The 115,646-nt window shown below is 43.7% G+C and overlaps 3 protein-coding genes and 1 pseudogene across 6 annotated transcripts in view; 2 read left to right on the top strand and 2 right to left on the bottom strand.

Moving 5' to 3' along the window:
- Nucleotides 1–33,649: 33,649 nt before the first annotated feature.
- On the bottom strand, nt 33,650–34,913 carry LOC139411972 (DNA primase small subunit pseudogene; annotated as a pseudogene).
- Nucleotides 34,914–37,472: 2,559 nt separating this feature from the next.
- LOC139410791 (multiple epidermal growth factor-like domains protein 9) lies at nt 37,473–93,875 on the bottom strand. Of its 2 annotated transcripts, none has more exons than XM_071156299.1 (6): nt 93,177–93,875; nt 89,993–90,191; nt 52,523–52,662; nt 48,765–48,914; nt 39,860–40,129; nt 37,473–39,744 (listed from the first exon to the last, which is right to left on the bottom strand). In XM_071156299.1, exons 1-6 carry the CDS (start codon nt 93,727–93,729, stop codon nt 39,227–39,229), a joined length of 1,830 nt encoding a protein of 609 aa, XP_071012400.1. In that variant the 5' UTR covers nt 93,730–93,875; the 3' UTR covers nt 37,473–39,226. The 2 variants fall into 2 exon arrangements, with proteins under 2 accessions (XP_071012400.1, XP_071012401.1); XM_071156300.1 differs by having other exon boundaries at nt 37,473–39,741.
- Nucleotides 93,876–96,077: 2,202 nt separating this feature from the next.
- Nucleotides 96,078–99,610, top strand: LOC139411971 (serine/threonine-protein phosphatase 6 catalytic subunit-like). Its single transcript, XM_071158739.1, has 7 exons — nt 96,078–96,202; nt 96,571–96,666; nt 96,794–96,859; nt 96,994–97,135; nt 97,273–97,352; nt 97,521–97,730; nt 97,887–99,610. The coding sequence occupies exons 1-7, from the start codon at nt 96,128–96,130 to the stop codon at nt 98,133–98,135; spliced, it is 918 nt and encodes a 305-aa protein (XP_071014840.1). The 5' UTR covers nt 96,078–96,127; the 3' UTR covers nt 98,136–99,610.
- A 4,133-nt stretch (nt 99,611–103,743) lies between these two features.
- The window catches only part of LOC139410790 (golgin subfamily A member 1-like), a 16,220-nt gene continuing 4,317 nt past the window's right edge, over nt 103,744–115,646 (top strand). Inside the window, exons 1-22 of one of the 3 annotated variants that reach the window (XM_071156295.1) lie at nt 103,744–103,949; nt 104,502–104,822; nt 108,565–108,655; nt 109,314–109,388; nt 110,144–110,241; nt 110,322–110,354; nt 110,477–110,605; nt 110,851–111,020; nt 111,260–111,371; nt 111,531–111,614; nt 111,743–111,868; nt 111,984–112,079; nt 112,223–112,318; nt 112,425–112,520; nt 112,692–112,844; nt 113,265–113,360; nt 113,594–113,683; nt 113,919–114,021; nt 114,133–114,293; nt 114,460–114,609; nt 114,757–114,816; nt 114,926–115,150. In XM_071156295.1, coding sequence (XP_071012396.1) covers nt 104,694–104,822; nt 108,565–108,655; nt 109,314–109,388; nt 110,144–110,241; nt 110,322–110,354; nt 110,477–110,605; nt 110,851–111,020; nt 111,260–111,371; nt 111,531–111,614; nt 111,743–111,868; nt 111,984–112,079; nt 112,223–112,318; nt 112,425–112,520; nt 112,692–112,844; nt 113,265–113,360; nt 113,594–113,683; nt 113,919–114,021; nt 114,133–114,293; nt 114,460–114,609; nt 114,757–114,816; nt 114,926–115,150 — 2,373 coding nt within the window. In that variant the 5' untranslated portion in view covers nt 103,744–103,949; nt 104,502–104,693. The remainder of the gene's footprint in view (nt 103,950–104,501; nt 104,823–108,564; nt 108,656–109,313; nt 109,389–110,143; nt 110,242–110,321; nt 110,355–110,476; nt 110,606–110,850; nt 111,021–111,259; nt 111,372–111,530; nt 111,615–111,742; nt 111,869–111,983; nt 112,080–112,222; nt 112,319–112,424; nt 112,521–112,691; nt 112,845–113,264; nt 113,361–113,593; nt 113,684–113,918; nt 114,022–114,132; nt 114,294–114,459; nt 114,610–114,756; nt 114,817–114,925; nt 115,151–115,646) is intronic. The other 2 variants (XM_071156296.1, XM_071156297.1) reach the window with 2 other exon arrangements.

Here is a 115,646-nt window from a genome sequence, read left to right as displayed (position 1 = left end):
ATACATATCGCTATGGACCAGGAGATACATATCCCTATGGACCTGGAGATACATATCTCTATGGACCTGGAGTTACATATCTCTATGGACCTGGAGATACAAATCTCTATGGACCTGGAGTTACATATTCCTATTGACCTGGAGTTACATATCTCTATAGACCTGGAGATACATATATCAATAGACCTGGAGATACATATCTCTATGGACCTGGAGTTACATATCCCTATGGACCTGGAGATACAAATCCCTATGGACCTGGAGTTATGGATCTGGAGATACATATCTCTATAGACCTGGAGTTATGGACCAGGAGATACAAATCCCTATGGACCTGGAGTTATGGACCTGGAGATACATATCCCTATGGACCTGGAGTTATGGAGCTGGAGTTATGGACCTGGAGATACATATCCCTATGGACCTGGAGATACATATCCCTATGGACCTGGAGATACATATCCCTATGGACCAGGAAATACATATCCCTATGGACCTGGAGATACATATCTCTATAGACCTGGAGATACATATTCCTATAGACCTGGAGATACATATCTCTATAGACCTGGAGTTATGGACCTGGAGTTACATATCCCTATGGATCTGGAGATACATATCCCTATGGACCTGGAGATACATATCCCTATGGACCTGGAGATACATATCCCTATGGACCTGGAGCTACATATCCATATGGACCTGGAGTTATGGATCTGGAGATACATATCCCTATGGACCTGGAGATACATATCCCTATGGACCTGGAGCTACATATCCCTATGGACCTGGAGCTACATATCCCTATGGACCTGGAGTTATGGATCTGGAGATACATATCCCTATGGACCTGGAGTTATGGACCTGGAGCTACATATCCCTATGGACCTGGAGTTATGGATCTGGAGATACATATCCCTATGGACCTGGAGTTATGGATCTGGAGATACATATCCCTATGGACCTGGAGCTACATATCTCTATGGACCTGGAGATACATATCCCTATGGACCTGGAGTTATGGACCTGGAGATACATATCCCTATGGACCTGGAGATACATATCTCTATGGACCTGGAGATACATATCTCTATGGACCTGGAGATACATATCTCTATGGACCTGGAGATATGGACCTGGACATACATATCCCTATGGACCTGAAGATACATATCTCTATGGACCTGGAGATACATATCCCTATGGACCAGGAGATACATATCTCTATGGACCTGGAGATACATATCTCTATAGACCTGGAGATACATATCCCTATGGACCAGGAGATACATATCCCTATGGACCTGGAGTTACATATCTCTATGGACCTGGAGTTACATATCTCTATGACCTGGACATACATATCTCTATGGACCTGGAGATACATATCCCTATGGACCATGAGTTATGAACCTGGAGATACATATCCCTATGGACCTGGAGATACATATCTCTATGGACCTGGAGTTATGGACCTGGAGTTACATATCCCTATGGACCTGGAGTTACATATCCCTATGGACCTGGAGTTACCTCAGTAATGCTCTTGTGGCTGAATGGAAGCAAGTCCCCTCAACAATGTTCCAACATCTACTGGAAAGCCTTCCCAGAAGAGTCGAGGCTGTTATAGCAGCAAGAGGTGGACAAATTCTATATTAATGCCTCTGATTTTGGAATGAGATGTTTCACAGGTATGCGTCAACATTCTTTGGTATTTTACACACACTTACAAACATGCATACATGCGCTCACACACACAGCGGTCTTGCACCTTCCTCCTCCAATGTGTTTTGTTCAGAGAGATTGACATGATCAAGCCGATCTCATCACCAATAGTAATAAACCCAGCCTCAAGTCACTCACTCACTCACTCACTCACACACACACACACACACACACATATATATATATATATATTTATACTCATCCACTCTGATGTTGGCCTGGGGACACGAGGAGCTGTCCCACTGTTTATTAGCTCATCAGTTCACTACAGACAGGCTGTCTCCCAAATGGCACCCTAGTCCCTGCAATGCACTACTTTGGACCATGGCCCTACATAGAGCAATATGTAGGGACAAAGGTGCAATTTGGAATTCAACCCGCATTATGACGTTATGTCATGGCTGCTGTTCAAGCTAATTCATCTTCAGTCTAAGGATGCATCCCAAATCACACACCTATTCTCTCTATAGTACACTACATTGGACCTTGCTCAGGAGAAGAACAAGATGCAGACACAGGAGGTGGATTGTTCCAATCTCTGGTATTTATAGTAACACAGGGGACAGGCATACGGCAGGTTGAGGGCAGGCAGAGGTTTGTAATCCAGTCAGGCAGGTACAGGATGGCCATTAGTCAGGACAGGCTCAGGGTCAGGACAGGCTCGGGGTCAGGACAGGCACGGGGTCAGGACAGGCACGGGGTCAGGACAGGCTTGGGTTCAGGACAGGCTTGCCGTCAGGAAATGCTCGGGGGCAGGACAGGCTCGGGGTCAGGACACGCTCGGGGTCAGGACAGGCTCGGGGTCAGGACAGGCTCGTGGTCAGGACAGGCTCAGGGTCAGGACAGACAGGCTCAAGGTCAGGACAGGCTCAGGGTCAGGACAGACAGGCTCAGGGTCAGGACAGGCTCAGGGTCAGGACACGCTCAGGGTCAGGACAGATAGGCTCAGGGTCAGGACATGCTCAGGGTCAGGGTCAGGACAGACAGGCTCAGGGTCAGGACAGGCTCAGGCTCAGGGTCAGGACAAGTAGGCTCAGGGTCAGGACAGGTATGCTCAGGCTCAGAGTCAGGACAGGCTCAGGGTCAGGACAAGCTCAGGGTCAGGACAGACAGGCTCAGGGTCAGGACAGGCTCAGGGTCAGGACACGCTCAGGGTCAGGACAGATAGGCTCATGGTCAGGACAGGCTAAGGGTCAGGGTCAGGACAGACAGGCTCAGGGTCAGGACAGGCTCAGGATCAGGGTCAGGACAAGTAGGCTCAGGGTCAGGACAGGTAGGCTCAGGCTCAGAGTCAGGACAGGCTTAGGGTCAGGAGACAGCATTAATTCCAAGAAGTTTTGGGACACTGTAATTTCCATGGAGAATAAGAGTACCTCCTACCAGCTGCCCACTGCACTGAGACTAGGAAACACTGTCACCACTGATAAATCCACGATAATTGAGAATTTCAACAAGCAGTTCTCTACGGCTGGCCATGCTTTCCACATGGCTCCCCCAACCCCGGTCAACAGCTCTGCAACACTTGCAGCAAAAGTTGTCCGGACCTCTGGCAGTTTCTGTGGGGGTGCCACAGGGTTCAAATCTCGGGCCGACTCTTTTCTCTTTATACATCAAGGATGTCGTTCTTGCTGCGGGTGATTCTCTGATCCACCTCTACACAGACGATACCATTCTGTATACATCTGGCCCTTCTTTGGACACTGTGTTAACAAACCTCCAAACGAGCTTCAACACCATACAACACTTCTTCAACACCCTTCTGTGGTCTCCAACTACTCTTAAATGTTAGTAAAACAAAATGCATTCTCTTCAACCGATCGCTGCCCGCACCCGCCCGCCTGACTTGCATCACTACTATGGTTCTGACTTACAATATGTGGACAACTATAAATACCTAGGTTTCTGGCTAGACTGTAAACTCTCCTTCCAGACTCACATCAAACATCTCCAATTCAAAGTTAAATCTAGAATTGGCTTCCTATTTCACAAAAAAGCATCCTTCACTCATGCTGCCAAACATATCCTCGTTAAAATGACTATCCTACCAATCCTTGACTTCAGCAATGTCATTTACAAAATAGCCTCCAACACTCTACTCAGCAAATTGGATGCAGTCTATCACAGTACCATTGGTTTTGTCACCAAAGCCCCATAAACTACTCACCACTGCAACCTGTGTGATCTCGTTGGCTGGTCCTCGCTACATATTCGTCGCCAAACCCACTGGCTCCAGGTCATCTATAAGTATTTTCTAGGTATAAAGCCCTGCCTTATTTCAGCTCAATGGTCACCATAGCAAACCCACCCGTAGCACGCGCTCCAGCAGGTACAGTCCACTAGTCATCCCCAAAGCCAACACCTCTTTTGGCGGTGCCGATGACTAGAACGAATTGCAAAAATCACTCAAGTTGGATTATTATTATTTCTCCCTTTAAGCATCAGCTGTCAGAGCAGCTTACCGATCGCTGCAGCTGTACACAGCCCATCTGTAAATAGCCCATCGTACGAACTACCTCATCCCCATCTGCACATATATCACTCCAGTGTAAATTGCTAAATTGTAATTACTTCGCCACTATTGGCCGATTTATTGCCTTACCTCCTTACTACATTTGAAAACACACTGTATATAGACTTATTCTATTGTATTATTGACTGTATGTTTGTTTATTCCATGTGTAACTCTGTGTTGTTGTTTGTGTCGCACTGCTTTGCTTTATCTTGTTCCAGGTCGCAGTTGTAAATGAGAACTTGTTCTCAACTGGCCTCCCTGGTTAAATAAAGGTGAAATAAAAATAATAAAAATAAGACAGACAGACAGACAGACAGACAGACAGACAGACAGACAGACAGAAAACACCCCTTACCAGCCTGGAACAAGAAAAACAACTGCATGTACGCTTCTCTACGGGAGGCTTATACAGGGAGCGCCAATATCCTCTCAGAGAAAGCCCTGTTACTAATGACCCCAACCACCCCATTGCCCTCAGCCCATCAGATGGTCGTTCTGAGCCACCACGTAAAGAGCCTTTTTGCTGGCTGTGCAAAAGGCCCCCAGCTCCGGAGTCTTGAAAAATAGGATCAATCGCTCTCCCTCCTGATGTTCCCTTGCAGCGGAAGCGATGGTGAAAGAAGGTAGGTCAGTGTCATTTGTTGTTACACGGTCCAGTCTCTGCCTAATCCCCAGCACGGTCCAGTCTCTGCCTACTCCCCAGCACGGTCCAGTCTCTGCCTACTCCCCAGCACGGTCCAGTCTCTGCCTACTCCCCAGCACGGTCCAGTCTCTGACTATTCCCCAGCACGGTCCAGTCTCTGACTACTCCCCAGCACGGTCCAGTCTCTGACTACTCCCCAGCACGGTCCAGTCTCTGACTACTCCCCAACACGGTCCAGTCTCTGCCTACTCCCCAGCACGGTCCAGTCTCTGCCTAGAGTTCAGCATATGAGAGAGAGAGAGAGAGAGAGAGAGAGAGAGAGAGAGAGAGAGAGACAAGATGTTTAAGCATTGAGACATTGATTGTGTATGTGTGCTCCACCCTCCATGTTAAACCTCTTAGGGCTAGGTTTCCCGGGTTAATGATTTATGTACTCTGTGTAAAATAACCCTAACCCTCCATGTTAAACCTCTTAGGGCTAGGTGTCCCGGGGTAAGGCTTTGTGTACTCTGTTACTAACCCTCCATGTTAAACCTCTTAGGGCTAGGTGTCCCGGGTTAAGGCTTTGTGTACTCTGTGTTAATAACCCTCCATGTTAAATGACCTCCAAAACACTGCTCTCTCTGTGTCAAAACTCCATAGAGTCTTTATCTGCTTAGGCAGAGCTACAGATACAACCTCCACCTCTTCCATCTCGCAGAGTCCTCAGGGAAGGTGGGTCTATGCCTGATGGCCTGGAGGTGATTGGCTAACATCTCAAAAGCAGGATAGGTTGGGATAGGCCCATGGTGGTGTCAAATATCCATGAGGAGACTGGGTTCCCGAGTTGAGATAGGGATGTAGAGGGATGGTAATGTGTCCTGTCATGCTGTGAATTCTAGAGCTCTGCTCTCCCTCTCCTCTCTCCAGGGGACAGCTGTGTCTGTCTGTCTATCTGACCTCTTTCTCTCTCTCCATATTTCACTTCACTTCTCTTGCACCCCTTCACCAGCTGTGAGATTTTGTGCGTCCTTCCATACATTAAGGGAACATTTCGGCATTTCGTGTATGATCAGTGAGAAAGTCCATATTGCAAATGTACGGTCCCTTACTAGACGTCCGAAATCGTTTGTAAAATTCGCGGTCGGCGTCGGGCCGTGCGGTAGGGCCAGACCTACCGGGAAGTCATCAAATGAACTTTGTCGGACATTCGGTTTCCGTTTTATAAAATAAACAAGTTTTTGACCGTTTTTCCGCTATCCCGGAATTTCCCACAAGAGGGCATACGGAATCATATGGCAATTTGGCAAAACATCACGAATCACGACGGGGCCTTATCTCGAAAACGGAAAATATTTCGAAGCCGAAACTTGGTGAGCGTAGGTTTGGCATAATGGGCAGTTGGCCCCGAACAAGATGGCGTCTAGGCCTCGACGGTTTTTGAGTTATGGCCGTTTTTCTGGGATTAAAGGTCCTAAATGGAAATAGAGAAATTATTTTTCCACTTCAGGTCAAAGTCAAGGAGCCTCCGGTGTCAATAAAAAAAGAACCAGCCATTTATCTATCGTCATTTAAGAGAAACGGAACAATGACAACTTGGCAATGGTCACAAATAGGCGTTTTTTTTTTTCAACGGTTACAGATCCAGTTGCAGGGTGTTCATACGAATCTTTTTAAAGTGTGCTGCGGAGCTCTGCGAGATTTCTGTGATTTTCTATGATTTTCTGAAATAACACACACATACTAAACCCTCCGTAAATAACTCAGTTGTTAACGTAAAGACTTAAAACTCAGGATTCTGTAACAGCATACCCCAATGAGGATATGTGGTGATTTATAGCTTCCTGTGCCAACCGGAAGTGCCATAATTGGTGTCTCAGGGGCTGTTTCAAAGGGTTAAAAAAGTCTGATCTGTCCAAAACTTCATATATGTGATTAGGCAACCCCCATGAACTGTAAATCAGTCATTTTTCCCCAAAAAATTCAAAGGAAAAAAAAATCACACTAAAACACAACTTGAATGGAGGGACGTATTGGGGTGCGTAGAGACAGACAGTGGCTGCAATAGTTAGCTTTGTTCGAGCTAAAAAAGAACCGTCAGACCTAGAGTTCCGAAACTTTAGAAACCTGTTCTAGACCTCCGGTCGATGGTGCGTGGTGAGTTACGTGGCTCTAGACGGTTCTCGGACCGAGAAACAGCCTCGTACATTTGCAATACCTTCAATTCATTTTGACCATTACGAAAATGACCACGTTTAGAAAAGTCTCAGAGACGCAAGGCTAGGTGCATTGAAACCGGCTCGGCCCATAGAGACGGACCCCGACGTGCCTGTCCGATAGCTCGTTCAAGGACCCCGTAGCAAGGCATGGAAAAAAGTGGATTTTCAGCACCAATTAGGGTTTTTCTCGGACACCAAATGACCTATCGAGCCGAAACTCGGGATTCGGGGTCGCCTCACATAGGACTTCACATAATGTCCGAACTGGACCCGCAGCTAGAACGTAACTATGTGTTTTACCTTTTTATTATGTTTTAAACTAAAGGCGCTGTGAATTATGGGACTGCTCTGACATATGTGATAGTTGGCTTCTAAATGAGTAGTAAAAAGTGGGTTTGGTGTCATAATGACATCTAATTGACTGATGGACACTGACTTGCTAGTTGACTTTTGTGCATTTGCAATATGTTTAAACGGAGAGGGACCATCACCAAAATGGCATTCTGAAATCAACATAAAAAATGGCATCACCATAGTCTCCAGACTGTGCTGAGTTCAACGAGCTATCCCGCTTGACCGTAGCTCGCTCGGTCTAAGCGCAACGACCATTAGAAAAGTAGGCCCAAAATGAAGCCTGCCCCACAATGTCATTGCTTTTGGGTGACAGTGAGAGAACCGTTTAGGTGAGAAGAAAAATTACACCACATGAATGTTCCTAAGGTCCTCCCGATCCGTGCAAGCCTAACCTTGACCGTGTGGCATTAACCCTTAACAGTAAAACAGTGTTTTTTGATCTCACAGAATGCAGTGTCATCTCTCCCCATAGGAATACATTGCCTGCACCCCTAATTTCAACCTGAAGTCTATATGGGTTATGAATGCCGTATGAACCTGTCTTCGGTACCAGTCCATCAGGCCACTATGAGGTCTACCTGTGTTGATTCTGAGCTTCCTGGACCAACCGGAAGTGGTTAAAATGCCCCTAAAAGTGTTTACCCATACCCTGCCTGCAGTTTGACAGACATAGTGCATTCAACCCTGTGTAAATCAGTCAGTTCTTAACGTAAGGACTTAAAACTCAGGATTCTGTAACAGCATACCCCAATGGGGATATGTGTTGATTTATAGCTTCCTGTGCCAACCGGAAGTGCCATAACTGGTGTCTCAGGGGCTGTTTCGAGGGGTTAAAAAAGTCTGATCTTTCCAAAACTTCATATGTGTGATTAGGCAACCCCCATGAACTGTAAATCAGTCATTTTTCCCAAAAAAAATCAAAGGAAAAAAAAATCACACTAAAACACACCTTGGATGGAGGGACGTATTGGGGTGCGTAGAGACAGACAGTGGCTGCAATAGTTAGCTTTGTTGGAGCTAAAAAAGAACCGTCAGACCTAGAGTTCCGAAACTTTAGAAACCTGTTCTAGACCTCCGGTTGATGGTGCGTGGTGAGTTACGTGGCTCTAGACGGTTCTCGGACCGAGAAACAGCCTCGTACATTTGCAATACCTTCAATTCATTTTGACCATTACGAAAATGACGACGTTTAGAAAAGTCTCAGAGACGCAAGGCTAGGTGCATTGAAACCGGCTCGGCCCATAGAGACGGACCCCGACGTGCCTGTCCGATAGCTCGTTCAAGGACCCCGTAGCAAGGCATGGAAAAAAGTGGATTTTCAGCACCAATTAGGGTTTTTCTCGGACACCAAATGACCTATCGAGCCGAAACTCGGGATTCGGGGTCGCCTCACATAGGCCTTCACATAATGTCCGAACTGGACCCGCAGCTAGAACGTAACTATGTGTTTTACCTTTTTATTATGTTTTAAACCGAAGGCGCTGTGAATTATGGGACTGCTCTGACATATGTGATAGTTGGCTACTAAATGAGTAGGAAAAAGTGGGTTTGGTGTCAATTGATATCCATTTGGTGTCATAATGACATCTAATTGACTGATGGACACTGACTTGCTAGTTGACTTTTGTACATTTGCAATATGTTTAAACGGAGAGGGACCATCACCAAAATGGCATTCTGAAATCAACACAAAAAATGGCATCACCATAGTCTCCAGACTGTGCCGAGTTCAAGGAGATGCCCCGCTTGACCGTAGCTCGTTCTGAGTGCAGCAAACTTGAAAAAAAGAAGGCCCAAAATGAAGCCTGCACCACAATGTCATTTGATTTTGGGTGGCAGTGAGAGAACCGTTAGGGTGAGAAGCACAATTCCACCACATGAATGTTCCTAAGGTCCTCCCGATCTGAACAAGCCTAACCTTGACCGTGTGGCATTAACCCTTCACAGTAAAACAGGGTTTTTTGATCTCACAGATTACAGTGACATCTCTCCCCATAGGAATACATTGCCTGCACCACAAAATTCAACCTGAAGCCTATATGGGTTATGAATGCCGTATGAACCTGTCTTCGGTACCAGTCCATCAGGCCACTATGAGATCTACCTGTGTCGAATCTAAGCTTCCTGGAGCAACCGGAAGTGGTTAAAATGCCCCTAAAAGTGTTTACCCATACACTGCCTGCAGTTTGATAGACATAGTGCATTCAACCCTGTGTAGATCAGTCAATTCTTAACGTAAAGACTTAAAACTCGGGATTCTGTAAGTGGCTATGTAAATCAAGACATGTGTTTACTTATAGCTTCCTGTGCCAACCGGAAGTGCCTTTAATTGGGTCACACTCTCTGTTTCGAAGGGTTAAAAAAGTCACATCTCTCCAAAACTTCATATGTGTGACTAGGTAACCCTTCTGAACTGTAAATCAGTCATTAATCCCAACAGATGTCAAAGAAAAGCTCCCTCACACACACACAGGAAGGATGGAGTGATAAAGTGCGGTGCTTAAAGACACAGAGAGCAGGAAATGGCATTACCATAATCCCTAGGCCGTACCGAGTTCAGCGAGATATCCCGCTTGACCGTAGCTCGCTCGGTCTAGGCGCAGCGAGCATTAGAATAGTAGGCCCAAAATGAAGCCTGCACCACAATGTCATTTGCTTTTGGGTGACAGTGAGAGAACCGTTAGAGTGAGAAGAAAAATTGCACCACATGAATGTTCCTAAGGTCCTCCCGATCTGAACAAGCCTAACCTTGACCGTGTGGCATTAACCCTTAACAGTAAAACAGTGTTTTTTGATCTCACAGATTACAGTGTCATCTCTCCCCATAGGAATACATTGCCTGCACCCCTAATTTCAACCTGAGGCCTATGTGGGTTATGAATGCCGTATGAACCTGTCTTCGGTACCAGTCCATCAGGCCACTATGAGGTCTACCTGTGTTGATTCTAAGCTTCCTGGACCAACCGGAAGTGGTTAAAATGCCCCTAAAAGTGTTTACCCATACACTGCATGCAGTTTGATAGACATAGTGCATTCAACCCTGTGTAGATCAGTCAATTCTTAACGTAAGGACTTAAAACTCAGGATTCTGTAACAGCATACCCCAATGAGGATATGTGTTGATTTATAACTTCCTGTGCCAACCGGAAGTGCCATAATTGGTGTCTCAGGGGCTGTTTCGAAGGGTTAAAAAAGTCTGATCTTTCCAAAACTTCATATGTGTGATTAGGCAACCCCCATGAACTGTAAATCAGTCATTTTTCCCAAAAAAATTCAAAGGAAAAAAAAATCACACTAAAACACAACTTGGAAGGAGGGACGTATTGGGGTGCGTAGAGACAGACAGTGGCTCCAATAGTTAGCTTTGTTGGAGCTAAAAAAGAACCGTCGGACCTAGAGTTCCGAAACTTTAGAAACCTGTTCTAGACCTCCCGTAGATGGTGCGTGGTGAGTTACGTGGCTCTAGACGGTTCTCGGACCGAGAAACAGCCTCGTACATTTGAAATAACTTCAATTCATTTTTGCATCACGAAAATGACGACATTTAGAAATGTCCCAGAGTCGCAAGACTAGGTGCATTGCAAACGTCTCGGCCCATATAGACAGACCCCAACGTTTCTGTCCAATAGCTCATTCAAGGACCCCGTAGCAAGTCATGGAAAATAGTGGATTTTCAGCACCAATTAGGGTTTTTCTCGGACACCAAATGACCTATCGAGCCGAAACTTGGGATTCGGGGTCGCCTCAGCTAGGCCAACACATAACATAAGAAATGGACCCGCAGCTAGAACGTAACTACGTGTTTTATGGTTTTTTTATGGTTTGAACCGAAGGGGTTGTGAATTTTGGGCCAGCTCTGAAGTATGTAATAGTTGGCTACTAAACGAGTTGGAAAAAGTGGGTTTGGTGTCAGTTTGTATCAGTTTGGTGGTCAGAATGATATCTAATTGACTGATGGACTCTTGTCCACTTGACTCTTGTACATTTGCAATATGATCCTATAGTGAAAAAACATCACCAAAAGCGACATTCTGAAATCAACCTAAACGAGCGATTGAGATGACCCAGAATCACTGCAAAGCCATCCCGAGTTCATCGGGCCAGTCAATTTCACATTCCTGCAAGATTTTTATAGCATGACAAATTCGTGATGGTACCTGCCCTTTAAAACATATTGCAAATGCACAGTGACTTTGAAAAAGTAAGGAAACATAAACAAAAAAAATCTAAATTTTTTTTGGGGGGATGACCAGTTGCATGTGCATTTGCAATATGATTCTATAGTGAAAAAACATATTGCAAATGCACAGTGACTTTGAAAAAGTAAGGAAAAATAAACAAAAAAAATCTAAATTTTTTTTGGGGGGATGACCAGTTGCACGTGCATTTGCAATATGATTCTATAGTGAAAAAACATATTGCAAATGCACAGTGACTTTGAAAAAGTAAGGAAAAATAAACAAAAAAAATCTAAATTTTTTTTGGGGGGATGACCAGTTGCACGTGCATTTGCAATATGATTCTATAGTGAAAAAACATATTGCAAATGCACAGTGACTTTGAAAAAGTAAGGAAAAATAAACAAAAAAAATCTAAATTTTTTTTTGGGGGATGACCAGTTGCACGTGCATTTGCAATATGATTCTATAGTGAAAAAACATATTGCAAATGCACAGTGACTTTGAAAAAGTAAGGAAAAATAAACAAAAAAAATCTAAATTTTTTTGGGGGGGGATGACCAGTTGCACGTGCATTTGCAATATGATTCTATAGTGAAAAAACATATTGCAAATGCACAGTGACTTTGAAAAAGTAAGGAAACATAAACAAAAAAAATCTACAATTTTTTTGGGGGGATGACCAGTTGCATGTGCATTTGCAATATGATTCTATAGTGAAAAAACATATTGCAAATGCACAGTGACTTTGAAAAAGTAAGGAAACATAAACAAAAAAAATCTAAATTTATTTTGGGGGGATGACCAGTTGCACGTGCATTTGCAATATGATTCTATAGTGAAAAAACATATTGCAAATGCACAGTGACTTTGAAAAAGTAAGGAAACATAAACAAAAAAAATCAAAAAATTTTTTGGGGGGGTGACCAGATGCACGTGCATTTGCAATATGATTCTATAGTGAAAAAACATATTGCAAATGCACAGTGACTTTGAAAAAGTAAGGAAACATAAACAAAAAAAATCAAAAATTTTTTGGGGGGGGTGACCAGATGCACGTGCATTTGCAATATGATTCTATAGTGAAAAAACATATTGCAAATGCACAGTGACTTTGAAAAAGTAAGAAACAAAAAAAAATACATCTAAAAAATTTTGAGCATGACAAATTCGTGATGGTACCTGCCCATTGAAACATATTGCAAATGCACAGTGACTTTGAAAAAGTAAGGAAACATAAACATTTTATTTTTATTTTTAGGTGACCAGTTGCACGTGCATTTGCAATATGATTCTATAGTGAAAAAACATATTGCAAATGCACAGTGACTTTGAAAAAGTAAGGAAACATAAACAAAAAAAATCAAAAATTTTTTTGGGGGGGTGACCAGATGCACGTGCATTTGCAATATGATTCTATAGTGAAAAAACATATTGCAAATGCACAGTGACTTTGAAAAAGTAAGAAACAAAAAAAAATACATCTAAAAAATTTTGAGCATGACAAATTCGTGATGGTACCTGCCCATTGAAACATATTGCAAATGCACAGTGACTTTGAAAAAGTAAGGAAACATAAACAAAAAAACATCAACACATTTTTTGGGTAACCAGTTGCATATTTTAGATCACAAGATGACAAAGGTATAGTTTGAGCAAAGTAAAGCTTGAATTTTGAGCATGACAAATTCGTGATGGTACCTGCCCATTAAAACATATTGCAAATGCACAGTGACTTTGAAAAAGTAAGAAACAAAAAAAAATACATCTAAAATTTTTTGAGCATGACAAATTCGTGACGGTACCTGCCCATTGAAACATATTGCAAATGCACAGTGACTTTGAAAAAGTAAGGAAACATAAACAAAAAAACATCAACACATTTTTTGGGTAACCAGTTGCATATTTTAGATCACAAGATGACAAAGGTATAGTTTGAGCAAAGTAAAGCTTGAATTTTGAGCATGACAAATTCGTGATGGTACCTGCCCATTAAAACATATTGCAAATGCACAGTGACTTTGAAAAAGTAAGAAACAAAAAAAAATACATCTAAAAATTTTTGAGCATGACAAATTCGTGACGGTACCTGCCCATTGAAACATATTGCAAATGCACAGTGACTTTGAAAAAGTAAGGAAACATAAACAAAAAAACATCAACACATTTTTTGGGTAACCAGTTGCATATTTTAGATCACAAGATGACAAAGGTATAGTTTGAGCAAAGTAAAGCTTGAATTTTGAGCATGACAAATTCGTGATGGTACCTGCCCATTAAAACATATTGCAAATGCACAGTGACTTTGAAAAAGTAAGAAACAAAAAAAAATACATCTAAAAATTTTGAGCATGACAAATTCGTGATGGTACCTGCCCATTGAAACATATTGCAAATGCACAGTGACTTTGAAAAAGTAAGGAAACATAAACAAATGGACATAATGAAATCATCATTTTTTTTTTCCCGGTTACCAGTTGCACGCGCATTTGCAATATGATTCTATAGTGGACATGATTCAAATGGACATGATGAAATCAACACAACGAGTGATGGAAATGAACAACTATCACTGCCCTCTGCTTCTTGTCTGGTGTGTTTCTCTTCAAATCAAATCAAATCAAATGTATTTATATAGCCCTTCGTATATCAGTTGATATCTCAAAGTGCTGTACAGAAACCCAGCATAAAACCCCAAACAGCAAGCAACGCAGGTGTTGAAGCACGTTGGCTAGGAAAAACTCTCTGTGTTTTGTCTGGTGTGTCTTTTTAGTTTTGCCATCCAAAACGGTAAAGGGGATACTGGGGTAGCTTAACTTGTTTTGGGCCTGTGTCTTGGTCACCTAAATCATCCTCTTCCCTACCAATTTCCTCTGGCTACTGCTGTTCTAAGTGCTCCAATGACCTGCTCTTCTCATCTGTCCTCCTCCTTGGTTAATCTGCAAGGATGCAGCGTAGAGGTGCAACATGTTATTAGTTTATTTTAAACGGTGACTGCACTTCCTGATTTGGCCTCGTTTTGGATTTAGTTCATTAAGAAATGCTAGCGGCCATGACTGAATTCAAACGTGAGGTGGTTTCAGGGTGTGGTTTGAGGTGGGTGTCTCATGTGTGCTCGCAGGTGGGAAGAGTTATTTAGCCAATTAGCTTCAAGCGGACTATTTGGGGACTGTGAATAAATTACACAATGTAAATAGGACAATATTTTCATGTTGAACATCGTTTAGTTGTCTCATTAAAGGCTTTCAATATTTGTATATGAATTTCTACAATTTATAGTTGGTTTGAGGTTAAGTCATTGCAATTTGGAGCTATTGGAGTTTTAACATATCCCAAGTACATTGTATAATTTACCAATGGTCCATAACTAGCCCCATAGGGATACCCAAAGTCACCCCAAATTTACCACAGGCATTACGATAGGGTCACGTGAAACTGCACTCCAAATGGATGATTACTTGTGTGCTGACAGTTGTGGGCAGGATTGAAACAAAACCAACCTTCATTTACGTTGTGATGCAGTCACCACCACAAGTCTCACAAAACTCAATTTTGAACAAGACAGACATTATGACCAAAATTATCCCATTTACACTTTGTAGTCAATTTTGACGGTTTGACTCATATCGATGCCACATAGGCTGTTTTAAAAATGAGAAGTTGGTTTTTAGGGGCAGTTGCTCTTTAAAACCTCTCTAGGGTAGGGGGCAACATTTGGAATTTTGGATGAAAAGCGTGTCCAAATGAAACTGCCTTCTACTCAGGCCCAGAAGATAGGATATGTATATAATTTGTAGATTTGGATAGACAACACTCTACAGTTTCCAAAACTGTTAAAATAGTGTCTGTGAATATAACAGAACTGATTTGGCAGGCGAAAACCTGAGAAAAATCCATTCAGGAAGTAGGATTTTTGTTGTTGTTGTAGTTTTATATTCAATGCCATTACAGTATCCATTGACTTAGGACTCAAATTGCAGTTCCTATGCCTTCCACTAGATGTCAACAGTCTTTAGAAAATGTTTCAGGCTTGTATTCTGAAAAATTAGGGAATAAGAGCAGTGTCACGAGTCCGACCGAGGGTGGTTCCCCTTCCCGGGCGGGTGGCGCTCGGCGGTTGTCGTCACCGGCCTATTAGCTGCCACTGATTGTTTTTCCTCCCCCTCCTTGTATGTTTATTGGTAGCACCTGTTTATGTATAATTAGTTTGTCTTTATTAGACAGCCGGCCCGCCTGGTTGTTGTGCGGGATTATTTCAGTGTAACCTTCGGCTCTGTTGTAGGTACGTGTTAGTGCCTGGTCGTGATTTTTCCGTTGTACATTTTGATTCCCTGTGTTTGGGAACGTAACTATTGTGAGCACCCTGTGGTGCGTTGGTGCTATTAAAGACGCACAGCATTGCACTCTCTGTCTCCTGCGTTTGACTCCACACCCACGACACCCGGAGCATTACAAGCAGTCTGAATGAGTGGACCTTGCTGTGTCACAGAGCTTTTTCATGCGCACGACCGAGAGAGTGCCTTTCTTGTTTACCTTTTATACTGACAACGTTATTGTCCAGTTGAAAATGATCGATTATTTATGCTTAAAACAACCTGAGGATTGAATACAAACATCATTTAACATGCTTCTATGAACTTTACGGATACAATTTGGATTTTTTGTCTGCCTGTTGTGACTGCGTTTGTACCTGTGGATTACTGAAGAAAACACGCTGACAAAACTGAGGTTTTTTGATATAAAGACAGACTTTATCAAACAAAATGAACATTTATTGAATAAATGAATGCCTTCTGAGTGCAACCATATGAAGATCATCAAAGGTAAGTGATTCATTTGATCTCTATTTCTGACTTTTCTGACTTGTGTAACTCTTCTACTTGGCTGGTTACTGTTTGTAATGATTTGTCTACTGGGTGATGTTCTCAAATAATCGTACGGTATGCTTTCGCAGTAAAGCATTTTTGAAATCTGACACCGTGGTTGGATTCACAAGAAGTTAATCTTTAAACCTATGTAAAATAGTTGTATATTTTCTGAATTTTTATAATGAGTATTTCTGTATTTGAATTTGGCGCTCTGCAATCTCACTGGATGTTGGCCAGGTGGGACGATACCCTAGAGAGGTTAAAGATACTGTATACTCACATGACCAGGGCAACTAGACTGTAAAAATATATTCAAGTGTCTGCGTAACAGAGCAATACAACTCCAAACATGTCAGATAAGAAGCTACATGAATATAAAGAAACATGAGCCCCCCAAAAATTACCTGTAGAATTGAATATGTTATAAGACCTATATGATTCATTTCATTTTGTCAGTCTACCAGCTAATGTGAGATTTTTAGATTTCATAACATTTGAGGACACAATTTAAGGGCCTATGTATTTTCAATATTTTTCACAATTTAACCACAAATCTGGCCATATTTCCCCCCCTCTTTCTGGATGCCCACCCCCTTCCCTTCTAAGTTCAAGTTTGTTTATTTGTCAGATGTACATGAAGTACACAGTGCATTAAAATGCTTACCGGAGCAGCAGGTAGCCTATTGATTAAGAGCTAAGAGCGTTAAACCAGTAATCCCGAGCCGGCAAGGTGGAAAAATCTGCCGTTCTGCCCTTGACCAAGGCAGTTAACCCCCAACACCAACTGCTCCCCGGGTACCGATGATGTCGATTAAGGCAGGCCCCCTAGCGCTCCTCTGATTCAGAGGGATGGGTTAAGTGCGGAAGACACATTTTGGTGCGTTCAGTTGTGCAACTGACTAGGTCTCCCCTTTCCCTTACTTGCAGGTTAACCTTTTGACAATGCAACAATAGAAAAAGAAAGTACAATACAATACCAAAAGTATGTGGACACCTGCTCGTCGAACATCTCATTCCAAATTTATGGGCATTAATATGGAGTTGGCCTCCCCCCGCCGCCCCCCTCCGGCTCACAGTCAATGTTCCAATCCATCACAAATGTTTTTGATAGGGTTAATGTCAGGGCTCTGTGCAGGCCAGTCAAGTTCTTTCACACCGATCTAGTCAAACTATTTCTGTATGGAACTTGCTTTGTGCATGGAGGAATTGTTATGCTGAAACAGGAAAAACGGCCTTCCCCAAACTGTTGCCACAAATTTGAAAGGAACAGAATTGTCTAGAATGTCATTGTATGCTGTAGCATTAAGATTTCCCTTCACTGGAACTAAGGGGCCTAGGCGGAATCATGAAAAACAGCCCCAGATCATTATTCCTCCTCCACCAAACTTTACAGTTGGCACTATGCATTCGGGCAGGTAGCGTTCTCCTGGCATCCGCCAAACCTAGATTTGTCCGTCGGACTGTCAGATGAAGAAGCGTGATTCATCACTCCAGAGAACGCGTTTCCACTGCTCCAGAGTCCAATGGCAGCAAGCTTTACACCAGTCCAACAAACGCTTGGCATTGCACATGGTAATCTTAGGCTTGTGTGTGGCTGCTCAGCCATGGAAACCCATTTCATGAAGCTCCCGACAAGCAGTTATTCTGCTGACATTGCTTCCAGCAACGCGTGTGGCTGAAATGGGCAAATCCACTAATTTGAAGGGGTGTCCACATTTTGTCGGGGTATTGGATTAATTAAGATACTCTTTGAAGAGGTAGCGTTTCAGGTGTTTACAGAAGATGTGCAGGAACTCTGCTGTTCAAGCTTCAGGGGGAAGCTAGTTCACCATTGGGGTGCCAGGACAGAGTAGAGCTTGGACTGGGCTGAGTGGGAGCTGCCAAGAGACCAGAGGTGGCATAACAGAGTGTTCGGGTTGGGGTGTAGGGTTTGAGCAAGGCCTTAATGTAGGGAGGGGCAGTTCCTCTTCCTGCTCTGTAGGCAAGTACCATGGTCTTGTAGTGGCTGCGAGCTTCGACTGGAAGCCAGTGGAGTGGGGTGACATGGGAGAACTTGGGAAGGTTGAACACCAACCAGGCTGCAGCGTTCTGTGTGAGGTAGGGTCGTACTCTACGGATGTTGTAGAGCATAAACCTGCAGGAATGAGTTGCTTTGATGTTTGCATAGAATGACAGGTTGGTGTCCAGGGTCACGCCAAGGTTCTTTGCACTCTGGGAGGGAGACACCGTGGAGTTGTCAACCATGAGAGAGGTCTTGGAGCAGGCAGGCCTTCCCCATGAGGAAGAGCAGCTTCGTCTTGCCAAGGTTGAGCTTGAGGTGGTGGGTTGACATCTAAGCTGAGATATCTGCCAGTCACACAGAGATGCATTTCGCCACCTGGGTGTCAGAAGGGGGGAAGGAGAAAAGTAGTTGAGCGTCATCCTCATAGCAATGGTAGAAGAGACCAGGTGAGGATATGACAGAGCCGAGTGACTTGGTGTATAGAGAGAAGAGGGCCTAGAACAGAGCCCCGGGGGCCACCAGTAATGAGAGTATGTGGTGCAGACACAGATCCTCTCCACGTCACCTGGTAGGAGTGGCTTGCCTGCTAGGATGCAATTCAAGAGTGTGCAGAGCCTGAGACGCCCAGCCTAAAGAAGGTGGAGAGGAGTATCTGATGGTTCACGGTGTTGAAGGCAGCCGATAGAGCTATGAGGATAAGAACAGAGGAGAGTGTCAGCTTTGGCAGGGTGCAGAACCTCTGTGACACAGAAAAGAGCAGTCTTGGTTGAGTGACCTGTCATGAAGACTGACTGGTTAGGGTCAAGAAGAGCGTTCTGAGAGAGATAGCGAGAAAGTTTGTCAGAGACAGCATGCTCCACTAAGAAAAGACAGAAGGGATACCGGTCTGTAGTTTTTAACGTCAGAGTCGTTGAGTGTTGATTTCTTGAGGAAGGGAGCGACTTGGGCCAATTTGAAAGTCAGAGTGTACACAGCCAGTGGCCAGGTATGAGTTGGTGAGGGAGTAAGGACTGAGAGAAGGTAACTCCCCAGACCAGAGGATGGGGTCGAGTGGGCAGGTTATTGGGCGGCCAGTCCTCACTAGTTGCAGGATTTCATCTGGAGAGAGAGGGGTGAAAGAGTTCAAGGCATAGGGTAATTCTGTGTTAGTGGGAACAGTGGACTCTTGGCTGAGTGAGTGAGGAGTGGATGTTGTCCACCTTATAGTTGACAAAGTCATCCGCAGAGAGGGAGAAAGGAGGGGGAAGGGTGGAGGAGAAGGAGGAGGAAAATAGTTTCCTAGGGTTAGAGGAAGAAGCTTGAAATTTAGAATGATAGAAAGTGGCTTTAGCAGCAGATACAGAGGATGAGAAGGTTGAGAGGAAAGAGTGAAAGGATGTCCTCCGGAAATGTTGTTTTCCTCCATTTTCGCTCAGCTGCCCGTAGCCCTGTTCTGTAAGTTCGCAATAAGTCACTCAGTCATGGAGGAGGAAGGGAGGGCCGAGCCGGCCGGGAGGACAGGAGACGAGTCATAGGATGCGGAAAGAGAGGAGAGTAGGGTCGAAGAGGTAGACTCAGAAGACCTGGGGGAGAAGGATTGGAGGAAAGGGAGACAGAACAGGAAACAAAGTAGTGACCAGAGACCCGGAGGGGGGTTGCAGTAAGATTAGTAGGTGACAGCCTCTAGTAAAGATGAAGTCAAGTGTATTGCCTGCCTTGTTAGTGGGAGGGGACTGGGAAAGGGTGAGGTCAAAAGAGGTAAGGATGCGAAAGAGAGTGATGGAAATAAATTAATTGAAGGCATATGTTGGGAGGTTGAAGTCACCAAGTACGAATAGCAGTGGGCCATCGTCAGGAAATTTGCTTATCAAGGTGTCAAGCTCATTGAAGAACTCTCTAAGGCCACCTTGTGGGCGACATTAACAATGTTAAGCTTGAGTGGATCATTGACAGTGACCGCATGGAGTTGAAATGAGGAGAGGGACAGATGTGTGAGGGAGAAATTAGAAATTCTCCACTTAGGAGAAATTAGTAGTCCTGTGCCACCACTGCAGCGAATAGATGCTCTCAGACTATTAGAGAAAACATACAGTCATCAGATGAAGTGAGAGAAGCTTGAGTAGTCCTGTTCTCTGGGGTGATCCATGTCTCTGTAAGGGCCAAAAAGTAAAGGGACTGAAGGGCAGCATAGGCTGAGATGAACTCAGCATTCTTGACCGTAGATCGGCAGTTCCAAATGCTGCCAAAGAGCAGGAATTCCACATGGGTTGTGTGCACAGGGTACACTAACTTAGAAGGGTTGCAGCCAAGGGGTGGGGAGCGTCTGTAAAACCTACAGGGAGAGGAGCGAACAAGTATAGAAAACACACACATAGTTGCCAGAGCTACCAAAGAGCAAAGTTAGATCATTTGAAAATAACTATGTAAGATAAACAAGTGAGAGAGTGGTGTGGAGCCTTCCTCTCTTTCCTTCCTCCAATAACCCTGCAGAACAACTTGGCAGAACTGTCTTTGCTTTGGCAACGAGACCATCACTGTCACAACTGCTGCTGCTAAAACAGAGGAGACTAAAGTACTAATAGGACAGGAGAAACCACTCCCCTCCAACACAGCCACTGATTACAAAAACAACAACAGTCACAAATTGCACTGCCCTTTAATCCTGGTTGATGTGTCAACAATAATCTGCTTGTTACGAGCAGTCAGCAGTTCACACACAAAGTAGTCTACTGGGAAGGCAGTCAGCACTTAAAATAGATGGCTCTAGCTAGCAAAAATACAGTACTAGACAACAACAGATTAATACAAAAATTAAACTTATCACACTTTGCTCAGTGCTATACTGCAGATTCTGACCGAGTGATAGGCATTTTGCTGAATGATGACATTCGTTTTTTGGATTGCCCAGTGCACCAGGTGGGTGGAGATTTCACTTAAAGACCAATTGAATGGTTTACAATGTATAAACTCCACTCACCTGAGCCACCGGGTGATGCAAAATGAACTGCCTATTGACATCTTATGTGCTTCATGTGTGGGGGAGGGGGTCAATCGACGTGAGCAGTCCACTGCATTGTGAAATCTTGGCCAATCTCAGCAGCTACCGTGCCACTCAAGGGGCTTCTTGCAGTGCCTACTACTGGGTTCCTGCTAGATAACACAGCCCCAGAGTAAGATTCCACAGACAGAGTCAAAATTGGCTACAAAAATGTTAAGGTTAGCAGTGTGGTTAAGGTTCGGGCTAAGGTTAGGGTTAGGCTTAAAATCTGATTTTATGAACATAAATTGTAGGCATGGGTTTAGACATAATTAGCAGAGGAAGAAAAATAATAATACTAGTAAAAATGTCAGTAAAACATTAAAAAAAAATACAGCATAGCACAAGTGATGTGTGTTTATGGAAACTCATACCAGACTGAAAAAAAAGGTTCTGGGCTGGATGAAAAATATCAGGGGCTGAAGCCCTGGAAGCCCTGGAAGCCCAGGCCTAATGACGCCACTGGTTCCACCTACATTCAGGGTTTCATGTGAAGGTGTTGTCCTAATCTGTGAGTTTCAGTGTAGTTTGGGGCCATTGATACCTTAACTTCCTGTTTAAACATTAGAAATTGATCACATATGGGAACCTAGGCTAGACCATTCAATAGACCCAAACATTATACCATCTATTCATGAAGCTGTCTGTCACCTGACACCTGGGGGGAATTCCAAGACAAACAATTCGTTTTTCTGAGTGACTCATTCATTTTAGTTGTTTGTTTGACCCACTGGCTGCAATTCATTCTACAGCAGTATTAGGGTGATTCTGCAACTACGGGCAATTATATGTCCTCAGGGTCAATTTATTGGACTTTATGTGTTCAGTTCACACTACAATCACCCCAAATTTTTTAACACTAAGTATTTTAGTAACATTTCAGATGCATTTTATATTTTGCCCTTGTCCCTGACCCTTTTGAGTTTTTCTTGGAGAAAACATGAATAATTACACTGGGTGGTTTGAGCCCTGAATGCTGACTGGCTGACAGCAATACCACAGGTATGACAAAACACTTATTTTTACTGCTCTAATTACATTGGTAACCAGTTTATAATAGCAATAAGGCACCTCAGGGGTTTATGATATATGTCTAATATACTATGGCTAAGGGCTGTGTCCAGGAAGTCTGCATTGTGTCGTGCATAAGAACAGCCCTTAGCCATGGTATATTGGCCATACACAGCACCCCCTCGGGCCTTATTGCTTAATTATATAATGTTATCTACTAGAGAAAGAGTCTATTAAATAAAATCTATATCAATATTTATTGTGAGTATGCCCTTTATATTGTTTTTTACACAAAATATACCTGTCCTTTGTTAGTGGTGTCATTTCCACCACTGAGGACCTATACCTCACTAAATAATGTTTTGTCAAGAGAATGTTAATTTAGTTAACATGGAAACTTATTGTGACTCTGAAGCACATGGCTGCAACAGACAGTTGTTCCAGATGTGATGTCCAGAAGTTGAGGAAAAATGTAGGTAAATATTGCTTTTGTCGAGAATATTTTTATTGTCAGTCATTTCCAAACAGGCTTTAATTTCTTTAATTTGTGGTAGAATAATAACATGAAAAAAGTATATTTGATATATTTAGTGTATGCTAGCTAACTATATGCTAGCTGTAATACTAGCCAAAACATGCTAAGCAGTCTGTCATTTTTCTCCAAAAACTGTAGAAGCGTCATTTAGATCCCAGTCATTTCTATCACAAACTTGAACTGTGGTGGTAATGACAGAACGTACTTTCTTTTGTTTTAGGCTTATTTAATCATGTTTTAAATTAATTTAATTAGAAGATGTCACATGAAACAGCACAGAGAAATAGATGTCACACACGTATAAATACCAGGAACATCTGCAAAAAGACAGGGAGAGATACTGAAAGAGAAGGGAGAAATGAAAATTATCTCTGAGCTTACAAAGTGAGAACAAAGCAGCAAGAGAAGGCAATAGAAATGCAACCAATGGAATAGAAGACAGACTTTAAATAGAACAGTTGCAATGGAGACCTACCTATCAGGCAACACACCACCTCAGTTACCAGATGAATAGCAGCCAGAACATGAGGCCAATATACCTGCCCCTAACTTATTTGCCCCTGATCCACTCCCTGATACCCCTTCCTCACCGTCTGCAACAGGAATGAGAAGTCGAATACTTGCTGGAAGGAAAAAGGTTGGAAGCCAATAGTCCAAGATATGAGACACAGGCCTCTGCAAAACCTACGCTAACCTCCAGTTCATGGCGGACAAACTACAGTATCACAAAGTGATCAGCTGCAGCAACATTGAGAACCTTATAGAGTCTTTGTACTGTGAGAACCTGAAGAAAGAGTGCATGTAGACAGAGTGCTCCTTTTGCCAAGCAAAAGAGCGTAAACATCTGACTTTAATGCTGGTGAGTCAACATGGTGGTTTGAGTGGAAAAACAAAGCTGAAGAGAGAGAGAGAGAGAGAAGAAAAACAAAGAGGAAAACATGGAAAATTCACTGTGCATTTGACAGTAAAAGAAAAGGCCTGTGGCACACTGTAAATTCTACTGGAGGACTTCTCCAAAGGATTGAAAGAGAAGTTGGGGAAACACGTGAACAACATTCGACACCAATACTCCAAACTGAGAGAATTCAAATAGAATCTGCGGAAAGAGATCATCGTGCATATTGACTTTGCAGAGAACTACCTGTGTAAATACATCAGTGAAATCCGGCAGTTCACTTTGGTGATTCTCACAAGCAGCACACTTGTGTTGGTAACACCACAAATGATACAGTTTCACATTGCTCACTGAGCTCTACTCTGCGGATGAACTCTCTGAAATCTGGGCCCATCTCTCAAAAATACTGGCCAACTTCCTTGAGCTCTGCACATCGGCTACTTTTGGAATCTTACTTTGTCTTATTTTAATTAAATGTTTAACAATGGTTGTTGTTCAAAATGTTTGCAATAATATATTGTTTTTGTACATAATTTTTTAAACATATTTTATTTCCAACACACCTTGTCATTTCCACCTTGTCATTGAGGTAAATTAGTATATTATGTATAATTTACATTGATTGATTTGTTTTAGATAGGGAAATCATATGGTTGTTGTAATAATCTCACAAAAAGGTTTGGTGTAAGTATCTTATTTTTCATAATAAATAAATGTTTTCAACTGTCACAAAGGAAAGTTTATACATTCAGGCGTTGTGTTGAATTATTAATATTAGGAAAACCTTAAAAATCACTGAAAATAATATTAAACGCAAGTTAATGAACAAATGTATAAGAAATTAATTGTATGATATTTAATTTTTTAACTAAAATGGATGCTTAACGACGTGATGGAAATTACATTTGTCTATGGCGGTCAGAAAAAAATGACAAAATATATATAAATTCAGTCCACCAAGAGTTCTTCACAGTCTAGTCTGCATGCAACCACAACCAGACCTCATTTCAAATGTACCAATAAATAATCTTATTTGCATGCCTAGCAATGAACAACGTGAACGCGAGGCTTGTAGAACCATGACTATCTACAGTTTTCAGTTCATGGTTCGCCGTTATGGGTTCCTGCGTGCTCTGAGCATTAAAGACTCATATGAACAAAATTTGTAGAAATATTTGTTATTTTCACTGAAAGATTCGAAAAGATCAGAGTCAGTAAAAAGAGTCGAACTTCTCATCACTAAGGAATTTCAACATCTAAATGGAGAAATCTATTGCACTTTGAGATTAACATTGAGAGATGAAATCTACTAAGAATGTTGTATAAAATACAAAAATAATCCATTCTATTCAAAATAATGTCCATAGTATTCTCTCTGGTATGCAATCTGTTTTCCACTCAGGTTATGGATGTGTCACTGAAACCTTAAAGGTCTTCACTGATGTCACCATTGCCCTTGATTCGAAGCAATGTTGTCCTGATATTTATATACTTGGCCAAAGCTTTTCATACGGTAGACCATTCCATTCTTGTGGGCCGGCTAAAGAGTATTGGTTTCTCTAAGGTGTCTTTGGCCTGGTTTGCTAACTACCTCTCTCAAAGAGTGCAGTGTATAAAGTCAGAAAATCTGCTGTCTCAGCCACTGCCTGTCACGAAGGGACTACCCCAAGGCTCAATCCTAGGCCCCATCAACAACATAGCTCGGGCAGTAGGAAGCGCTCTCATCCATTTAAATGCAGACGATACAGTCTTATACTCCGCTGGCCCCTCAGCTGGCTTTCTTAGTGTCCAACAAGCTTTCTCTACCCTTAACCTTGTTCTGAACACCTCCAAAACAAAGGTCATGTGGTTTGGTAAGAAGAATGCCCCTCTCCCCACACCACATGTGTGATTACTACCTCTGCGAGTTTAGAGCTTGAGGTAGTCACCTCATACAAGTACTTGGGAGTATGGCGAGATGGTACACTGTCCTTCTCTAAGCACATATCAGAGCTGCAGGCTAAAGTTAAATCTAGACTTGGTTTCCTCTATCGTAATCGCTCCTCCTTCACCCCAGCTGCCAAACTAACCCTGATTCAGATGACCATCCTACCCATGCTAGATTACGGAAACATACTTTATAGATCGGCAGGTAAGGGTGCTCTCGAGCGGCTAGATGTTCTTTGCCATTCTGCAATCAGATTTGCCGCCAATGCTCCTTATATCACTGCACTCTATACTCCTCTGTAAAGTGGTCATCTCTGTATACCTGTCGCAAGACCCACTGGTTGATGCTTTTTTATAAAACCCTCTTAGGCCTCACTCCCCCCTATCTGAGATATCTACCCCAGCCCTCGTTTTATCTCAATGTCTTCATTCAAAGACTCAATCATGAACACTCTTACTGACAGTTGAGGCTGATTTGTCTGAATCATTGTTGTCTCTACCTTCTTGCCCTTTGTGCTGTTGTCTGTGCCCAATAATGTTTGTACCATGTTTTGTGCTGCTACCATGTTGTTGTCATGTGTTGCTGCTTTTGTCACGTCCTGACCACAGAGAGCCCTTATTTTCTATGGTAGAGTAGATCAGGGCGTGACTGGGGGGTTTTCTAATTATTATTTTCTATGTACGGTTCTAGTTTAGTTTTTCTATGTTGGTGTTTGATATGATTCCCAATTAGAGGCAGCTGGCTATCGTTGTCTCTAATTGGGGATCATATTTAAGTTAAAAAAAATCCACCTGTGTGTTAAGGGATATTGTTTTGTGTTTATGTGTAGTTGCATGTTAGTACACTATTGTCGTCACGTTTTGTTTATTCTTTATTGTTTTGTTGTGTGGTTCACTTACCTTAAATAAAAAAGATGTGGAACCCAGATCATGCTGCACGTTGGTCCAAGTATGCTTCAAACGAATGTGACAGAATATCCCATCAAACCAGGACCAAGCAGCTTGCACAAAGAGAAGAGGATTTCTGGACATGGGAAGAAGTGATGGGGAGATGCGAAACCCTTCCTTGGCAACAGACGGAAGGAGATTATGGAGGACATTGACGACAACAGGGTTCGCGGCTACAGAAATCCCAAGGACAACCCCAAGTGGGGGCACATGGAGCTGGCGGCTGAGCAGAGGGAAGAGCCAGAGACTGTCCACGAGCTTCCGGCGATGGTTCTCACAGTCCAAAGCTTCCGGTGACGAGTCCCAGTCCAGAGTTTCTGGTGACGGTCCACAGTCCGGAACCTCCTGAGACGGTCCACGGTCCGGAACCTCCTGAGACGGTCCACGGTCCGGAACCTCCTGAGAATGTCCACGGTCCGGAACCTCCTGCGACGGTCAACGGTCCCGGAACCTCCTGCGACGGTCAACGGTCCAGAACATCCTGCGACGGTCAACGATCCGGAACCTCCAGCTCCATGGCCGGAGCCTTCCCTTGCGCCGATGCCCAGTCTAAGCACGGCGTCCAGTCCAGCTCCAAGGCCAGTCTTCTTCTGCGTTGGTGCCCAGTCCAGGCACAGCGTCCAGTCCCACTCCATGGCGGGAGCCTTCCCCTGCGTCGATGCCCAGTCCAGGCGCGGCGTCCAGTCCAGCTCCATGGCCGGAGCCTTCCCCTGCAATGATGTCCAGTTCAGATCTGGTGTCCAGTCCCACTCTATGGCAGGAGCATTCCTTGATACCGAGGTCCAGTCCAGGCACAGTGTTCAGCCCGGGTCCATGGCTGGATCCGCGAGCTGAGCGGGTTCTTCGTCTCGCACCAGAGCTGCCCCCGATGTTGGCGGATCCGCGTGATGAGCGGGTCCCTCGCCCCGCACCAGAGCCGCTACCGACACTAGACACCCCCCCAACCCTCCCTTTTGGTTTCAGGTTTTGTGGCTGGAGTCCGCACCTTTGGGGGGGGGGAGGGGGTACTGTCACGTCCTGACCATAGAGAGCCCTTATTTTCTATGGTAGAGTAGGTCAGGGCGTGACTGTTTTTTTTTCTAGTTATTATTTTCTACGTGGAGTTCTAGTTTAGTTTTTCTATGTTGGTGTTTGGTATGATTCCCAATTAGAGGCAGCTGGCTATCATTGTCTCTAATTGGGGATCATATTTAAGTAGCATTTTTCCACCTGTGTGTTATGGGATATGGTTTGTGTTTATGTGTAGCTGTATGTTAGCGCTCCATTGTCGTCACGTTTCGTTTATTCTTTATTGTTTTGTTGTGTGGTTCACTTACCTTAAATAAAAAAGATGTGGAACCCAGATCACGCTGCACGTTGGTCCGAGTATGCTTCCAACTATCGTGACAGCCTTGCTATGTTGTTGTCTTAGGTCTCTCTTTATGTAGTGTTGTCTCTCTTGTCGTGATGTGTGTTTTGTCCTATATTTATATATAGAGATTTTTTTCAAAATCCCAGCCCCCGTCCACTCAAGAGGCCTTTTGCCTTTTGGTAGGCCGTCATTTTAAATAAGAATTTGTTCTGACTTGAGTAGTTAAATAAAGGTTAAATAAAAAATTATTACAAATTAAAAAGCCAACACAATATAAAAACATTCAGGTAACTTGCACTTTCTCACCTGCCACAGCAGACATTGCCACTTTTCAATTACAGTAGCAACATACTGTGTGTCTCTCTACTCTGGAACACACACATCTACATTGTATTGGAAAACCTCCATACCTCTCTCTCTTTCAGTTCAAAGGGGCTTTATTGGTGTTGGAAACATGTTTACATTGCCAAAGCAAGTAAATTAAACAATAAACAAACGTGAGAAGAAAAAGAAATATCAACAAAAAACAATGAGAAATGAACAGTAAACATTGCATTCACAAAGGTTGGAAATATCTCATTCCAAAACCGTTAGTCCCCCCTTTGCTGCCATAACAGGCTCCACTCTTCTGGGAAGTATTTCCACTAGATGTTGGAACATTTCTGCGGGGACTTGCTTCCATTCAACCACAAGAACACTAGTGAGATTGGACGCTGATATTGGTTGATTAGGCCTTGCATGCAGTCGGCGTTCCAATTCATCCCAAAGGTGTTCAATGGAGTTGAGGTCAGGGCACTGTGCAGGTCAGTCAAGTTCTTCCACACCGATCTCGCCAAACCATTTCCGTATGGACCTCGCTTTGTGCATGGGGGCATTGTCATGCTGAAACAGGAAAGGGCCTTTCCCAAACTATTGCCAGAAAGTTGGAAGCACAGAATCGTTTAGAATGTAGGCTGTAGCGTTAAGATTTCCCTTCACTGGAACTAGTTCCTGGACCGAACCATCAAAAAAAGCCACAGACCATTATTGCAAACTTTAAATTTGGCACTATATATTGGGGTAGGTAGCGTTCTCCTAGCATCTGCCAAACCCAGATTCGTCCGTCAAACTCCCAGATGGTGAAGTGCAATTCATCACTCCAGAGAATGCGTTTCCACTGCTCCAGAGTCCAATGGCGGTGAGCTTTACAGCACTCCAGCCAACACTTGGCATCTGCCACTGTATACTCTCTGTTTAGGGACAGATAGCATTCCAATTCACTCAGTTTTTTTGGTTGATTCTTTCCAGTGCCAAATAGTTCTATTTTTGCTTTCTCATTATTTAGTTTGTTCTAATTGTGTATCTGTCCTGGGGCTCTGTTTGTGTTCGTGAACAGAGTCTCAGAACCAGCTGGCTGAGGGGACTCATCTCACTATAGGTGAGGGCTTTGTGATGGAATGTGTAGGCATCACTTCCTTTTAGATGATTGTAGAATTTAACAGCACTTATCTGGATTTTGATAACTAACGGGTCTGGTCCTAATTCTGCATGCATTGTTTGTGGTTTTGCGTTGCACAGAAAGTACATTTTTGCATGAGAAGTCTCATGGGTGTACTCTGGGTGTACCATTTTATGAATTCTTGGTTGGCGAGTGGTACCCAGATCTCACAACCCAAGAGTTCTATAACTGAATGAAATATTTTTTGACAGATCCTAATTGGGATGTTGAGTTTGATTTTCCTTTTGATGATGTAGAAGGCAAATTATATCTAGACACCACAGGTAACTTGTGACATAATTTTCTGGAATTTTCCAAGCTGTTTTAAAGGCACAGTCAACTTATTGTATGTAAACGTCTGACCCACTGGAATTGTGATATAGTGAATTATAAGTGAAATAATCTGTCTGTAAACAATTGTCGGAAAAATTACTTGTGTCATGCACAAAGCAGATGTCCTAACCGACTTGCCAAAACTATAGTTTGTTAAATTTGTGGAGTGGTTGAAAAACGAGTTTTAATGACTCCAACCTAAGTATGTAACCTTCTGACTTCAACTGTATGTATGTATATATATATATATATATATATATATATATATATGTGTGTGTGTTTATTTATATAAATTATGTTTTGCCTCTTGGATCCCTATGGACTTGGGTCCAGCCCCTGACTCACACAATTGACCAGTAATTAATTACCCAATCAAGGCTGAGCCCCCAAATTACCAACGTGGGCCCCCTACCTCCTCTCCTCGCCCCATCTGACGATAAGCAGAGCGGCAGCAGCAGACTGTCTACACTCATTGAGAGCAGGCTCCTGAATAGAGTACCACAGTATGAGTCATAATAGCCTTAAAACCTAGCGGTCAAACAGGGAAATGGTTCAAAACGTTTTTCCTCCATTCATTTTTCCCATAGGGGATTTTAGAAACACTTAAAATAAGGGCTGTGTTTTGTGTAGGCTTATAATAACCTGGCATGATAACCGTGTAAATCTCTCTAGGACAAGGTGACTTTTATCACACCTCCACAGTAAACAAAACTATATATACCTCATATACAGTGCATTTGGAAAATATTCAGACCCCTTGACTTTTTCCACATTTTGTTACATTACAGCCTTATTCTAAAATTGATACAATTGTATTTGTCTCCTCATCAATCTACACACAATACCCCATTATGACAAATCAAAAACAGGTATTTTGAATTTTTAGCAAATTTAGAAAATAAAAACTGAAATATCACATTTACATACGTATTCAGACCCTTTACTCAGTACTTTGTTGAAGCACCTTTGGCAGCGATTACAGCTCAAGTCTTCTTGGGTATGACGCTAAGCTTGGCACACCTGTATTTTCTCCTATTTTTCTGTGCGGATCCTCTCAAGCTCTGTCGGATGTGGAGTGTAACTGCAGAGCCATTTTTAGGTCCGGGCTCTGGCTGGGCCACTCAAGGACAATCAGAGACTTGACCCTAAGCCACTCCTGCATTGTCTTGGCTGTGAGCTTAGGGTCATTGTCCTGTTGGAAGGTGAACCTTCACCCCAGTTTGAGGTCCTGAGCACTCTGGAACAGGTTTCCATCAAGGATCTCTCTGTACTTTGCTCAGTTCATCTTTTCCTCGATCCTGACTAATCTCCCAGTCCCTGCCGCTGAAAAACATCCACACAGCATGATTCTGACACCACAATGCTTCACCGTAGGGATGGTGCAAGGTTTCGTAAAAACGAGGCCCATGGCATTCAGGCCAAAGAGTTCAATCTTGGTTTCATTAGACCAGAGTCCTTTAGGTGCCTTTTGGCAAAATCCAAGTGGGCTGTCATGTGCCTTTTACTGAGGAGTGGCTTTCGTCTGGCCACTCTACCATGAAGGTCTGATTGGTGGAGTGCTGCAGAGATGGTTGTCTTTCTGGAAGGTTCTCCCATCTCCACAAAGGATCTCTGATCTTCGGGTTCATGGTCACCTCCCTGACCAAGGCCTTTCTCCCCGATTGCTCAGTTCGGCCAGGCAGCCAGCTCCAGGAAGAGTCTTGGTGGTTCCAAACCTTTTCTATTTAAGAATGACGGAGGCCAATGTGTTCTTGGGAACCTTCAATTCTACAGAAATGTTTTGGTACCCTTCCCCAGATCTGTGCCTCGACACAATCCTGTCTTGGAGCTCTATGGACAATTCCTACAACCTCGTGGCTTGGTTTTTGCTCTGACATGTACTGTCATCTGTGGGACCTTATATAGACAGGTGTGTGCCTTTCCAAATCAATTCAATTGAATTTAGCACAGGTGGACTCCAGTCAAGTTGTAGAAACATTTCAAGGATGATCAATGGAAACAGGATGCACTTGAGCTCAACTTCGGGTCTCATAGCAAAGGGTCTGAATACTTATGTAAATAAGGTATTTCAGTTTTTATAAATGTGCTAAAATTCATAAAAAACTGTTTTTACTATGGGGTATTGTGTGTAGATTGATGAGGAAAATGTTTTATTTAATCAATTTTAGAAGAAGGCTGTAACGTAACAGAATGTGGAAAAAGTCAAGGGGGTCTGAATACTTTCTGAAGCCACTGTACCCCCCTTAGGTTCTCGAGAGCTAATGGGAACCTAGCCTCACTCTTACCAAAGAAGATATTGTAGCAAATATCGTGATTCAACAACAATGGATTCGAGTTACAGCTCTTTGACCATAACTGGTTGTGGACAAGCTCTATCGTCATAACACAACAGAACACATAAACTGGCATGACATTCACTCATGGTTGTGCAAAAAGAAATGTGTGTAAAACCACACCTCCAAATAAATCAAATCAAATCAAATCAAATCAAATTTTATTTGTCACATACACATGGTTAGCAGATGTTAATGCGAGTGTAGCGAAATGCTTGTGCTTCTAGTTCCGACAATGCAGTAATAACAAGTAATCTAACTAACAATTCCAAAACTACTGTCTTGTACACAGTGTAAGGGGATAAAGAATATGTACATAAGGATATATGAATGAGTGATGGTACAGAGCAGCATAGGCAAGATACAGTAGATGGTATCGGGTACAGTATGTACAAATGAGATGAGTATGTAAACAAAGTGGCATAGTATAGTATAAAGTGGCTAGTGATACATGTATTACATAAGGATACCGTCGATGATATAGAGTACAGTATATACGTATGCGTATGAGATGAATAATGTAGGGTATATTCCGTCAACCTAGTGCCATCAACCTTACTGATGTTGTCTCCATGAACTGATGGTTTCCACGGTTGTGGCTAGATGTAGTAGAGCTAGCCACAAAAGCAGTCCCATTGCGAGTAGTAGGCCTTGGCCTCTGGCCAAAGGAGGAGATGACTATCATAAAAAAATTATAACTATTACAAATTTCTTTTCATTTTAGTCAATGAAAATTCCACGTGAGACTAATGGACATTTAATATGACATGCAGACTGCGGTGCGAGAGCGGCAACACAGATTACATTTTTCCTTTATTTAACTAGGCAAGTCAATTAAGAACACATTCTTATTTTCAATGACGGCCTAGGAACAGTGGGTTAACTGCCTGTTCAGGGGCAGAACGACAGATTTGTATCTCGTCAGCTCAGGGGTTTGAACTTGCAACTTTCCGGTTACTTGTCCAACGCTCTAACCGCTAGGCTACCCAGATGAAAGAATAACAGCCCACTTGAAAATAGAGCTTCTGATGTGATCAAAGCAAAAATTGCCTACATGTCCTGGCACTTTTTTGTTTTGTTTTTTTGTAGTACAAAGTCATTTTCAGCAATAGGCTTTATAAAAGTTTTGCACAACTGTGATTTTCAATCATTGATAAAGAGTAAAATATTTGCAAGACAATTCTCAAACTGAGACCATCTGTTTACAGTGTATCTGTAATGTGTGTTCTCCATCTTTAATGGTCAGATTATGAACAACTGATATGATGGGCTTGTTAAGATTAGCCAACCATTGTAGGTACCAAACCCAGCAACAGACAGTGTTCCGTTGGACACTGCTCAGGGTTAGAAGTCCTTTTGAAGATCACTCTTTTTAAGATGCCCCCTTTCCTTGAGAGAACCATCCCTTACAGGAATCGATCAAATAGTTTTTACATACTTCGCCAAACTTGTTCGTTTGTAGTCTCTTATCTTCCGTCGCTCTCCTGCTTCTCTCTCATTCTCCTTGGTTTCCTCCTCCTCTTCCCCCTCTGCTGTCTTGGGCCGATCCAACTCACAGATCAGACTGATAGCGGGCACATCGAAGGGGTCAAAGCGATCCAGTTTTCTCAGGTCAATAGGAACAGAAATCCCCCTGGTTTTGGGATGGATGCTGAATGGGGCTCTTCAGCAAATGGTTGACTCCTTTACTGATGTTCACATCGAGCCGAGGGTAAAAGTACTGCACATTACCTCCTTCTCAAAGTAGTGGCCCTTGGCAGTTGTACGTTTGTTTTGGACCAGAGTCTTAAATCTTCCCCAGCGCTTCTCAGGGTTTTTCTCAGTCTGGAAGCACTGCAGAAGCTCCTTTCTGACATCTTTGGGCACGAGAGACAACACTTTGTCTGCAACCTCTTTGTTGCCCAGTATGTCCTGTCCCACTAGAAAGTACTGGGGAAAGTGGTGCTCCACCACCACCAGGGATTCTTTGATGAATGGATAAATTGAGTCTGACAGTACTACTTTCCTCACCGTCTCGTCTTCATCCTTGACCAGACTCAGGTACTCAGACACAGCGGAGCGGAGCACAGAAAGCTTCCGGGTGGCCTTGTCACACACCCAGCAATGCACCCCTCTCAGTGCCGGAAACCAAAGACATCTCCAAGGGCTCTGTCCACGATACGGATGACAGTAGTCATCAGAGTCCAGCACTTTGGGAAGATATCCGCAGCACTGCAACAGCTTCTGATACTGTCATAGTCTGTCATATCAACATCAAACACCTGCTCCTTCTCCAGAGCCTGGAAGGATCCAGACTTGACTGTGTTATACTGATTAGGCCTGTGACTATAGACCGCTCCAACGTCAATCTTGTACAGATTTATCTTCTGCATCTCCTTCTCCAGCTCGTTCAGAGTGCTGAATGACTATTGTACGTAGATGTCATCCTTCAATGTGAGTAGTTCTTTGTCACTCCTCCATATTTCGGCCACCGGTAATATTGAGAGAAAGGGAAAAGTCGGCGGTAGTAGAGGGGTAATAGCTCCGGTAGAGGGGCCTGGTCGTAATCAGCAGCTGGCATTTCTGAAGTTATTATGCAAATGTATAGATTTAAGTGAAAATAATAAGAAAACGTCTAAAATGTTGATAGCCGACTGTACCCCTCAATTGTTTTAGTGTCCTGGCACCTTGCTTCACATCAGTTCAAACGATTGACAAGTAACTGAAGTGACAGCCTGGAGCTGTGTGGGAGACAATTCTGCCAATGAGAGAGTCGTAGGTGACTGCATACATGGAGTGTGTCTGAAAGTGGGCGTGTCAACAGAAGTGGGAGGATCAACAGAAGTGGGTTGGGCAGTTTTGGGCAGTTTTGTTGCCACTCAAGACCATTTTGCATGGCTGATTGGGCTGCACGACGAGTCTATTGTTGACAACTGTAGCATTTTAGCTAAGCCTAACCCTGTTCCTAACCTTAACCTCATTCCTCTAACCTGACACGCTAATTATCCTAACCTGCTATGTAAAAATTAAGCTGACCTGAGGTGCACCTGGAAATGGCTGGTCTAAACAATAATGGAGCTCTGATGTTACACCCATCGCTGTTGATCCACCCATTAATGTTACGTCCATAGCTGTTGATCCACCCACTTCTTTTGAAACACCCACTTTCAGACACACTCCAAGTATGCAGTTATCCAAACTTGGAGTGAGAGGTTTGCATGAAATATTCTGCATGAATTCATGTTTAGGATTGGACAAAACAGATGAAAAGTGTTTGTTTGCTGAATTTACATATTTCAGTTTGAGCTGATCTGCCCGGGTTTCCTCCCACACAGCTACCAGGTGGTCACTTCTTCTTCTTTGGAATTGTGTTGGCGGATTGCATCCAATTTAAGGTGCATACACCTACTGTACTGGAGTGCGAGGCATTTCACAGCTACCTACATTAAATTCTTTGTGATAAGGTTAAGCAAAATATGATTAATAGCCCGCTCTAAAAAAAAACACCCCATTCTACTATTTACCTTATCTAGACCAACGGTCTTGGGGGACAGAACACTACCACTCAACACCCCCTGCAACTGTTCTGCAGTAAAACCTCGCAATCCCAATTATTTCTCTGCCACTGCCACCTCTCTTTTCTGGGACTTTCCATCCATTTCTGCAACCATAGCTATGAATACCAAAAAACCTACCTCACTGAAGCACATATTCTTCCCATCAGTCTCTATTAGTCTCTGCCTTCTCAAAGGAATCATCTTAGTATCCCTCACCCTGTACCCATCTTCCTCTACCACTCTCTCCACTGCTTCAGCATACAACACCACTTTCCCTACTACTCTGACCCTGGCAACCTAAACCTGCCTTTCTCTCACCAAACACCTCCGATCTCCAGCCCCGTGGGCTCCCCTACAACTTTCTCCACTGGAACGACACATTCCTTTGTCTCACGCCCTCCTGCACACTTCTCACATCTAGGACTCTCCCTCCGACATACTGCTGCAACATGCCCAGACCCTACATCAAAACTCATCACAACTTCAGTCACTCGTCAATCTTTTGAACTGATGCGAAGCCAGGTGCCAGGATACTTGACTTGTAACTAACCTCAACTAGGAACAATAATCTTTACTCTCGCTCTCATTTTCATGTAGCTATTTAAGCATTAAGGCCAGAGGGGTTGTAGTTTATTTGTCATATACCATAAACCCCCGAGGTGCCTTATTGCTATTATAAACTGATTATCAATGTAATTAGAGCAGTAAAAATAAATGTTTCGTCATACCCGTGATAAATGGTCAGATATACCACAGTTGTCAGCCAATCAGCATTCAGGGGTCAAACCACCCAGCTTATAATTTTTATTTGATCACACCAGAAGCTCTATTTTCCCATATGTGCTGCTATTCATTCATCTGTGTTTGAGCTCTTGCGCCGCGGTCCACAAATATGAGTGGTTGCTTTTATCCTGAGAAAAACAAATGCTATTTGTTGAATATTAGGAGTTTGGTAATACTCCCCCCGCCACAATATCAATGTTGCCAGTTAAGGTATATGAGGGGACAGTAGGCCTAGATGGACAAGGCTATCTGAATGTGCACATAATGGAAGTTAGAGGTAGCCTAAATATTCATTATTTAATACAAAAAAATGCACTGACAAAATGGCTGTAACTAAAACTAGACTAAAATTGTCCAGAGTTGTCGTCGACTGATGGTAATTAAACCAGCAAAGGATGGAATGACTAAAATGTGACAGACTAAAACCTAAGAGTAAAACTAAAATAGCTACCAAAATAAACACTGCTGCATGGCTGCCCAGGCTGGCACTGACAGGACACCCCTCCGTTGTTCCAGAGCTCCTGGGGTGGAGCTACTGTTACACAGTACCAAGCCATGTACACATGAAAACATTTGACCATGTTTCCGCGTATGCCCATAAAAAGGAAGCAAAGACTATGACAATATGAAACAACAAACAAATGAAAAACAAATCAGCCCAGTCTTCCCTGTTGAAATGACGCTGCACTTCATTAGCACTGGTGAGTGACTCAAACGATTGCCATCATTATTTAGTTGATGTCGTTAAGCCTTCAATTCACAGAAATGCTGCCACTGTAAAAACAATATAACGAAAACAATTCCAGGTAGGGTAAACATGCAAATATAAAGGAGTTAAACACAGTTACAGACTAACCAATAAACCCATTTTATTTAGCATTGTGTGTGACATTTTCAGTTTGTACTATTTACAGTTTTTTCCATTCATTATTTAACAGTAGTTAGGGATGATGGCATGTAGCATATCCTGCAACATAATACACAGGGTAGGTCTATTGATAGGTCATTTCCTGTGTGGACTGTGCCGAGCCCATATTTGAGTCTTTCAGTGTAAGGGTACTGACTGTTCTGAGCGTAAACTGCACTCTACCTGTACAATAATAATGATCCTATTCACATTCATCTGTACAATGTCCTACTCTTATTTACAGCGATCACACTGGGGAAAGAGGCATTCCCTGAGGAGTGAGTTCCCTTACTAGCTTAACTCACTCATGATACTTTTACCAGAAACAAATCCAGGATATCAATTGTAGTTTATTAAAAACACTTGAGCGGGATTAACGGTGATGCTGCCAGCAACACATCACCAAGATCTGTTTCTATTTTGTACTGTTAAGACTTACATAAGAAATTGTGGCTGGCATCATTGTGTCCTAGAAGTGGATTACTTAAACGAAACCAGCCTAAATGGACTAGTACTAAAAAACAATTGCAAGAATTTGTTCAGCAACTTCCATTGAGGTAGGCATTTCTCAAACCAGCAGATTTGCACACCATCAGTAAATAGGTCAAAGTGATAATAATAACGAACAATAGGACCAACTGCCCTGCAGTGAACAGTAGTGAGTAGAGAGAGGATACAATATATGTTTGTTTTATCATCTAAACACCCCTCGTTAATACTCAAGGTAAGGACCTGGAAATTCTTTGTACAGGATACAACTGAAAACAAAAGAGGAACAAAAGGATCATTAAGCCAGCAGCCTTCCCATTTCCTATATCACTCACAAAAAAGACATACGTACATATGAAAACATTTTGCCCTTTTCAATTTGCATTCAATATAGCACACAAGTTAAAACACCATGAAACGCACATCTTACATGCGCAACATTTATCCCAAAAAGAAAACTTGAAAATAAATAAGAAATTAATCAAAATAAATGGAATAACAATCATCGTCTAGACTAGATCTCTGTTCAAGTTATAACTTAAACTGTTAGTTCGTTTTAAAAGGTTCTGAAATGCTAGGGTTCCTAGTGTAGTCTGATGTCCATTGAGCTGCATAAGGAACAGTGTGCCATACAACAGAGACATGGGAAGAATCTCAATTGCATACTTCTTGTGTCCTCTCTCCTCACTTCCTTTAGAGGGGAGGGACCTCTGACTTTCACTCTCATCCAATCGATTTGGAGAAGGAGGCTCGGAGAGATAACACCAAGAGTATGCAATTGAGATTCTCCCATGGTCCTCTACTCTTGCATGGGCAAAGTCCCCATTACCTCAACCATCCACATCTGTTATAGTGCCCTCTGCAGGCACAACTGAATTGAAAAAGTCTACTCTTCTTTGGACCCTTCATCGACGACTTCTTTTACGTGAATCACTCAAATCTGAAATGGAGCCCAAACGTAAGGACAAACAGAAACATACCATTCCTTTTCTCTTTGCAAACATCTGCCAGTCTGTTGGTGTCCTTCTGCTCCACAGAAGGAGAGAGGAGCTGGGTAGAAGGAGTCAAGTTACGCATTGAGCTTTGGGTTTGGTGTCCAGCAGCTTTGAAAGTCATGCCTCTGTTCTGTGAAGCAGGCAGCCAGGCCGGAAGCCTCTCCGGGGGTGTCCAGTCTGTCCGCAGTGTGCTGTCTGTCTGCCCTGTGGGTTAGGCCTTGTAGCAGTTGCCCTGGTTGGTGAGAGCCAGCTGGCCGTTGGGCGCCACCTCGTTGGCCTCGTCTTCCAGCAGGCCAGACACGTCAGCGTTGGGAATGCTGTCATGGTAACTGCTGAAGCTGATGTTGTCCTCCTTCAGCTCAATGGTCCAGAAGGGAGCGTTGAGCTTGCGGTTCTGGTACTCTCTGTAGGTGTACACTCCTCCCACGAAGCCCAGCAGCAGCACCACTACTAGAATGATGACGGCCAGGACAATGATGTTGAACTGGGTCCAAGAGACCTCCGTGAGAGCGGCCGTGGTATTGACTGTGGGGCTGCCCAGGCTGGTGAGCAGGGCCTGGGTGGTGGCTATGCTGAGTAGGATGCTGGAGTTAGTAGTGGAAGGGGGAGCACTGGTGGGCACCGTGGCAGTCAGGCCCTTGCTGCTGGGGGTTGGAGCAGAGGTTGTAGTGGTGGTTTTAGGGGTCTCTGTTGTTGTAGCAGGCTCTGGGGTAAGAACGATCCGTGCTGCTAGAAAACAAATTATTCACAATGTAAATGGGATTGAATTGAGCTACTCATGGCTCATTCAATAACTTCACAACTACTAATACTCCTCTGCACCAAATTATTGAATGACGCTTACCTGGGCGGGTGCAGTTGTGGGCAAGGGCGTCCCCTGTGAAGCCGGGGGCACAGAGCTGGCATTGAGGCCCTGTGGTGTTGACGGTGCAGCTCAGGCAGTGGCCAGTGTCAGGGTGGCAGAGCTGGGACGGCCCCGTAGGGTCTGCGTTCCCACTGCAGTCGCAGGTGACACACACACCATTGGAACTGTAGAAGCCAGCCTTGCACCGGTCACACTGCTGACCGCTGTACTCAGACAGGCACTGGTCACACACTGGGAACCCATCAGAGTCTAGGGAAACAAAAACACACACTAATACATGTCAGTCATAAAATAGACTTGGCTGATGCACCACCACTAGATGGCGACAGAATGCCAAAGAGATTGATTTATAATACTGTACAACACAGAGGGTAAGCCCTATTGCAGTGTTTAGTAGTCTACGGGCTACATACGGGCTACATACGGGCTACACATGGGTTATATAAGACTACCCTGGCTAATAATAGGATTTTCTGTTGAAGAATGAGACATTTTTTAACTTCCCCAAAAGACTCAGCGAAAATATTCAACGATAATAACATGCCATTTAGCAGACACTTTTATCAAAAGCAACTTACTAACACACATCTCTACAGCGCGGAATCAAATTCAGTTCAACTGTTTTTAAAGACTGATCCCTTGTATCAGAGCAGCATCATCATCACTCATCATTATCAGGAGTCAGCTTTCTCCTCCGGCCTCTGGACCTTAGTAATATGATGCTACTATACAGTGCCTTCCTTCCCTTCTAATGGCTTCACTAACTGTGATATATCCCCTTTTGATGTTGTCACATCCATTAAGGGCCAAGAGCTCTGACACCAAATATAATTGAGCACAGTAATTACGCTTGCTGCATGTCATTAGTGTAAGTGTTGATCACCTACTACTAAACAAGTTCATTAAGAAAATAGCCACACATTTAATGGTACCTCAAATTTGTGCTGCAGGCTGTAGTCTGCTCAAGATCATTCATCTCTAAATCATATCTAACTCTTTCAGACTTATGGGAACAATATTTGTGCCCACAACAGACACACTTTTAAAGCCACAATACATTTTTTAGAAAAGAGTTAGACCAATAAAGTGCAAGAGTGATAACAACTCTTATCTATAGGCAGTTTCTGATTGGTCTGTTTTAACCCCGGACTGTTGGCAGTGGAAACGCTTCAGTCAGAGTGAGCCGATGTGTTATATCACCAGGAGAGAGCATGACCCAGTCAGCACGGTGACGGCTGGGGGGCAAACCTTCACATGATGATACTGTACAACCTGACCTGGATATTTACCCAATACCTTTACCATCCCCCCTGTCTACTGCAATACAGCCAGCTCAGTCACTTACAGGCCTGAACATAATTTTCAATCCAGTTCCCTCCCTCCCTCCCTCCCTCCCTCCCTCCCACACACACACACACACACACACACACCGCCCCGTGGCACTTACTTCCGTCATCATGAAGTGTTTTGAGAGTCTAGTCAAGGACCATATCACCTCCACCCTACCTGACACCCTAGACCCACTCCAATTTGCTTACCGCCCCAATAGGTCCTCAGACGACGCAATCGCAACCACACTGCCCTAACCCATCTGGACAAGAGGAATACCTATGTGAGAATGCTGTTCATCGACTACCAAACTCGTCATCAAGCTCGAGACCCTGGGTCTCGACCCCGCCCTGTGCAACTGGGTACTGGACATCCTGACCGGCTGCCCCCAGGTGGTGAGGGTAGGTAACAACATCTCCACCCCGCTGATCCTCAACACTGGGGCCCCACAAGGGTGCGTTCTGAGCCCTCTCCTGTACTCCCTGTTCACCCACGACTGCGTGGCCATGCACGCCTCCAACTCAATCTTCAAGTTTGCAGACAACACTACAGTGGTAGGCTTGATTACCAACAATGATGAGACAGCCTACAGGGAGGAGGTGAGGGCCCTGGTGGAGTGGTGGCAGGAGAATAACCTCACACTCAATGTCAACAAAACAAAGGAGATAATTGTGGTCTTCAGGAAACAGCAGAGGGAGCACCCCCTTATCCACATCGATGGGACAGTAGAGGAGAGGGTAGAAACTTTTAAGTTCCCCGGTGTACACATTACGGACAAACTGAATTGGTCCACCCACACAGACAGCGTGGTGAAGAAGGCGCAGCAGCACCTCTCAACCTCAGGAGGCTGAAGAAATTCAGTTTGTCACCAAAAGCACTCAAACATTTACAGATGCACAATCGAGAGCATCCTGTCGGGCTGTATCACCGCCTGGTACGGCAACTGCTCCGCCCACAACCGTAAGGCTCTCCAGAGGGTAGTGAGGTCTGCACAATGCATCCCCGGGGGCAAATTACCTGCCCTCCAGGACATCTACACCACCCGATGTCACAGGAAGGCCATTAAGATCATCAAGGACAACAACCACCCGAGCCACTGCCTGTTCACCCCGCTATCATCCAGAAGGCGAGGTCAGTACAGGTGCATCAAAGCAGGGACTGAGAGACTGAAAAACAGCTTCTATCTCAAGGCCATCAGACTGTTAAACAGCCACCACTAACATTGAGTGGTTGCTGCCAACATACTGACTCAACTCCAGCCTCTTTAATATTGTAAAAATTGATGTAAAAAATGTATCACTTGCCACTTTAAACAATGACACTTCATATAATGTTTACATATCCTACATTACTCATCTCATATGTATACACTGTACTCAATACCATCTACTACATCTTGCCTATGCCCTTCTGTACCATCACTCATTCATATATTTTAATGCACATATTCTTTCATTCCTTTACACTGTGTGTATAAGGTAGTTGTTGTGGAATTGTTAGGTTAGATTACTCGTTGGTTATTACTGCATTGTCGGAACTAGAAGCACAAGCATTTCGCTACACGCATTAACATCTGCTAACCATGTGTATGTGACAAATACATTTTATTTGATTTACACACACACACACAAGCACGCACGCACATCCACACAAGGCAGAGTTTGAGCTGAACACAGAGCACACTGAACATCATGGGCACAGCTGGGCCACTTCACAGCAAGCTAGTCAGGCAGCAACAGAACAGAGGGGGGTGGGCACCACACTCCATTGACTTCACAAGGCAGCAATAGGAGGATCATGTTGTGTGTGTGTCCCTTCCCCTCGCAGTGCAGTGATGTAGCTGCTCAGATTAGCCCCCCTCAGCACTCAGCCCTGGCCGGGCAAACAACCTGACAGGCTTCAGAACCCTCTCCACATGGCTGTTGCCAGGCTGCTGGGACCCAATGGGAGGCTGTCAGCAGTCACATGGCTGCGGCTGATTGGTCAGATCAGAGGTAGGGAGGAGGTGAGAGAGAAAGACAGACAGACAGGGACTCTATGTATGTCCTTGTCACCAAGGCTCAGGCCTCAGCTGCTGAGGTATTAGTTTAGTATGGGTACAAACGAATGCTGGCTTGCCTGGTTAAAACATGCTTAATATCAAATACGTGTCTACAGGAGCACAGACATACACTGTGACCTAGACTTTTGTGATGAAGCTGATGTGAGCAGACCCATGCTCGGTGATGAAACATAACTTGACCAGCAGGGATAAGACAGATAGGTGGGATTAAGCATCATCAACCAGAGGGTCCAGATATTGATTCTTTGACAAACCATCACAAGTAAATTGCAATTATCTGTGAAAGATTAGAAGTTTCCCTGCGGATGAGGCTATAATAATTGTCAGGGGTGCAACTTTCACTGGGGACATTCTGAAATTGCAATTTTGTCTCCCCCAGTTTTATCATTGGAATGTGATACAAAACGAGTCAACGGGGTGCTTTAGGATTTTGCGGATGCCTCCTAGCAGTCGGGTAAGCTGTTTAGAGATGCCCCCCCCAGAGCCTTCATCCCTGGCAGTGACTGTTGATGGAGTTTTGCTGTTGGAACACTAAGACTACTCCTGGGCCACTACCTTCTGTGGTCACTCTCTCTCTGCCAGGCAGGGCACACCAAGACATAATGCCAGATACACCAGCCTAGAAAAAAAACACAAGAAACCTTGAAACACCATCCAACCTGGAACTGAAAAGATATCATCCTTGCAATCTCCAAAACATAACAGCCACAACAGGACAACTTTTTCTGGACGTCGTAAAGGACTATGCGCCGATACTGAAACGGAAGAGATATAGCTAGCTAACAACCTCCTTTTCCAAGTGGAAGAAAAAAGCTGTACAGAGACTTGCTAGCTATGTTAGCTAGCTAGCTGGGATTTTCTACAAGGAATCTGCCACACAAAAAAAAGCTTCTCCCAAGTGGGTGTGACACCTACTCCTGTTGCCTGCTGCACTGCTGCTTGGATTCTGGCAATCTGATCACTGTCTGCCATGGCCTGTCTCACCCCGTCTGGTACAGGTACCCCCCCTTTCCCGAGCTTTCGCTAACCTCCAGCACACACGCACTGTTGGGGCGAGTGACTCTGAACTTACAATGGCTAGCCCCAAGTCATATTTGTTTTTATTGTGCTTTATGCTATTTGCCTCATGACTCCTGCGTGCTTTGTTGACTATGAACTTGCTTGTTAACCCAATCGTAGGAGAGACTGTTTGTTCCCACACTCGGGACTCTGACTCTCTATTGGTTACACAGATTATTGGCCTCCCATCCTATTCTAACCACCACTTGCTGGCTTTGTATTCATGTTACCTGATGAAATTGCTGTACAATATTATCTTGTTGCTATCTAATGCACATTCAAATGTCATACATCAACACTGCAGAGCTCTCCCTGTCCCCTGCCGTGCCCTGATTGTATTACTGTAGATGATATCTGGAAATGTGCATGTACAGCCTGGCCCATCTACTGTTGCTAGCCCCAACTCTGCTTCACTTATTTCTGCTCTCGTAAAAGCCTGGGTTTCCTGCATGTTAACACTAGAAGCTTATTACCTAAAATGTATCCATTGAAAGTGTGGGTTCACAGCTCCAATCCAGATCTGTTGGTCATTACTGAGACCTAGTTAAGAAATAGTGTTTTGAACACTGATGTTAATCTTTCTGGTTATAACCTTTTTCGGCAAGACAGATCTTCCAAAGGTGGTGGAGTGGCAATCTTTACCAAGGAACACCTCCAGTGCTCTGTCCCGAAACAATTCGATTTTCTGGTTTTATGCAATAAACTTTCAAATAGCTCTTTGTTGACTGTTGCTGGGTGCTATCGTACACCATCAGCACTGGCCTGTACCCTACCTGCCCTAAGCTCTCTCCTGGTCCCTTACACTAAGTCTGAAGTTGTCCTGCTGAAGTTGTCCTGCTGGGACATGCTTAATGAAACTAGGGGGCACTATTTTCATTTTTGGAAAAATAACGTTCCCAAAGTAAATGGGCTTTTTTGTCAGGACAAGATGCTAGAATATGCATATAATTGACAGCTTAGGATAGAAAACACTCTAAAGTTTCCAAAACTGTAAAAATATTGTCTGTGAGTATAACAGAACTGATATTGCAGGCGAAAGCCTGAGAAAAATCCAATCAGGAAGTGACTCTTATTTAGAAACCTCTGCGTTCCTATGCGTCCCTATTGAGCAGTGAAAGGGATATCAACCAGATTCCTTTTTCTATGGCTTCCCTAATGTGTCCAGTGTCACAAGACATAGTTTCAGGCTTTTATTTTGAAAAATGAGCGTGAATGACAACATTGCGTCAGTGGTCAGTTAGTGGCTCTCAGAGTGATTTGTGCGTAATAGACAAATGCGGCCATTGTTTCTCTCGCTCCTACTAAGAAGCCAACTGTCCCGGTTGATATATTATCGAATAGATATTTGAAAAACACCTTGAGGATTGATTATAAAAAACGTTTGCCATGTTTCTGTCGATATTATGGATCTAATTTGGAATATTTTTCGGCGTTGTCGTGACCGCAGTTTCCGGTGGATTTCTCAACCAAAGTGAAGAACAAACGGAGATATTTCGGCTATAAAAAATAATCTTTATGGAACAAAATGAACATTTGCTGTCTAACTGGGAGTCTCGTGAGTGAAAACATCCGAAGCTCATCAAAGGTAAACAATTTAATTTGATTGCTTTTCTGATTTTCGTGACCAAGCTGCCTGCTGGGCATAATGCTATGCTAGGCTATCGATAAACTTACACAAATGCTTGTCTTGCTTTGGCTGTAAAGCATCATTTCAAAATCTGAGATGACAGGGTGATTAACAAAAGGCTAAGCTGTGTTTCGCTATATTTCACTTGTGATTTCATGAATATGAATATTTTCTAGTAAGATTTTTTTGTCCGTTGCGTTATGCTAATTAGTGTCAGTTGATGACAATTCTCCCGGATCCGGGAGGGGTAGTTCCAAGAGGTTAACCACGCCAAATTCTAAAGCAATGAGACTCCTTAAATCTTTCTCAGATTATTATTAATCCCACAATGTTATGACTCCAAACACCCAGAAAAGGCTACTCTCCTTGATGTTATCCTCACAAATAATCCTGATAGGTATCAGTCTGGTGTTTTCTGTAATGACCTGATTTGTCATAGACGCTTGCTAAAAAACTTTTATGAGCAAGCCTTCCTTCATGACCTGGCCTATGTACATTGGTATAGAATCAGCTTGATCCCCTCTGTCGAAGACGCTTGGACCTTCTTTTAAAAATATTTTCAGTGGAATTGTTAACAAACACACCCCCATAAAGAAAATGACAATTAAAAACAAGTGCAGCTCCGGGTTCGACCGTGATCTGGCAGAGTTACACCACCTCAAGAATTCCATTTGGGGAAATGCTCGGCACACGCTGACTGGCTCTCGTTGAGGCAAATGAGAAATAAGCGCACTCAGGCTATCCGGAAGGCCAAAGTTAGTTACTTTAAGGAGCAGTTCTCTCTCTGTGGGTCTAACCCTAAGAAGTTCTGGAAAACGATTCAAGACCTGGAGAATAAAGCCTCCTCCTCACAGCTGCCCATGTCCCTTAATGTTGATGATGTGGTTGTTACTGACAAGAAGCATATGGCTAAGCTCTTTAAATCACCACTTCATTAAGTCAGGATTCCTATTTAACTCAGCCATGCCTCCTTTCCTCATCTACCTCCCCTTCTAACGCAACGAGCCCCATGCTCCTCCCTCTTTTCCCCCTGCCCTGCTACAAAGTTTCTCCCTACAGGCGGTCACTGAGTCTGAGGTGCTATAGGAGCTCCCCAAAAAACCATCTGGGTCAGACGGTTTGTACCCTTTCTCAAATCAAATGTTATTTGTCACATACACATGGTTAGCGGGTGTTAATGCGAGTGTAGCAAAATGCTTGTGCTTCTAGTTCCGACAGTGCAGTAATATCTAACAAGTAATCTAACAATTCCCCAACAACTACATGATACACACAAATCTAAAGGGGTGAATGAGAACATGTACATGTAAGTATATGAATGAGCGAGGGGCATTGTTCTTTAAGGTTGCTGCCCCTATCATTGCCAAGCCTCTCTCTGACCTTTTTAACCCGTTTGCTAACTACCTCAAAGGGTGTAGTGTATCAAGTAAGAACATCTGCTGTCTCAGCCACTGCCTGTCACCAAGGGAGTACCCAAGGCTCGATCCTAGGCCCCACGCTCTTCTCAATTTACATCAACAACATAGCTCAGGTAGTAGGAAGCGCTCTCATCCATTTATATGCAGATGATAGTATTATACTCAGCTGGCCCCTCCCCGGATTTTTGTGTTAAACGCTCTACAATAAAGCTTTCTTAGTGTCCAACAAGATTTCTCTGCCCTTAACCTTGTTCTGAACACCTCCACAACAAAGGTCATGTGGTTTGGTAAGAAGAATGCCTCTCTCCCCAACGGTGTGATTACAACCTCTGAGGGTTTAGAGCTTGAGGTCATATAGAGTTACCTCATATAATTACTTGGGAGTATAGCTAGACGGTACACTGTCCTTCTCTCAGCACATATCAAAGCTGCAGGCTAAAGTTAAATCTAGACTTGGTTTCCTCTATCGTAATCGATCCTCCTTCACCCCAGCTGCCAAACTAACCCTGATTCAGATGACCATCCTACCCATGCTAGATTACGGAGACATAATTTATAGATCGGCAGGTAAGGGTGCTCTCGAGCAGCTAGATGTTCTTTACCATTCGGCCATCAGATATGACAACAATGCTCCTTTTAGGACACATTACTGCAATCTATAGTCCTCTGTAAACTGGTCATCTCTGTATACCTGTCGCTTATTTATAAAACCCTTAGGCCTCACTCCCCCCTATCTGAGATATCTACCGCAGCCCTCAGCCCTAACCCAAAGCATAAACATCCCTGGGTCGCTCCTCTTTTCAGTTCACTGCACCTAGCAACTGGAACGAGCTACAAAAAACACTCAAATTGGACAGTTTTATCTCAATCTCTTCATTCAAAGACTCAATCATGGACACTCTTACTGACTGTTGTGGCTCCTTCGCGTAAGGTATTGTCTCTACCTTCTTGCCCTTTGTGCTGTTGTCTGTGCCCAATAATATTTGTAGCATGTTTTGTGCTGCTGCCATGTTTTGTTTCTACCATCTTGTGTTGCTACCATGCTGTATTGTCATGTGTTGCTGCTTTGCTATGTTGTTGTCTTAGATCTCTCTTTATGTAGTGTTGTGGTTTCTCTCTTGTCGTGATGTGTGTTTTGTCCTATATATTAATATACTATATTTTTTTAATTTTTTTAATTTTTGTATTTATTATTATAATATTGTTTTTTCACCGCAGGAGTCCTTTTGGTAGGCTGTCATTGTAAATAAGAATGTGTTCTTAACTGACTTGCCTAGTTAAATAAAGGTTAAATAAAAAAATTGAGGTAGCACCCAGACCGGCAAGGGTTTTAATAAGGCGACCTAACTAAGAAGGGCACTACTGAGGCAGGGGGTAGTGGCTACTCACCGGTGTGACAGGTGCCAGTGGAGGTGGTGTTGGAGCAGGGGCAGGCGACACAGGCATCGGTGCTGGCAGCACCAGAGCTGCGGTAGAATCTGGGCTTGCATTCCTCACAGTTGGGTCCTTGAGTGTTGCCTTGGCAGTTCAGACAGATGCCTGTGTGGAAAATGAGATAATATTATGGTGAAAATGTTTTGGAAACTGTCGGAAATATGATACGTGCCATTTGTTGACCACACCTAAACCCTATAGTGGTTTTGTTTGTACACATTAGAGCAGCAAATACTGCTATCCTGTTGATTTGATTTTGAGCCTCAGGTTGTTGAGTTACCTGTTCTTGGGTCTTTACTCTGCCTGGGCTGGATGGTGAACTTCTTCTATTACTCTATACCTGTTTAGTAATGCTGTAATTACCCTAGTAACACTATTGTATTAATATACTGTTTATTTACTTACATTCAAATGGACTATTTCATTGGTAATTACATAGTGATGGAGTTGAGTGTTTTTTATGGAATAGAAATGATTCTGTATCGTGGGACATTGCAGACGTCCTCTGTTCTCTAAAATGAAGAAATACACTAAACACTGTTGTTTTCTCTGTCCTTCTCGATAGAGAACACCATTATCACTCCTATCTAAAATCAATGACCCTATAGAGCACATATGTCAGAGTCAAGGCCCGCGGGCCACATCCGGCCCGCAAGAAGGTTTTTTACGGCCCCTGGGATGATCTTGATTTATTATTAGAACCGGCCCGCAGCAAGCCGGCAGCCCGCAGATCTTTTACACGCACCAATACTACATTTCCCACAATGCAAAGGTGACGCACCGAGCAGTAGGCTGCTTCATTTCAATATTTATTGGCACAGCAGTCGTCAGCATCACAGTAAAATTAACTTTCAGATACCCATCAAAAATGGCAAAACGGAAGGTGGATACTGAGAACCGGGGGTTTCAAACAAGGTGGGAGTCGGAGTATATGTTCACGAAGGTAGCTGGAAAACCTGTGTGTCTTCTGTGTGGAGAAAGTGTGGCGGTACTGAAAGAGTATAATCTGAGACGACATTATGAAACGAAACACGCGGACAAAAACAAGAATATGGACATGGAACAAAGGCTACAAAAGGCAGAGGAATTAAAACGAGGCCTCAAATCTCGACAGGCTCTGTTCAAAAAAGCCAAATCACAAGGCCAGGCTGCTGTCAAGGCCAGTTTTATTTTGGCAGAAGAGATCGCTAAATCAGCCCGGCCATTTACGGAGGGGGATTTCATCAAAAACTGCATGATTATTAGTTTGTGACGAAGTTTGCCCAGAAAAAAGGCAACTCTTTTTAAATGTGAGTCTGAGCAGAAACACCATTGCCGAGAGAGTAGACCAGTTGTCCATCAATCTAAAAGAGCAGCTTGTGAAAAAGGGAAAAGATTTTATTGCATATTCCTTGGCTGTGGATGAGAGCACCGACATTTCTGACATTGCCCAGTTGTCAATTTTCATCCGCGGAGTGGACTCCAACCTAAGCGTGACAGAGGAGTTTTTGGCTTTACGTCCTATGCATGGCACAACTACGGGGCATGATTTGTATGAAGAGGTGTCAAGATGTGTAAATGAGATGGAGCTGCCTTGGGAAAAACTCGTGGGTTTGACAACCGACGGAGCACCTGCGATGTGTGGACACAGGAGCGGACTGGTGGCGAAGATACGGGAAAAGATGCAAGAGGAAAACGCGACAGGTGAGCTGACAGCTTATCATTGTATCATACACCAGGAAGCGTTGTGCGGTAAAGCCTTGAAAATGGAGCATGTAATGAGCATCATCACGCGCACAGTTAACTTTATCAGAGCCAAAGGTTTGAATCACCGCCAGTTCAAGGCATTTCTGACGGAGTTAGAAACGGAGCATGGTGATTTGCCTTATCACACAGAGGTGCGATGGCTAAGCCAGGGAAAGGTGCTTCAAAGATGTTTCGAGCTTCGTGAGGAGATTTGTCTGTTCTTGGACAGCAAAGGGAAAGACACAACACAACTCCGAGACGAAATGTTTCTGTGTGAAATGGCTTTTCTGTGTGACATTACGAGTCATCTGAATGCAATAAACTTGCAGCTGCAGGGTCGGGATCGTGTCATCTCTGATATGTACAGTACAGTGAAGGCATTTAAAACCAAACTGACTCTGTGGGAGACGCAGATGCGGAAAGAAAATTTGAGCCACTTTCCCAGCTGCCAGACCATGAAAGAGAAGCTCTCTACCAGTGCGTTCCCGAGCACACAGTTGGCTGATAAAATAGGTATGCTTGCCGCTGACTTTCGACGCCGATTTGCTGACTTTGAAGCACAAAAAAGCAGGTTGGAACTGCTCGGTAACCCATTTGCTGTTGACGTGGAAAGCTCACCACCAAACCTCCAAATGGAGTTGATTGACCTCCAATGCAATGATGCACTGAGGGCAAAATATGCGGCAGTGGGTGCTGCGGAGTTCGCCCGTTTCCTCCCCGGCACAATGCCCCAGCTGCGCATCCAGGCTGCTCAAACGTTGTCTATGTTTGGCAGCACATACCTGTGTGAACAACTGTTTTCTTTGATGAACCTGAACAAAACATCACACAGAAGTCGACTTACTGCTGAACACCTCCACTCAATTCTGAGGATTTCTTCAGCTCAGAGCCTTACCCCGAACATTGATGAACTTGTGGAAAAGATGGGACACCACCAAGTATCACCCTCAACCTCAAACAAGTGAACATTACTGTGCAATCACATATTTAGAGTTTTTACTCAGTTCAAGTTTAAAAGTTAAAATGTAATATTTGTTTTCACTGCATGTTACTTCTCCTTAAACAAAGTGTTGTTTTTGATTAATAGATTTTTGCACTTTATTTTTTTGTATTTCAATCCAATTATATTTTAAAAATATTTCAGTTGAGTGGATGATAGAAAATTGCTATTATTGTTTTTTCTTTGAAGTAAATTTAGCCCACTTTTGCTAAAATAGAAAATATAGTCTACTGATGGTGCCTTGAATACCGGTTTCTTTCATTTAATGTTCATGTTATGGGGATATTTATATAAAGGAAATTTGTCTTTTGTGTCTGTTGAAAATTAAAGATTACTGACAGAGCCATAAGAAAATATTGCTTTATTTATCTGATCATATTGTAATATATTTGTTAGGTTTTCAGTAGGTTCAATTAGGTTCACTAGACTATATGCGTCATTTAAAAATTTTTCAATGAACATTCGAACAGTCCGGCCCTCGTCTTGTAGCTGATTTTTTTTATTTGGCCCTCCGTCCATTTGACTTTGACACCCCTGCTATAGAGGTAGGAACAATCATCTTGATTTTCCAGTTTTCTGATAGAAATGGAACAGGTTACTGCCATGTTAATCTGGAAGAGACAGAGAGTCTTTGTTTTTTAACATACCCTCAGGTTTCTTATGTAACGCTTCCTGGCTGACTGAGAGGGTCATTCTAGTTGATATCAGACCTGAGCTAAGGAAGTGAATATACGGCATTCCTCCATTGATCCCAGGAAAGACTATTGTGCCATCTGGCTATGTATCACAATAGCAAACAGACGGTTTCTACAATTCCATCCAACTTCACCCCCTTCAAGCCTCTCGATATCTTTTAGTGTCCACTCACACAACAATACACAGCTGTGGAGACGGGGACGGAGACGAACAGGATTAATGTGTAGCAGAAACAAGAAAGTGTGATTGTTGTGGTTTGTAGATAGAAGGTGTGTTGTAGTGGATTACTCACCAGATTGTGGGTGGCAGTAGTTAGTAAGGTTGTTGCACTGACAGGGTTGGCACCCCGTGCTGCTGAAACGGAAGAAGCCTGGGTGGCACTCGTCACACTTGGGCCCGTACACTCCCGTCTTACACACACACATTCCTGAGCTGAAAGGACAGGAGCGCACAGTCAGCACACGGTCACATACTTTGACTCTTTTCTATTTGATTATCCAGCCTTTAGGTTCTGTAACAGCTCAACTGTACTGCTGTAATGGTGGAACTGCTCTATTTGGTTAGAGACTCTTCTGATGGCAGGATTGTACTAGCCATGACATTCTGTGGTTTCACGCATGACATCCTACAGGTTCCCCCTGAGTGGTTTCTTCCATCAATCCATCTGCTACCCATAACTCCCATCACAATCCCTTCCCTGGTTAACCAGATCCTTCACTCTGTCCGTGATGAACAGAACACAGCTACTCCAGTCAGATTCAATAACCTGGGATAGCCTAGCCCCCCATCCTCCACAGTTCTACGCTGTCTAGGCCTTTTCTATATCATTCTACTAACATGTTTGGCATGTTTTGGGGGCAAGGGCAGCACGGTAGAGTCTGGACCACAAACTGGAGCACTCCAGGGACATCTGGTCCAAAGGCTGTAGACAGTAGCTGCCTGGATCACACAGCCTACAGGCCAGGTACGATTATACTCAGCCTAGCAGAGTCCCTTTCTGCCAGGTTCTCATCACAAGCTAGGTTGCCATCCAATTGCCGACAGTTTAATGCGAAAATCTAAAATCTGCATAAAGAAAATTTACACATTTTACCACCAGTGGTGTTTCCACCAAACAGACTTGTTGCAGATAAAAATCAGTGTATGATGACAGTGCACACAAAATGTGCGTTTTTCGCTTAAATTTAAATGTACCGAATACAAAAATCTAAAGCTCAATGTGTATCAGGTACCAAGGTAAGACCCAAGTGCAAAATGTGTGAAGCAACAATGTTTATTGTTACAACAGGGGCAGGCAAATGACAGGTCAAGGCAGGCAGGGGTCGATTATCCAGAGTAGTGGGACCAAGGTACAGGATGGCAGGCTGGCTCAGGGTCAGGTCAGGCAGAGGTCGATAATCCAGAGGTGGAGCAAAGGTACAGGACGGTAGGAAGGCTCAGGGACAGGACAGGCAAGGGTCAAAAACCAGGAGGATGAGAAAAACAGAAACTGGAAAAACACAGGCATAAATACACAGGGGAAGATGGGTAACATCTTGGTGGAGACAATCACAAAGACAGGTGAAACAGATCAGGGCTTGACAATGTGTTTCCATTGCATTTTCAACTCTACCGATAGTTGTCACAAAAACAAAAAAAGACTCTGGTCTTGGTATTTTATGAGGATCCCCATTAGTTGCTGCGAAAGCTGCAGCTGCTTTTCCTGCGGTCCACACAGAACATAAAACATGACATAACACAAAACATTAATAGACAAGAACAGCTCAAGGACAGAACTATAAACATTTAAAAAAGGCATACACAGCCTACATATCCGTACATACACACACACACACACACTATCTAGGTGAAATAGGGGAGAGGCGTTGTGCTATGAGGTGTTGCTTTATTTATTTTTTTAAACCAGGTTTGCTGTTAATTTGAGCAATATGAGATGGAAGGGAGTTCCATGCAATAATGGCTCTATATAATACTGTACGCTTTCTTGAATTTGTTCTGTATTTGGGGACTATGTGTTTTAAAGTACGTGGGCTTTAGCCAACAGCTTGCAGATACAGTCTACAGTCTAGGCTAGTCTACATTATGAGGTTATTATGGATAAGAGCAAGAATAGTTTTATTTGTCAAACAGCAGTCAAGCATTGATAAACATGTCACCAGAATAAGACCCTCAATATTTATTGGAACTTTTATTTATTAGATCCCACCATGTCAAACAAAAAATGATCGGTCGGCATTTATAAAATTGTATGAAACTTCCTTTTTCCATCACAGCTGACGTGATTTTTTTTATACGGTATGACTTTACTTGCATATAACTGTGGATGGATGGAAACGTGGTTATAGACTATTAGAGAGTGACCTTGGAGTGGATGGGTCAGGGTACCTGTGAGACCCTCTTCAGGAATTCAGCCCGTCTCAAGGGCCCTCAGCAAGACACAAAAGGACAAACCCTCTCCTACACAGCCCCATCTCCTGCTGGGTAGAAAGAGCGGTCGATATGACTAAAGAGAAGAAAGATCTGTCTCGAGCAATAACTAATTCACACCCAGTTGCCTCTGGTCATCATGGACTGACATGCAATTTATAACTAACCCTGAATTGTACCGTGGGGCTCTGCAGGGTTGGGCTATGATCTAAAAAACAGGCAAGTCATTCATGACAAAGAATTCCCTGTGGTTTAGATTACGGTACAATCCCTTTTGGAAGGAGATAAAAGAGAAAAATGACTACACATTAAATAAACAAATGATTAACACTATTTATTCTTCTATGTCAATCTAAATCTCTAAGATTATAAAATGGCGGGCTAAAACTAAACAATGAATTAGTGTGCTGCTGCTGCTGATGATGCCTATACTAGCTGTGTATGATTGCTGACAGCTGGAAATAAGAGGGTGCTTTCTGTTTGATTATCCAGTCTTGCTCTTGCCCAATTTAATCCAATTAAATTTGAGCTCTTTAGCACCCCTTCGAGCTTTGAACATCACTTATTTCATTCGCTAATGCCAACACACTCCACTGCATTTCACCTGCACATTCCACATACTGCTGCGTGGTCAGCCTGCCAAACATACGAGCTGATGCTCCTATTGAATCATACATTAGACAGACTGGAGGAAAAGAAAGGGGGTTGTTCATTCACAGAAAATACATTTTAAAACATTTAAAAATGTATCAGAAAAAAAACTGAAGGCTGCACATCTATAGGCTACGTACACACACGCTCTCCGATTCCAATCATCATGTGTGCTGATGCCAGAGTCTCAAAGGAAGAACACACAGCGATGAGTCATGCCTGATCACTCCCTTTCATCAAAAACAATCAACAAAATAGATCTGTGGACAACAAGCAAATCGCAATCCAGCTCCCAAGAAGTGACAGAGCAGTTGCCTCAATACCTTCACATGAGTGCGTGGGACTTATTCAAACGAGGCTTTGTTAAAACACTGCTCTTCATGCAATTCTGAAGTTGATGGTAATGCTTAGTGGGGCATGTGTAAAAAAATAATATATATATATTTTAAAGATGAAAAACACATGTGTACAATCATATGACTCCATGGGAGTGGAGGCGGAGAGGAGAATGCTACCGTAGCAGTAGACTGGGACAGTGAGCAATAGGGACGTGACACAGTAGGGAAGTGACAGCTATTTTCTGTTAAAGTGTTGCAGAATTAACAGCACTTCTAATACCGTAGGGCTATTCCTGACGCTTCCATCTTGATGAGCAAAACTTTTGTGGAAAGTACTACACTGCGTACAGACCTTGCTTCCATTCAGCCACAAGAGCATTAGTGAGGTAAGGCACTGATGTTGGGTGATTAGGCCAGGCTTGCAGTCGGCATTCCAATTCATCCCAAAGGTGTTTGATGGGGTTGTGGTCAGGGCTCTGTGCAGGCCAGTCAAGTTATTGTCATGCTGAAACAGGAAAGGGACAAATTGTTGCCACAAAGTTTGAAGCACAGAATCATCTAGAATGTCATTGTATGCTGTAGTGTTAAGATTTCCAAAGGCGCCTAGCCCGAACCATAAAAAAACGCCCCAGACATTTATTCCTCCTCCACCAAACATTACAGTTGGCACTATGCATTTGGGCAGGTAGCGTTCGCCTGGCATCCGCCAAACCCAGATTTGGCCGTCAGACTGCCAGATGGTGAAGCAAGATTCATCACTCCAGAGAACCCGTTTCCACTGCTCCAGAGTTCAATGGCGGTGAGCTTTACACCACTTCAGCCGACACTTGGCATTGCGCATGGTGATCTTAGGCTTGTGTGCGGCTGCTCGACCATGGAAACCCATTTCATGAGGCTCCCGAGGAACAGTTATTGTGCTGATGTTGCTTCCAGAGGCAGTTTGGAACTCGGCAGTGAGTGCTATGCGCTTCAGCACTCGCCGGTCCCGTTCTGTGAGCTTGTGTGGCCTACCACTTCGCGGCTGAGACGTTGTTTCTCCTAGACGTTTCCACTTCACAATAACAGAACTTACAGTTGACCAGGGCAGGTCTAGCAGGGCAGAAATTTGACGAACTGACTTGTTGGAAAGGTGGCATCCTATGTCGGTGCCATGTTGGAAGTCACTGAGCTCTTCAGTAAGGCCAATGATTGTCTATGGAGATTTCATGGCCGTGTCCTCGATTTTATATACTTGTCAGCAACTGGTGTGTCTGAAATAGCCGAATCCACTAATTTGAAGGAGTGTCCACATACTGTTCTATATATAGTGTATCTACAATACAAAATACATGTGTCTGTAGAGTGCATGTGTTATCATGTGTATGTATGTGTCTCTTCACAGTCCCCACTGTTCCATAAGGTGTATTTTTTTTAAACCTGATGTGGAATAGAGTTCCACGTAGCCATGGCTCTATGTAGTACTTTGCGCCTCTCATAGTCTGTTCTTGACTTGGGGATTGTGAAGAGACCTTTGGTGTCTTGTGGGGTATGCATGGGCGTCGGAACTGTGTGCTAGTAGTTTAAACAGACAGCTCGGTGCATTCAGCATGTCAATACTTCTTACAAAACTAGTAGTGGTGAAGTCGATCTCTCCTCCACTTCGAGCCATGAGAGACTGATATGCATATCATTGATGTTAGCTCGCCGTGTACATTTAAGGGCCATCCGTGCTGCCCTGTTCTGAGCCAATTGTAATTTTCCAAAGTCTCTCTTTTTAATTTTTAAAATGATGTTTAACCCATCCACCACCGCCACTCTTCGGAGGACACATCTTTTGGAGTTTTTACAACTTTTCTCCTACATACATTTTACATACATGGTACTTTTATATAAAGCAATCGCATAACAATAAACATGACCAAACATAAACTCTTTAATCTCAACCCTCAGCCACTCTCAGCCCATCCCACCTACTGTATCACCATAGACCACCCTCGTTTGGTTTCCATTTTTCAATTGTGCTGTCATGTTTTACATACATTTTTAACCTTTCTAATCACATAGTATTCACAGATTGTGAACTAAAGATGAAAACCTTTCCTACGAGTATTACTATATTATTTATTGACTGACTATGGCTTTCCAAATCTCCCAACACAGCTATTTGTAAGGTTCATTTTAAGTGAATGTTGTGATTTTTTTTTTACAATTCCTGAACCTGTGACCAGAAACAAGCTACATAGGGGCAATACCAGAATAAATGATCTAGTGATTCTGTCTCTTCGCATCTACAGAGCTGAGATTGTTTTATGCCCCATTTAAAGTCCCTCTTTGTGGCACCTGACCAAATTACTGGACAGTAGTCCGGGTGTGACAAAACTAGGGCCTGTAGGACCTGCTGTTAATAAGGCAGAGCAGCGCTTTATTATGGACAGACTTCTCCACATCTTATCTACTGTTGCATCAACGTGTTTTGACAGTTTTACAATCCAGGGTTACTCGAAGCTGTGTAGTCACCTCAACTTTCTCAATTTCCACATTATCCATTACAAGATTTAGTTGAGTTAGTGAATGATTTGTCCTAAATACAATGCTTTTAGTTTTGGAAATATTTAGGACTAACTTATTTCTTGCCCATTCTGAAACTTGCAGAAAGCTCTTTGTTAAGTGTTGCAATAATTTCACTTGCTGTACTAGCTGACGTGTAAACTGTTACATAGACACACTTCATGTCATTAGTAAAGATTGAAAAATATTAAGGGGCCTAGACAGCTGCCCTAGAGAATACTTGATTCTACCTGGATTATGTTGGAGAGGCTTCCATTAAAGGACAACCTCTGTGTTCTGTTAGACAGGTAACTCTTGATCCACAATATAGCAGGGGTTGTAAAATCATAACAGATACATTTTCTTAGCAGCAGACTATGATCGATAATGACAAAAGCCGCACTGAAGTCTAAAAAAACAGCTCCCACAATATTTTTTTGCATACATTTCTCTCAGCCAATCATCAGTCATTTGTGTAAGTGCTGTGCATGTTGAATGTCTTTCCCTATTAATGTGCTGAAAGTCTGTTGTCAATTTGTTTACTGTAAAATAGCATTGTATCTGGTCAAGCACCATTTTTCCCAAAAGTTTACTAAGGGTTGGTAACAGGCTGATTGGTCAGCTATTTGAGCCAGTAAAGTGGGCTTGACTATTCTTGGGTAGCAGAATGACTTTAGCTTCCCTCCAGGCCTGAGGGCACACACTTTCTTGTAGGCTTAAATTGAAGACATGGCAAATAGGAGTGGCAATATCGTCGGCTATTATCCTCAGTAATTTTCCATCCAAGTTGTCAGACCCTGCTGTGATTCAAGCAGACAATAGCAGATAATCAACATAACTGTAGGGTCATTGGAACAGTCTTCACTGGCACAACGAACAAGACATCATAATATTCTGGACATTCTTCCGAACAGTATTTTACGCACGGGCTGTTTTTGTATCGGGTGCTATAGGCCTAATACAACAGCTGTCACTTGACTGTCATTCAGAAAAATATTTCCTCTGCTGATGATGGTCAACAATATCACTAGGACTAACTAAACAGCTGGATACAAAATGAGCACCCAACAAATATGTACAGTGCCTTGCGAAAGTATTCGGCCCCCTTGAACTTTGCGACCTTTTGCCACATTTCAGGCTTCAAACATAAAGATATAAAACTTTATTTTTTTGTGAAGAATCAACAACAATCATGAAGTGGAACGACATTTATTGGATATTTCAAACTTTTTTAACATATCAAAAACTGACAAATTGGGCGTGCAAAATTATTCAGCCCCTTTACTTTCAGTGCAGCAAACTCTCTCCAGAAGTTCAGTGAGGATCTCTGAATGATCCAATGTTGACCTAAATGACTAATGATGATAAATACAATCCACCTGTGTGTAATCAAGTCTCCGTATAAATGCACCTGCACTGTGATAGTCTCAGAGGTCCGTTAAAAGCGCAGAGAGCATCATGAAGAACAAGGAACACACCAGGCAGGTCCGAGATACTGTTGTGAAGAAGTTTAAAGCCGGATTTGGATACAAACAGATTTACCAAGCTTTAAACATACCAAGGAGCACTGTGCAAGCGATAATATTGAAATGGAAGGAGTATCAGACCACTGCAAATCTACCAAGACCTGGCCATCCCTCTAAACTTTCAGCTCATACAAGGAGAAGACTGATCAGAGATGCAGCCAAGAGGCCCATGATCACTCTGGATGAACTGCAGAGATCTACAGCTGAGGTGGGAGACTCTGTCCATAGGACAACAATCAGTCGTATATTGCACAAATCTGGCCTTTATGGAAGAGTGGCAAGAAGAAAGCCATTTCTTAAAGATATCCATAAAAAGTGTTGTTTAAAGTTTGCCACAAGCCACCTGGGAGACACACCAAACATGTGGAAGAAGGTGCTCTGGTCAGATGAAACCAAAATTGAACTTTTTGGCAACAATGCAAAACGTTATGTTTGGCGTAAAAGCAACACAGCTCATCACCCTGAACACACCATCCCCACTGTCAAACATGGTGGTGGCAGCATCATGGTTTGGGCCTGCTTTTCTTCAGCAGGGACAGGGAAGATGGTTAAAATTGATGGGAAGATGGATGGAGCCAAATACAGGACCATTCTGGAAGAAAACCTGATGGAGTCTGCAAAAGACCTGAGACTGGGACGGAGATTTGTCTTCCAACAAGACAATGATCCAAAACATAAAGCAAAATCTACAATGGAATGGTTCAAAAATAAACATATCCAGGTGTTAGAATGGCCAAGTCAAAGTCCAGACCTGAATCCAATCGAGAATCTGTGGAAAGAACTGAAAACTGCTGTTCACAAATGCTCTCCATCCAACCTCACTGAGCTCGAGCTGTTTTGCAAGGAGGAATGGGATGTGCAAAACTGATAGAGACATACCCCAAGCGACTTACAGCTGTAATCGCAGCAAAAGGTGGCACTACAAAAAGTATTAACTTAAGGGGGCTGAATAATTTTGCACGCCCAATTTTTCAGTTTTTGATTTGTTAAAAAAGTTTGAAATATCCAATAAATGTCGTTCCACTTCATGATTGTGTCCCACTTGTTGTTGATTCTTCACAAAAAAAATACAGTTTTATATCTTTATGTTTGAAGCCTGAAATGTGGCAAAAGGTCGCAAAGTTCAAGGGGGCCGAATACTTTCGCAAGGCACTGTATATTAGCCTACACAAAGCCTATTGAAGAACCACACAAGTTAGGTGACTCTTTTGGTTAGACGATTTCAATGTTGCAATTGCACACATCATTTTGGGTTTGTGTGCCCATTAAAACAGTTTTCATGGTGTAGCCTCAAATAGTGGTGCTGCCGTTAGTAGCACTCTCTAGTCTGGACACTTTCCTATGTGCAGTGCAGGTCATTCACAATTCCCACTCCTTTTCATATAGAATACTCTTCCAAGCTTTAGTGTGCTGCTGACAAACTTTAAAAAAAGTGTATTTATTTATTTAACCAGGCAAGTCAGTTAAAAACAAATTCTTATTTCCAATGATGGCCTACCCCCGGACGACACTGGGCCAATTGTGCACCGCCCTATGGGACTCCCAATCACAGTTGGATGTGATACAGCCTGGATTTGAACCAGGGACTGTAGTGACACCTCTTACACTGAGATGCAATGCCTTAGACCGCTGCACCACTCGGGAGCCCCAAACAGCTGCGCAGAATCTCTAATAATTAGCCAATCCTAAAAAACTCAATGTTCTGAAAAGTATTATTTTATTACTCATATTTAATATTGATAATTAAATTATATCAAGCAAATTGAAAGAAAATGAATTATTACAAGGTTGAAATAGATTTTTTTGATATGAGGATGTTTATTGATTAACGAATGTATTATTAGACTTATAGATGACATTTTTCAAGTTATTCGCCCAACCTTGCTTTATTTTTTCTGTCTAAAAGGAAGGCAATGATTGCAGCGCATTTTTATTTATTCATTTTATACAATATTCTGCTCATATGAACACATTTATTTTAGGACATGAGTGAACCCATATATCGAGAGCCTTCAGACGGGTTTAAACGAGTTTCCCCATAGTGCCATGGAGCCACCAGCGCACACACACATTGTTCCACAGCCAATTGTGCACACACAGGCAGATGAAAAATTCACAGACAAAGGAGTTAACTTCTGCTGCAGCCTTCGCTATAAAATATAACGCGTTGTGGCGCTGCTTCGATTCCTGACAGCCCTCTATTTGGTAAAAATCACATAGGAAATATGGAGGCAGGTTCCCAGCGTCACCGTCAGTGATTCAGTCTCTCTGATGTAAGAGGCTTTTCTTTTCTCGCCAAAGAGAGCAGATGGTGAAAAAATCTGAGTTTTATATGTTTGACAGGACGTAATCAGTGTTATACTACAGCACTGATCTCATCCTTGGTGGCCCAATTCCCCCTGACTGATATCACCCCCAAACCAACCTGCGATGACACACACCCTAGAAGCCACCATCTGTGATGACATCTATTGAGTCACAATGAAACTCTATCAAATTGAATCTAATATATAGATGATGATATGACAAATATTTTATAAGTAGCTGGGAAAGGCATTCTGTGAGTAGTTATGACTCGAGGAAATAAAAACCACAGGATCCACTCAAAAAGACATTTAGGGCAAAACAGACCTTAGATTAGAAAGGTTGGTATGGGGAGCAAGGCTGGGGCCTCTATGGAAATGCCTCCTAGGACCAGGATATGGTTGAAAAGCTAGTCACACTCACAATGACCACCTACCTAGCTTGTCAATGAGCAGTTTTACTCCAGGCCCAGGTTACAGCTCATGGTCCCATAGACCGGGCTGTGTTTTCTCCAGTGAGAGCGTGGCTAGGGGGAAAGGGGGGCTTATTATTGTTTTTGGAGTGGTTACACTGGGATGCAGGCTGTGCTGTGGTAGGGTAGCCCAGCCGCTAAGTTCTGCGTTACAGCCGCATACTAACTAGGTCAGTATTACATGGCAACCAGACTTAGCTTAACCCCGTTCTGTTGCTGCCGTGGCGATGCCTCCAATGCGTTGCTCGTGTATGCCTGGGGAATCACAATAGACTGAGCACATATCTGTGATGCAGCAGCACTGACTGCATCCTCTTTAGCCACAGGGTGTATATGACCATGCGGGGTGGGAGCAGGGTCGTCAGTCAGGACAAACACACACCGTTTTATACCACGCAGGTTTTAGATTCAGGGCTCACTCTGTCAGATCTTCAGAGAGAGAATGTTCAACAACAAGGGTCAAGAGTTGTGATTCATTCCGCAGAGCCCCTGGCTCAGGATCACACACTGGGCCAGTTATGTAACTGAGCTTAGAGGAAAGCCAGACAGAATGTGCTGGCAGTCATGGCCACTGCACTGCACTCCAGCCATTAGAGCAACAAAGCCTCCCCACTGGGTCCAATACACTAATACAGCCCGGGATGCGGCCTGCCACTTGCTAATGTGAGTGTGGGGTCATCTGCAGTGCCCTGTCACTAGGCTTCTTACTACACAGCACTCTCACCTTCTTTCTTCCTCCCTGTCAAATAAAGCACACAGCTGGGCCGGTCTAGCATATACCAGATGAGCCCTGTCAGGTTTGGATACCATGCACCTACCTACAACCTGCATTCCAGAGCGAATTGCATGCACCACTAGATCAAGAGGCTAGCTTGTCACATTGGAGGAAAGAATAACAGTTTATTTCAAGTCTGAGCAAAGGACATCAATGCGTGAACTGATGCATCACTTTGGTGCCAACCACCTCGGCTCCCCCACTGTGCTCTGCTAAGCTGGTTCATAATGACATGACCCAATCACAGGGAAGGGAGGATATTGAGAGTGAGCTCAATTGATTGCCCCAGTAATTCTAACTTGTTCAATCAAACCTACAGGAAAAGGGAGATATTTGCTCTGTGATCCTTTAAAACAGAGAGCTTTCTCAACGGAATATCCCAAAATAAATTCAAGCACCTGAAACACATTTACACCAAGGCGTGTTTTTGTATTCTTTCAAAATGGCTCACAATCTCTCAATTCCTTCCTGACAAGAAATATGCAAACAAAATGTTATTGTAATTTGTTTAATCCACTGTATGAGAGCGTGAGACTAAAGGAATAGGCGGAAACAGCTGCACACAAATCAATATTTAATTACAGACTGTTCCCATTCCATAGAGGACGAGGGTGAAGAATAAAAGTGCAACTTTGAAAACAGCGCCCCTAAGAATTCACCCAAATAAACTATTGTTATTTATGGCAAAATGAATTAATCTGAGCTAGAACTGTCACGCCCTGACCATAGTTTACTTTGTATTTTCTATGTTTTGATTGGTCAGGGTGTGATCTGAGTGGGTATTCTATGTTTCATGTCTTGTTTGTCTATTTCTATGTTCAGCCTGATATGGTTCTCAGTCAGAGGCAGGTGTTCGTCATTGTCTCTGATTGGGAACCATATTTAGGTAGCCTGGGTTTCACTGTGTGTTTGTGGGTGATTGTTCCTGTCCTATGTGTCCCTGTGTTCACACTATATAGGCTGTTAGGGTTTCGTTACGTTTTGTTTTGTAGTATTGTATTGGAGATTCGTGTTTCGTATTATTAATAAACATGGATCGTAAACCACACGCTGCATTTTGGTCCGACTCTCCTTCGTATGAAGACGAAACTCATTACAGAATCACCCACCACCAACGGACCAAGCAGCGTGTCAACAGGCAGGAGCAGCGCGAGGAGAAGCGCAATAAGGATTTCTGGACATGGGAGGAAATCCTCGACGGGAGAGGACCCTGGGCTAAACCAGGGGAGTGTAGCCGCACTAAGGTGCAGCGGGAGAAGAAACAACAGGAACAGCCCAAGGAGGAGTACAGTATGGAGTATACTACTTGGGAGGAGATCGACAGGTGGGCGGCCGACCCAGGGAGAGTGCCGGAGCCCGCTTGGGATTCGCTGGAGCAGTGCGAGGAGGGTTACCGTAGAATGGAGGCGGTGAAAGCAGAGAGGCGCTGGTATGAGAAGGCAGCACGGCGACGCGGATGGAAGCCTGAGAGGCAGCCCCAAAAATTTCTTGGGGGGGGGCTAACAGGGAGTATGGCTATGCCAGGTAGGAGACCTGAGCAGACTCCCTGTGCTTACCGGGGGGCTAGAGAGACCGGACAGGCACCGTGTTATGCAGTGGTGCGCACGGTGTCTCCAGTGCGGGTGCATAGCCCGGTGCGGTATATTCCAGCTCCGCGTGTCTGCCGGGCTAGATTGAGCGTCGAGCCTAATGCCATGAAGCCGGCTCTACGCAGCTGGTCCCCAGTGCGTCTCCTTGGGCCGGTTTACATGGCACCAGCCTTGCGCTCGGTGTCTCCGGTTCGCCTGCATAGTCCAGTGCAGGCTATTCCACCTCGCAGCACTGGCAGGGCGACCGTGAGTATTCAACCAGGTAAGGTTGGGCAGGCTCGGTGCTCAAGAGCTCCAGTGCGCCTGCACGGTCCGGTTTTTCCAGTACCACCTCCACACCCCAGCCCTCCGGTAGCAGCTCCCCGCACCAGGCTTCCTGTGCGTGTCCTCGGCCCAGTACCACCAGTGCCAGCACCACGCATCAGGCCTACAGTGCGCCTCGCCTGTCCAGCGCTGTCGGAGCCCTCCTCCTCTCCAGCGCTGTCGGAGTCTCCCGCCTGTTTAGCGCTGTTAGAGCCTTCCTTCTCTACAGCGCTGCCGGAGTCTCCCGCCTGTTCAGAACTGCCAGTTAGCATAGAGCTGTCAGTTAGCATAGAGCTGCCAGTTAGCAAGGAGCTGCCAGTTAGCAAGGAGCTGCCAGTCTGCAAGGAGCTGCCAGTCTGCATGGAGCTGCCAGTCTGCATAGAGCTGCCAGTCTGCATGGAGCTGCCAGTCTGCAAGGAGCCGCCAGAGCTGCCTGTCTGCAGGATGCCGCCAAAGCTGCCAGTCTGCAAGGAGCCGCCAGAGCTGCCAGTCTGCAAGGAGCCGCCAGAGCTGCCAGTTAGCATGGAGCAGCCAGGGCCGCCAGTCAGCATGGAGCAGCCAGGGCCGCCAGTCAGCATGGAGCAGCCAGGGCCGCCAGTCAGCATGGAGCAGCCAGGGCCGCCAGTCAGCATGGAGCAGCCAGTCAGCATGGAGCAGCCAGTCAGCATGGAGCAGCCAGAGCAGCCAGTCAGCATGGAGCAGCCAGAGCTGCCAGTCAGCATGGAGCAGCCAGTCAGCATGGAGCAGCCAGAGCTGCCAGTCAGCATGGAGCAGCCAGTCAGCATGGAGCAGCCAGAGCTACCAGTCATCATGGAGCAGCCAGTCAGCATGGAGCAGCCAGAGCTGCCAGTCGACCAGACTCTTCCAGAGCTGCCAGTCGTCCAGACTCTTCCAGATCTGCCAGTCGTCCAGACTCTTCCAGATCTGCCAGTCGTCCAGACTCTTCCAGATCTGCCAGTCGTCCAGACTCTTCCAGATCTGCCAGTCGACCAGACTCTTCCAGATCTGCCAGTCGTCCAGACTCTTCCAGATCTGCCAGTCGTCCAGACTCTCTCAGATCTGCCAGTCGTCCAGATTCTCCCAGATCTGCCAGTCGACCAGATTCTCCCAGATCCGCCAGTCGACCAGATTCTCCCAGATCCGCCAGTCGTCCAGACTCTTCCAGATCTGCCAGTCGTCCAGACTCTTCCAGATCTGCCAGTCGTCCAGACTCTTCCAGATCTGCCAGTCGACCAGACTCTTCCAGATCTGCCAGTCGACCAGACTCTTCCAGATCTGCCAGTCGACCAGACTCTTCCAGATCTGCCAGTCGACCAGACTCTTCCAGATCTGCCAGTCGACCAGACTCTTCCAGATCTGCCAGTCGTCCAGACTCTTCCAGATCTGCCAGTCGTCCAGACTCTCTCAGATCTGCCAGTCGTCCAGATTCTCCCAGATCTGCCAGTCGACCAGATTCTCCCAGATCCGCCAGTCGACCAGATTCTCCCAGATCCGCCAGTCGACCAGATTCTCCCAGATCCGCCAGTCGACCAGATTCTCCCAGATCCGCCAGTCGACCAGATTCTCCCAGATCCGCCAGTCGACCAGATTCTCCCAGATCCGCCAGTCGACCAGATTCTCCCAGATCCGCCAGTCGACCAGATACTCCCAGATCCGCCAGTCGACCAGATTCTCCCAGATCCGCCAGTCGACCAGATTCTTCCAGATCTGCTAGTCGACCAGGATCTGCTGAAACCGCCAGCCAGCCAGGTTCTGGTAGTTTCTACTACCTGCCTGGGCTTCCTCTCAGTGCTGAGCTTCTTCTCAGTGCTGAGCTTCCTCTCAGTGCTGAGCTACCCATCTGTCCCGAGTTACCTCTGTCCCGAGCTGTCCCTCTGTCCCATGTTATCATTGTGGTGGGTAACCTATTTAGGGACGTTTAGGAGGGGGATTAAAACTGTCATGGAGTGGGGTCCACGTCCAGCGCCAGAGCCGCCACCGCGGACAGATGCCCACCCAGACCCTCCCCTATAGGTTCAGGTTTTGCGGCCGGAGTCCGCACCTTGGGGGGGGGGGTACTGTCACGCCCTGACCATAGTTTACTTTGTATTTTCTATGTTTTGATTGGTCAGGGTGTGATCTGAGTGGGTATTCTATGTTTCATGTCTTGTTTGTCTATTTCTATGTTCAGCCTGATATGGTTCTCAGTCAGAGGCAGGTGTTCGTCATTGTCTCTGATTGGGAACCATATTTAGGTAGCCTGGGTTTCACTGTGTGTTTGTGGGTGATTGTTCCTGTCCTATGTGTCCCTGTGTTCACACTATATAGGCTGTTAGGGTTTCGTTTTGTTTTGTAGTATTGTATTGGAGATTCGTGTTTCGTATTATTAATAAACATGGATCGTAAACCACACGCTGCATTTTGGTCCGACTCTCCTTCGTATGAAGACGAAACTCATTACAAGAACATTATTGTTTTTGGTAGTATATTGATTTAACTGTGGAGCTAAATAATGGTAGTGTGATTACAGAGCTGTACCATTTCCTATCAGAATACAATCATTAACTAAGTTGCTAAGATACAGCATTATGAAGCCCCCTATAATATCATCTGGGGCTCAATACTACTGTCTCTTAGCAACAGCTAGGTTTTCCACAGCCTTGAGATTAGTCTAATTTTTAGATTAAAATGCAGTGCTTAGTCACATGTACAGGGTTGCAGGTGTGATTACAGGATACAGTAATGCAGGACTAGGTGAAATAAAATTATGAAAATGGTAATAAAAACAAATTTATCAGACATCCTACTGTCCTTGTACAGTTTATCTGTTCATCAAGCCCCCAGCCTATACACACGGAGACAGAAAGTGCAGTCGGCACTGTTTCCAATGCTACACTCCTAATTATTTAGTATTAATTTAGGGCAGGAGGACCACCTGTTTAGAGCCCCTGTCACACCCTGATCTGTTTCACCTGTCTTTGTGCTTGTTTCCACACCCCATTTTTTACTTAATTAGGAAAGTCAGTTAAGAACAAATTCTTATTTACAATGACGGCCTACTGAGATGCAGTGCCTTAGACTGTTGCACCACTCGGATGTCTCCCATCTTCCCCCATTATCCCCCATTATCCCCTGTGTATTTATACCTCATTTTTTGCTTGTCTATTGCTAGTTCGTCCCGGTCAAGTCCTACCAGCATGTTCCTGTGCTCTAGTTTTTGTTTTTCCTAGTCTTCCCAGTTTTGACCTTTCTGCCTGCCTGACTCTGATTTGGATTGTAACTCTTTGCCTGCCTTGACTTACCTTTCGCCTGCCTCTTGTACTATAGTAAACTCTTGAGACTTGTACTATCCGCCTCCTGTATCTGCATCTGGGTCTTAGCCAGAGCCGTGATAGCCCCACCTGTTTAGCAAGACATTTTGGCATTAAAACATGTCACATATCAGTTTGCAAACAATGTAAAAAATATATATATATATCTGCATTCAAACATGGTATCTTTTTTGCTTTCTCGAGTAAGGCAGCTCCAAAATGCAGGTGTTTCAGCCTAGCTCAGTGCTTTCTGTGGTGGTGGGGCAGCCAGCGGAAAATATGGAACGTAGAGGTTGGTAATGTTCTCTAGTTGCGCCGTGATTGGCTCAGTGTTCTGTCATTCATGGGGACACTACGTCACTGCAAAATCTATGGGGAGAGCTTGAAAATTCAAGCCCCTTGGGTGCTGCCATAGAGTTACCTTGGAAGTGCCCATACAAGAAGGAACTAGGTCATTGGCCACAGATAAAATTACGTCAAATCATGTCATATCTACCGGACTACTTTGACTGGACTGATCATGTCAACCACATACTTTCAAAATGTTAGCTAGCATGCTTGACAAGCAGTCATCATCATGAATGACCAAGAAGATAATGGCACTGGAGGGGATGGCTTACGTTTTACGGACTCCTAACCAATTGTGCTATTTTGTTAGTTTTTTCGCATTGTTGTAACTTTTTTGTACATAATGTTGCTGCTACCGTCTCTTAAGACCGAAAATAGCTTCTGGATATCAGAACAGCGATTACTCACCTCAAACTGGATGAAGATTTTTTATTTAATAATTCCGATGTGAAGGATGTACTGCTTCTCTGAGACCAGGCCCAAATCCCTGTCATTCGCGTGATGAAAATATGGAAACACAGGGGGCGGAGATCAGGGTGCCTTAACTTCTTATGGCTGGGGGGCCGTATTGAGTAGCTTGGATGAATAAGGTGCCCAGAGTAAACTGCCTGCTACTCAGGCCCAGAAGCTAAGATGTGCATAGTATTAGTATATTTGGATAGAAAACACTCTGAAGTTTCTGAAACTGTTTGAATGATGTCTGTGAATATAACAGAAGTCATATGGCAGGCAAAAACCTGAGAAAAAAATCCAACCAGAAAGTGAGAAATCTGAAGTTTGTAGGTTTTCAAGTCTTTGCATATCCAATATACAGTGTAAAATTTGGTCCGATTGCACTTCCTAAGGCTTTCACTAGATGTCAACAGTCTAGGAAACTTGTTCAGGCTTATCCAGGCCTTCAGGCTTCTACTGTGAAGGGGGAGTGAATAAGAGCTGTTTGACTAAGGGGTCTGGCAGAATGCCATGAGCTACGTCAGGCTCGCGTCCGTGAGAGTGAGCTGCGTTCCTTTTAATTTCTAAAGACAAAGGAATTGTCCGGTTGAAACATTATTGAAGATTTGTTAAAAACATCCTAAAGATTGATTCTATACATCGTTTGACATGTTTCTACGAACTGTAATATAACTTTTTTGACTTTGTCTGGACTAAGTGCCTGCGCCTCTTGAAGTTGGATTTGTGAACTAAACGCGAACAAAAAGGTGGTATTTGGATATAAATTATGGACTTTATCGAACAAATCAAACATGTATTGTGGAACTGGGATTCCTGGGAGTGCATTCCGATGAAGATCATCAAAGGTAAGTGAATATTTATAATGCTATTTCTGACTTCTGTTGACTCCACAACATGGCGGGTATCTGTATGGCTCGTTTTGGTGCCTGAGCGCTGTACTCAGATTATTGCATGGTGTGATTTTTCTGTAAAGCTTTTTTGAAATCTGACACAGCGGTTGCATTAAGGAGAAGTATATCTCTAATTCCATGTATAACACTTGTATTTTCATCAACATTTATGATGAGTATTTCTGTAAATTGATGTGGCTCTCTGCAAAATCACTGGATGTTTTGGAAGCAAAACATTACTGAACATAATGTGCCAATGTAAACTGATATTTTTGGATATATATGAACTTTATATATGAATATGAAATATATAACTTTTTGTGACTCTCTCTTTGGCTGGAAAAATGGCTGTGTTTTTCTGTGACTTGGCGCTGACCTAACATAATCGCATGGCATGGTATGCTTTCGTCGAAAAGCCTTTTTGAAAATCGGACACTGTGGTGGGATTAACAACAAGTTTATCTTTAAAATGGTGTATAATACTTGTATGTTTGAGGAATTTTAATTATGAGATTTCTGTTGTTTGAGTTTGGCGCCCTGCACTTTCACTGGCTGTTGTCAAATTTCAGCCGTAAGAGAATTTGTCGACGAGTGGGTAACTCACCTCTACCATCCGTTCTATTGGCCAACGTGCAATCACTGGAAAATAAACTGGATGATTCTATTTGAGACTATCCTACCAACAGGACATTGAAAACTGTAATATCTTACAGTATGTTTCATCAAGTCGTGGCTGAACAACGACACGGATAATATAAAGCTGGCTGGGGTTTCCGTGCATCGGCAGGACAGAATAACTATGTCTGGTAAGACGAGGGGTGGGGGTGTGTTTCTATTTGTTAATAACCGCTGGTGCACAATGTCTAATATTAAATAAGTCTCGAGGTTATGCTCACCTGGAGGTAGAGTACCTCATGATAAGCTGTATGCTGGCACTAAGACTGCACTCAATGAGCTGCGTAAGGTCAAAAGCAAACAAGAAAATGCTCATCCAGAAGCGATGCTCCAAGTGGGGAGTTTAATGCAGGCAAACTTAAATCAGTTTTATGTCATTTCTCCCAGCATGTCACATATGCAACCAGAGGAAAAACAACTCTAGACAACCTTTACCACACAAACAGAAACGCATACAAAGCACTCCCGCGGGCTCCATTTGGCAAATCTCCTGATTCCTGTTCACATGCAAAAACTAAAGCAGGAAGTACCAGTTACTCGCTCAATACGGAAGTGGTCAGATGATGCGGATGCTACGCTACAGGACTATTTTGCTAGCACAGACTGGAATAAGTTCCGGGATTCATCCAATGACATTGAGGAGTATACAACCTCAGTCACCGGCTTCATCAATAAGTGCATCGACGACATCATCCCCACAGTGACCGTGCGTACATATCCCAAACAGAAGCCATGGATTACAGGCAACATCCACACCCAGTTAAAGGCTAGAGCTGCCACTTTCAAGGAGTGGGACACTAATCCGGATTCTTATAGGAAATCCCGCTATGCCCTCAGACGTACCATCAAACAGGCAAAGCATCAATACAGGACTAAAATGTAATCCTACTAAAGGGCTTGCAAACAATTACGGACTACAAACGGGAAACCCAGGCCCGAGCTAACCAGTGACGTGAGCCTACCAGACAAACAAAATATATTTTATGCTTGCTTTGAGTCAAACAATATTGAAGCATGCATGAGAGCACCAGCTTTTCCGGATGACCGTGTGATCACGTCTCTCCGTAGCCGATGTGAGCAAGACCTTTAAACAGGTCAACATTCACAAGGCCGCGGGGCCAGGCAGATTACCAGGACGTGTACTCAAAGCATGCGCGGACCAACTAGCAAGTGTCTTCACTGACATTTTCAACCTCTCCCTGACCGAGTCTGTAATACCTGGGGTTGCACATTTTGGTGAATATTCAGAGGTGGAAACTTTCCGTGGGAATTAACAGGAATACATGGGAATTAACTGAAATATATGCAATATTAATACATTTAAATGTAGATGTTTTTTGCATTGGTTATATTTATCATATGGAGACAGAAACATAATTGCAAATGATTAAACCTTGCAATAGAAATCAAAAACATCTATTTAGTTACGAATTGAACTTTAATTAAATGAGTTGACTCTTCACATGGGATGATTTCACTGAACAACAAAAGGGAATATTGAATGATCCCCAATGATCCATCGCATCTCCCAAAAATGTTTTCAACATACATCTGTAAAATGATAGTCTAGACACTAAAGCTTTGGTTGTCTTCCTCTCAGGCTTCCATGTCTTCTCCCCTGGACCTCCTCAATGTCCACTTCTTGAACATCAGACTCTGAGGCCTAATTTTCACTGTCACTTTCTGAGGATGGCTCGTTGTCAGGCTCAAAAAGCCTCAAATTTGCCCGGGTGGCCAACAATTTTTCAACCCTTGCATTGGTCAGCCTGTTGCGTGCTTTGGTGTGTGTGTTCCCAAACAAGGACCAGTTGCGCTCTGAGACGGCTGATGTTGGTATGATTTGGAGGATGGAGGCAACAGGGGAAAGAACCTCAGATCCACGAAGTCCCTTCCACCTGGTGGCTGATGAGATATGTAGGCACGACTGCCATATTGCATCTCCATCCCAAAGCCCTTGCTTGGAAGTGTACTTTGCCAGACTGCCAAGAACCTGGCCCTCATCCAGGCCAAGGTGGCGATACACAGTAGTGTTGACACCATAGGCCTTGTTGATCTCTGCACCAGACAGGATGCTCTTGCCAGCATATATGTCCAACATGTACGCTGCGGCATGGATGGGCTTCAGGCAGAAGTCTTCACGCTTTTTGATGTATTTCAGAACTGCAATTTCATCTGCTTGGAGCAACAGTGAAGTGGGCAGGGCAGTATGGATTACTTCTCCTACATCTGCAAGCAGAGTCTGAACATCAGACAGGATGGCATTGTCTCACTCAATCCATGCAGGAGTTTTGGGCTGCTTACCACTCTCTCCAAAAATACATCATCCAGGAGGATCCTCTTTGATGGGGCTGTCCATATCGGCAGACTGTGATATCGCCATTTCTTGGAGAGACTCCTTCCCCTCCAGGAGACTGTCAAACATGATGACAACACCACCCCGATGGGTGTTGCTGGGCAGCTTCAATGCGGTGCTCTTATTCTTTTCACTTTGCTTGGTGAGGTAGATTGCTGCTGTAACTTGATGACCCTTCCCATACCTAACCATTTACTTGGCTCTCTTGTAGAGTATATCCATTGTTTTCAGTGCCATGATGTCCTTGAGGAGCAGATTCAATGCATGAGCAGCACAGCCAATGGGTGTGATGTGAGGGTAGGACTCCTCCACTTTAACCCAGCAGCCTTCATGTTCGCAGCATTGTCTGTCACCGGGTGCAAATATCTTCTGTGATATCTTCTGTGGTCCAAGGTCATTGATCTTCTGTGGTCCAAGGTCATTGTGGTCATCCTGTCTGGGTTGGCGCCCACCCTTGGGTTGTGCCATGGCGGAGAGCTTTGTGGGCTATACTCAGCCTTGTCTCAGGATGGTAAGTTGGTGGTTGAAGATATCCCTCTAGTGGTGTGGGGGCTGTGCTTTGGCAAAGTGGGTGGGGTTATATCCTTCCTGTTTGGCCCTGTCCGGGGGTGTCCTCGGATGGGGCCACAGTGTCTCCTGACCCCTCCTGTCTCAGCCTTCAGTATTTATGCTGCAGTAGTTTATGTGTCGGGGGGCTAGGGTCAGTTTGTTATATCTGGAGTACTTCTCCTGTCCTATTCGGTGTCCTGTGTGAATCTAAGTGTGCGTTCTCTAATTCTCTCCTTCTCTCTTTCTTTCTCTCTCTCGGAGGACCTGAGCCCTAGGACCATGCCCCAGGACTACCTGACATGATGACTCCTTGCTGTCCCCAGTCCACCTGACCGTGCTGCTGCTCCAGTTTCAACTGTTCTGCCTTATTATTATTCGATCATGCTGGTCATTTATGAACATTTGAACATCTTGGCCATGTTCTGTTATAATCTCCACCCGGCACAGCCAGAAGAGGACTGGCCACCCCACATAGCCTGGTTCCTCTCTAGGTTTCTTCCTAGGTTTTGGCCTTTCTAGGGAGTTTTTCCTAGCCACCGTGCTTCTACACCTGCATTGCTTGCTGTTTGGGGTTTTAGGCTGGGTTTCTGTACAGCACTTTGAGATATCAGCTGATGTACGAAGGGCTATATAAATACATTTGATTTGATTGATGACTGCCTTCAGCTCATCTGCAATGTAGAGACCGGTGTGTTTGTTGTCCCTTGTGTCTGTGCTCTTGTAGAATACTGGTTGAGGGGTGGAGATGATGTAGTTAATTAGTAGATAAAGCATGTCTGGTTGGAGGGGTGTATGCTCAGTCCCCTCCTGTACTCCCTGTTCACCCACGACTGCATGGCCAAGTACTACTCCAACACCATCATTAAGTTTACTGACGACACAACAGTGGTAGGCTTGATCACACACAGACAACGATGAGGCAGCCTATAGGAAGGAGGTCCGAGACATAGCAGTCTGGTGTCAGGACAACAACCTCTCCCTCAATGTGAGCAAGACAAAGGAGCTGATCGTGGACTACAGGAAATGGAGGGCCGAACCGGCCCCCATTAACATCAACGGGCTGTAATTAACATTGACAAGGCTGTAGTGGAGCGGGTCGAGAGTTTCAAGTTCCTTGGTGTCCAAATCACCAACAAACGATCATGTTCCAAACATACCAAGACAGTCATGAAGCGGGCACGACAACAGCTTTTCCCTCTCAGGAGACTGAAAAGATTTGGCATGGGTCCCCAGGTCCTCAAAAAGTTCTACAGCTGCACCATCGAGAGCATCCTGACCGGTTGCATCACCGCCTGGTATGGTAATTACTTGACATCTGACCGCAAGGCGCTACATAGGGTAGTGCATTTGGACCAGTACATCACTGGGGCCAAGCTTCCTGCCATCCAGGACCTATATACTAGGCGGTGTCAGAGGAAGACCCCAAAAAATGGTCAAAGACTCCAGTCACTCAAGTCATAGACTGTTCTCTCTCCAACCGCACGACAAGCAGTCCCGGAGCGCCAAAAGGCTCCTTAACAGCTTCATCTTCCAAGCCATAAGACTGCTGAACAATTAATCAAATGGCCAGCCAGACTATTTACATTGACACCCACCCCTTTGTATTTACACTGCTGCTACTCACTGTTCATTATCTATGCATAGTCACTTTACCCCTACCTCCATGTACACATTACCTTGACTAACCTGTACCTCCACACATTGACTCGGTACCGGTACTCCCTGTATATAGGGTCGTTATTGTTATTTTATTGCACATTTTATAGTTTAGTTTATTTAGTAAATATTTTCTTAACTCTTTCTCGAATTGCATTGTTTTTTAATTAAGGGCTTGTAAGTAAGCATTTCAAAGTAAGGTCTACACCAGTTGTATACAAATACAATTTGATTTGAATCACTTCGAAAATCGACTGGAAAACTGTTTCAATCCTTGTCATATGAAGATAAATTACAGATAACACGTATCGGTACTCATTGGCCATTGGATATAAACATTACACAACAAGTTGGAAATCGCATATTCAACAATGAGTGGTTTGGAAGGAATCAGTGGCTAACTGCAAGCATTGCAAAGCAATCACTAGCCTGCTATTCAGTGGAGTTGGTGTGTGATCCAAGACTGGGTTTAAGGGGCTCTTTTCCAAGCTTAAAAGGATAAACATTCAACACCAAGGGCCAGAAAAGGTTGAATACACCGGCCATGCTGTCAATCGAGCATGACTTACAGTTGAAGTCGGAAGTTTACATAGACTGGAGGTTGGAGTCATTAAAACTCGTTTTTGAACCACCAATTTCTTGTTAACAAACTATAGTTTTGGCAAGTCGGTTAGGACATCTACTTTGTGCACGACACAAGTCATTTTTCCAACAATTATTTACAGACAGATTATTTCACTTACAATTCACTGCATCACAATTCCAATGGGTCAGAAGTTGACATACACTAAGTTGACTGTGCCTTTAAACAGCTTGGAATATTCCAGAAAATTATGTCATGGCTTTAGAAGCTTCTGATAGGCTAATTGACATCATTTGGAGTCAATTGGCGGTGTACCTGTGGATGCGTTTCAAGGCCTACCTTCAAATGCAGTCCTCTTTGCTTGACATCATGGGAAAATCAAAAGAAATCAGCCAAGACCTCAGAAAAAAATTGTAGACCTCCACAAGTCTGGTTCATCCTTGGAAGTAATTTCCAATCGCCTGAAGGTACCACGTTCATCTGTACAAACAATAGTATGCAAGTATAAACACCATGGGACCGTGCAGCCGTCATACCGCTTAGGAAGGTGATGCGTCCTGTCTACTACAGATGAACATACTTTGGTGCGAAAAGTGCAAATCAATCCCAGAACAACAGCAAAGGACCTTGTGAAGATGCTGGGGGAAACAGGTACAAAAGTATCTATATCCACAGTAAAACGAGTTCTATATCGACATAACCTGAAAGGCCGCTCAGCAAGGAAAAAGCCACTGTTCCAAAACCTCCATAAAAAAGCCAGTCTACGGTTTGCAACTGCACATGGGGACAAAGATCGTACTTTTTGGAGAAATGTACTCTGGTCTGATGAAACAAAAATAGAACTGTTTGGCCATAATGACCATTGTTATGTTTGGAGGAAAAAGAGGGAGGCTTGCAAGCCGAAGAACACCATCCCAAACGTGAAGAACGGGGGTGGAAGCATCATGTTGTGGGGGTGCTGTGCTGCAGGAGGGACTGGCGCACTTCACAAAATAGATGGCATCATGAGGAAAGGAAAATTATGTGGATATATTGAAGCAACATCTCAAGACATCAGTCAGGAAGTTAAAGCTTGGTCGCAAATGAGTCTGGACAATGACCCCAAGCATACTTTCAAAGTTGTGGCAAAATGGCTTAAGGACAACAAAGTCAAGGTATTGGAGTGGCCATCACAAAGCCCTGACCTCAATCCTATAGAACATTTGTGGGCAGAACTGAAAAAGCGTATGATAGCAAGGAGGCCTACAAACCTGACTCAGTTACACCAGCTCTGTCAGGAGAAACGGGCCAAAATTCACCCACCTTATTGTGGGAAGCTTGTGGAAGGCTACCCAAAACATTTGACCCAAGTTAAACAATTTAAAAGCAATGCTACCAAATACTAATTGAGTGTATGTAAACTTCTGACCCACTGGGAATGTGATGAAAGAAGTAAAAGCTGAAATAAATCATTCTCTCTACTATTATTCTGACATTTCACATTCTTAAACAAAAGTGGTGATCCTAACTGACCTAAGACAGGGAATTTTTACTCTGATTAAATGTCAGGAATTGGGAAAAACTGAGTTTAAATGTATTTGGCTAAGGTGTATGTAAATTTCAGATTCAACTGTATGTCATGTTCAAAACAACTGGAAACTCAGAACTGGGAAATCTCAGACTTCAGTGAGTTCAAGACAACTGGTAACTCGGGAAAAAACTAGCTCCGACTGGGAAAATACGTTTTGAACGGTCATCCAACTCGGGCCTCTTTCTTGAGCTCCGACCTGAAGATCTGTCACGGCCTGATCTGTTTCACCTGTCCTTGTGCTCGTCTCCACCCACCTCCCGGTGTCGCTCATCTTTCCAACTTATCCCCTGGGTATTTATACCTGTGTTTTCTGTCTGCCTGGGTCAGTTTGTCTTGTTTGTTCAAGTCAACCAGCATTTTGTCTCCGCTCCTGCTTTTACCCAGTCTCTCTTTTTCTTGTCCTCCTGGTTTTGACCCTGGCCTATCCTGACTCTGAGCCGGCCTGCCGTCCTGTGCCTTTTCCCCTACTCTGGATTACTGACCTCTACCTGACCTGACCCTGTGCCTGCCTGCGTCCTGTGCCTTTGCCCCTACTCTGGATTACCAACCTCTGCCTGACATGACCCTGGGCCTGCCGTCCTGTACCTTGGCCCCACTACTCTGGATTATTGACCCCTGCCTGCCTTGATCTGTCGTTTGCCTGCCCCTTTTTTTACAATAAACATTGTTACTTCAACAGTTTGCACTTGGGTCTTTCCTGAAACCTGATCAGATCCCTAACGTCATGAGTCAACTTTTTTTTTTTGAGTTCCCAGTTATCTTGAAAGCACCATAAATTCAGAGAATGCCAGACTTTTTTGCCAGAATTTGCCCACAAAGACTGCCGCGCCATCTTCCTGTTTCAGTGAGCACATCACAACAAGGTGAGTCAAAAAATGTCTTATGCTGCTACATAAATTATGTAATATGCCAGGGAGATACGTAGCTGTAGCTAAGAAAGTAATACTAAGTGCATGTTGTGTAGTAAGCTGTGCCTCACCCTAATAATTTGGTCCCTTTGCCCCTCATAACTTAGCCTAATGTTCTGACTTGGTGGTACACATGTAACCTATAGTCTGTTTTAGAGAAATGTAATTATTGAATATTGTAAGAGCTTTCTTTGTGTGCTTATATTCCCCCTTAATTTATCCTACGGTTCTGACTTGGTGAACAGGGAGAATACTGTAAGAATGGCCTATGTTCTGAATTCTGTCACTGTACATTTCAAAAGTGCTGAAAAACAAATTATATTGACTACGTCTGTCCTAGCTTGGTCATTAATGCCTTAATCAAAATTAGGGATAGCCTCTTGTCCACTCGTTGTCCCCTATTCTATAGTTTGTACATCTCAATTGTCAGTAGAAACCACATTTGTTTAAGTCTATCACGTGGAAACAGGAGACACGGGGCTGTGAGACATGGCTTTAATTATAGACACAGGAAAAGTAGGAAGTATACGGAGGGTATGGGGCATAAGAAGACGAACAGCAGAGGGACTAATGATCTTGGAGCGCGGGGGGGGGGGGGGTCTCGGCTTCCGGGGTGTAGTCACAGGGCTATAGCGGCGTGCCGGCGCATCTGGCTTGACCTTCTTGGATACCAGTCGGTGCTGGAAGTGAAGTGGCCCGGGTCTTACTGAACCCCCCCCAGAGGTCCTGGTACTCCGTGGGAATGGCAGAGAGGTCCAGGGAAATTTCCAAGCCCCCAGGAAGACGTCCCGGGGCAGGCAGAGATGACTTCAGGCAATGAGTGTGGCAGAATGGGCACCAGCCCACAATGGCACCAGTAGACCAGTCAATTGAGAGATTGTGTCGCTGGAGCCAAGAGAATCCCACTACCACGGGAACCTGCAGAGACTCAATTAACAGGAATTGGATCATCTAGCTGTGGTTCCCTGACACTCGTAGATTGATGGGGGTGGTATAGTGGGTGAACCCGCCTATAGAGCGTCCGTCCAGTGCTCTAACATCCATGGGAATGGAGAGGGGTTGAGTGGGGATGCCCAGCTCGGATGCCAGGATAGCGTCTATAAGACTCATATCGGCCCCTGAGTCGATGAGTATCTGGAGAGACTTGGACTGGTCGCCCCACAGCAGGGTGGCATGGAGAGGGGGGCGAGTAAGGGGAGAAGCAAAATTATTCTTAAGACCCACCAGAGTAATCATTCCTACCAATAAGCTAGGTCTCTAGAAGGGACAAGTAGACACATAATGACTGGCATTACCGCAATACAGACAACTCTGGGTGTTAAGTCTGTGTAGGCGTTCAGCTGGAGACAGTCTATCCCTGCCGAGCTGCATTGGCTCGGGAAGAGGCAAATTGGCTGTCTTCGGAGGCTCTTGGAAGAAGTCGGGGAAGCTGGGATACTCTCGGGGACGTAGACGCCGGGGACTTCCGGAGTTCATCAGATGCAAGGGTAGGATCCTTGAGTGAGCGATTTGGATTTCTCTCATATTTTTTTAAAGGCGGTAAACTGTTTTGCTGCCAGACAAGGCTCTGCTGTAGCAGTGGTAAGGATTCATTCCATGGTGCTGAAAAGAAAGCTCTGCTGTTGGGTCAGCTTTATGTAGGGCCTAACTGTTTATGTGCACCATTTGTCACCATTATAGTGCAATAATTGTATTGTTTAGTCTTGTGTAGTGGCTTTGCTTGGGGAGTTTGCCCCACCAAGACGTACCTGCTCAAATCGCCACTGATTGAGGACCAAGATGAATCAGAGTACAAGAGCTAGTCAGGAGTACGAACTGGTACAAAACCCATCCTGTTTGGCTGAGGGTTGGCATCAAATCACATTCACATGTTAAGGTTGGGCAATTCCATGGTAATGGAATTACGTTGAGACTCAGTATTTGATTTCAATGGTTTTTGTTTGGTATATACATTTTAAAGATAAAATCAGTCTTAGTGTAATTCCGTTGGATTGACCAGTTGCTAACGCACATCATGATTTAGAGAACTGCTAAAGAAAAGACTGGCCAGGTTCATGTATGTTTCACCTCCTGCATTCGGCTGTCTGTATATGTGCAGTGTGCACATACTGTATGTGCTAATGAGCATATTGTCAGCCTAATGGATACAGGTCAAGTCATTATCACTAAGACGAGCTCACAGCTCAGTAGCTTTTGTTTTGACTGATGAGCCCTGTGGCCAAGGATATATTCCCTGTTTGTTGTTGGTCCCCTGTGGATTTTATTTTGGTAAAGAGCACAGCGGGGACACAGTAAAATATAGCTTCTTACAGACGAGTGAATTAAAAAGTAGCAACTTCCTACCAACATGATCTAGTGGTCTGGGAGCCAAGCAGATTCTTATTGCAATATAGTGGCGCTACAAAGAGGAGCTCATCCTTCCTATGCAAGATAACTGAAACAGTACATCTCATACCGTGCTACATCCACAGAGTACCTCATCCTCAACTACTTTCAAATCAAATTTTATTAGTCACATGCGCCGAATACAACCGGTGTAGAACTATATATATATATATATATATATATATATATATATATATATATAGGGGGTGCCGGTACAAAATCAATGTGCGAAGGAACCAGTTAGTTGAGGTAGTATGTACATGTAGGTAGGGTTAATTCAAGTGATGGCAACAGAGAGTGGCAGTGATGGGGGGGGGGGGGGGGGTTGTGTTGTGTTGCAATACAAATAGTCTGGGTAGCCATTTGACTAGATGTTCAGGAGTCTTATGGCTTGGAGGTAGACGCTGTTTAGAAGCCTCTTGGTGCTCCGGTACCGCTTGCCGTGTGGTAGCAGAGAGAACAGTCTATGACTAGGATGGCTGGAGTCTTTGACCATTTTTAGGGCCTTCCTCTGACACCGCCGGGTATAGAGGTCCTGGATGGCAGGAAGCTTGGCCCCGGTGATGTACTGGGCCGTTCGCACTACCCTCTGTAGTGCCCTGCGTTTAGCTGTAGAACCTTTTGAGGATCTGAGGACCCATGCCAAATCTTTTCATTTGATTTACCCTGTTTTGGTCTTTATGAAGAGAACTGTTGCACTATTAGAGACACTTTACAGATCAGAAGTATGCTCATCCTAGACCCGATCAGTTCATATGTCCTTGAGGAAATGTGAAGAAATCCCAGGCAGGCAGCTCTGATCCAGACGTCTGCAATCCTTCTACATCCTGGTCCTTCCCCAGGTTCCAGGCTGGATCAGGTCAGTATGCTGTGTTCTGGAACCAGTAGGTTATAAATGTAATCCAAGCCCTTGGTTCCTGGCCATGCAATTAAATAGACCTAAGTGAGAACAACACACAGACACACTGACAAAGTTCCAATAGCAAATGTGATAGAATGCCAAAGTTAAATATGAGTAGGACTATGACTGTAATACAGAAAGGCTGGATGGTCCATCAGTATATGAGAGAAATCCCCTAAAGCGTGAGGCTGGGGGGTCTGGGAGCCAGCTAATCTGTGTAAATCACAGTGCTTACCAGCTGGGAGAGAGCTGGCCTGGCCTAGGTTAGACCACTGCTACATTAGCTGGGTTAGCACTGTTGGCTCAGACTGTCTGAGCAGGATCATATTATGTGTGGTAGTATTATTGTGTGAGGGCAGGGCTAGACCCATATGTCCCTGCCCTCAGAATAACCCCCTGGCCTAGTTGACCCTTTACCCACTTCTCACTTGATCTATACTGCAGGGTTCCCCAACTGGCTGCCTGCAAGTGATTTTTTTTTTCGGCACTATTTTTTAAAATAAATAACGTTTTTATTTTTTGTTGGACATAAAAGACATTAAAAACACCAGCAAATCAGCTCTAAGTGATTTCTAATTATGGAAATCTGTTCCAAAGTATTATTTTCCTAAATGATTCCCATGCATAATAGAGAGATATTGGATCCTATACAAATGTAAACATGGTTTGAAATTGTTATGTTTTAGTCAATGTTTGGGCTTCTTGTGATCAATTTGCAGTCTAAAACTTATTTGTAATTATGTTCCGGCCCCCTGACCATCTGCTCAAGAAGAAAAATCGTCCTGCGGCTGAACCTAGTTGATGATCCCTGCTGTATTGATTCATTTTTTTGTGGTAAATGAGGCAAAAGGTGGACATTTTTATCCTACATAGGGTTGCAAAGCTACTGGTAATTTACCAAATTTACTGGAATCTTCTGTCATTTTGGTAAATAACAGTTAATCTATGGTAACTTTTGTATTTTATACTTGAATAACGTTTTAAAAGTTTTTTTTTTTATATCTGTGTCCATATTGTTTCTAGTGGATAGACCATATGGTTCAATAGAAAATAGCCTTATTGAAAAAAGCATCTAATCAACAACGGAATTATCTTCAATGAACTCTGCAACTCTTCCAACTGTTCACAACTGCCACCAGTTTGGTGCCAAAACATATTGACATAGTAAAATAAATAGAAAAGTGCATTAAAAAAATGTTAAGGATATTTCATGTTGAAACCCTCATTTGGTACTCACTAAGTTGATGGTTTTTACTTAGGATAATGTTTCACAGCTTTGTCATTCTATTTATTATTTTCAAATCTTATTTGAGTATTTTATATATACTTTACATGTGATAAGGCCACACAGAGGGCCAGATAAAATTACAGACACCTGTGATAAGTTGAGGTACTCAAAGGCCACTAGATGTCATCTGATAAAATAAAAAACTTGAAAGTTACCAAAAGTCTGGTAGTTTACAGGTAAACTTTAAAAGTTTCTAGTAATATACCCTCCCTTTGTAACCCTAATCCTACAATGTGAGTCCTATGTACTGTATATCCTTACATTCATGTATAAAACAGCAACATACATGTTGAATGTTCTGAACGTTTGTCATAGACTTACTTTGGCACAATAAAATATAAAGCTACAGGTTGTTGACCTGCTGTATATTAAAAAAAAAAAATAATAATAATAATAATAAATATATATATATATATATATATATATATATATATATATATATATATATATATAGTTGAAGTCTGAAGTTTACATACACTTAGGTTGGAGTCATTAAAACTCATTTTTCAACCACTCCACAAATGTCTTGTTAACAAACTATAGTTTTGGCAAGTCGGTTAGGGCATCTACTTTGTGCATGACACAAGTCATTTTTCCAACAATTGTTTACAGACCGATTATTTCACTTAGAATTCATTGGATCACAATTCCAGTGGGTCAGAAGTGTACATACACTAAATTGACTGTGCCTTTAAACAGCTTGGAAAATTCCAGAAAATTATGTCATGGCTTTAGAAGCTTCTGATAGGCTAATTGACATAATTTGAGTCAATTGGAGGTGTACATGTGGATGTATTTCAAGGCCTACCTACAAACTCAGTGCCTCTTTGCTTGACATCATGGGAAAATCAAAAGAAATCAGCCAAGACCTCAGAAAAAAAATTGCAGACCTCCAAGTCTGGTTCATCCTTGGGAGCAATTTCCAAATGTATGAAGTTACCACGTTCATCTGTACAAACAATAGTACGCAAGTATAAACACCATGGGACCACGCAGCCATCATACTGCTCAGGAAGGAGATGCGTTCTGTCTCCTACAGATTACATACTTTGGTAAAAGTGCAAATCAATCCCAGAACAACAGTAAAGGACCTTGTGAAGATGCTGGGGGAAACAGGTACAAAATTATCTATATCCACAGTAAAACAAGTCCTATATCGACATAACCTGAAAGTCCGCTCAACAAGGAAGAAGCCACTGCTCCAAAACCTCCATAAAAAAGCCAGTCTACAGTTTGCAATTGCACATGGGGACAAAGATCGTACTTTTTGGAGAAATGTCCTCTGATGAAACAAAAATAGAACTGTTTGGCCATAATGACCATCGTTATGTTTGGAGGGAAAAGGGGGAGGCTTGCAAGCCGAAGAACACCATCCCAAACGTGAAGAACGGGGGTGGAAGCATCATGTTGTGGGGGTGCTGTGCTGCAGTAGGGATTGGTGCACTTCACAAAATAGATGGCATCATGAGGAGAAATTCTGTGGATATATTGAAGCAACATCTCAAGACATCAGTCAGGTCGCAAATGGGTCTTCCAAATGGACAATGACCCCAAGCATACTTTCAAAGTTGTGGCTAAAGGACAACAAAGTTAAGGTATTGGAGTGATCCTAACTGACCTAAGACAGGGAATTTTTACTCTGATTAAATGTCAGGAATTGTGAACTTCCGACTTCAACTGTATTTGACCCTCTTTCTCCCCAATTTCATGATATGCAACTGCAATCCAATTACAATATTGTCTCAACGCTGCAACTCCCCAATGGGCTCGGGAGAGGCGTTGAGTCATGTGTCCTCCGAAACATGACACGCCAATCCGTACTTAACACCCGCTCGCTTAACCTGGAAGTCAGCAGCACCAATGTTTTGGAGGAAACACCGTTCAACTGACAAACGAAGTCAGTCTGCAGACACACGGCAGACGCACGGCCAGCCACAAGCAGTCGCCAGAGCATGATGAGCCAAGTAAAGCCCCCCCTGCCAAACCCTCCCTTAACCCGGATGACACTAGGCCAATTGTGCGCCACCTTATGGGACTCCCGGTCACAGCCAATTGTGACACAGCCTGAGATCAAACCCGGGTCTATAGTGACGCCTTAGACCACTGCGCCATTCGGGAGGCCCAACCTGCTGTATATTCTGACAGCTCATTCACTGCCACTAGGCATTAGAAACACACGGATTTCAAGGATGTTTACTCAGATTTCTGACCAGCCACATCTCTTTCAACGGTTTAAAGTTAAAAATATGACAGCTATTTTTACCATGTTCCTAAGCTACACACGCTGCCTCTCTCCAAGTCACACTCTTTCCCACAAACTGTAAGGCTGCATCTGGGGCAGTGTGTTGTTTAGTTCAAGATATGAGAACCAATCGAGGTATGGCAGCCCCACTGTCTCTTCCTACAAAGGCCAGGGGTATGGTGGCCTCGCTGGCCAGGCTGCTGAACAAGACCAGGTGGATAATGACTCCACATGATGGATCCGGTATATCATAAACACTAGCTATTTGGAGCAGTTCGAACTCTACAACTTCCTGTGTGACAAGATAAATGTACATTTCAGAACAGTATCTTTATGCACAACAGCGTCTGCTAAATCAGTTATTCAAACAGATTTGACTTCTAAACTACATCTTCCTGAATTTTTGCCAAAGATGCAGTATATATGGACTCAAAAATGTAAATTAATTCTGGCTTGGTAGCTAGTAGCTATAAATATCCTTTCAAATAGCTCTTTGTTGACTGTTGCTGGGTGCTATCGTCCTCCATCCACACCGGGCTGTACCCTACCTGCCCAAAGCTCTCTCCTGGCCCCTTACACTAGGTCTGAATTTGTCCTGCTAGGTGACCTAAACTGGGACATGCTTAAACCACATGACCAAGTCCTAAAGCAATGGGACTCCCCAACTCTTCCTCAGATTATTACCAATCCCACAAGGTATGACTTCAAACACCCGGAAAAAGCTATTCTCCTCGATGTTATCCTCACAAATAATCCTGATCAGTCTGCTGTTTTCTGTAATGACCTTAGTGATCACTGTTTTACAGCCTGTGTTCGTAATGGGTGCTCAGTGAAACGACCTGTCCTGATTTGTCATAGACGCTTGATAAAAAAACTTTAATTAGCAAGTCTTCCTTCATGAAGTCGCCTCTGTAAAATGGTATAAAATCAGCTTGAGCCCCCTGTCAGACACTTGGACCTTCTTTTTTGATATTGTTAACAAACATGCCCCCATAAAGAACATGAGAATTAAAAACAGGTTCAGCCCCTGGGTCGACCGTGATCTTGCAGAGTTTCTTCATCTCAAGAATTCCATTTGGAGAAAGGCTCGGCACAACCATACTCAGGATGACTGGCTCTCGTTCAGGCAAATGAGAAATAAGCGCACTCAGGCTATCCGGAAGGCCAAAGTTAGTTACTTTAAGGAGCAGTTCTCTCTCTGTGGGTCTAACCCCAAGAAGTTCTGGAAAACAGTTAAAGACCTGGAGAATAAACCCTCCTCCTCACAGCTGCCCATGTCCCTTAATGTTGATGGTGTGGTTGTTACTGACAAGAAGCACATGGCTGAGCTCTTTAAAATCACCACTTCATTAAGTCAGGATTAATATTTGACTCAGCCATGCCTCCTTGCCCGTCCAACATTTCCTCATCTCCCACCCCTAATGTGACTATCTCCGATGCTTCTCCCTCTTTTCCCCCTGCCATGTTTCTCCCTGCAGGCAGTCACTGAGTCTGAGATGCTAAAGGAGCTCGTTAAACTTGACCCCAAAAAAACATCTGGGTCAGATGGTTTAGACCCTTTCTTCTTTAAGGTTGCTGCCCTATGTCCAACCTTTTTAACATGTCCATCCTCTCTGGAGAGGTTCCCATTGCTTGGACGCCAGTCACAGTTCAACCAATATTTAAGGGGGAGATTAAGCTGATCCTAACTGTTATAGGCCTATTTCTATTTTGCCCTGTTTATCAAAAGTGATGGAAAAACTTGTCAATAATCAACTAACTGGCTTTCTAGATGTCTATACTATTCTCTCGGGTATGCAATCTGGTTTCTGCTCAGATTATGGATGCGTCACTGTAACCTTTAAGGTCCTCAATGATGTCAATGTTGCCCTTGATTCTAAGCAATATTGTGCTGCTTTTTTGATACGGCAGACCATTCCATTTTTGTGGGCCGGCTATGGAGTATTGGTGTCTATGAGAGGTCTTTGGCCTGGTTCGCTAACTACCTCTCTCAACAAGTGCAGGGTATAAAGTCAGAAAATCTGCTGTCTCAGCCACTGCCCGTCACCAAGGAAGTACCCAAAGGCTCGATCCTAGGCTCCACGCTCTTCTTAATTTACATCAAAAACATAGTGCAGGTAGTAGGAAGCTCTCTCATCCATTTATATGCAGATGATACAGTCTTATACTCAGCTGGCCCCTCCCTAGATTTTGTGTTAAATGCTCTACAACAAAGATTTCTTAGTGTCCAATAAGCTTTCGCTGTCCTTAACCTTGTTCTGAACACCTCCAAAACAAAGGTCATGTGGTTTGGTAAGAAGAATGCCCCTCTTCCCACAGGTGTGATTACTACCTCTGAGGGTTTAGAACTTGAGGTAGTCACCTTATACCAGTACCTGGGAGTATGGCGAGACGGTGCGCTGTCCTTCTCTTAGCACATATCAAAGCTGCAGGCTTAAGTAACATCTAGACTTGGTTTCGTCCATCGTAATCGCTCTTCTTTCACCCCAGCTGCCAAACTAACCCTAATTCAGATGACCATCCTACCCATGCTAGATTACGGAGACATAATTTATAGATCGGCAGGTAAGAGTGCTTTCGAGCGGCTAGATGTTCTTCACCATTCGACCATCAGATTTGCCACCAATGCTCCTTATAGGACACATCACTGCACTCTATAGTCCTCTAAACTGGTCATCTCGGTATACCTGTTGCAAGACCCACAGGTTGATGCTTATTTATAAAACTCTTTAGGCCTCACTCCCCCCTATCTGAGATATCCACTGCAGCCCTCATCCTCCACAAACAACATCCGTTCTGCCAGTCACATTCTGTTAAAGGTCCCCAAAGCACACACATCGCTGGGTTGCTCCTCTTTTCAGTTCGCTGCAGCTAGCAACTGGAACGAGCTGCAACAAACTCTCAAACTGGACAGTTTTATCTCAATCTCTTCATTCAAAGACTCAATCATGGACACTCCTATTGACCATGTGTGGCTGCTAAGTATGATGTATTGTTGTCTCTACCTTCTTGCCCTTTGTGCTGTTGTCTGTGCCAAATAAACGTTTGTACCATGTTGTGCTGCTCCCATGTTATTGTCATGTTGTGTTGCTGCCTTGCTATGTTGTTATCTTGGGTCTCTCTTTATGTAGTGTTGTCTCTTGTTGTGTGATGTGTGTTTTGTCCAATAATTAATACAATAATTATATTGTATTATATTTATTATATTTATTTTTAATCCCAGGCCCCCGTCCCGCAGGAGGCCTTTTGGTAGGCCCCTGTCTTTGGTGACAGGGTGACAGTATTGAGTAGCTTGGATGAATAAGGTGCCCAAAGTAAACTGCCTGCTACTCTGTCCCAGTTGCTAATATATGCATAGTATTAGTAGTATTGGATAGAAAACACTCTGAAGTTTCTAAAATGGTTTGAATGATGTCTGAGTATAACAGAACTCATATGGCAGGAGAAAACCTGAGAAAAATCCAACCTGAGAAAAATCCAACCCGGAATTGGGAAATCTGAGGTTTGTAGTTTTTCAACTCTTTGCCATTCCAATATACAGTGTAAATGGGGTCATATTGCACTTCTTAAGGCTTCCACTAGATGTCAAGTCTTTAGAATGTTGTTTCAGGCTTCTACAGTGAAGTGGGGGAGAATGAGAGGGGATTGAGCCAGGTGTCTGGCATAGTGCCACAGGCTCTAAGGCGCGGTCACGAGAGAGTTGCTTTTCTACAGACATTGGAATTCTCCGGTTGGAACATTATTGAACTTTTATGATAAAAACATCATAAAGATTGATTCTATACTTAGTTTGACAAGTTGCTACAGGCTGTAATATAACTTTTTGAACTTTTCGTCCAACGTTCGGTTGAACCTGAACGCGCGTTTACCAAAAGAAGCTATTTGGACATAAATGATTAACTTTATCGAACAAATCAAACACTTATTGTGGAACTGCGATTCCTGTGAGTGCATTCCGATGAAGATCATCAAAGGTAAGTGAATATTTAAAATGCTATTTCTGACTAATGTTGACTACACAATATGGCAGATATGTTTTTGGCTGCTTTGTTGTCTGAACGCTGTACTCAGATTATTGCATGGTTTGCTTTTTCGGTAAAGCTTTTTTGAAATCTGACACAGCGGTTGCATTAAGGAGAAGTATATCTCTAATTCCATGTATAACACTTGTATTTTCATCAACATTTATGGTGAGTATTTCTGTGAATTGATGTGGCTCTCTGCACAATCACTGCATGTTTCAGAACTACTGCGCCAATGTAAAATGAGATTTTTTTATATAAATATGTACTTTATCGAACAAAACATGTATTGTGTAACATGAAGTCCTATGAGTGTCATCTGATGAAGATCATCAAAGGTTAGTGATTAATTTTATCTCTATTTGTGCTTTTTGTGACTCCTTTCTTTGGCTGGAAAAATGGCTGTGTTTTTCTGTGAGTTGGTGGGGACCTAACAATCGTTTGTGGTGCTTTTGCTGTAAAGCATTTTTTTAAATCAGATACTGTGGCTGGATTAACGAGAATATTATCTTTAAAATGGTGTAAAATACTTGTATGCTTGAGGAATTTTAATTATGAGATTTTTGTTGTTTTGAATTTGGCGCCCTGCACTTTCACTGGCTGTTGGCGAGGTGGGACGCTACCGTCCCACATATCCCAGAGAGGTTAACTGACTTGCCTAGTTAAATCAAATGAAAATAGGTGTCTAGTGTTTCATTCCCAGTGCCATTAGTGCCAATGGGAAGCGAGAGCTCTTACCTGTCACAGAGGTGGTTGACAGCTCCGTAGGAGTCACAGCCACAGGGTAGGCAGCCGGTGGTGCCATTGGTGAAGTGTCCTTCCTCACAGTCCTCACACAGCAGCCCAGTGTACCCTGACATGCAAAAACACTGACCTGTCTTCTTGTCACAGTCATCCACATCTAGAGCCCCCTCACTGCTGCAGTTACACAGAGACTCTGCAGGGACAGACAGCAAGAAAGAGGGGGAGACTGTTATATTACACCACCACTAGGATATTCTGTAAATACACACACACAATGAGAGGCGCCAGATATCTGCATGACCGTGTAGACTCTGCTAAGTGGGCATGTATTATTTATTTGAGCTCAGGCATGATGAGCATGGAGTCTGACTGTTTCTCTCCCGTCTGTTTCTAAGAGAGAGATGGAGGGGAAGGAGGAGGATGCAGTGGATGCGGTAGGATACAGACTGCTGTTGTTGGAGTATGAGAACTGTTGTGTCTCCCAGAAAAAAACAGAGTAATGACATGCAGAGGAAATACCAGGCTGCCATTGGTGTGGTGTTGAGCACATGTGGGCTGTTCTTACAGGAGAGGAGACAGGTTGCTGTTATTCACACAGCCTAATTTCCAGGAATGATGTGGGAAGCTGGCAGGGCTGCTGCATACTGTAAACCATTATAAAATACAGTACATTGAAAGTTGAGAACAAAACAGAGGATTGTGGAAATGGTTAATTGTTGAATATGTGTCATATTATACACATGACTAGAGAAAATGAACAGTTGGACATTGATAGTGTGTTGACTAGGTTGCTTGTCCTTGCAAGGTCCATGTAGGAGATTGAAACTGTGAATGATGGGTTTGAAATAGAAGTTTTACAAGCGGCACGGTTGGTGGTGCCACTGACTCGAGGCGCCAAAAGATGAAATTAGCTGAAGTCTTGAGCGGCCGCCACGCATGGTTGACCAATGAGCAGAGTTCATCTTGACAACCAATCAAACAATGTTTCGATTACATAAATAGAGCTGACAGAAACCGGGACCGCTGGTCTCTACACACGGTAGGCGGATTTTCTCGCGGTTCAATTGCAGTTTACCGCGGAACATCTGTAAACACCTTCAAACTTTCAGAACACTGTACTCTATTGTTGTGCCATCTTCTCAGACATCAGCTTGGCCATTCGAGACGACTTAATGTCATTTTCTGAAACAGTTGCCTCCTCCTCAGATTAGCCCTCCATCTCTGGCCACTGTTCCAGCTTTATGTAATAGGGAAAGGGCACGGTTATGCAAGCATGGAGAGCACTGTCAGCTTTCCGTTTGTTCACTGAAGTCATCTTCCCTGCACAACTGTCAGCCAAGATCACACCCCAGACTCTGTGAGATCTAGGGCCGTGCAGCTCCCTCTCTCTCTCACACACAAACACAATTATAACCATGTTACACACAAATAAATAGCACTGAGCTACTGTAGGATCCATCACATCAAGTTACTCGTCACTTCCTATCTGGGCACAAAGCACGGAGGAAGAGAGGTTAACCTTGGAACCAAATTATGCAATAATAAGTACATGTGCAAACCACATAGTATAAGAATGGAGGATCAAAAACCCATGCCATGTGTGTGCAGAGGAAATGTGCACATGACTGATGTCTGTTTGTGTTAAATTTCAAAGCGGCAGAAAATTGGTTTGAGGGGGAAATGTAAGCACAGTGAAAAAAGGAGATGAGGAAATGTCCATCTTCCTCATAGTAATTAGTTCCAGCAAAGTGAAGCAGTGTGGCAGCATGGTTCAAGTATGCAGACGGACACAGAGATGATTCAAAACAACCTGCTGCTGTAAAATGACCTCTGTCTGAAGATACACACCCTCCTATGACAGTGTTTATGCTACTAACAAAAAACGTGGGAGGGTGGTACCACCTCTCCAACTGTAGGCTACTGTGCTTTAAACTCCAGAACATGCAGGAAGCATAGAATGTGATATTTTATCACACTGATTTGCATTGAATGATTGGGAGGGGTAAAAAGAAAGACATTACATGTCAACACACTAACACAGTGACACACCAGAAATGTGTTTCATCAGGCAGAGAATTTGTGTCAGTGAGGTGAGGCATTAACCCATGTTGTTGATATTGTTATCAGAGTGACCTTTACCCGGAAACAACGGAGCCTCTACAAGGTTGTAGAATCGCTGACTAGTTAACTACCCCCAAATCGGACTGGTGGCTGCGCATAATTTCATAGTCCCCTGATACTCACCTGGGAGGCCATTTTATACAGTGACAAATAGCTGTTTCACAAGTGTTGCCCACCCCAACCTCCACAAAGGCTCTGTCGGGACGTTTATCATCTGCGATGAATACGAATAGCGAAGCAGCGGAGGTGAGAGACAAGCCGCTGAACATATAGCAGTGCTGGCTCATTCATGTCTTGGTCTGGTCATTTTGATTGGATGCGGAGTAGCACATTCCCCTATCCCGCTTCCGTGGTCTAAGGATGTTGAATAGACACAAAGGGATCAGACCACTATCCAAACGGACATGTGTTATTGTCTGCTTGTATGAAAAATACAATCTCATGGTTTTATGCGGACAAGGAGAAGTCTGGGAATGGATAACTAAAAACATTGCTTAAATGCGGTCCCCCTCCGATCCAATCACCATAATATATGACACACTTGTCACATAGCCTACCTCAGAATAAGGGCAACATCTCTGTGAGCACAAAACGTAGCCTATAGCCTATTCATATTGCGCAATTGGTAAATATTGAACCGGAATGTTGTAATTAATATGGATCATTCTGTTATTTTATAATTTTACAAGGAGACTGCCGTCCATGGTTTGAGGTCCATGATCTATTGTTTCTACAAGCTGTCAGTTTCTTAGCCCGCCTGTGCTCTGCGTCAAAAGCCATAATACCGACATTGTTTTGACTGTGCCTTTGGTCACAAATGAATTGAGTTTCTGCATCAAAAGGGCAATTTCTGCAAACCTAGGTGAATGTGTGAGGCGATTAATTAAAGTCCAGAGACTCAATCCGTTCATATATCAGTCTATTTATAATTACGTGTAACCAGGTGTGGCAGTCTAAGGATATTCTGTACAATACACAAGATCAAATGACAATTGCATGCTTCTTCGAACATTATATATTTTATTATCACACCCAAGAGCAAACACAAGCTACTCACCTTGACCATTCTCGGAGGAGGAAATCGATGCATCGATGTTATCTGAAGACCATGCATCATTAGTCGTCCGCTGAGAAACCATGGAGACCATGTTCGTTTTTTCTGGAGGAAAAACTGATGCTTGCCCATCAGCAGATATTTTGCTTGAATTGGATGTTCTGGAGCTCAAAAACGTATTTTTTTTTCTAGTGTTGAAAAGCATTTCTGTGCTTGGCCTTGGGGTTGTAGGGTCAGTTGTTGGTGGCTGAATGGTGGTTGCAGTTGATGAGACAGGAGTCGTGGAGACCCGTATCGTTTTGCTGGCCACTCCGGTGAAACCAATAGTAGGGGACGGCGTGAGCCCAGTTAGTTGGCCGAGCACAAACCTGCCCTCAGGTAAACGATTAGGCAATGTGGTGTAGAGCGGTTCCAAGCTCTCGGAGGCTGCGCGAGGCTTCCTGGAGATAGGCGAAGCATCGTAGGAGTTGACGCGAGGTGCAGCATCAGAAAATCCAATATACAAAATAAATAGCAAAGCCAGGGATATGTACATCATTAAGGTCGTTAACCTCATATTAAATTTCAGCTCTCCATGTAAAGCCCTACCTAGTAAGGGTCTGTCTCAGACCTTTCCCTGAATGGACTAGCTCGCGTACTCGACTCCACCATTGACGTCCTCAGCGGCTATTCTCAGTGATTGTGAACCGAACTACCCGCAGTTTCTTGGCTTCACTTTCTGTTCAGCCTAGCACAGCGCAATGAAACGCTCTAAATTGTTACACTCTTCAGCCAATGAGGACATTGATGGGAGGTCTCGTGGTACATTAAGGTGCGTTTGTTTTCCTTTCGTAAAGGCATTTGATTGGTTCAATGCGTAGCCTAATCTGAGCGAGTGCACATTGAGTGCAATGAGAAGTCTGTTTTACTTTTCCTTATTAGTCCAAAAATAACATCATTGGATACACTTAAACAAATAATAATATTACATTCTAAGATTACATTACTTTATGTTCCTAGGCTGCGAGCCTACATCAATTCGATTCTGGGACATTCGGCCTAGGCTATTCTACTCAATAAATAACACAAATAACATGTATAAAAAGTGAGTGTAGGCCAAAAAAGTACATTTAACCCATACTACCGACTAGGGTCCCCAAAGGGGATCTTTTTTAAAATATTTTTTTATCATAACCCAAATGTGTTCGTTTTTTATTCTTCTGATTTTTCATGACTTTGTCAACCAACTTGATCTAAATCATTATTTAATGTTTCTGTACTTTAAAAAAAATCTAAAATCTAATCCTCTGGGGTAATTTTGACCCCAGCCCAAAACACTAATTCTGCCTATGGTAATTTGATAGATATGTCCTTTATTTGAATTTAGGTTTCTCTGGAGACATAATAACAAGTTATCCAAATCACCAGAGGGTGGAGGGGGACCTGTATCAGTTATTTTGACCAGATAGACAGATAATCTGTAGAGATATAGGTCTCCATGTACTTGCCTACGATTGTACTTTTCTATACAACATCGTATGGCTGTGTACAAAACCAAAAACAACCTTATTTTTGTGCCTTCTGGTTTCTCTGGAGACATAATATTAAGTTATACATATCCTCAGAATGTGGAGGGAGACCTGTTGGAGTGATCTTGGCCTGATAGACAGATCACCTGCAGATATGGAGAACCTAATGTACTTGCCTATGGTTATAATTCTGTATGAACATGTACAAAATAAAAAAAATACCTTAGATATATGCTTAGTTACAGTCAAAACAGCTCATAAAAGTCTGTCCGTGGTATGAATACTAGGTAAAACTGTAATACAGAAACCAGCTACCCTCTGAATGTGTACATAGTGCTGTAATGGTGTGTATTAGCAGTGCTGGCTCATTCAATATTGTCCAATATTCAATATGTGCAACTTGTGATATTTTGGTTGCTATACCATGTGGTTTGAAGTGAATTGAGGATTTGTGCATGCTTTTTGAAGCATCCTGCCATAGGCTCTACCACAATGTTTCACTTCCAGTGATGCTAATGCTGGCTGGGGGGTAAGTAAATAATGAAAGCGTAGACATATATTTTTTTGTCATTGGCTCTCAGGATAAATGGATGAATCACTTTTTGTCAATAAAATTAAATATATTTCACATTTTGGTGTACTTAGCCTTTTAAATGGAAGTCATTTTTACCCCTCAAATATGACAAAATTAATATTTACTTATAAATTTGAAGAACTAAATAATACTACAATCAAATGATGGCAAATCAGCGTTTTAGTACTAATCTGGATTGTACTTTGGAAAAAGCTGCACATTATATAAGGGAAACATTTATATGTTAATTTGACAGAATATGCACATTTCTGTAATTTTGCTTAAATAATAGTCTGTTTTGAATATATACCTTTTCAGATAACATTATTTACATTTCTAATAATGTTTTCATAATAGCTAAGTTTATATAGTTGCTTTTCCCAATAATTTCTTATTGGGATCAACATGACCATTCATGTAAAATATGTTGGTAGTAGGCTATTATGAGGGTTAAATGAAACAAATATGATTATGATATTTATTAGGCCTATGCAGGATATGTGCGTGCGAGCGCCGCGCTGTGTGCGAGCGCCGCTGTGCGGCTACAGGCCTTAACCTGTCGTCAGCAGTATTTACGTTTATCCGGAGTGACATGAGCTGCACAACATGATACCAGAGGCTAGTTATGAAGCCAAGAGCTACATAACTGTTACATCCAATAATTATTCATTTGACTATGATTTGACAAGACTTAAAGAGCTCACAATATGCACTGTCCGGGTCCGGAGGATATACAACCAAATTCGAAGGCCTATAGTATGTATGTGCGTATCCTACACAGCAGATGGCAGCACAACGCAAACTGTTCAGTAAATCTGCCTGACGGAACCGAACATGCACAGTAGTAGAAACATTAGCGAACATCTGATACAATGGCGCCACTGGACCTGGATAAATACGCGGAGATTGCCAAGCAGTGTAAATATTTACCTGAAAACGACCTCAAGGTGAGAATCAATGCCTTAGCAATGGTAATCACCTCTAAAAATAAGCCTGATGAGCAGCACGCATAGAAGCCTACTTATCAGATATAAGCAACAGCAAAATCAGTATCACTTCTAACCATATCGAAGCATCCTGACCTGAAATCACAGACTGTGATGCCATAGCCTAGAATTATAATTCAACGGATGCCATCATCATGCTTGACGAAATGATTGGTATGAGAGTGTCATTTACAGTAGCTTAGTTGTCACTTGTGAATGTCTCTACAATGCCGTTCATTCATTAAACGATTGCATGACACATCACATTGAAGTCTCTGAAACTGTTACGTTATGCTTCTTATTCTTACCAAGTGTGGGTTTTTCCTCAGAGGTTATGTGATTATGTATGTGACCTATTGCTGGAGGAATCCAATGTCCAGCCTGTGTCCACCCCAGTGACTGTGTGTGGAGATATACATGGACAGGTAGGCTACTTTATTGACCATCACAGTTTTACAGCAACATTGCTAGATATTTGTGTTTGAAGCTGATGGATTTGACATTTCTTTTCAGTAGTTATGAAGTGAACTTGGTTGTTTCTTCTTCTTACAGTTTTATGATCTGTGTGAACTCTTCAGAACTGGAGGACAGGTCCCAGACACAAACTATATTTTCATGGTTGGTTAAAACTCCCCTTTTCTCCCCTTGTCCACTCCCATGTATCTTAATTGATTTGACTGTTACTGTTTTTTCATGTTTACAACGTCCATCAAGAATCACCCCATCATGATTTGGTGTCTGTGTCTCTACAGGGTGACTTTGTTGACCGGGGATATTACAGCTTGGAGACATTCACATACCTGCTGGTGTTAAAAGCCAAATGGCCTGACCGCATCACGCTTTTAAGAGGAAACCACGAAAGCAGACAAATAACCCAAGTATATGGCTTTTATGGTGAGATTTTCATTACTTCACCATATCCAGCCCAACCAAATGTTGCACTAATAGGCTACATTTGTAGTTATCGTTCAATCCAAACCATTGACTCCAGGTGCACTGGTTGAAAATGGGATGTCTATTTTTCCTTTCAGATGAATGCCAAACCAAATATGGAAATGCCAATGCCTGGCGCTACTGTACCAAAGTGTTTGATATGTTAACAGTTGCAGCGGTGAGTACAACTCTATTGCTTTGTATTTCTGATTTCCTGCAGTCAAATCCCCCATGTCACAATTTTAGCATATCAAGCCAACATGGAGATGATTACACATGAGCCTTAAGATATTTTCTACTATCACAGTTATTCTAATGCTGTACTTTGGTTGTTTTCTTGTGCCAGCTGATGGATGAGCAGATTCTGTGTGTTCATGGGGGCCTCTCCCCAGACATAAAGACCCTGGACCAAATCAGAACCATTGAGCGTAACCAGGAGATCCCCCACAAGGGAGCATTCTGTGACCTTGTCTGGTCAGACCCCGAGGACGTCGACACCTGGGCCATCAGTCCCAGGGGAGCTGGGTGGCTGTTTGGTGCAAAGGTCACCAATGAGGTAAGATTAGTCTTGTTCACCACTGATTAGAGATGTACACTGCAGTACATACATTGTCAATTTCACACAGCAATATATATGAAATGGGTAATAGTCATGTTTTATTTTTCACATTCATCTCACTCTTTTTTTGTTTATATATCCCTCGATGTGCAGTTTGTTCACATCAACAACTTGACGTTGATTTGTCGGGCACATCAACTAGTCCATGAAGGTTACAAGTTCATGTTTGATGAGAAGCTGGTCACGGTCTGGTCAGCTCCTAACTACTGCTATCGCTGCGGCAACATTGCCTCCATCATGGTCTTCAAAGACGCCAATACAAGGGAGCCCAAGCTGTTTCGGGCGGTGCCCGACTCAGAGAGAGTAATTCCACCCAGAACAACGACACCATATTTCCTGTAAACACTGCACTAACTATCATCATCATCTTTGGCCGCACTGTTATCAAGCACCACATTTGTAATGCATCACATACAGTGGAGTGACAACAACTCCCGTTGAAGTGACACCACTGATTATGTCATTCATATTTTACCAGTGGAGGCTGCTGAGGGGAGGACGGCTCATAAGAATGGCTGGAATAGAGCCAATGGAATGGTATCAACCACATGGAAACCACGTGTTTTATACCATTCCATTGACTCCATTCCAGCCATTCTTATGAGCCGTTCTCCCATCAGCAGCCTCCACTGTATTTTACTGTAGGCTACTGTACGTAACTTATATACAGTACTATTGTTTTTGTGTCTGCTGTAGCTCTGCGTGCCAACACGTGTGTTCACACAGAAATACTCTATCAAGTAATGCCACTACTCTGTTTCAAACGTTTTAGGTGATAGCAGTGGCAATATTTAATGTTTTTATCAAACACATGTTAGATTTAATGAATCATGGTAGATTACAATAAGAACACGTGAAGTGAAATAGGAACACTTATTTTAGCCACTTTACAGGGAGAGGACACTGTTTCTGTTTGACTTCGGTCTATTTGTAGCCTATTAGGAATATACTGTAGAAGATGTTATTTGTCAGATGTTCGTTTTTATTTTTGTAATGTATATTTATTGAATTTCATGTATCGTGTAGATATATATACAGTATAAAGCACTCAAATTAGAAATATGTTTAAATGAGAATTTACTCATGCACTTAACTAAGTTATCTTATTTAGTCTTGTAATAAAGCTATAAGCCTGATAATTGAGGTGAGAAATTATTATAATGAACATCACTGATCTAAAACATATAGATAGGTTCTGTGATGGACAATTGTATGTTGGTGCTTTTCTATTTACCAATTTCTATGTTCTGTGTTTGTGCTTTTCTGTTAACCAATTTCTGTGTTCATGCAAGTGACTGTTTGAACGAATCCTCACAATTAGTGTCTGCAATTTGGCAGTATGCCCAGACCCTTGTTTAGAGAAAGGGATATCTCAGTGTCAAGGTCTCAGCTTAGAGAGAAGAAGCCTCGTGAGGTATTAGTCTGTCACATGCATGACCCAGTATTGGTCAGTCACATGAATGAAGTAAACGTTAATGATGAATAAGCTAAATCATGCAACTATGACTTGTCAGTATATAAAGGAACTAATAGGACTGCCCCGTTAGAGCTCCTGACAAACGTTCACTATGGTGCATCAACTTTGTTGGAACCTCTCCAGCGAGCTGATAAAAACAATGATTCATTTAAGATTGACTTCGACCCTGTGTAAGAATTTCCACAATAGTTCATATATCTGTAGATAACCTGATTCAGCAGTAAGGCTAGCTGTGGTTATTTGTGTGAACTGTCTGTGATACAGAGTGAGCTTGTGAGCTTGTAGGCTATCAAAATGAGGGATGATGCTATTACTGTAAATCATTAAATACGTGGAAATACAATCAATGGATCTTATGTTCACAGAGAAATGTCATTTTCAAATCAAAATGTATGGGTCACATACACATATTTAGCAGATGTTATTGCAGGTGTAGCTAAATGCTTGAGTTCCTAGCTCCAACAGAGCAGTAGTATCTAACAGTGCAGTAGTATCTACAACAATTCACAACAACACACACAAATGGAATTAAGAAATATATAAATATTAGATCCAGCAATGTCGGAGTGGTATAGATTAAAATACAGTAGAATTGAATACAGTATATACATATGAGATGAGTAAGCAGTATGTAAACATTATTTAAACAATACGACTAGTGTTCCGTTATTAAAGTGGCCAGTGATTCCAAGTCTATGTATATAGGGCAGCAGCCTCTAAGGTGCAGGGTTGAGTAACCGGGTGGAAGCCGGCTCGTGATGGCTATTTAACAGTTTGATGGCCTTGAGAAAGAAGCTGTTTTTCAGTCTCTCGGTCCCAGCTTTGATGCACCTGTACTGACCTCGCCTTCTGGATGATAGCAGGGTGAACAGGCCGTGGCTCGGGTGGTTGATGTCCTTGATGATCTTTTTGGCCTTCCTGTGACAGTGCTGTAGGTGTCCTGGAGGGCAGGTAGTTTGTCCCCGGTGATGCATTGGGCAGAGTGCACCACCCTGCGGTTGCAGGCGGTGAATTTGCCGTACCATACGGTGATACGCCTGACCAGCATCACCACCCTGGATGGTTCCGACCTTGAATATGTGGACATCTATAAGTACCTAGGTGTCTGGCTAGACTCTAAACTCTCCTTCCAGACCCATATCAAACATCTCCAATCGAAAATCAAATCAAGAGTCGGCTTTCTATTCCGCAACAAAGCCTCCTTCACTCACGCCGCCAAACTTACCCTAGTAAAACTGACTATCCTACCGATCCTCGACTTTGGCGATGTCATCTACAAAATTGCTTCCAACACTCTACTCAGCAAACTGGATGCAGTTTATCACAGTGCCATCCGTTTTGTCACTAAAGCACCTTATACCACCCACCACTGCGACTTGTATGCTCTAGTCGGCTGGCACTCGCTACATATTCGTCGCCAGACCCACTGGCTCCAGGTCATCTACAAGTCCATGCTAGGTAAAGCTCCGCCTTATCTCAGTTCACTGGTTACGATGGCAACACCCATCCGTAGCACGCGCTCCAGCAGGTGTATCTCACTGATCATCCCTAAAGCCAACACCTCATTTGGCCGCCTTTCGTTCCAGTTCTCTGCTGCCTGTGACTGGAACGAATTGCAAAAATCGCTGAAGTTGGAGACTTTTATCTCCCTCACCAACTTCAAACATCTGCTATCTGAGCAGCTAACCGATCGCTGCAGCTGTACATAGTCTATTGGTAAATAGCCCACCCATTTTCACCTACCTCATCCCCATACTGTTTTTATTTATTTATTTTTCTGCTCTTTTGCACACCAATATCTCTACCTGTACATAACCATCTGATCATTTATCACTCCAGTGTTAATCTGCATAATTGTAATTATTTGCCTACCTTCTCATGCCTTTTGCACACAATGTATATATAGACTCCCCTTTTTTCTACTGTGTTATTGACTTGTTAATTGTTTACTCCATGTGTAACTCTGTGTTGTCTGTTCACACTGCTATGCCTTATCTTGGCCAGGTCGCAGTTGCAAATTAGAACTTGTTCTCAACTAGCCTACCTGGTTAAATAAAGGTGAAATAAAAATAAATAAAAAAATACAGCCGAACAGGATGCTCTCAATTGTGCATCTGTAAAATTTTGTGAGGGTTTTAGGGGCCAAGCCAAATTTATTCAGCCTCCTGAGTTTGAAGAGGCGCTGCTGCGCCTTCTTCACCACACTGTCTGTGTGGGTGGACTATTTCAGATCGTCAGTGATGTGTACGCCGAGGAACTTGAAGCTTTCTACCTTTTCCTCTGCGGTCCCGTTGATGTGGATAGGGGTGTGCTCCCTATGCTGTTTCCATAATTCCACAATCAGCTCCTTTGTTTTGTTGATGTTGAGTGAGAGGTTATTTTCCTGGCACCACTCTCCCTCACCTCCTCCCTGTAGGCTGTCTCATCATTGTTGGTAATCAGGCCTACTACTGTTGTGTCATCTGCGAACTTGATGATTGAGTTGAGGGGGAACAGGGTGTACAGGAGGGGGCTGAGCACACACCCTTGTGGGGCCCCTGTGTTGAGGATCAGCGAAGTGGAGGTGTTGTTTCCTACCTTCACCACCTGGTGGGAGGCCCATCAGGAAGTCCAGGACCCAGTTGCACATGGCAGGGTTCACACCCAGGGCCCCCGAGCTTAATGATGAGCTTGGAGGGCACTATGGTGTTGAATGCTGAGCTATAGTCAATAAACAGCATTCTTACATATTGATTCCTCTTTTCAAGATGGGACAGGGCAGTGTGCAGTGTGATGGCAATTGCATCGTCTGTGGATCTATTGGGGTGGTAAGTAGATTGAAGAGGGTCTAGCGTGTCAGGTAAGGTAGAGCCTCTTAAAGCACTTCATGATGACAGAAGTGAGTACTACTGGGTGATAGTAATTTAGTTCAGTTACCTTTGATTTCTTGGATACAGGAACAATGGTGGACATCTTGAAGCAAGTGGGGGCAGCAGACTGGGATAGGGATTGAATATTGAATAGAGAAGAGATTGAATATGTCCGTAAACACTCCAGCCAGCTGGTCTGGGCATGCTCTGAGGATGCGACTAGGGATGCCGTCTGGGCCGGCAGCCTTGCCAGGGTTAACACTTTTAAATGTCTTACTCACGTCGGCCACGGAGAAGGAGAGCCCACAGTCCTTGGTAGCGGGCCACGTCGGTGGCACTGTGTTATCCTCAAAGCGGGCGAAGAAGGTGTTTAGCAAGACGGAAGCAAGACGTTGGTGTCCGCGATGTGGCTGGTTTTCCCTTTGCTGTCCTTGATTGTCTGTAGAACCTGCCACATACGTCTCGTTTCTGAGCCGTTGAATTGTAACTCAACTTTGTCTCTGTACTGACGTTTTGTCTGTTTGATTCCCTTACAGAGGGATTAACTACACTGTTTGCATTTGGCCATATTCCCAGTCACCTTGTCATTGGTAAATGCGGGGGTTTGTCTTTTCAGTTTTGAGCGAATGCTGTCATCTATCCACGTTTTCTGGTTTGGGTAGGTTTTAATAGTCACAATGGGTACAACATCTCCTATACACTTCTGGATAAATTCAGTCACCATATCCGTGTATTCGTCAATGTTATTCGTCAATGTTATTCCCGGAACATATCCCAGTCTGCGTGATCAAAACAATCTTGAAGCATGGATTCCGATTGGTCAGACCAGCGTTGAATAGACCTTAGCATGGATACTTCTTGTTTGAGTTTATACCTATAGGAAGGGAGGAGCAAAATGGATTTGTGATCAGATTTGCCAAATGGAGGGCGGGGGAGGGCCTTTTAGGCATTTAGAAAAGTTTTTTGATGGTAGAACTTCGGTAGCGAAGTTCTACCGTACTATAAGTCCACTCCGAATACCTCTTCTACACTGGCGGTTTTGGAGCAGCCTCTGGAATAAGTTCAATTGCCCTGGGGGGTACGAACAAAGGATATCATTTGGGAAATTCGAATTCCTGGTCGTAATGCTGGTGAGTTACCGCCACTCTGATATCCCAACAAAAATTTCAGGCTGAATGTAATTACACAAAAAACACTCTGGAGTAATAATGTAAGAAATAACACACACAACAACAAAAAACCTGCGAAGTTGCTTAGGAGCTAGGAGCAGAGCTGCCATATCTGTCTGCACCATTGTATACACACACAGGAGTAATCCACTCAGTGTCCGTCGCCCTGTTTTAGTTGACTGACATGAAGTAGAGTGAATATTTTTCACACCTCGCTTTAAGATGCAGTCTAAATAAGAGAAAGGGGGCTGGCAGGTAGGATTTACTTTCTCCCTGTCTCTGGTCCACACTCCAGTACAGTAGGTGGCAGGAATGCTCCATAACGTTGGATAACAACCACCGATAAATCCCACTAACGAAGAAGAACACCACCACCACCACCACCACCACCACCACCACCACCACCCCCCCCCCCCCCCATGTCAAATGAACATGGACCCATATGAAACGTCAGCACAGTGAGTGTAGGAGCAGTTTACGTATTGATGTTAGCGAGCTAGCCTAGTAAAATACAGTCCAGACATAGAAATACATTTGTCGTAAAGCAGTATATTTGTAGAGTTATTACATTGGGAAACGGTAGAGTTTATATTCGTTGCAGAGAATACGTTTAACGCAATGGACTTCACTTGGATTTTTTTACTTTCTCGAAGTTCATACGGTAAGAGATTCCATTGATTAGATAGCTACTGTTAGCTAGAGGATAACAGTAACCATAACAGCGTCAGCTATACTAGTTAGCCATCTTCATTGTTGAAACCATCTGTCTTTTCATGATCAAGTCGTTAACTAAACGGGGACTGACGGATTTCTTAAATCTCGAAATGTTGAAATATTTACAGAATGATAATGAACTATTCAGCTAGCTATCTAGTTGGCAAACTGCTAACTGCTAACTTGAAGCGAGCAGACATTGCCAACACTGTGAGTAGCTAGCTGCCATAGCTAGCTACATCGTCTCTCATATTGTCATCCAGCTAAAATATCATTAGCCTCTTTTAGCAAACGTACTAGTTAAACCTGCTGTCACGTATCTGTCAACTGATCTGGTGACATGACAAATCATAAGAGCGGCACAAAAGGACTATCTGCAACTGCAAGTTTTTCCAACTACCAGGAAACATGCATCACTCACTATATCCTCATTCCACATCTCTAATATTAATTGTCTTCATGCTGATTACTGTGACACTCTCTCTGTTGTCTGTTTCAGATTGAAAGAGGAATGACAATGACAGTTCCCTTGCCTGTGAGAGGAGGCTACACTGGAATACAGCTGTTCTGTGACCAAAACAAGGGACCTTGAAGGACCACAGCCTGTGTGACAGAGGACTTGCATTGTGAAGCTTTTGGGGAGAGTAGCAGGCAGTACACTTGTTTAAAGAAACACTAAGGCAAGGTGGAGATGTTTGCCAAACTGAAAAAGAAGATTGCTGAGGAGGCAGCCACAGCCCCCCGGACCGGAGTCCGCATGCCTCGGTCCTATAGCAAAGAGTCCATTACGTCAGTGGGGGCAGACTCGGGGGATGATTTTGTAAGTACCCGTTTTGTTACCTCACTGTCACTCTGTCCATGCCAGTCATCTTTTGAACCCACCAAGAGTAGTTGGTCACATGACACGAAACACAATCACACACGATTCTGTTCGCTTAAGAAGTTTTCCAGAGCTATTCTATAAAGGATGCATCATGGAAGATAAGAGAGGTTTCCTTTAAACGATTACTTTTGGCCTCTAATTTTAATTGGCTTTAACTTTGCACTTATGAAACACACAATGATAATTTTTATCCTGTACACTCGTTCAATTCACCATAGGCTATTGTATTATTATATTACAGTTTTCTCTGTGTTTAGAGATATTCTGAGGCCCCTCCCAGACAGTAATGGCCCAGGCCCTCCATTAGTGTTTCTCTCTGTGGCCTGGTAAGAGCATTTCAGTGGCTCTCTCCTATGTAATGGAGCCCCTGGGACTGTCATGATGCTGTAAGTCGCTACCATATACATGGAGCATATCAGATATCCCCTGTACCGTGATGTCAATAGCCCTGAATTTTATGAGATCAATATCTAATAATGGCTTTATGAATTTCAGCAAAATTGTAGGCCTAATGTACAAGACTTACATTATGCAGAGCCAGGGAAAGAGCAGTAAAGTAATTTGCTGCATTTTTAAGTTTGGTGTAATTGTCCTTTATTAACGAGTAGCCCTGCCTATATTTTGATGACATTGCCTTTTGGATTATGAGCTGGATCTGTGAGTCAGCTAGCTTATTGTTATATGGTTGGGTGTGTCTGGAGATTGGCATCCAGAAGCCAGTGGATGCCACGGTTTAGTGTAAATATACGAGTACGATACGACCGCTCTTTTGTAAATGATGACATGAATTCTAAAATTGTAGGCGCAAACCTGTGTAACCTGAAGCCATGCTCGGTTGTCAGCTCTGCAATGCTCTGTTCACTTGATGACACACACAATGTTTATTTTCTCTTTTGGAGAAGGTAGCTTAACATACTATATGTTGAGACAATTCAGGTTACATTTTCATTAGGCTAATCAGTAATAATTGTGATGGTGTTATACCACATTGCACTGTTAAACACATCATTTATATTCAGAATATCATGTATTAGGCACTGGAAAATATTTTTTTGTTGATGTTATTGGAAATGCATCATAAGTGTTAATCAGTTCAGTGGTAATTTTACACTTCCCCACGGCTACAATTATGAATAAAGTGGCTCATCTTACAGGGTTACCCAGATCCAGTCTTCTGGGGCTGATGTGTATTTAAGTCAAGAAGGTCAAATCACCTGGTAGACTATCCCTTGTCAAATTTGTAGTAGAATCGGGATGACATCAAGCTAAAGTAAACACACTCGTAGCCATGAGTTAGGTACCGATGATATGACATGTTGTTGTTATAGGAATAATGGACTGGAGCCTGGCCTGTAGGCCTTACATCATGTCACCTAGTCACAGCCTTGGCTGGCATGAACAATTCACTTTTGTGTGGGTGGGAAGGGGGTGTATGATGGGGTGCTATTCTATGTATGTTGTGTCAATTTATGCATTTATATGGAAGCAGCAGCACTCTTTAATTGTCCAAGTCAAATTTCCCCTTGGACAATAAAGTACATCTTATTGTATACTAAACATTAAGAACACCTGCTCTTTCCATGTCATAGACTGACTAGGTGAAAGCTATAATCCCTTATTGATGTCACCTCTTAAATCCACATCAATCAGTGTAGATGAAGGGGAGGATATAGGTTAAAGAATGATTTTGAAGCCTTGAGACAAATGAGACAGGGATTGTGTATGTGTGCTATTCAGAGGGTGAATGGGCAAGACAACATTTAAGTGCCTTTGAATGGGGTATGGTAGTAAACTCAGCAAAAATAGAAACATCCTCTCACTGTCAACTGTGTTTATTTTCAGGAAACTTAACATGTGTAAATATTTGTATGAACATAAGATTCAACAACTGAGACATAAACTGAACAAGTTCCACAGACATGTGACTAACATAAATGGAATAATGTGTCCCTGAACAAAGGGGGGGTCAAAATCAAAAGTAACAGTCAGTGTCTGTTGTGGCCACCAGCTGCATTAAGTACTCCAGTGCATCTCCTCCTCACGGACTGCATCTGATTTGCCAGTTCTCGCTGTGCGATGTTACCCCACTCTTCCACCAAGGCACCTGAAAGTTCCAGAACATTTCTGGGGGGAATGGCCCTAGCCCTCACCCTCCGATCCAACAGGTCCCAGACGTTCTCAATGGGATTGAGATCCGGGCTCTTTGCCGGCCATGGCAGAACACTGACATTCCTGTATTGCAGGAAATCATTGTCATGCTGGAAGGTCAAGTCAGGATGAGACTGCAGGAAGGGTACCGCACGAGGGAGCAGGATGTCTTCCCTGTAATGCACAGCGTTGAGATTGCCTGCAATGACAACAAGCTCAGTCCGATGATGCTGTGACACACCGCCCCAGACCATGATGGACCCTCCACCTCCGATCCCGCTCCAGAGTACAGGCCTCGGTGCAGTGCTCATTCCTTTGACGATAAACGCAAATCCGACCATCACCCCTGGTGAGACAAAACCGTGACTCGTCAATGAATAGCACTTTTTGCCAGTCCTGTTTGGTCCAGCGACGGTGGGTTTGTGCCAATAGGCGACATTGTTGCTGGTGATGTCTGGTGAGGACCTGCCTTACAACAGGCCTACAAGCCCTCAGTCCAGCCTCTCTCAGCCTATTGCAGACAGTCTGAGCACTGATGGAGGGATTGTGCGTTCCTGGTGTAACTCTGGCAGTTGTTGTTGCCATCCTTTACCTGTCCCGCAGGTGTGCTGTTCGGATGTACCGATCCTGTGCAGGTGTTGTTACACGTGGTCTGCCACTGCGAGGACGATCAGCTGTCCATCCTGTCTCCCTGTAGCGCTGTCTTAGGCGTCTCACAGAACGGACATAGCAATTTATTGCCCTGGCCACATCTGCAGTCCTCATGCCTCCTTTCAGCATGCCTAAGGCACTTTCACGAAGATGAGCAGGGACCCTGGGCATCTTTCTTTGGGTGTTTTTCAGAGTCAGTAGAAAGGCCTCTTTAGTGTCCTAAGTTTTTATAACTGTGACCTTAATTGCCTACCATCTGTAAGCTGTTAGTGTCTTAATGACCGTTGCACAGGTGCATGTTCATCAATTGTTTATGGTTAATTTAACAAGCATGGGAAACAGTGTTTAAACCGTTTACAATGAAGATCTGTGAAGTAATTTGGATTTTTACGAATTATATTTGAAAGACAGGGCCCTGAAAAGGGGACGTTTCTTTTTTTGCTGAGTTTAGGTTCCAGGCACACCAGTTTGTGTTGAACTGCAATGCTGCTGAGTTTTTCACGCTCAACAGTTTCCCGTGTGGATCAAGAATAGTCCACCTCGCAAAGGACATCCAGCCAGCTGTGCGACGCATTGGAGTCAACAAGGGCCAGCATGCCTGTGGAACACTTTCGACACCTTGTAGAGTCCATGCCCCGTTGAAATTAGTCTGTTTTGAGGGCAAAAGGGAGGGGGGCCAACTCAATATTAGGAATGTGCTCCTAATGTTTGGTATAGTCCGTGTTGATCTTCTCAGTGTGATATTTCATAGACTCTACAACCCACAGCGTATTTGTTTCTAGTACCTGCTGACCCATTACTATGGAAGCTCCAGTGTGACCTGCTGAGTTGCTGTGCTGATGAGGATCCCTCTGTTCTGTGTGTTTGTTTTGACCTCTAGGCCTCTGATGGCAGTAGCTCCAGGGACGACCACTCCTCCCAGATCCTCAGAAGGAATGATCAGATTCGCAAGCTGGAGGCCAAACTATCAGGTAAGACATGTCTGTATTGAGCCAGTATAAACAGAGTAGGATGAGGTGGCCATCTAAGATTAGTTTTGCATTTCCCCATTCAATAGTTAAAGTTAGGTTTGGTGGTGGATAAGCTGATTCTAGATCTGTGTCTAATGTACTTAGAAACAACTTCTACCCAGAGCAGTTCACTCAGGTCAATGGTCACATAACCCACGGGTGATGTCTGGTTTCAGACCTCCAAGGTTTTTGTTCTCAACACTGACCCTCATAAGGTATGATGGGGGTAACTCTTACAATTTCTTTATTCTTTACCACATTCCCATTCGGTGAACGTTAAGAGCAAATGCCATGGCTTTTAGTCTACCTTTGGGGGTTCTGTGTGTCTTCTCTCCCAGATTAGTGTGATAGCTACTCCTCCCTCAGATGTGGTGTGTGTGTGTGACCCCTTAGAAGAGGTTAAAAGTTGCACGTCCTCATGCAGCGTCTTAACCAGGATGGATTTCTCATCTAAGAAAATCATTGTTTTCTTTCCTTATTGTATGCCTCTCTTCATTTATTTTATTCCTCCTCCTCCCTGTCCCTTTACCCTAATCCACCTATCCCCCTTTCCTGGGTGTGTGTGTACTTGTGTGTTTCTGTGATGTTGGTATCCCATCACCCCACCTCCTGCCAATAGACTACGCTGAGCAGCTCCGACTTATGCAGAAGACCAAGGACAAGCTTGAAATTGCATTAGAAAAACATCAGGATTGTACGTACCTTTATTCTCCTCCCATTTTGCTTCCTTTCTGTCTCATTTGTTTGTCTGCTGGATGGGGTAATGGTCACCCTAAGCACCATCAGTCGCTCGCGGAGGGGTTGAGAATCATGCTGTCACTTCTATAGATTTCCATATAAACAAATAAATTGATGAAACCAAGGACTTACATGCTTGTTCATATAGAATTGTTTATAAATGTTTGTGGCACTCAGCAGCGTTACAGTTCTTGACACAAACCGGTGCGCCTGGCACCTACTACCATATCCCATTCAAAGGCACTTAAATCTTTTGTCTTGTCCATCCACCCTCTAAATGACACGCATACACAATCCATGTCTCAATTATCTCAAGCCTTAAAAATCTGTCTTTAACCTGTCTCCTCCCCTTCATCTTTACTGATTTGAAGTGGATTTAACAAATGGCATCAGTAAGGGATCATAGCTTTCACCTGGATTCACCTGGTCAGTCTGTCATGAAGAGAGCACGTGTTCTTAATGTTTTGTATACTCCGTGTAAGTCTGTGTGGGAAGTCTCTGTTGGCCATGCTTAGATGCACAGCTTGCCTTTGCTTCTGGGGAACACTTAGTTTGGCATACTGGACACATTCTATGGTCAATTTTACCACCCTTTCACAGCTAGCAGCTACTAACCACTGACAATTCCACAACCAGCTGTTTGAACCGAGCCATCTTTGGCTAGCCTGTTGTGTTCATCCTCTTTCTGTCTGTCTGTCTTTCACTATCCAGCCTCCATGAGGAAACTGCAGGACCAGAATGAGACTCACCAGGCCAATAGAGCCAAAATGGCCGAAGGCATGGCTTTGGCACTGGACAAGAAGGATCAGGTGAGCATCATATCCTTTGCACTACAAGGCATTAATTTGTGTGTGTTTATACTTAGATGAATTCCTGTCTTTGTCTGTAGGAATGGATGGAAAGGATATCTACCCTGGAGCAGGTATGCTAACATCTAAACTGCATTCCAACATCTAACAAAAGTTATAGGTTCTTATTCACCCAGTCAGTCTTTGCATGTGTAGATGAGAGATCTAACTGGGGGTCATCCTGTCTGTTCCTCAGGAGAAAGCTTCTCTGTCTGTGAGGCTAGATGAGATGATGGAGCAGAGCCTTACTCTGTTCCAGAAGAGGGATGACCTGGACGAGCTGGAGGGCTTCCAGCAGCAGGAGCTCGCCAAAGTCAAACACATGGTACACACTCCGGACAACAAGGTCCCACTGTCTAACTCTAACCCACCCACCACATTGCGTGTATGAGGAAAGTCAAACGTAGACTTGGCAGTTTGTGCTTTATCTGTCTGCCTATTCTGATTCAAGCTGTAGCTGTGTCAGTAATGATCCATCACAAGTCTTCCTATTACCCTAGACAATAATTGTATTTCAACATTTGTTATAGTGAACTCCTTTCTGTGGTTGATTCTGTTATGTTATGGTAGTTACTGAGTAAGGAGGAGCAGCTGGTCCAGCAGGAGCGAGTGCTCCAGCAGAAGGGTGCCGAGCTGCAGATGGCCAAGAAGGGTCTGGCCGAAGCCCAGGAGCAGCTGCGGGTTCTGGGAGAGGAGCATCAGGAAAGTTGCAGGCTCAACACGGAGCAGGAGATGGAGAGGTAAGGACAGGACACAGAGATTGCCTTGATAATGTCATGAATTCAGTAGTTGGAGAGATGCTGGTCTTGATGACTGAAAGTAATGACCTTACTCATTGTAGAGCTTGCCCCCCTCACCTCTTTTCTATAAGGGAGAGTTAGTATGCCAATTCTTTTGATGAAGTCTGCCTGTTTTCTTCTGGGTTGTCTGTGGTTTTGGTGGTTGTCTAACAGTACAGGGTGTGTGTGGTCTCCTTTAGAGAGGAGCTGCTGGAGGTCAGGGAGGAGGCTGAGAAGAAGATTACTGAGCTGGAGGGCAGAGGCCAGAACCTGCAGAAGGTCATCCAACAGGTATCTGAAGACTTCCAGAAGGTGAGCCCTCTAACCCAGAGGGAAATCCTTTACCAAAATCCTTTCACTGTATTGAAATGGTACAGATTTGTAATGACAGCATATGAATACGGTAAACTAAATGTGATAATATTTGATAAAATATTTCAGATTTAGTGATCTAATTGTGTATGTTCTCAGTCGCGGAGCGCGGCAGCAGCTGTAGAGAAGTCTCTCCGTACGTTACAAATGGAGAACAATGCCTTGAAGCTGCAGCAACACAAAGTAAGACCAGACCACCATGTAGCTACCTATATCTACCCCCTATTCGTTCTCCTCACCCTGCCCTGTGGAGGGAGGTACAGTATGCTGTGTATTGACCCAATCCTCTCTATCCTTGCTGTGGTCCCCAGGCTGCAATGACTGATGAGGACAAGGAGCGTGTGCTGCTGGACCTGCAGGAGAAGATCTCCTCTCTGGAGAGACGTCTGCATGGTAACCTGAGTGAAGACGAGCTCCTCCAGGAGCTTCTCAAAGAGGTAACTTAAACAGTCAGCTAATCCTAAAGACAGAGGGACTCCAGTGGAATTAGTTTAAAGAAAATACCACAGAGAATGGTGATTCATTTCTTAGCTCCTTTTTCCTGATGTGTAGAAGTCCACTCTGGAGCAGAGGCTGGAGGACACGAGAGTTGAGCTGCTGGAGGCACGCACCAACCATGCAGACACGGTTAGCTCTTTGGAGACCCAGGTAAACAGTCCTCTCTCTACCTCTTCATCAGCATGATATACTTCTTCACATGCCACTGGCTTAGATGCTCCATTAGGTAACAGTAATACATGAAAAACTGTATGAACTCATCTGTTAAGCATATTGTATCTCAACTCCCCCAGATATCCAGACTCAACAACAATGTGACTGAACTACAGACCCTGCTACGACACAAGGACGACTCTTCCAAGAACTACAGAGAGAGAACGGACGCACAGGTAGGAGAACAGGCACACACTGGTGGGAGAGAACAATGTAAGAATTTAAGACCTGTGCTCTCTCTCTACCTTCAGTCTCTCACACAGCCCCATGTCTCTGTCTCAGATAGCAGGTCTGGAACAGCAGGTGCAGGAGAGCAATGAGAGGCTCAAGAACACTGAGCAGCAGATCTCTGACAAACAAGCACATCTAGACAAACTGGTAAATAAATGTCAGATTACGGGGAAAGATGCTCTACCACCACTGTTCATGGATTAAGTTGAACATGAGGCTGGAGCAAATGCGGTTTAATTGTATTTATTTTCTTTAGACTGAGTATGCTTTTAATGTGTGATGTTAAGACGGCCCTTTCCCATGTGGTCCCTCCCCCAGCAGGCAGAGTGGAGTGTGGAGAGGGACAGTCTGCAGCAGCAGGTGTCTGCAGAGCGGCAACAGGGCCAGGAGAGGGCAGGTCGGCTGGAGGAGCAGCTCACTGCACTGCAGACAGAGAGAGACACCGAACACACCTCTGCCCAAGCCAGGATTGTGAGTTACAGTTCTCAGCTCTCACATCCTCTGTACATTTTAATTCACAAAACTGTTCTAAGTGAAATGTGCTGCGTAGTTTTGTAACCTGAATATTAAAGTCAACTGTATCTTTGGTATTTGATCATTTCTATGCAGATTTTGATCAGTTTATTAATTAGTCTCTGTGGATTGTTAATTGTCCATTATCGGTTGCCATGTCATTTATCTCTGCTACAGGGCTGGCATGAAACTGGACTCTCAAACAAGGCCATCAATTTTTTATCTATTGATATTGGACTGTGTTCCTATGCATTCTAATTTCTGCTTTTCTTTCTCAAACATCCCTTTGTCTCTGCTTCTCTCTCCCTCACCAACCACTCTCGCTCTCTCTCGCTCTGTCTCTCTCGCTCCCTCACCCATCTGTGTTGTATTTCCCAGAGTGAGTTGGAGCAAGAGAGAACGTCTCTGCTGAGGGGGAGGGATAAAGCTGACGTTGCTCTGAGGAGGCAGGCAGAGGGGCTGGAGCAGGCCAGGGTCAGACACACTTCCTGCTTTATATTAGGCAGTCAGTTGAAAACAGGAAGTCACAGATTTCCTGAAGAAACAAGATATTTTTAAAATTAAATTGCGTTCTTCAGTCACTCCAGATGTTTTGCATACTGTGCCACACCATTTCTATGAGAACTGCATTCCTACATTACAACTCCCCAAAAATTGTCCTGTTGCCTGTACAAACGGGGTAATGATGTCCCTATATGTGTCCCCAGTCAGAGCTGAGCAGCAGGCAGACTGTGAGTGTGGAGATAGCCATGGCTCTGGAGGACACCAGGAGACAGAAGGAGGTGCTCCAACTACAGGTCTGGAGATGCATGATACATACTTACTCTCACAGCATACATTTTTACTGTACTCTTTGAAATAACAAACAGGATTATTTACACTGTGTTGGAACGAGGTTTGAAACAATTGCAGATGCATTTTCCTTAACGCCCATAGTGCCTGAGTATGATTATCTGTTACAAAGCCATGAATTCAGCTTGTGTTGATTATGTGCTCGTAAATAGATGATAATGTTACTGTCTCCTTTTCCAGGTAGGAGAGATGATGGCGTCACTTCAAACAACATCGCAGGAACTGGCCCACGTCACTGAGCAGCTGAAGCGGAAAGAAGAGGAACTCCAAACACTTCGCAATGGTAAACACTTTCTCTGTCCACAGGTGCCCTTTTCCTCCATCTCCCATGCTATGTAAATTCAGAAGTTGTAGTGTTTGTCTGATGTTCCCTTCCACGCTATTTGTTTTGCAGAGCTGCAGAGTGCCCAGAGCTCCCTGTCCCAGCTGCAAGAGGAGACAGAGGGGCTGCAGGCAGCAGCCCAGGAGAGGCAGGAGGAGAAGGACAGCCAGCTGGTCAGCTTGAGGCAGGAGCTCCTAACCCAGAATGAGCAGTTGGACTCCTGCCAGTTACGGGTCAGAACACACACGGGGAGCACAGCCATTAAGCTTTTAACTCACATACTGTACATAAGTCCAAAGTCTTGTCATTACATATCATGTTAGGTCTGCATGTCTGTTGTTTATTGACTTTGCCTGCTTTGTCAGACTGTGCCTCTGTGTGTGTCTGTGTCCCTCCCAGGTATCGGAGCTAGAGGTAGAGACTCTGACGTTGCAGCAGACTCCAGAGCTGTGTGAACTGGACCAGAATGGGACTGTGACGGTGGATGACCTGGACCACATGCAGAAGGCCAACCGAGACCTGGAGCAGCAGCTCAGTGACAAGAACAAGGTCAGTACTGGATGAGCCAGAAACCATGATCACCACACAGGCATGGTCAGATAATTAATGCTTGTCTGAAATAGCTGGAGCAGGACCATTTCATTATTCCTGTGTGTTTTAGGTGCTGTTATTGATTGGATGACTGTTGCTTTACAGACCATTAAGCAGCTGCAGCAGAGACTAGCAGAGCTAAAGAGGACCTTGCAGAAGGAGCTGGTGAGACATTTAGATAACTTAGTATGGGTATATTTAAATCAAATTAATTTTTTTCAGTTCATTAAAATATTGTTTTGTTTGATGGTTTGTGTCTGTGTTTCTGGTACAGAAGCTGAAACCTGAAACAGAGTCCGATGGGAAAGAGAGGGCCCAAGAAGGGAGAGGAGAGAGGCAAGAGAGGCCAGACAGAATCTTTACAGAGCTCACTCTAGGCCCGGCCCCGGGCCCAAACACCACTGTCACCAACACATCTGATCTCAATGACTCACGAGAGATCAACTTTGAGTACCTCAAACACGTGGTGCTAAAATTCATGTCATCCAGAGAGGCTGAGGTGAGAGCAGTCCACCTGGTCCCTGTTACAGCTAGGCCATATACACAGCTAGGCCATATACACAGCTAGGCCATATACACTGAGTGTACAAAACATTAAGAACACATGCTTTTTCCAGGTGAAAGCTATGATCCCTTATTGATGTCACTTGTTAAATCCACTTTAATCTTTGTAGATGAAGGGGAGGAGACAGGTCAAATATGTATTTTTAATGCTTGAGTGGCGCAGCGGGCTAAGGCACTGTATCTCGGTGCAAGAGGTGTCACTACAGTCCCTGGTTCGAATCCGGGCTGTATCACATCCGGCCGTGATTGGGAGTCCCATAGGGCGGTGCACAATTGGCCTAGCGTCGTCCGTGTTCGGCCGGGGTAGGTCGTCATTGTAAATAAGAATTTGTTTTTAACTGACTTGCCCAGTTAAATAAATTGATACATGGATTGTGTATGTGTGCCATTCAGAGGGTGAATGGGCTAGACAAAATATTTATGCCTTTGAA

Source organism: Oncorhynchus clarkii, chromosome 6 (assembly GCF_045791955.1).
Source record: "Oncorhynchus clarkii lewisi isolate Uvic-CL-2024 chromosome 6, UVic_Ocla_1.0, whole genome shotgun sequence".
Classification (NCBI taxonomy): domain Eukaryota; kingdom Metazoa; phylum Chordata; class Actinopteri; order Salmoniformes; family Salmonidae; genus Oncorhynchus; species Oncorhynchus clarkii.
Note: the sequence above shows the minus strand (reverse complement) of the source record. Positions and strands in the feature narration are given on the sequence as shown.

What these genes read in the sequence shown, in the direction of transcription:
- LOC139411971 (XM_071158739.1), top strand. Translation starts at nt 96,128, where the DNA reads ATGGCGCCACTGGACCTGGATAAATACGCGGAGATTGCCAAGCAGTGT. An exon ending in TACCTGAAAACGACCTCAAG is followed by an intron (nt 96,203 to 96,570) that starts GTGAGAATCAAT and finishes GTTTTTCCTCAG; the next exon opens with AGGTTATGTGATTATGTATG. An exon ending in ACACAAACTATATTTTCATG is followed by an intron (nt 96,860 to 96,993) that starts GTTGGTTAAAAC and finishes GTGTCTCTACAG; the next exon opens with GGTGACTTTGTTGACCGGGG.
- LOC139410791 (XM_071156299.1), bottom strand. Translation starts at nt 93,729, where the DNA reads ATGAGGTTAACGACCTTAATGATGTACATATCCCTGGCTTTGCTATTT. An exon ending in GTCAACCACCTCTGTGACAG is followed by an intron (nt 52,663 to 89,992) that starts GTAAGAGCTCTC and finishes CTGTCCTTTCAG; the next exon opens with CTCAGGAATGTGTGTGTGTA. An exon ending in CCACAACTGCACCCGCCCAG is followed by an intron (nt 39,745 to 39,859) that starts GTAAGCGTCATT and finishes TTTGTTTTCTAG; the next exon opens with CAGCACGGATCGTTCTTACC.